The sequence below is a fragment of the Aulonocara stuartgranti genome (assembly GCF_965226115.1).
Source record: "Aulonocara stuartgranti genome assembly, chromosome: 15".
NCBI classification, from domain to species: domain Eukaryota; kingdom Metazoa; phylum Chordata; class Actinopteri; order Cichliformes; family Cichlidae; genus Aulonocara; species Aulonocara stuartgranti.
Genome location: NC_138951.1, coordinates 35,579,879 through 35,710,325, shown reverse-complemented (window position 1 = coordinate 35,710,325; position 130,447 = coordinate 35,579,879). Strand labels below are relative to the sequence as shown.

At 41.2% G+C, this 130,447-nt stretch overlaps 7 protein-coding genes and 1 long non-coding RNA gene across 17 annotated transcripts; 6 read left to right on the top strand and 2 right to left on the bottom strand.

The window, feature by feature from the left end:
- The first annotated feature begins 9,739 nt into the window (after positions 1-9,739).
- On the top strand, positions 9,740-28,832 carry LOC309689617 (uncharacterized protein). Of its 2 annotated transcripts, none has more exons than XM_082506190.1 (10): positions 9,740-10,280; positions 10,401-10,550; positions 14,935-15,074; positions 18,010-18,108; positions 18,399-18,530; positions 25,360-25,446; positions 25,538-25,579; positions 25,682-25,744; positions 26,455-26,530; positions 26,644-28,832. In XM_082506190.1, exons 2-10 carry the CDS (start codon positions 10,481-10,483, stop codon positions 27,048-27,050), a joined length of 1,116 nt encoding a protein of 371 aa, XP_082362316.1. In that variant the 5' UTR covers positions 9,740-10,280; positions 10,401-10,480; the 3' UTR covers positions 27,051-28,832. The 2 variants fall into 2 exon arrangements, with proteins under 2 accessions (XP_082362316.1, XP_082362315.1); XM_082506189.1 differs by having other exon boundaries at positions 26,452-26,530.
- Positions 28,833-29,373: 541 nt separating this feature from the next.
- On the top strand, positions 29,374-46,330 carry LOC309689434 (FYN-binding protein 1). The gene is made up of 16 exons (XM_082505837.1): positions 29,374-29,504; positions 35,114-35,765; positions 36,604-36,718; positions 37,186-37,241; positions 37,391-37,428; positions 37,732-37,766; positions 38,257-38,356; positions 38,473-38,635; positions 40,536-40,683; positions 40,807-40,823; positions 41,178-41,238; positions 41,447-41,489; positions 41,627-41,789; positions 43,481-43,514; positions 45,359-45,396; positions 45,508-46,330. Exons 1-16 carry the CDS (start codon positions 29,502-29,504, stop codon positions 45,531-45,533), a joined length of 1,692 nt encoding a protein of 563 aa, XP_082361963.1. The 5' UTR covers positions 29,374-29,501; the 3' UTR covers positions 45,534-46,330.
- Positions 46,331-54,151: 7,821 nt separating this feature from the next.
- On the top strand, positions 54,152-58,799 carry pex11g (peroxisomal biogenesis factor 11 gamma). 2 transcript variants are annotated; one of them, XM_082505015.1, is made up of 6 exons: positions 54,152-54,396; positions 55,863-56,117; positions 56,483-56,680; positions 56,763-56,941; positions 57,497-57,559; positions 57,673-58,799. In XM_082505015.1, exons 1-6 carry the CDS (start codon positions 54,211-54,213, stop codon positions 57,899-57,901), a joined length of 1,110 nt encoding a protein of 369 aa, XP_082361141.1. In that variant the 5' UTR covers positions 54,152-54,210; the 3' UTR covers positions 57,902-58,799. The 2 variants fall into 2 exon arrangements, with proteins under 2 accessions (XP_082361141.1, XP_082361142.1); XM_082505016.1 differs by having other exon boundaries at positions 54,335-54,400; positions 55,880-56,117.
- Positions 58,800-59,739: 940 nt separating this feature from the next.
- LOC309688926 (amyloid-beta A4 precursor protein-binding family A member 3) lies at positions 59,740-69,912 on the top strand. The gene is made up of 11 exons (XM_082505014.1): positions 59,740-60,038; positions 61,966-62,971; positions 63,318-63,348; positions 63,474-63,619; positions 63,852-63,938; positions 65,527-65,703; positions 66,777-66,956; positions 67,825-68,037; positions 68,697-68,816; positions 69,026-69,166; positions 69,252-69,912. Exons 2-11 carry the CDS (start codon positions 61,979-61,981, stop codon positions 69,321-69,323), a joined length of 2,160 nt encoding a protein of 719 aa, XP_082361140.1. The 5' UTR covers positions 59,740-60,038; positions 61,966-61,978; the 3' UTR covers positions 69,324-69,912.
- A 1,736-nt stretch (positions 69,913-71,648) lies between these two features.
- Positions 71,649-101,823, top strand: abca7 (ATP-binding cassette, sub-family A (ABC1), member 7). Of its 4 annotated transcripts, XM_082506693.1 has the most exons (50): positions 71,685-71,715; positions 72,345-72,402; positions 73,469-73,560; positions 73,807-73,900; positions 75,123-75,264; positions 75,733-75,857; positions 77,054-77,172; positions 77,614-77,811; positions 77,900-77,992; positions 78,154-78,391; positions 78,579-78,718; positions 79,121-79,237; positions 79,337-79,534; positions 79,668-79,873; positions 80,109-80,285; positions 81,387-81,609; positions 81,804-82,025; positions 82,195-82,399; positions 82,665-82,778; positions 83,180-83,351; positions 83,584-83,715; positions 84,447-84,586; positions 84,695-84,832; positions 85,375-85,613; positions 85,778-85,835; positions 86,557-86,759; positions 87,752-87,878; positions 87,983-88,006; positions 88,215-88,363; positions 88,525-88,649; positions 88,758-88,859; positions 89,227-89,419; positions 89,633-89,727; positions 92,902-92,934; positions 93,066-93,162; positions 93,414-93,488; positions 93,616-93,785; positions 93,982-94,159; positions 94,856-95,116; positions 95,342-95,465; positions 95,539-95,668; positions 95,844-95,970; positions 96,146-96,208; positions 96,771-96,877; positions 96,972-97,113; positions 97,293-97,427; positions 97,551-97,654; positions 97,749-97,841; positions 98,186-98,435; positions 98,699-101,823. In XM_082506693.1, exons 2-50 carry the CDS (start codon positions 72,384-72,386, stop codon positions 99,155-99,157), a joined length of 7,167 nt encoding a protein of 2,388 aa, XP_082362819.1. In that variant the 5' UTR covers positions 71,685-71,715; positions 72,345-72,383; the 3' UTR covers positions 99,158-101,823. The 4 variants fall into 4 exon arrangements, with proteins under 4 accessions (XP_082362818.1, XP_082362819.1, XP_082362817.1 ...); XM_082506692.1 differs by lacking the exon at positions 72,345-72,402 and having other exon boundaries at positions 71,649-71,715; positions 88,525-88,859; XM_082506691.1 differs by lacking the exon at positions 87,983-88,006 and having other exon boundaries at positions 88,218-88,363; positions 88,525-88,859.
- Positions 86,672-92,895, bottom strand: LOC309689956. 2 transcript variants are annotated; one of them, XR_014271566.1, is made up of 3 exons: positions 92,395-92,895; positions 89,337-89,449; positions 86,672-86,750 (listed from the first exon to the last, which is right to left on the bottom strand). It is a non-coding gene; the product is annotated as an uncharacterized lncRNA (long non-coding RNA). The 2 variants fall into 2 exon arrangements; XR_014271567.1 differs by lacking the exon at positions 86,672-86,750 and adding an exon at positions 88,731-88,816.
- LOC309689954 (uncharacterized protein) lies at positions 99,637-104,515 on the bottom strand. Of its 3 annotated transcripts, none has more exons than XR_014271565.1 (4): positions 103,442-104,515; positions 102,859-103,055; positions 102,211-102,622; positions 99,637-101,835 (listed from the first exon to the last, which is right to left on the bottom strand). XR_014271565.1 is itself a non-coding variant. In XM_082506696.1 (4 exons), exons 2-4 carry the CDS (start codon positions 104,063-104,065, stop codon positions 101,691-101,693), a joined length of 966 nt encoding a protein of 321 aa, XP_082362822.1. In that variant the 5' UTR covers positions 104,066-104,293; positions 104,389-104,504; the 3' UTR covers positions 99,637-101,690. The 3 variants fall into 3 exon arrangements, 2 of the variants coding, with proteins under 2 accessions (XP_082362822.1, XP_082362823.1); XM_082506696.1 differs by lacking the exon at positions 102,211-102,622 and having other exon boundaries at positions 103,442-104,293; positions 104,389-104,504; XM_082506697.1 differs by lacking the exon at positions 102,211-102,622 and having other exon boundaries at positions 103,442-104,288; positions 104,389-104,489.
- A 362-nt stretch (positions 104,516-104,877) lies between these two features.
- On the top strand, positions 104,878-112,735 carry r3hdm4 (R3H domain containing 4). 2 transcript variants are annotated; one of them, XM_082506698.1, is made up of 8 exons: positions 104,879-105,069; positions 106,202-106,359; positions 106,658-106,779; positions 107,063-107,180; positions 107,247-107,332; positions 108,971-109,056; positions 109,554-109,609; positions 111,021-112,735. In XM_082506698.1, the coding sequence occupies exons 1-8, from the start codon at positions 105,029-105,031 to the stop codon at positions 111,122-111,124; spliced, it is 771 nt and encodes a 256-aa protein (XP_082362824.1). In that variant the 5' UTR covers positions 104,879-105,028; the 3' UTR covers positions 111,125-112,735. The 2 variants fall into 2 exon arrangements, with proteins under 2 accessions (XP_082362825.1, XP_082362824.1); XM_082506699.1 differs by lacking the exon at positions 109,554-109,609 and having other exon boundaries at positions 104,878-105,069.
- The last annotated feature ends 17,712 nt before the right edge of the window (positions 112,736-130,447 follow it).

The window sequence follows — 130,447 nt, the reverse complement described above, 5'->3', positions numbered from 1 at the left end:
CAGCCAGTTTTCCAGCACATTTCTACTGATGTGATCAACTTTAAAGAATACCACAGAGGTTTTACTGTGTCACTTCCCAGCAATGAGCCAAACAAATGTTTTTTGTGTTTTATTTTTATATAAAGGTCAAGACACAATTCAGAGTATATAAGTCATACCGTGCTCAGTTGGGCATTGTAGCTATGTAATGCGTAACTGTGGCTTGTAATTTAGGCGCCAACACACTTTTGTCAATGGAGGGCAGCTCCTACGTCTGTTGAAAAATTTAGACGTCTTCTTTTAATATATGAGATTAAAAACTGTGATCCAGTAGCGAACAAACATGAAGTGATGCAGTCTGCAAGACATAATTACTTAGAGAAACTTTTGTGCTGTCAGACTACTAAGTGTGTTGTTAAGCAGAGCACTGCTTGGTAAAGTCAACATGGCAACACTTTGGCTTTCAGCAGTTATGAATTTGTCTTGTTCTCCACATCGGCTTAGTGCGTTTGGTCAAGAAATAGACTGTAGATAAAAAGTGGCAGTAGCCACTGTATTAGTACCCATGGTGTAGACTTGATTCTGAAGTTCATCCTCATGTCAATTTACTGGAACCAAAACAGCAAAACCAGAACTTAACTTCCCAAAAATGGAGTAAAAACCTCTGAGGTGTTACACTGTTATGTTGTGTATGTTTTATAGTGCACTGTCAAAAGTGTAAAGAACCTACAATAATACAGAGAAAACTCCCTATGAGCAAACACTTGGCGACAGTGGGAAGGAAAACCTCCTTTTTAACAGGAAACCTCCAGCAGAACCAGGCTCAGAGGAGGGTTAGCCATTTCCCTCAAACTATCATCATTTCTCGTATGCACAGTGTCAGCGATGTTTAACGTGCTGTTGTATTTTTGGAGGACTACAATCACGACTGTATAATGTAAATTCTGCACAGCGTGCAGGTATCGGCATCCTGTGTTAGTAAACTGGTTCCCTGAAGCAGCCACTCCCCTGAAAACTTTATGCCTAAATATAATTTTGCATAAGTGCCTACAGAGACTAAAATTTCACCACACCAAACAGGTGTTAAACAGATGTTTTGATAAATCTCAGTCATATGGCATCATTTTGATTTTGTTATTTTATCAAAGACTCCATTATTAAAATACAGACCCAACTCATTGGATTTTTGCAAATCGGTTGGGAGAAAAAATGCTGGAACTGCTGTTTTTCCGTTCCCTGACAGAGTAACACTGTGCTGTGTCTGGAATTCATTATTCTGACTTTTGTGATAACAAGATTAAGTGTTGGGGAAATAACACTGACTTTAATAGGGCTGCGGTGGTGTGAATAGCAACACTCCTGCAGTATTATGACGTATTTCTGTGCATGCCTTAAGTAAACCAGGTAAGAATGGAGTAATAGAAGGTTTAAGGGAACTTAACCTATATTCATCAGTCCAGCCGCTGACCTTTAATCTGGGAGAGACCATGGCTGTGAGCCAGCAGGAGGTGTAAATCTTTTTGAATTGCACGCACTACCAATTTGGTCACACCTTCTCATTTAATGGATTGTCTTAATTTTTCTGCTGTCTATATTGTAGATACAAACTGAAGACATCAAATATATGAAGCAAGAGGTATGGAATTATGTAGCAAAGAAAAAAATGATGAATAAATCTAAATATGTTTTATATTTTAGATTCCTCAAAGTAGCCACCCTTTGCTTTGGTGACAGCGCTGCAAACCCCTGGCTTTCTCTCAGTGAGCTTCATAATGTAGTCAATTGAAAGTAGTTTTCCCTTCACAGGTGTGCCTCGTCAGGGTTCATTTGGGGAATTTCTTGCCTTCTCAATGGGGTTGGGACCATGAGTTGTGCTGTACAGAAGTCAGGTTGGCACACACCTGACAGCCCAATTAGACTGTTAGAATTCATGTTATAGCAAGAATCAACCAGCTAAGTAAAGAGAAATGACAGTCCATCATTACTTTAAGTACTGACGGTCCATCAGTCAAAAAAAGAAAAAGAAAAAAAAGAACTGAAGGTCAGTCAGTCTGGATAATTGCTTTCAATGTATTCCCAAGTTCAGGCACAAAAACCATCAACCACTGAGCTGGCTCACATGAGGACCACCCCAGGAAAAGAACACCAAGAGTCCCCTCTGCTGCTGAGGATAAATTCATCCGAGTCACCAGCCTCAGAAATTGCACCTCAGATTAGAGCCCAGACAAATGCCACACAGAGTTCCAGTAGCAGACACATCTCTACATCAACTGTTTAGAGGAGATTGATCAGGCATTTATGGTCAAATAGCTGCTAAGAAGCCATGACTAAGGAAAAGAAACAACCGGAGAAGATTTGTTTGGGCCAAGAAACACAAGGAATGGACATTACACCAGTGGAAATCTGTGCTTTGGTCTGATGAGTCCAAATTTGAGATCTTTGGTTCCACCCAATGTGTCTTTGTGCGATGCAGAAAAGGTGAACGGATGGTCTCTCAGTGCATGGTTCCCACCGTGAAGCATGGAAAAGGAGGTGTGATGGTGTGGGGGGCTTTACTGTTGACACTGTTGGGGATTTCTTCAGAATTGAAGGTACACGGAATCAGCATGGCTACCACAGCATCCTCCAGTAATATGTAATCCCATTCTGTTTGCGTTTAGTTGGAACATCATTTATTTTTCAACAGGACAATGACCCCAAACACACCACCAGGCTGTGTAAGGGCTCGTTGACCAAGAAGGAGACTGATGGACTGCTGTACCATGGCCTGGCCTCCACAGTCACCTGACCTAAACCCAATGGAGATGGTTTGAGATGAGATGGACCACAGAGTGAAGGCAAAAGGTCCAACAAGTGCTCAGGAACTCTGGGAACTCCTTCAAGACTGTTGGAAAACCATTTCAGGTGACAACCTCATGAAGCTCAGAGAGAGAATGCTAAGAGTGTGCAAAGCAGTAATCAAAGCAAAGGATGGCTATTTTGAAGAACCTAAAACATTAAACATGTTCACTTTTTGTTTACTACATAATTCCAAATGTGTTTATTAATGGTTTTGATGCATTCAGTGAGAATCTACAATGTAAATAGTTATGAAAATAAATAAATATACATGATTTACAAATTTCATAAACCCATATTTTGGTCACGATAGAAAACAGAAAACATATCAAATGTTTAAAATGAGAATATGCACCTTCTCATAAAAAAAATCAGCTAATTTTGAGATTGATGGCAGCAAAACACCTCAAAAAAGCTGCAATGGAGGCAACAAAAGGCTGCAAATCTCGTTTAGTTCAGTGATTAACACTAAAAAGAAACAGCTGGAGGAACAGTTTTGTAACTTTTTAGGTTAATTGTCAACAGGGCAGTAACATGACTGGGTATAAAAGAGCATCTTTGAGAGGTAGTCTCTCTGAAATAAAGATTGGCAGAGGTTCAACGATCTGCAAAAACTGCAAATTGTGGAGCAATTTCAGAATAATGTTCCTTTTTTTTTTTTTTGGCCTGTCCCATTTGGTTCTTTAGCCATCAGAATTGTTGTCTGAAGACCAACAAGGATACCCAATGGATTTACTTTGCCAAATGGATCATCGTGGCATTGCCGTATTGGTCCATTTGATCGATCTTTGTTTTTATTATTTATTATATTTTATTTTCAGATGTTACAGACGGGACAGACATGAGTGAGGGATAGGAAAGGGAGAAAGAAAGAGGAAGGAAAAGAAAAACAGAAGGGGAGAGGGAAAGTGAGAAAGGGGGGGAGAAAAACAAAATCTCCTGGATCACCTGTTGAGAGAAGAAGAATAGAAAACAAGCAAAAAAAAACCCAAAGCAACATACTAAACACAACACCATCGCATTAATCTAGCTAAGTGTAAACAGCAGTAAATACTAAATATTCAATGTTGTTGTGCAGCACGCAGGACAGACAGCGCACAATGTGCTTTGAAGTAGCAGCCAAGAAAGGTGTAATTTAAGTCTACGAGCAGTGAACACCCGTGTGCATACCTGTGTGGATCAGCGCGCTTGTATTCAAATGGTTTCCACATGTAATGGTCTGCAAGAGGATGTAGCGAGCCATAGCCCCGTCCCCCAGGGCATGAAGCAGGCATGGAGGAGATCCAGGCCCCAGACATCCAGAGGCCTCAGAGTGCGAGAGCCCAAGGAGGACCACCGGAGGGGCATCCGTGCCACCCTCATGGGAAGGGCTGAGGATCCCCAGATGAGGCGTCACCCAATAGCCACCAAGCAGAAGCTAGAGGGGGCTGCACCGGCGTGCCCGCCGGCTCTGCCGGCAGCCAGCTGTGCCAGAGTGAACCGAGCCACAGGCCCAGAGGCCGGAGGCCCGAGGGCCCCCCGCACCCCGGAGGAGGCCTAACCGAGCAACAGCCCCGCCAGGTAGCCACCGGGAGTGAGCTGGTACATACCTGAGCGCCCAGCCCCGGACACCAAGAACCACCAATGCACCGACCCCTGAGGGCATCAGTCACCGGCAGGGAGTGTGGTGAGGGGAGATAGGCCTTGGAGGGCCTGGGAGTTCCCAGAGAGGTGGAGTCTAAGACCCAACCTGACATATAGACACAGACAAACTGGCACACACAAACACAAACATGCATTCCCACCCTCATGCACACATATACAAACACTCAGCACTCACCCAACGTAAGGATTGACATAAATGGACATGTACACACAATCACACTCCCCAAACATACTCTATACCCCGGGTCCAGGTACCCTCGCCCCCAGAGGGGGAAACAGAACCCAGAATAATGTTCCTAAATGTAAAATAGCAAAGACTCTGAATATCTCCTCATCTACAATAATACCTGATGATATTAAGAGAATCTGGAGAAATCTGTGCAATACTGGATGTCCGTGACCTTCAGGCCCTCTGGCAGCACTGCATTAAAAACACGCATGATTCTGTCATTCGTGGGCACAGAAACACTTCCAGAACTCCCTTTCTGTGAACAGATCACAGGTTAAAGCTCTATATTCCACCACTATAGTCTCTGGACCAAAGTTCATTTAAAATGGACTGAAGCAAAGAGGAAAAGTGTTCTGTGGTCAGACAATTTGAAATCTGAAATTCTTTGTGAAAAACATGAACACCCTGCCCTCTGGACTATAAAAGGATAGGGACAAACACAGGTTGTTAACTGAGATTTTGGAGAGTTCAAATTCCTGCATCTCTGATAGTATGGGTGTGCAGTAATACCCGTTACACATCTGGAAACACATAATCAGGTTTTAGAGCAACATATAGTCCCATCTAGATTAAATCTTTTTCATTGAAGACCTGACATATTTCAGCAAGACACTCCTAAACCACAATTTAGCTATCACAGCAGCATGGTTCCATAGTGGAAGAGTCCAGGTGCTGAAGTGAACTTCTTGCAGTCCAGACCTTTGACAAATTGAAACCCTTGGTGGATCATGACATGAAAAATACAAAAAAGAAGACCTAGCACTGTCGAACAGCTGGAATCCTGTATAAGGCAACATTCCTCTCCTAGAAGTTCAGCAGCTGGTGTCCTCAGTTCCCAGACTGTTGCTACAAGAAGAGAGAATGTGCTTTCCCAACGTTTATGAGACATGTTGCTGACATCAAGTTCAAAGTGGGCTAATACTATTCTTAAAATGGTACATTTAAACATACAATCTGTTTGCAGAGTTATATTGCAAATAAAATATGAGTTTTCTAATCATTCCATTTTGATTTTATTTACGTTTTACACAGCGTCCCAGCTGTTTGTTTTTTTTTTCAGATTGAGGTTGTGATACTTGTTGTGCTTGTATGGGCTAAAACTTCACCAAACCTCTGATAATCCACTAAAAAAGCTCTAATCTAATTACTCGACTTTTTTTTTTTAGTTCATCCGGTGAGGTTTTGAATCCATTTCATCTGCTCAAAGGGTCACACTGTTTCCACAAGACACAGAAGAACATGTAATCCTTCAAAGTTTAAGCATGAAACGCACAACTACAGCTGATTTGTGGGATGTGGGAAACACTTGATCGCATTGATCGCAGTAATATGATGGAGACTTATTCAGATCCAGATATCAAAGCTGCTGATGTATTTGCACCATCATTGCTGGCTTATGACGTCACTCTCCATTAATCGGAATGTAATGTTCCTGAATTTGCACTGTACATATGACCATCACCTCAGAGGACAAGCTGAATAAAGAGGACGTAAGTCCCAGCTGACTTTCTTAACCCCTGTGACTCTTGTTGAGGTTTGATGCACTTTTAGCACAGCGATATCAACTGCAAGAAACTTTGGCCTATATATAAAGTTACAATCACATGTGGTCTCAGTTTGGATGAGAATCAGCTCCAGTTAGCAGCACTTAGCCTAAATTAATGACTCACAGGTCTGGCATGACATCAACACCTTGGCATTTTGGTAGCCACTGAAATCATGTCCTCTTTATTTTATTTTAGCTGTTTTATGTGACTTTTGGAAGCTAAAGTAATGATACATTTAATCAACTAATTTGTTTGGTTTGTTTTTTTTAGATTGGGTATGCTTAAATATTGCTACTTCTTCTTTAAAACAAGTTCCTCTGTTTAGGTGAGTATAAAGAGCAAAATAGGAAATTAACTTCAAATCAGGCCAAAAAAAACCAACACATTAATAAAACCGTCCCACCCCAAGGTTGAGAATTTGGCAGAGCCCAGCCCAGCATGTGTGTATGTGTGTGTGTACAAATGTTGGGAAATGTCAGCATATGTTATCCCACACTTGTTCTTATTAAAAGGAAACTTGAAACCCCCTCGGTGCTTTGATGACAGCAGTCCACGTGACCTTTTTCCTGCTTTTGGTGCTTTCTGCAGAAAGCCTAAATCCTATTAAATCGGGCACTGAATATCCTCCGATTACTAAAGTCTCTAACATGATGCCAGATCTGCCAGTCCGATCTGAATATTCTGGCCTTTGTTTATGATTTCGGCTTTAAATAAACCCCTCTCATTTAGAAGAGATCTTGGGAAAGACATGTCTAATCTGATATAAAACTCATCCTGTTTTGGGTGGTTTTCAACAAATCAGTCTTGCTCCCTGAGAAAATGTCTGTAGTTGGATTAAAACCTCTTTGCTAACCTAAATATAATAATAAAAGTGCACTAGTTCATAAATATTTATTCAAGAAAGTGCATCACTTGCATTTTGAACCCTTGTAAGAGGCAGAGCTTTCGCTAGAAGAAAAAGCATCATGATTTTTAAAGAATGAAACTGACAGGATGACACAGACTTGTTAAAGCATTGAAGTAAAATCAAATTAATGTTTAATACTGAGGGAATGTTTTCATTTTGAGGAATGATCCCCGCCCTTCGCAGGTCAGCACCTGTTTCTTTTTAAAATGAAATGAAATCTAGAATACCCAGAACTGCTGACTCGCATTCCCGTAGTCTTTCAGACTATTTTCCTCTTTATAAATTTCATTTCAGAAGCATGTGTGAAAGTCGGTGTGTCATCTCCTGATAAACTCGCCCACGAGGGAGTCTGCAGTCAGAGGGGCTTTAACGTAGGACACCGGATATTCAGGTTACTCATCAGGAGCGGTACTCAGCTTTAACAACATTTGAGTAATGAGTGTGACTGAAGGGAGGTCCTCAGTCTGACAAAATAAATATGATGATGATGTCATTGTGATGTCATCACATTTCATACTGAATGCTTAATGAATGAGTTGAGGGGCCACAGTGTACGTTACATAGTACTGTCACCCCTCGCTGGGTTATATTTGGCTTCCAGGAAGCTAGACTTCCTCTTCTCTTTTAAAGCGGTCTTTAGGAACAGCTCTCTGTGCTTTCTGAAGGACATTGGCCACTTTTTCATACATTTTCTGTCTACTCCATCTATCTGACCTTTTTCAGAGGAATTTGTGGAAATCATCAATCATTCAAGCAAAAAGAAGAAGAAGAAGAAGAAGAAGAAGAAGAAGAAGAAGAAGAAGAAGAAAGTGCTCCTAGCTCAAGAGATGAATCTGTGCTGTCTACTTATAATAGACAACTTAGCAAATAATTACACAAGAACTGGACTGAAAATTAATGCTAACAGTTCACCGACTCCAAATTTGAAATTTTATGATTTGAATGGTTTTTAATATGTATGGCAAAGGTAAGGTGAGACATACAGCAGGTATCTGTAAAATACAGTCAAGAGCAGTGGGCGAAGAGGACTCAATGGCAGAGCTCGGAGAGGTCAACTTAAGTGCATTTATTTACAGTGAAACACCCAGGTGATGTTACAAGTTGTGATGGGGAAACAGGGGCTCCTGGGATGCAAGGATCAGGGGCATCCAAATAATCCAAACTCTCCTCACTCAGCTCAGGCACTCTCTCCAAGCAATCCAGGGAGGGGGAATTCCAGGGAATGTCTGTATACAAAGGAAAGAACAGGGGGCAGGCAAAGAGCACACGCCACACTAAAGAGCTGAGGCTTTACTAACAGCATAGTTGAACAGTCTAGCAAAGAACAAAGCTCAGCCACTCGCCTCCTGATGAGCTCATCTGGAGCAGGTGATTGACTGTTGCAGGTGTGTTCAGCCAGAGGTGGGAACCCGTGATGAGTCCCACCCATGAACACAGACACACAACCACAGAGAGAGGAGAGGGAGACAGAGAGTAAACAAAGCCTGCAGCAGGCAGCTCAGGAGGACTGAGGGACGATGACACGGTGAGACTGTTTGGTTTAGGGCTACATTTCAGCCGGAGCTGTTGGGGATCTTGTCAAAATCCATCTTGAGCAAAAGGCAGCCAACATGGAAAGAAGAGCTTTGAATGTCCTGCAAGGAGTCTGGAGAAATATTTACTTCACCTGCTACCCTCCTGCTGATCGTCCCATAATCACCCCAGTGTGTATAAATAGTCCTGTCTGCCTCCTTGTCCTAGTCATACTGTTTCTATATTGTTGAAATCTAGTACACATTGTCATGCCTCCCTCAGTAAGGTTGTAATGATCATTGCAAATCTACCCGCATCCTCCCAAATAGCAAACACTAGCTTAATGTTGTGCATATGGTAAACATAGAAAAACTCAACAAATATCAGCATGTTAGTATTGCTCTTGTGAACGTGTGTGAGTAGTCTGTTCCCCCAAACTAATAAAAATGCTCAGAGTGCCCCTTTAAAATTAAAAAATGCACGCGAAGCTCTCAATTTACCGGTCGATCTACGTCCCTACCCTCACCTATGGCCACGAGCTGTGGGTAGTGACCGAAAGAACGAGATCGCGGATACAAGCGGCAGAAATGAGCTTCCTCCGAAGGGTGGCTGGCCTCTCCCTTAGAGATAGGGTGAGAAGTTCGGCCATCCGGGAGGGGCTCAGAGTAGAGCCGCTGCTGCTCCACATCGAAAGGAGCCAGCTGAGGTGGTTCGGGCATCTGACAAGGATGCCTCCTGGGCGCCTCCTGGGTGAGGTGTTCAGGGCATGTCCCACCGGGAGGAGGCCCCGGGGCAGACCCAGGACACGCTGGAGAGATTATATCTCTCGGCTGGCCTGGGAACGCCTTGGTGTTCCCCTGGATAAGCTGGAGGAGGTGGCTGGGGAGAGGGAGGTCTGGGCCTCTCTGCTTAGGCTGCTGCCCCCGCGACCCGGCCTCGGATAAAGCGGATGAAGATGGATGGAGCTGAGATACCAGGTATCACATTAAAGCTACATTTAAACCACAAAGCTTTAATCTGCCAAGCCCAACATTGTAATTAAAGCATTTTAATGAGGGGTCCAGACACTTGGCATAACTGAATGTGTCCATCTTTTTGTTGACCGACTTTCATGAAGTTCATGTTGGTAGTTTTTGCATTGCGATGAGTACAAACAGAATAACAATTTTAAACGAAGGGAATCCTTTTGTGGTATTATGAGGGATTACATAACATCGCAATTAATATTTCATCTACTTATTTCTGAAAACATATCTGTCTGATATGTTTGTAAACTTTTATCCTTATCTTTCCTTTGTTTTCAGCATTTGCTCTTTTCTGGCTTCTCTCAACCACCCTTCCTGCAGAGTTTTTCAGAGAACCTCAGCTGTTATTTTAAGAAAATACCACCCAAATCTGTCCTTGAGGGAAAGGCATGACCTCACATTCATCCCCTGAGAGGGAAATTACCATGAACTGTCTGTCCTTCCTATTAGACCTTCTTCAGTCTACAAGGATTCCCATGTAATTGGGCCTCCCAGCGGATGTTAATATATCACCAGTGAATCTGCAGCCTGACCTTTGACTCTGAGATATTGCAGACAAGCCAAGCAGCAGGGAGAGAGCAGAAACACACTCTGAGCAGGTGAGGTGGATCAAAGGTTTTAGTCTTCTGCTTTTAGATTCAAAAAATCTACAATACTACCAGAAGTACTAGAGGGATTGTTTTACAAAATACCTTTGGTTTTCAAATTCTGTTTTGCAGCCAGCAATTGTGACGGGCTCACTGTTTTCACGGGATCCTCTGTCCTGCTTGCGTTGATTTTCTAAGCAGACGTCATCGTGATGGAGACACAGCAAACGGCTGGAAGTTTTCCTGCGCTGAGCCAAACCACTGTCACAGCAAGTATAACAGGTACAAGTGTTTGGTCTCAGCTGACCGTAAGGTTCAAAGTTAATAATGTCAGTAAAGAGTGCTCCCTCCAGAATGACGCAAAGCTGCATGAAAGGCTAACAATGCAAAGCGTGGATGTGCTTAGACTGTAAGCAAAGGCATATTTTACTGCTGTTCAGTTGCAGTGTGTGCTAAACGCCTCTGACTGAGTCTGGCTCTGGATCTATTTTCATCCAGGCTCTTCAAACTGTTTCCTCTAATCGCTGCACATTTGAAGCAGATACATAAAGCCTCAGAGACTAACTCAGTTCTCAGAAGTTATCTTCAGCTTTCACATCAGCTGCCCAGGTGAACTCCCTTCTGCTTGCTTATTTTTCCACTGGCATTGCATGTTGTGTGCCACAACATGTGCCACAGAGCTCATTTCCAGCTGGGCTATTTTGGGCTCAGCTGCCAAGATTCTGATCTTTATGGGATTTTAAAACTAAGCACCAGGAATAAACCTTTAAGTAAAATGAAAATCTTATGAGCTTTTAAAAACAGACTAGCAGTTCTGCCAAAGAGCCACTATTTACTTTAAGTTAGTGGGTCTAAATTGCACTTTCCATGCATAATATAAACAGCGCTGACAATATCACAGTATGTTTGGCTGTTAGTCCTAGCACAGTGAGTTTGTTGAGATTTGATGGGAACTGAAAGCTTTTGCAGGTAACGCTTTGTTTTGTTCTTCTGTTATGTCCTGTTCCAGCTGTGGGAGAAAAATATGAGCTTACACGGTGGCTGTAAATCATTTGGCACATTTCCAGCTGCAAGAAGCTTTCATGTGAAGCGGATAAATGTCTGTTTATGAGGTGTAAATTTCAACAGTTTAGGCGTTTCCATTTGCAAAGCAGCTGTGTGGTCAGCAAAATGACGGACCGTCAGAGGAACTTTAATCTCCGACAGTAGATATTACATAATCCTTTTTAGAGACGTCTTTGACACATTAACTGCCATCAAGAGCAATCATGATTTTATGAGAATATGATCACTTTAGACTGTAGCTCTCAAATAAAACCCACAGCCACTTTATAAGGTACACCTCTTTAACTGTTCATTAACACATATCTATTCAGCCAATCACACGGCAGCAGCTCGGTGCATTTTGGCAAGTAGACATGATCAAAATGAACTGCTGAGACTCAAACCGAGCATTAGAATCAAGCAGAAAGGTGACCTATGCGACTTTGAATGTTGGCGCCAGATAGTCTGAATAATTCAGAAACTGCGTATCTACTGGGATTTTTCCCATATGTCTTTCTCTGGAAAGGAGAAAATATCCATACAGCGGCAGTTCTGAGCAAAAGGGTCTTGCTGATGACAGAGGTCAGAGGAGACTGGTCAGATGCAAAGGGAGCCAAAAGCAGACTCCAAAGGCAGGCGGGAATAAAACACAAAGCACTTGAATGATGGCTAGTTTGCGATCCAAAATTAAAATCTGTGAAAGAAAAACAAATGTAATCCAATTTACTGCCAATAAATGGGAGAAGACAACAGAGACTCAAAGACAAAAAGCAAAAGGAAGGCAGCGCAATAAATACACAAAGGGTTCATTTGAGGAAATAGAAACGGGGGAAATGAGACAGCTGAAACCGACATGAATAATGACACAAAGGACGTGAAACTAAACGCAAGGACACAGGAGACAAATGCATACACACAATAACTTTACACTAAAGGAAACACAAGAAACTCTTTTTTTTTAACTAAGAGCATGAAAATAACTAACAAATCTTCTAAATAATCACAACATTGGGAAAAAACTCAAATAAAGAAAGCTTGTTACATAGTTGCATACAGTAGCTTGTTACAACCAAGCTACTGTACGCAGAAGAGCTCTGAACTTACAGTAGCAGACCACACCTTGGAGCCAAGAGCAGGAAACTGAACCACAGTTCACACAGGTTCACCAAAAACAGACAACACAAGACTGGAAAAGCATTGCCTGGTTTGATGAGTGTCAGTTTCTGTTGTTCACATGATAGGGTCAACATTTTGCATAAACAACATGAAAACATGGGGCAAACCTGCCTTATATCAACAGTTCAGGCTGCTGAACAGCTCGTTGATGTGATGGTGTGGGGGGGTATTTTCTTGGCACACTTTGGGCCCCTTATTACCAACTGAGCATCGCTAAACAGCCACAGCTTACCTGAGTATTGCTGCTGACCATGTCCATCCCTTTATAACTACAGGGTACAATGATGGATTTATGATCTTAGACTGGTTTCTTGAACACGACAATGAGTTCTTGGTACTCAAATGGGCTCCACAGTCAGCACAACATTGCTACAACTGACCTAAAGCAGCTCTGCATCTTTTGTAGTTAATATTTTCTAGACAAAGTGCTTTACAGTTTCAAATAAAACACAAGGCACAGAAAATCACAAGTTTTAAAGCCATGTGAGTTGCAGCTGATCTGGAACAAAAGCAATTTCTGAATAAATTTGCAATTAAGATTTTCGAGAAATGCAGTCTCAGTGATTCTGACTTTAATCAGAAGAAAACTATGTCTTAAATTAAAGTATCTGCCAAGTTGCGAAATATTCCAAGACTTTCACTCATTCGAAGCATGATTCAAAGCTCTTGGGAAAAGATTCCGGTCTACGTTATCAAACACTGCTTAAGTCAGAAGCGGCTAAGAGCAGAAGAGCAAGTGTGATTAAAAAGATGTCGGACCCTGAAGTGAATATTGGATTTCATGGGCTGTAAAGTCCAAAGCATTCACAGATGTCTGTTATCTGAGCCAACAGAAGCAACATATTTCTAAGTTCTGATCTTATCCAGTTCTCTTTTTTTTAACGATGCTATGACTGCTCAGCACTGGTATTTTCCTACGGTGTAAATCAAAGTACGACAGCCTGTGTTAGCTGGGAAATTGTTACCAAGCACCCCGATGAAGGCCACAAGTTGAAACAGGCTGGTCAAGCAGCAAAGTTTATACCACGAGTGTTGCAGGAGCTTCGACTTCTTTAGAGGACCAAAACTACCAAATTCTCACAAGAAAACTATAAATCAGAACTGATGAGTTCATGAAGTGTGACACAGATTGGTAGTTCAACTTTTATTTGCCAGTGTAGCTATAACATCTAAATGTCATCCACTGTAGCCGTTTATAGCTGGAATGTGTGTCTTCAAATGAACACATAGAAATAAAAAATTAATATAGAAGACTTGCACACAAGCTGGTGAAGTGAAAGCTCCTTATTGATTTGATATGTAAAGAAACCCAACGCACCTTTCCTAGAGGCCTGAGCATGTCAGTGCAGGGGTTGATCTGACCGTGTCAGCAGAAATAGTCCATTGACAACAACAGAGAGGTGAGGCATTTCTATACCAACGGCAGTGAAAGCTACCTGGACAATTCTGCTAACACGCTTCCTGTTTAGTTGTGATGCACTTTGTGATCTTTGTCTCAAAAGGTCATATAGAAATAAAATTTTACTTATTTATATTGCTTAATTTATGTCACCCATAGGGCATGAGTGGAGACTGAGTGGAGAGTCAGTCATGTGCTATGGGCTTCACGGTCACCAAATGTCAGCCCAGCTAGACACTGGGCAGGTTTCTGGGCTGATCTTTTGAGAAAAATATCCTGCAGTCCAGCATCAAATCAAGCCATCAGATAGCTGCGGCTCCCTAAGCCTGGTTCTGCCAGAGGTTAAAAGGGAGTTTTTCCTTCCCACTGTCGCCAAGGGCTTGTTAGAAGGGTCATCAACTGCTTTGGGTTTTCTCTGTATTATTGTCGATTGTTTACTTTAACATATAAAACACATTGAGGCAACTGTTGTTGTGATTTGGAACTATAGAAATAAAACTGAAATGAGCTGAATTGTGTTGATTTCCCTTTAATTTGTTGCCAGTCTGTAGCTTTGTGTCGGTCTGTTTGTGTTCACCTTCGAACTAAACAGTGACTAAAATCCCGTAAAACTGTTACGTGACGCAAATGAAGCCGTTTAGGAGTCGACCTTTGCTACAGTCACACTTTTGCATTATTGCTAAATTACCTGTTTCATGTCGGGAAATGGATTGAAACACTGACTCGGCATCAGTTAGATGCTTGCTCTGCAGTTTGCTTACACACAAGGAACGCCCTGTGTACACATACGCATAGTTTTAGATACATACACACAAATATTTACTCATATAAACCACAAATACTGCAATCTTTGTAAACACATGATTTGAAGGCGTGCGGACATCAAATACACAAATACACATAGGTTTTAGTGAAATTGTGACACACAAACATTATCCTAAATCCGTTAATTAACCAAAATATACACATGTAAGAATTTCTGTGCTCTCACACAAAATCATCCTCATAATAATTTGACCCTTTATGTCCTCTCTTCGTGGTTCCCAGGGGCTACCATGGTATCCATGGATACTATGTCTCGCTTCCACGGGGAAGGAGTTCGCTACAAAGCCAAGCTGATTGGCATGGACCCAGTACCCGACGCCCTCGGAGAAAAGATGTGCAGAGACTCCATGATGAAACTAAAGGTAGTCCACCGCCAAAGTAAACTGACTTCTGTCTGCTCTTGATTAAACTGGTTGATTTCCTGTAAGATCAATCTTCATTTTTTCACTTTATCAGAGAAAAAAATCAAAGATAAACACCAGACGTTTAATATTTCATGACTGCTGAGATTAATGTTATCATTTGGAGGTACTTGTATTTCACAGACCAATATTTTTTTAAGCATCACAGCAAAAGTATTTAAAAGCTACGTCAAGATCTGGGAGGATATATTTTTTCTGTCCTTCTGTCCATTTCGGTCAGCGCTCAGATGTCTCAATATCTAATGGAGGATTTGCATGAAAGTTATCACAGACATTTTTGGTTCCAAGATAAAAATGAAAAATAAGAAAGTCCTTGTTGTCTTGTGGTGACCCTTCCATCTAAAAAGAAAGGAATAAATCTTTAAAGTAAGTTAGGTGACAAGCAACAGAAAAGAAAATCATGTGCTATACTGTACTTAAAGATCCCAATCTTAAGTATTCAGATTCAGTGGTGTTGACAGTTAGAACTTACTTTCTGTCTTCTGTTTTAGTTTTTTAACCATAGACTGTATATAAAAGAAGGCCAAAGCCACTACACCGTTTGGTTTACTGACTCCGTTTTTGACTTGAGCTCTGCAGGTCATTATAAAGATCTGCCTTGCTTTTAAAGTGAAAACAAAACATCACATGTGTTAAGGTTAATTTACACCTCAGAGCCCTACTCTAAAAAACTGTCACAGCGAAAGAAAAGACACTAAACTGGCAGTTCAATTACAACTCAAACATTACATTACATTACATATAACATTACAGCTAACAAAGGCAGCTAGCCAACAAAGAAGAGCCACTCAGTGCTTCAGAGACAGAGAGTGAAAGTGGACAGTGTATCCATTTTTTTGTTTATTAATATAAAACCCATCTGTGAAGCCGGGGGCAGTACAGAAAGGACTCCCTTAGACTGCTTTTTAGTTTCAGTTTCCTTGTTTTCCACTGAGATATCAGTGTTATTAGTTAGCTAAATGTAAGTCTTTTAGCAGCAACACATCTGTACTGGCATGTGACGGTGCTGCACAGGCTCTAAAAACTAACTTTAACCACTTAAATCCAGCTCCATGCAGAGTGTTAAATCTATGGTTATTTTTAGAGGAAGCCTCTGTGATGTAAGTTAACACGTATTGTTTCATGCACATTTTTTATGCACTGTCTATGATATGAGTCATACGTAGGAAAAGCTCCTGATTGCTGTTTGTTTCAGTGGAAGAGCATGCATCAGTGAGTTCAGATCTTAAAGTTTTTCTTTGTGTTTGAGTTTATTTGCTAACTACAAGGTTTTAAATACTCACAGACTGCAGACTGAAAACTGTCAGAAACAGACTCGATGTGTAGTTTTTGGACCTTTGTAGACCTTTCTGATGGCATTTGAATTTGACAAAGCATTATTATTAAATATTTTTTAAAAAGAAACTCTTCCTTAACACAGTTTTAACTCTATGTTTGATGAATGAGCAGTGTCTTTGTTTTTTCAGAAAGAAAATGAGTTGTGGGAACATTCCTGCTGTGGAAAAATGGCTTGTAATGCCTCTGACATCCTGTTGACTCCTGACGTGTTCTTCTAATCTCAAAGGACTTTGCATGATGCAGTGAGAGTTTGTTTGGAGAAGCGCGCCACAGCTTTTGTAAAAAGTCAAAAAAGGGGGGAAACAATAATAAACGATAAACAGACACGGTCCACGGGGAACGGACAGAGCGAGGTCACAATCACTCAAAATTGTAATCACATTTGTGCGACCTGTCAAGACCGTCAGTGTCAGCATGCATCTAATGTAGTGTGAATAACTTTAAACTGCAATCAGCGATCACACACACACTGCTTTGAATATAAATGTTTATACCATACACAATACATTACAACACAGTTAGAAGAAACACACTACAGCACTGGTGTGAGTCACCGATCGCAGTCACAGGAAGGACATCATAGTAACGAGTATAAAAATACAGACGGCAGGAGCCAAACCACAAATCACTCAGCAAATAGAATCAAAGAGTGAACTTTGTGCAGGTAACTGTGGAGTAGCTCAGGATGTGTTTGACACAGATCTGACTGCTGTGAAGGCCAATTCAGGGTCTCTGGGTGATTGTTTGATAGCAACTGCAGAATCGCAGCTTTGCATATGAATAATGTAAGCTGTGTACAGTACTGTGCAAAGGTCTCGAGCCATGCCTGATGTTTGTCAAGACCAGTTTTAAAAAACCGCGAGAACATCTGGCTGCTTGGAAGTGTGACTCAAGACTTTTGCACGGTATACTTGTTGCATGTTTTGAGACCTATATATTTTATACAATTTAAATATAATAATTTATCAATAAAATGTGTATAATGCTGAGAAGAGGACACCTTTATGAAATATAATATAAAAAGCAACCTGCGAAAACCACCCAAACCACACACTCAGCAATAGCAAAGACAGCTTCCAGTAGGAAAAAGTGCTTAGAAAACCTACCCAGATCGATTGGGACTGAAACAGATCCACTGCCAATGTTTTTGTGGCTGTAAATCATGGATTAAAACAATTTCACAAAGTAAACCATCAAAGAAAACACTTGCTTTTTTGTTAGCAGCAATGATCTGTACATCCTGGTTTGTAAGAGGTCCTTTCAGCAGACCACTTCTGGCTGCAGATACAATGTTCCCTCCGGCTGTCCCGGCATGCTTACTGGTGGTGTTACATCAATCGTAGACACAATGACTGTGAAATATGTCAGAACTGCTCTGTCGGTTAATTCGTTTAGCTTTACTCCTTAATGTGAGATTCATCTCGCTTTTTATGTGTGCTCTGACTTATCTCATTGGAATATATGTCTGTCATTTCATGTTTACTTCTTATTCAGCTCACCTGTGCTGTGCTGTTGTGTGAATGTGTGTGTGCTAAAGGGCTTTGAGGTAGCAGGAAGGAAACAGGGAATCCACAAGAGGAGAATTTGGTTGAAAATTTCCTCCAGTGGCTTGAAAATTCTGGATGAAAGGACCGGGGTGAGTCAAGCAAGGGATTTCCCAACATGTGTTGTGTTGTCCTCAAATTGTAGCGCCCCCTTTAGGTTGATAGTTAGTCTTAAAATGACTGATTCTTCAGTGGACAGTTCATGCTTGGATTGCATAATAAAAGTATTTTATTACACTGCAGTTTATTTTCCAAAACTGGAAAATCTTAAGAGGTGGAGATGATATTTACACAAGTGCTGAGGATCAGTATCATAAAGCTGTTCTTATTTTGGTGGTTAGAGTTTCTTGTATAATAAATAAAAGATAAATCCTCATTTCAGGCTGTTCTTCACGACCATGAGAGGAGCAGGATCAGCTCTTTGACCAAAGATGAGTCTGACCCCAGAGCTCTGGCTTACATCTACCAGCATCAAGACAACTACATCCTCTTCTACATCAAGATGGCTAACCTGGTAACGAAACACAGTACTAAAGCAGAAACAGGTGGTGTTATTAAATACTGCTAATATTAATGCTAATACTGCTAATACTGCCACATAACATATAAACATTTAATAGATTATTATATAAAAATGATTTAATAAGTCATTTATTAGCAAAAATGTTTACTATAACTCCTCCAGTGGGCACATATAGCAAGTATAGTTGTTTAAGCACATAAAAAAATACTGAGCCACCGCAATGCAATTTAATGCTGACATGATTTATCAGCATTATTTAACTTCATTTAACCATCAAACCATCCATTCTCTTCAGCTTATCAGGGTCACAGGGGGGCTGGACCCTATCGCAGCTGTGAGAGGTGGGGTACAGAATGGACCAGTAACCTTCTGCTATATTAAAAAAATTAGATGAAATTCAAATGAATTCAATTTTATTTATACAGCGCCAAATCACAACAACAGTCGCCTCAAGGTGCTTTATATTGTAAGGTAGACCCTACAATAATACATACAGAGAAAAACCCAAGAATCATATGACTCCTATGAGCAAGCGCTTTGGCGACAGTGGGAAGGAAAAATTGCCTTTAAACAGGAAGAAACCTCCAGCAGAGCCAGGCTCAATGAAAATATACATTTTCATGCAGGAGGCATTTTTTTGCAATTTACTGCTCACAGTAGCAGTGCATGTTTGACAGATTCAGTCTGGACTTCTGTGCAGTGTATTTATCTGTGTAGCATTAAAGTTCATTCTAAATAAATACAGTTAGCTTGCTCGAGCAGCATTCTAAACAGCTGGTCCGAAACTGTTTTTATCATTTACGGAATATTTCAAAATTCAGACTAATGGTGTCAAAGCCTGAACTTGAGATGATTATTCATGCTTTTATTTCCTCCTGTTTAGACTACTATAGTTGTGTCTTTTTACTTGTTTTGTTTTTTTCTTTTTTCTTTTTTAGCTTCTCTTTTCTTTTCTCTTTTTTTTCGCAATGGGGCATCACACGCTGAGAGGCGTTTTTTCCATGACATGCAAACAAATAGGGTTTGTTTTGGTAAGCCCTCTGAGACTACTGTTCTGCTGTCTGCAGTCAGTCAAAGTCTTTATTGTGTGCAGCAATTTAACCACTAGTTGTGTTTATGTTAATGTTGGGTATTGTATGAAAACATGTCAGTTGATGATGAAATGCTTTAATTTAAGGGAGTTCATTTTGGGGGGATTCAAATTTAAAAGACAAAATGTTAAGAAGCACTAAAGAAATTGTCATGCATATCTACTTGTGATTTCTTCAGTACAGAGAAACCTTTGTGTTCACATGTTGTGGTGCTCAAGGGCAGGGAAAAGAGATAATTTACTGATACATATACATATGTAATACTGTGAAAAACTCTTGAGCCACCCTTGATTTCTTCATATTTTGTTGAAGAAATCAAGGGTGGTTTGGGGCAATAGCTCCTCAGGCTGTAGAAAAGTCTTTTAAAGATTTTCTTTGGACATTGGCTGCTTTTCCACTTATTTGCAGTCCAGCCTGTGTGCCTGAACAATGTCAGATGATTTATTCTGTTTGTTTGTTTGATCATAAGTTATAGAACTTATGTCTACACACAGCAAACAATATAGAAAGTACCGATTTTAATTTTTTTTTTTTTTTTTTTTTTTTTTTTTTTGCCTGTCCTGTTTGGCTCTTTTGCCATCAGAATTGTTGTCTAAAGGCAAAGAAAGATGCCCAACGGATTTACTTTACCAAATTGACCATCCCAGCCTTGCCGTAATGGTCCATTTGATTCACCTTTTATTGTTTCTTTTATTTTCACTTACTGAATACGGGACAGACTTGACTGGGGGAAAGAAGGGGAGAAAGAAAGAGGGAAAGAGAAACAGCTGAGAAGAGGGACGGGGGAGAAGGGCAAAAGACAAAAACCAACAGAACGGGCAGAGAAGAAAAAAATGCATATATCAATCACCTGGGTCACCTGCTGAGAAAGAAAAAAGAAAACAAGCAGAAGAGAACAAGAGCAACAGAACAAACAACATCACAATGATATATGGGAATATGACAGCAAATACCAAATATTAAACATCATTGTGCAGCACATAAGATCAACAGAACACAGTGTGCTTTGAGGTAGGAGCCAAAAAGGGTGTAGTTTGTGGGTGTGATCACCCGTGTGTACACCTGTGAGCATGGACGCGCTTGTTTTTTGTTTTTTAAAAGGTTCCTTCTTGTAATAATCTGCTAGAGGGTGTGGGGGGGCCACAGCCCCGTCCTCCAGGGCATGAAGCAGGTATGGAGGAGATCAAAACTCCAGACATCCAGAGGCCCCCAGAACACAAGAGACCAAGGAAGACCAACAGAGGGGCAGCCGCGCCACTGTCCCAGAAAGAGCTGAGGAGAGTCCCAGATGAGGGCTCACCCAGCAGCTGCAGAGCAGAAGCCAGGGGGAGTTGCAGTGACGCGCCCGTGAACTCCGCCGGCAGCCAGCCGCGCCTGAGTGACCGAGCCCTAGGCCGAGAGGCCGGGGGCACCCCACCTCCGAAGTGGCCCGAGCGAGCCCCAGGCTCCAGGCCCCGATAAGCGGCCGCCAAGAAGTGAGCCGGTGTGTACCTGGACGCCCATCCCCGGACACAGAGAACCACCAACGCACCGATGTCTGAGGGGGTCCGCCACTGGCAGGGGAAGTGGTGGTAGGGGGAGATAGGCCTCCAAACCTTGGAGGGCCTGAGATGTCCCCAGAGAGGTGGCGCCTGACACCCAACCTGACATATAGACACAGACATACAGGCACACACATATACAAACATCCATTCCCACCCTCATGCTCTCATATGCACTTACTCCACACTCAACCAACGTGGAGACAGACATAAAGAGACGCTGTACACACGATCACACTCCCCAAGCGTACTCTACAAACCGGGTCTAGGTACCCTTGCCCCTGGAGGGGGGAACTGCACCCAGACCCAGGTGGTGTTACCCTTTTCCCTGCGGTGGGGGGAGGCAGACCGCCCCGACTCCGCAGCAGCAGGAAGGCCCCACACTCCAGACCGCAGTCGGACGGCCAACTCCTCCTCCTAGCCCCCCCGCTCCAGCAGGTCGCAGAGAATGGGGGTGAGAGAAGACTCCAAACCTCCCTCCACCCGCTCATTGTAGTGTTGATGCATGTGTGTTCTAAGGTGCATTTAAAACCCAGGAGGGCATGGAGCTACCTGCCAGAGAGCAGCAGGTAAGCGCATGGTCCCTCCTGCTAGCCCTCAATGTCTACGTGTATTTAAAATTGAGAGGTGGGCAACGATGCCAGGGGTGGGGTGTACACCCTGATGGTACTTTGGATTCCGTGTATCGTGCCCACCCCCAAGATCCTATATGTATGTGTAATGAGAGTGTGAGTAATGTGAATGTCTAAGTTGTGGGATAAAATTGAGGCGGAGGCAGCCAGAAGGGGACGGGGGGGGGGGGGGGGGGGGGGTAGCCTCCTCTGCACCCTGGTGACATACCCCTACTCCAAGGTCCTGCATGTGTGGGTGGTTGTGGTGGAGCGGGAAGAGGGAGGCAGCTGGAGATGGGGAGGGAAGGAAGGGAGGGGCAAGTGACCCCTCCCTAGGGCCAGCTCCCCCGCTGACCCCAGTAGGCACCCCCATACTCCGCGACCCGCCAGGGAAAGGGGGCCCAGGCCCATCCAGACCGGGCCCAGTGCAGCAGCGCCTCCCGGCCCCACAGAGCCTGGGACAGTCCACCCAACCCCACCACAGAGAAAACTGCACCCACCCCACCATCCACTCATCTTCCAGACTACATAAGACAATAAACACCCAGGCTGAGATCTTCCTCCACCTCTCCTGTATCTCCCCCTCCTGCAGAGGGAGCTCCTGAGGAGAGGAAAGCTCCTGCAAGATGTGACAATCTCCCCCACCAGTTGAAGAGCCCCCCAGGTGGCTCGATGCACCGGCGGCACCCTGCTCCAGGGCTGGGCCCCCATGCACCCACCCGCCCACAACCCCGGCAACACACCAACCAGGACCCAAGCCCCCGAGGCCCGGTCCGGGTCCCAGCCCAGAGACGGAGCGCCCCCAGAACCTCACGCCCATCCCGGACCCACCCAGGGGCAGACAGGCTACCAGGTCAGTAACCCACGTCCGTCAGCACAGACCCTCCCCTAGCCCCGCTGCACGCAGCCGCGAGGAAACAGTCACCTGAGAGCCAACAGAGCCCCTAACCGGACATGACCGCTACCCCGGGTTGAGCCCCCCAAGGAAGATGCCTCCGGGGAACCCCCCGACGCCCTAAGCCTGTCCCTACCCCCACACCAATCACAACAGTGAAGGCGGGACCAAACTATGACCCCCCACCCCCACTAGGTGATGGAGCTGATCAAAGGAGCCCAGAGCAATTGATCTGATGTGGTGGCAGAGGCTGTATCAAGACTAATGTAATCTAATAGATAATTTCTATATTGGTTAGAATTAAGATTATTTTTATTTTTCCAGTTCATGAGGACTGTTTTCTTGGCTATGCATAGGGCAGTGAAAACCATATGGGCGATATTCTTTTCTGAAGTGACATTATCTAAGCTGCCCAACAAACACACTAAGGGGGAAGTTGGAATGTTACATTTCAGACACTTCGATAAGTCGTCACATATCTCGCGCCAAAACTTCTGAACTGGTGGACAGAACCAAAGAGCGTGGATATAATTGTCCGGTGAATTGGTTTGGCAGTGTGAGCAGTTGTTGGTAGACGTAAAGCCCATCTTGAACATCCGATGACCTGTATAGTGCACTCTATGTAATATTTTGTATTGAATTAATTGAAGACTGGGATTTCTAATTAGATGAAAGGTTTTTAAGCAAATCTGAGACCAGAAGTTTAGGTCTAAGTTAACTGATAAATCCGCTTCCCATTTTGCAATAGGAAGTGATATTGATTCATCTGTTTTAGAAAGCATTCTGTATATTTTGGATAGTAATTTGGGGGTTTTAAGAGTAAGAAATTGAACCACACTTGGTGGTGTTTGTAGTTCAACTTGACCCGGTTTAAATTTCTTTTTTACTATGGATTTAATTTGTTGATATTCTAAAAATCTTTTCTTGTTGATCCCATATTTTGTAACTAGTCCGTCAAATGAAATAAATTCTGTTCCTTCTAGTATATGTTCTAAATATTTGATTCCTTTACCACTCCAATCTGAAAAGTTTATCATATTATTGTTTTGTAATATGTCAGGGTTGTTCCAGATAGGTGTACGTTTGCATGGGATTAATGAAGACGCCGTCAATTTTAGAAACTCCCACCATGCTGTCAGAGAAGAGCTGATGTTGATGCTTTTAAAGCATTCATGTCGTTGGATGTTTGAGCTGATAAATGGTAGGTCTGAGATCTCTAGATTATTGCAAAGTGCTTGTTCTACATCTAGCCAAGGTTCATCTAAGAGGGTGTGTTTTAGCCATCCTGAGATAAACTGAAGCCTGTTGGCTAAGAAGTAGTGCTGAAAGTTAGGCAGTTCTAGTCCTCCTTTATCCTTGGTCTTTTGTAGTGTTTTTAAGCTTATACGTGGGGGTTTATTTTTCCAAAGGAATTTGGACATACATGAATCTAGCGATCTGAACCAATCTTGTGGCGGTTTAGTTGGGATCATTGAGAATAAATAATTTATTTTTGGTAAGACCATCATTTTTATAGCGGCAACCCTTCCCATGAGTGATATGTGTAGACATTTCCATCTAGCCAGATCATCTTCTACCTTCTTTAAAAGTGGGATATGGTTTAATTTAGTTAGATCTGCAAGCTTGGGAGAAACATTAATACCTAAATATTTTATATTTCCCGATTGCAGTGGTGTAGAAGAGGAATTATGGAAGGAGCAATTAATCGGTAGGACTGTAGATTTTGACCAGTTAATTGAGTAATCTGATATTCTTGCAAAAGAGTTTATCAATTCAATCAATTCTTTTTACTTGTTTTAACAAATCAGCCTTAAATCGTCTTCAGACTGTGCAGAATGCTGCAGCCCGTCTCTTAACAGGCACCAAGAGAAGATCTCATATTACTCCAGTTTTAGCCTCCCTTCACTGGTTGCCTGTAAGTTTTAGGTTTCATTTTAAAATTTTAGTTCTAACCTTTAGGGCCCTACATGGTCAAGCTCCCCAATATTTATCTGACCTGCTGAAACCACATTCATCTTCTCGAGCTTTAAGCTCATTAGATGAGAGACTGCTGGTGGTACCGCGCACTCGTTTTAACCCTCTTGAGGCAGGCGTTGCCGATTTGCAACAGTTAAAAACTAACAACCTGATTACCCCACAAACATATTTTATGAGGTTTTTTTTACTCAGAAGTACCACTGCAGGACTTGGTTGTGCATTAGCAACAAAAAGTTTAATTTGAGCCTGAGAGGGTTAAAACTCGTGGTGATCGTGCCTTTCAGACTTTGGCACCACGGTTGTGGAATTCTCTTCCACTGTCTCTACGCTGCACGTACTCCATTGATTCTTTTAAAAAAAAACAGCTTAAGACATTTTTATTTAGAAAAGCATTTGAATAATTTCCTCCTTTGTTTTTTTATTGTTTTATTGTATTACATTGCTGTTTTATTTACTGTTACATTGTTTTATATTTCCATTTCTTGTGTTGTAAAGCACTTTGTGATTTTTATCTGTGAAAAGCGCTATATAAATACATTTTACTTACTTACTTACATTCTCCTCAAAACAGGCATGCAAAGCAAACTTTAAAAAGCCAGCTCATCGTGAACGAGAATGATTGTCACTATAGTTTGTTTTGCATGTGGCTGCATTGGCCTGTTAAGAGTTTGCACAGCAGTAAGATGTTTTATCTGTGTCTCTCAGGCACATCCAGTGTTCCTCGACATCCAGGAAGTTTGTCAGCATGTGGACCGAGAGATCTCGCAGCAGCCTGCAGAGACACCAACACAAGTCAGAAAGAAGTTTTTTTTTGTCCCTGTGCTTTTGGTTGGTTTATTTGTTAGCTTTCACTCACCACTGTTGGTTTTTTTTTCTGTTTTAGGGCGCTTCTTTACTGGTTCTACACAAGAGCTCAGCAGCAGAGGTTCATTATTTTTAATCATCTTCACTTTTTCTAAATGAAGGTGATCCCAAATTTAAACAAAATATTTCTGTGTTTTTATACATGGACTTGCTTACTTTACAGGAACCAGCTCTTGAAGATCTGTTCAGCCCACGGCCAGATGTTTCATCACAGCAGACAAAGCAGGTATAAAACAACAATACAAGTTTTTATGTGAGATAACAGCCATATTTCACATGAAATAGCTGACAAAAGCAAGTGTCCAAAGTTGGGTTGAAATGGTAGGAGGCTAAGCAGCAGTGTCTCCCAGTTTCTGATTTTTCCCAGGGGATCCTGAAGTTGTCCCAGATTAGATATGCGATCTCTCCAGTTGATTGTGGTTTTACCCTGGGGTCTCCAAACCTCCAAAGGGAGGCTTGTCCGAACTCCTCGTCCCCTCTCTCAGGCTGAGCGCAGCCTGCCTGAGGAGGAAAGTCATTTTAGACACTTGGGTTCATGACCTTACTCTTTTAGTTATTCGTGACTATTTTTAGTTTAGTTTATATTATTTTCACAGTTAGTTTCTTTAATAAATTGTGATTTTATAGTGCTATATGTATACATCTTTCTTGTATACTTGTATATGATATTATTTGTATATTATACTTTTACAGGTGCTCACTGTGTTTAAGTTTAACTTTTTAACTAAAGTCTAGCTTTGATCCTAATTAATAATTTTTTTCACCCCCAGTGTCACTTATTAGTTTAGTTGTAGCTCATTATAATAGCTTTGGTGCAGCATTATGGAATCTCGCAAAATAAGACAATTGTAATACAACTACACTTCTGTCTCCTCACTTTTAGGTAACATGTAGGTGAGAATTTATATTTTATTCTCTCCTTGTTTCTGCCAGCAGCCCTCATCCACCAATGAGCTGATGGAAGTGTTTTCGACCCCACTGGGGGAGCCTCTGGCACAAACTCAGATCCCAGGTATCAGTAAACATAAGGACGCGTTCCTCTTAAAAACAGCAGATTTGTAATAACAGTACACCTCATAGTGTAGCGCTATTTGAAAAACAAAAACTATTTTTCTCCTCCGTCAGAGCCTCCACAGCAACAGCAAGTGCTCTCCAGCTCGCAGATTCTCTCTATGTTCCCCACACATCCTGTAGGTGGCTCTCCATACTCATCTCCCACATACCCTCCAGCCAGCATGCCTTGGGGCCAGCAGGTGCTTCCAGGAAACCAGTGGGCGGCCCCGTGGCCCACTGCGCCTGGCAACATTTCACCATGGGCACCACCAGGTGTCACAGTAGCCCCTACATTAAGCCAGGCTCCCAGCATGGCCAACCCTGTGCCCGGTTTCATGATGGGAGGAAACGCAGCCCCTACGCCCTCTGGTGTTAACAGCTACTCCACCCCTTTAAACTCCTTAAACTCCACCCCTATAGGAACAACAGCAGCGCCACTGTCAGTGTCCTCACCCTTGGAGAACCCCTCCCTCCTTTGAAATGAGTGTAGAAATATGAATTTATTGAGTTCATGTTTTGTTTTTAGAATTTTTAGTAAAAGAAAACACCACTACACACCTACAATGAAGCTCTAAATTATAGCACCAATATTCTTATATCATTCATTTTCTTATATATTTATCTACTTCAAGGGCTGCCATGAGATGAGAGGTGGAGAGGTTTCAAGTCCTTCACAGGGGCTAACAGAGATAGACAGACAACAGTTCGTGCTCATATCCACACCTACGGCTGATTTAGAGTCACCTGTAAACCTAAACCGACTCTAGAAGCCAGAGAGCCCATAGAGAACCACACAGGCACGACCATGAGCACGCAAACGCTACTCAGAAAGCCCCCAGACTGAGCCTGAATCCTCTTGCTGTGAGCCAACAGTGTTGACTCATTCGCCAATATTGTAAACTGAAGTACAGTTATGGTACAAAGTTTACATCCACTCAGCATGGGCATGAATATTGTGGTAATTTGGAGGTTTTAATCATTTATTTGAACAAGAATTGCGTGCACAAGTTTGAATTTATTTTGGGGGTGGGTTTCAAAAATATACATACACAACCATTAATATTTGGTGAAACGTTCCTTAGCAGGTTGCACCTCAATCAGACCCTTTTGGTAGCCATCATCAAGCATTTGGCATAATTCTGACTGGACATTTAACCATTCTTCTTGGCAGAATTCATAGACTTCAGAGTTCAGTTAATTTTGTTCGTTTCCTGGCATGGATCCACCTGTTGAGTGTAGTCCACATATTTTCAATAGGGTTGAGGTCAGGGCTTTGGGAAGGTCATTTAGCTAGCCTGCTTTATCCATTAGGATCATTGTCCTGTTGGAACATCCAGTTGTGTCCAAGTTTCAAGCATCTAACTGTTGATTAGAGATTAATTTGATGAGCTCAGAGGTAGTGCTTCTCCTTCATTATTCAATCCACTTTGTGTAATGTACCAGTACCATTTGCAGCAAAACAGCCCCAGAGCATGATGCTACCACCACCATGCTTGACAGCTGGTACAGTGTTATTAGGCAAAAAAGCTCAATCTTTGTCTCATTTGACCATAAAACTTTTCTCCAGAAACTGTTTGACTTGTCCATGTGGGCAACTGCAAATTTCAGTTGAGGTTGAAGTTGCCAGTTTTGCAGCAGGAGCTTCTTTCTTGATCAATACCCTCTCAGACAGCAATACTCACTTTACTGTGGACAGTGATGCTGCTGTTCCAGACGTTTGCAGTTCATGGCAGGCTTGAGCCTTTTCCTTTCATCTGAGGGTGACAGTTTGGGTCTTCTTTAGACCTTCACAAAGGGATGATCCTGGGATCATCCCTTTGTGAAGGTCTAAAGAAGTTAGAAATGCCCCATTAAACGTCTGGAATAGCCTTCAGAAAGCCCCGACTTTAAACGTCTTGAAAAGTTATGGACTACTCTTAAAATCCAGATCTTTGAACTCTTGTAGCTCAACATGGCAACAGCAAATAAAGAAATAAATATTACAATACTATTACTAACATTAATAAAAGCTTAAACAGACTAACAGACAAACTGTACAATTTTTATTTCTAATGAATATGTAATAAAATGTTTGTGCTGAACAGTGAAATCTGTCAATAAATGCTCAGAACTTCCAACTTTATTTTTTCATACAAATCCTGTAGTCTGTAAATTTATGAGGACTTGATGTTGATCACTTACCATGTTCAGTTTTTTAAACAGGACTTTTTGAAATGGACTGTTTAACCATTTGATTTGTGAAATTTGCTGATATCAAATGAATTCCGACTTTCTGTCTTGTTGAAAGGGATTTTGGGGAAGTTTTTTCTCCTTCTAAATCAGAGTTTGAGGAAGTCTAATTTACACATTATAAAATCTTTTTAAGAAACTTGTGACTTCCTCAGATTTTGGCTATGAAAAGACGGCTGACTACATGACGTGTACAAGATGAATAAATGACATAACGTACGAGGAAACCCCGCTCTTACTTCACTAAAATTCTCGTCCTTTCATGTATTTTTCAACATCTCCTCGTCTTATCTAAATAAGGTTATTTTATTCTTTCCTGCCCTAATTAATTTGCTTTTCTTCACTTCATGCGCTCGCACATAATCAAACACAAAGAGTAGATCAACAAAAGCACACAGTGAGATTAATGCCACACTTAGTAAGGCCCGGTTGGATGTTGTTGTGCACATTATGATAAGGCTGACCTTTCAGGGCGAAATGAAACAAAGTGGTGCGCCTATTATTTTCTGCTCTTATTCTTATGTTGTGTCACTATCAGTCACCCTCTTGCCCACACTGAATTGCAGAGCATTTCCTCATTCGCAGTAAGCTCAGTGTGGTTGTGCGTGCAGCAGCACACACAGCTACATCGGCCTGGATACTGGTGTTACTACTAGACATGGAACGTTTTGACCACTAATAAACTATCACTGAAGGAAAAGATGGTAAGGCATTCTTATTTATTCTTTTTTTGAATGTACTAATGATGGACTAATTAGGAAGTCCTCCACTGAAGCTTACACAATCCTCTTCAGGCGCTGTGTGTTTAACTCTGACCATTTCCTCCTGACCACCAAGAGGTTTATGAATAACTAGACTTTTGTAGAAGGAACCTCAGCAGGTATTATTGTAACACTACAGGTCTAACCTCAGTTTCTATGTATCCTCCACTTAGAACAAATGTACTTTTATAACTGAACCATCTTTAAAACGTTCAAGTTTTGTAACACAATATCCACAAAACATGACAAGTACAGTTTGGCACAGTTTTTCTAAACAGCGTTTATTGGATCAGTTTCACAGGGGAAAAAAGGGGAAGTTGAAGAGAGGAAAAAAAGAAATGTTCATGGTCAAGCGGATGAAAGCAAGTTTTATTACAAGGCTGTTGCTGGTTAATGATTCACACTAAACTTTATGGCTACCTATTTTCTAATGTATCCGAATGTTAAGCACCCTAAGGCTTTTTGTTAGACAAAAAAAAAAGAGTCATAGTCATAGGTTATGAACTCTTTTAGGAAAGGATTTTATTCTTCCATCACTTTTCTTGTTTCTTTTTTACTCATCAGCAGGGAGTATTAACCCTGGCCACTCTGATTTTACACATTAGTATAATTCTCGGGCTTCATGGGTGACTGAAAAGCTGAACTGGGGATAAAATAAATCAAGACATTTTACTTGTGAATGGTGTGGCCTTTAAACTGGACGTCATTGCAGACAATTGGTAATTATTTAAAAAAAAAACAAAAAAAAAACTTGGTTTTACCCTGACCATAAGAATGAAATTTGCAGTAGCATATGTATTTTTAACTGTCTTGTTTGTTACAGTAGAGTTACAGTAGTACTGTTTTCTCATTAGGACCTGAGTGCAGCACACCTGCACAAGCAGTCTGTGGTTTTTAAAATAATCTAGTTAACTGTGTCAGCCTGTGTTTGCTCTGCAGCAGGCGCGCGCTGACTGAAAGTGTGCGAGCATGTGAGTGTTTCTTTTTTTTTTTGTGGTTTGGAGGGAAAGTTTTTTGTCTGCTTCCTTTGTTCCCTGTAACAAAGGCGATGCTGCCGCCCCGAACTGCGAACGGAGCTTGCAGCTTATTGGTGCAGGAGTGACAGCAGCATGCGTTTCTATGGTAACCGGGTGCAGGATGCTAGCTGAGGTATGGAGGTGTGTGGTTGCGAGCACTTCCTGCTCTTCAGCTACTTTTTGACTTTGCACAGCTCACAGCCTGAACGAGTGACACTGAGTGATGGTGTGATTCGTTTATTGTTTTTATTTTGTCAACAGCTGAGATATTCATTCCTCATGTTTCACAGCTTCCGTTTCGATTGTATCTCCCTTACGGTTCTTTTGATGCTGTGAGCATTTTGAAAGGCCGGGTTACTGGGAAATAAGATTTAAATCTCAATGTGACTTTTCACCTGAATAAATAAAGGATGATAATAATAATAATGATCTCTAAAATGTTTCTCTCTCTATTTCCGCTTCTACCATCCAGCACTACGCAACCTCTCTTGATTTACTTCATAAGGATTCATTTAAAAACCCCAATGTCTACAAAATATTTTAAATATAAGCTTCACAGAGATGCTAATTATTATCCATTGTTTCATCCATATGAAACATTTTTTAAGAATAACATGACTAAACGTAAAATGCATAAAATGCATAAAAATCTTGAGGTTATAGGGGAAAAATAATATATTCATTTTAATTTTCTCATCTGTTTACTTGGAAATATTAATTAAATAATTAATATTAGTTTGCAGTTCTGTCCATTTTCATTTTCAGCCATTTGGAAATATTCAAATGCAGTGGATGTCTAGTTAAAACTGCCAGTATGATAGCAACCAGCTAGCAGCAGTGCGTTGTGGTTCACAGAGCGATCAGACGGGAAATGACCTCTGAAAAGCTGATTAAGCGTTGGGAGATCCGTGCTCAGTCACCAGCAAAGCAAAGCAAAACACCCTGTCATGCACAGATGAAGCGCATGCCAGTAACTTCTAGAAACTCGTGCACCAGGGTCACAGGTGCAAACCTCTCTGTCATCAAGGTGCTTTCCTGCAAGTCATATGATTGTTTTTGTGAGCTCTGGAAAACGTGCCAGTACCTTCCTCCTCTGTCCCTTGGCTTAAGCCTTTTTGCACCCCTACTTGGCTCATAAACATCTTACACAAAAGGTGAGCAACAACATGTCACATGTTGAAGACTGTCTGCCTTGGTGTGAGTGTTCTGTTCACGTAGAAAGAGACAACAGTAAGTACAACGTATTTATGTAGTATCCCAAAGTGCTTTACAGAGGTATCAATAAAAACGAACTTGTGCAAGGTTAACATGAACACACATGTAATGAATGTTTCAATGGCTCTTCAATGGCATGTGTGGCATAATGGTGCAAAGCATAAAAAAGCGGCTCCACCTTAAACAGTTCTGTAAAAAACGAGTAAATAAATAAATAACTTATTGGACAGTTGTAACCAAGATGAACTTGTACCAGAATGATGAGGAAAAGTATGAAGAAAGGGAGAAACAGATCATGATCCAAAGCATTATGTGTCAAACAGAACCATACTCTCTGCTCAGCTTAATCCAAATGCTGCAGAAGCAATCAGAAAGCACCTCACTGTGAAAATAGATAATGACCCAAACCAAGCAACAAGAGTTTCTTGAGGCCAATTAAAGAATATTCTTCAATGGCCAAGTAAGTCACATTGTCTCCACCGAATAGTGCATGCTTTTCTATTATTGAATACAAAACTGAAAGCAGAGAGACCCTCAAACAAGCAGCAGCTAAAGGCAGGTGCAGTAAAGGACTAGTAGAGCAACTCAATGGAAAAAACAGCATTTGGTGAGTTGTTCTTTCATGCAAGCATTCAAAGTATTTTTTATATATATGTTTAAATTGATGTTAGTTCACTAAAATGTGAAGGCTGTGCATAAAAGTGACTGTCAGTCTCAAACAGCTCATGCTAAATTTGTGATCAGTCATCAGTTCAGTGACATCTTTGTTCTTTGATATATAATCCACTGCAGTGGTGTACAGAAGCTACAACTACAATAAAATGTGTCTTCGTCCCAAATGTCACGGAGAGCGCCGTCCTCCTAGTTCTAAGTCTGGTCCCTTCCTCACTCGCCATGCTGACTTTTAAAATACAAAGACAAAATGAAAGCCTCGGCTAACAGCTTCAAGATGGGGCATTAATCAGTGAGTGATGTTGCAGTGATCAGGCTATGAGTAATGTACTTTTTAATTTTTCTTTTCTTATTGTTGTCAGAGCGATTAACAACATTAGTTTAACGAATAGTTTACACAGCACACGTTTAACTTGCATAAGTTCCCTCAGATCTGCAGATCTTGAGGTACAGTTTCCAAGAAGAAGTAAGCAGCTCCCTTCGTGACTGCCTTTTTCAGTGCAGGTGTCACGCATGACATCACATCCCATGTTTGTAACACTAAATGTCTGATTAATGCTTGATAGTACATCAGTGAGATCTACTCACACTCACAAGATCTACTAAAAATGATTGAAAAACAACTTTGGAGAAAGATATTCTGATGTTTACGGGGTTTTTTCTCACTCAGTGGAAGCCCTCACTGGAGTCAGCAGTGTCTTGATATGTCTTGGCTTTACTTTTAGGGATCAGTGAGGTCATCCACCTTTATAAATAGTCTACTGCCAGCTTGCTAGAGAACATGTGAAATACTCTAAACTGAACTGAATAAAGTGATGCAGCAGAGTAATTTACGATTTCCAACTCATTCCTTTTAAAAATGGACATTCACCAGCACACATAAATAAACGTTTACATTGATACATATATTTGTACATATATTTATTATTATTTTCAGATGTAGCCATTCTTGTATTTTGCTTGTTTACATTATTGTATTTTGCACAACTCTGTTGCTTGTGAAGCTCGCACACAAGAATTTCACTCACATGTGCTGTACCAATGTACCTGCACATGTGATGTGACAATAAAAGTGATTTGATTTGATTTGATTTGATCCCCAGCAGGTTATATGAGGTCATGTGGCCCGCTGCATGTGGAGCAGACGAGGCTGAGAACTAAAGCTTTTGGAGTAACGGTGGACTCGCTCCCATTGAACTCCCACTAAAAACTTTGTTGTTGTGAAGCACTTTGCAATATTTATCTTCAGTCATCTTAAGTCATAATTTCATTTGTACTTACTTACTTAGAATAGCTGCAAGATGTGCAGTTTAGGTCTCAATACATCAACATTAAAATGACTTTAACCAGTAATGTGTTTGAGGAAGTGTTGATCCAAACAAATCTGCTCGGATTATGCTGCCATGATTGTCATAATAGGTTATTTTGCAGCATTGCAGGGAAACAAACAGATTACAAATATGGACAAAACAAAGCGCTGGTATCAGACTTGGTTTTGGCACTGATAACTTTATTTTAAAATGCACAATTGCAAATTGGTCCACAGTTTTGATGTGAACCAGTCCTATCCTATCTTCAGTCATCCGCAAAACCGCAACAACATTTTTCCAAAGTTTAAGCTTTGGAAAAATGGATTTCAAAAAACAAAAAGTCCTGATCAAAGACAACAGACCGAACGAGGTCTCAGCAGGATTTATACGTGATGAACGACATTTTAAAACGACCTCTAGTTCATGCAGGGAAGCAAGAATATGGGTGATGTGGCGTTTGGCTGCTGCATCTAAACCAACCAGAGGACTTAGAAACACGCATGAACAATGAGTTCAAATAATCGAGATGGGAGAAAATAAAAGTTCCAACTTGTTAAATGACAGCAGAGGTTTGATTTGTGCTTCTTAGATGAAATAAATGAGACTGGGTGAGCTCGGAGATCACGTTCAAAATTTAAATTCTTGTCAAAGATTTCAAGGAGGTGATTTGAGGTCGCCGGAGAAGCTAAACACAGCCAAACACAACAAGGTCAGCTGTGATGGTAAAACTGAGGATTATTAATGGTGAAGCACTGAGGCACTACTGTTTATCTTCAATATAGCTGAAGTACGAATTAATGAGCCTGTTAAGATGACCCAAGGGTAAGAAGTAAAACAGCTGGTCCCAGGGTTGAGCCCTCAGTGCATAACATTGTGTTTTATTAGAAGATGCTTTCATTTAGCATATTTCTCAAGAGTGACAAGATTTTTGTTTTTCCCCTGTGTTTACTTTCACCAAAAATCTCGGCAAACAGGACTTTAGCTCACATGCTTTTTAAAAATGCATTTGTGCTGATCTACTTTTTTATTAATATTATTATTATTCTTGACTAACATCTAATAATAATTACTTCTCACATCATTTGGTTCTTTGGTGTTCAGAGTTCACCAAGAAGTTTCAAGTGCTGCAAAGAGAGCTATCAGTTCTGTGAACATCAAAACAAACCAGGAAACAGTGTTGTTGCACGCTGCATTCTCACTTTGTAAAGATAGCGTAGGGGTTTGATGTGTGTGTGTTTGTGTGCGTGGGGGGCATGCCTTGCTCTGTGCTGCGCTGCTAACTTCCTGCTTTACAAGCAGAGCTGCTGCAGTTGAGATTCTGCTCTTGTGTTGTTTTCAGGGGGACAGCGTTGATGTCAAGGCTCTGAGAGCCAAGTTCAACAGCAAATCCAGCACCTCGGATACCAGCAGCCGGGACAGCGGCTCGCCGAAATCTCCTCGACCTGGGTTTGGGAGAGCCATTCTTCCAGTGGCAGAGAGCGAGCTGACACAGAGACTTTCACCCACGATTCCTCCTCATCTGGCTGGCCCAGGCCCGGTGAGACTCCCGAGAATTGAGCCGATGGCGGCTTCGATCCCTCCCAGACCGGGTTCGTTCCCTCGACCGCCTGCCTATGCTGGACTCAGAACCCCCATTCAGCCAACAGATGCTACCAAAGTCAAGCAGACGGGGGAGATGCTACAGAACATGATGCTGAGGCATCAGAAGTCCCCGGTCCCCCCGGTCCCCCAGGTCCCCCAGGTACCCCAGGTACCCCGACTAGGAGCTGGAAGCTCAGCTCCTGTTCCACCTCCCACCTCTACCCCTCTTCCACTCAGACAGCAGCCTCGACAGAGGAGCGCGGGGGAAGTGACCCCACTGAGGAGGCCTCTGCCCCCTGAAGGACCGATGCCCGTGAAACCTAAAAGACCTCCGACTGTCAACTTGGAGCCGTTTCGGAGGAACAGGAGAGGGCTTCCTCCTGCTCTTCCTGCCCCGAGGACGAGTGATGGTAAGTCTGTCTGGTTCAGGTGTTCAAGTCCCTTAATAAGGTGCGCCATCATATTAAGTTAACACAGTAAGTGAGACCATCTTGACTTGTTTGTGTCTGCTGTACTGTGACTGTGGCTGGTGTATAGTTTATGGTAAAATGGTAAATGGCCTGCATTTGTATAGCGCTATACACTACATTCAGTCATTCACCCATTCACACACACATTCACACACTGGTGATGGCAAGCTACATTGTAGCCACAGCTGCCCTGGGGCGCTCCTAACTGAACTCCCAAAAATACAAATAATAAAATGAATGATGACTAACTTCCTTTGAGCTGCTCAGTTAAGTGGACCTGATGTTCTTCACGCTGTCATGTCCTGTCACGGAGATGGACAGAAACATAACCGTGTCTTTAATTTTCTTGCTACAATGGCTGAAAATGTCAGAATTGTCCAAATCAAATCTAAAAGGGACAACAGCAATCTGCGGTGAGGTAAAGCTCCGAACGTAAATCAAGCATTAAGTCTGATTTATTGGAAAATAAATCAGACTCTTAAAAGGAGGAGAGACTTTTAAAAAGAATCTGTTTTCAAATCTTGTAATGAGACAGATTCTGACACTGACAGTCCTCAGTGTGCTTTGTCAGTGACAAAAATGTGCTAAAAACTTGATTTGTTCAACCACTTTAAAGGAAAAAGCAGAACACTCAAACAGAGCACCAAACATCGCGTGTGTAAAGCAGTAATTTCTGCTGTTTGTGTGATTGCTTTTTGTGGGATTACACTTCTTTCATCCATTTCATTTTGTCGTAACGTCATTGTGCAAAGATTTTTTTCTCTGCTACTCTTTGTAGGCTCAGGAAGCAGAAGGATGTCTTTACCTGTAGCACCACCGGCAGTGGTCAGTCCTCCAAAACCTCCACAACGCTCTGACAAACCCAACAGACTGCAGCGGCAGATTGCCTCTGCGTAAGTATTTGGGTTAACACAACGATGATGTGAAGCCCTGTTATGTCTGGTTTTGAGCCTCTTATGTAAGAGGCCCAGTGCTGCTGAACTGATGCAAAGGAAACTGTGTGAAACTCTTAGTGTTTTAAACCAAGTATTATAGGACACCTTAGTTTCAGCTTTCAAATGACTTCATTTACATCTAGTGCGGGCAAGAGATGCTGAAGAATTACGAAGCAGAGGGTTTACCGCTGCTGCAGTCGTGACCCGAGATTAGAAAATATGTGCAAGGATTCGCCTGTTGCACAGCAACACTGTTTCTCAAAATGCATTTTGAACACACCTAAGTATACTTTCAAAGAAAAACCTTATTGACCGGATGATGGTTTTAACAGTCAAATTAAGCTTTTTCCTACTGAGTCAATACAGATGTAACAAAGCACTTGCTGACCAGTAATCAGAGAAACCTGTCTGATTGTCGATTTCAGGGACCTGGACGAAGACGAACAGGATCCCTATGACGATATCGACATTGACAAAAATGGTGAAGACTTGTTTTGTTCTTGAAGCTTCTCTGACACATTGTCTGAGCTATAGTCACTGCTTGGTATTTTTAACATTGTGTTTTCTATTAGAGGACATGCCCTGTTTTCACATATCGGTTTATAATTTATATTTTGCGTTACTTTACAGAGAACTGCAGCGAACACAGTTCACAGTGTGTTGATGGGGTGAGTAAAGAAAAGCAAAAACGAAAAATTTACCACCGTGGAAGTCTCGCTTTGCAAGAACATAGTGCACATTTCCCTGAATCTGTTAATAGACTAGGTTTAAAACCAACATTGCACTCTTAGAAAATAATAAGGCACAAAAAATAAACAGCTCTGATCATTTTTTGATTTAAGCTTTGAAAATCTACAAAAAGGCACTCTTTTATCAGAAGTAATCAGAAGTGCCGCTTTTATCTAATAATCCCGTACAAGATGACTTGTCTTTGCTCTTTACGGGTACAAATAAAAGCTTTTCTCTTGCAGGATGATGACGACGAGGTGTATGAGATGATTGATGAGTAAGTATGAATGTTCTGTCTTCCCCATTAAACCACTGAGTCTCTATTTAATAGAAATGTGGCTGCAGCTGCATGAACAGAAAGCAGTCTACAGTTTCTATTGTTTCTGTTGCTGCTTCTGTTATTTTTGCAACTCATAAGTGATCTGTGGTGCAGTATTTAAGTTACAGTGCAAAAAATGGCACCTTGGTACGATATCTACATCTTTATTTATCGTTTACTATAAAGAGTAAGTCACACTCATTTCCTGTGATTCAACATACAGAATTTCCTGTTAAAGCAAAAACATTGTGACAGAATTCAGGCAACGTCTGTCGAAATGTGGGAAGACTGGAGAACTTGAAAAACTTTTTGTGTAAAACGCTTATGTGTGAAACATTTATCTGCCCAGAAAACGAAAAATAAAGGCACCTAACTCAAAATCTGTGAAGGGGGAATTCTTTTAAAAGGTGGCCGGTCTTCGTTTGTTTATTTGATTCTTCTCTTATAGGGAGCAAGAGAAAGCCACCATGAAAGAAGTTAAGAAGAAACAGGAGAAGGACATGAAAGAGATTCAGAAAAAAATGAGTGAGCTCAAGAAGAAATTTCAGGTAAAGACACGGAGAGAGAAAAGATGACTTTTAAGTTAGCCTGAATGGTTAATGGTTAAGTTATCCTGCTCCGCCTCATCCCTTTGGTGTAAACATTATATCTTTCCCCCGTGCAGTTACAAGGAGAGATAGAGGTTATTCACACCGCCAAAGTCCGGTACGACTGGAATGGGGAAGGGAAACTGGACCTGAGCGTGCACCAGGGGGACAGCGTGGAGATCCTCCGTGTGACGGGTAACCCGGGAGGCAGATGGTTGGCACGCACTATGAATGGAAACTGTAAGTTTACATTTCAGTCAATCACATAAAGAAAGCCTTTGAATAAATTGACTTGTACCAAAATATCAAAAGAAAAAAGAAAGCAAACAAAGTAGAGACTTCTGCATCAAAGTTTTCCATCTGAAACACTGGTTATTGTCGTCGGTGGTGATATTATCGTAGCTGTGGTTCAGGAGATGAAGCAGGGCGTCTACCAATCGGAAGTCTTGATGGTTTGATCTCCGGCTCCTCCAGTCTGCATATCAAAGTATCCTGGTGCAGAGTGTGTGTGTGTGTGTGAGAATTAGGCAATAATTAGGCTTAGAGTGAAGGACTGTATGAAGGTGTGTGTGACTGGGTAAGTGAGTTGCTTGGTGAGGACCTCTTGGCGTCGTATTTTAGCACAAGGTCCCTCTTTCATGTCAGATTTATTCAGTTTCTTCCTACTGATTTTATTTTTTTTCATTTGTTCATCAAAAAAGCAAAGTAATGCCAGTAACTGACAAATGAAAACTCAAATAATGCAGCTTTCGCACTTTTTCCCCCGAAAGTCGTTAATTACGGTACTTCCTTCTGTAAGATATTTTTTCTGTTCCTTACGTCCTCAAAGGGCTCTGGCAACAACTTTTCACTTTATTTATTTATTTTACTATGTCCTCAAAAATATAAAGTATCTGCAACTGAGCATTTGAGACCATAACGTCTAAAGTATCACAAAGTTACAATGTAAACAAAATGCAGTTAGTGTGACAGAACTTTAGCACATTATGGTGTAAGCGTGCTTATGTAGCAGGAGAGTGATGCTGTTGCTCCCTCTGCACGGATTCATTTAACAATAGTTGAACTCTCATATGGAACTGAGAAACAACTGCTTCCTGTGTTAATGTTAGAAATGCAGACTCTGGATATAAATATACATTCACTGCTCACTTTGTTAGCTACCCCTTTGGATGTGCCTGTGATCTTAGAATATCTTTAATTCTTTGTGAAATTGAGTAGAAATTCAACACGACTCCTTGGAGATTTTGGTGCAGCTGATCCAGATTTGTAGCTGTGCATCTGTAATGTCTCCCATTCAATCACATCCCAAAGGTGCTCTACTGGATTGACATCTACTGACTGTGGAGTCTATCTGAATACAATTAACTAATTGTCATATATTTGAGCTTTGTGACTTGTTCCTGCTGGAAGCACCAAAGAATACTCAGTTGGTACTCAAGATCCCAAACTGTGCCCCCACCATGAAGAGAAGCCTGAGCCATTGATACAATCGATCCATGCTTTCAAGGTGTTTATCCCAAATTCTGATTCTACTACCATAACGTGGCGGCAGAGATCAGGACTCATCATCAGACTAGACTTTTATCCAATCTTCTGTTGTTCAGTTTTGGTGAGCTCGTGTTAATTGTGGCCACAGTTTCCTGTTCTTAGCTGACAGGATTGCCAACCAGTGTGGTCTTCTGCTACTGTACCCCATGTGCTTCAAGGTTTAACATGTTGTGTTGAAAGATGCTCTTCTGCATCCTCTGATTGTCATAAGTGGTTATTTCCATGACTGTTGTGTTTTTATCAGCTCAAAGCAGTCTGGCTATTCCCCTCTGACCTCAATAAGGCATTCTCACCCAGAGGACTGCCATTCACTGGATATTTTCTCTTTTTTGGACCACTATCTGGGAAAATCCTGGCACCAACAACCATGCCATGTTCAAAGACACTTGATTCATCTTTCTTCTAGGATTCTGTGCTGTGGCTATTTAGCATAAATCTAGTTTTATTAAGTAATAAAATAAGTAATAATCATCTAATATACAGATCAGATTCTGGGTATTAGATGATTATGTGTGGCTAATACGTATCGTATAATCATGAAATGTCACAATCAAGCCACAGTGCTTCATTTTGTTGTTGCACTTCTCTGCAGATGGATACATCAACAACTCGTGTGTGGATATTGACTATGAAGCAGTGAAGATCAAACACGGGTACAAAAAATCAAATTCACAAGCGTTACCTCCACCACCCCCGGACCCACCACAGATCTTTAATATGGACTCCGACAACAGAGACAGGTGCAGGATAAGAGATTGCTAATTCTGCTGCAGCTTCACATCTGTTCAGTTGAATTTCATTTTCAGTTTTACTCACGTCTCTTCCAACTAAACCCTTGTTTGTATGTTTCCTCTAACTTGCAGCCTGATTCAAGATGAGGGTAAGTGACTGCAGACCACAGTGAAGTGCAAATAACAATCTATGCCAAGTTAAGATGATATAAAAATACAAAAGGATTTTTCTCTTGTATTTTTCTCTAGTGGAAAAATGTATAGGGATATATTTGGTGCCTAATTTGTCTTTTCTAGAACATTTCTATGAGCTACTTGGCAATCTTGCAGTATGCAAGTGATAGCTATGTACTTTTAAAAATTTTTAGTTTTAATGACAAATATTTGAAACAGTTTCTTTCATCAGATAATATTTATTATTATTTCTTATTATGTAGCATTTATTATTTACTATTATTTATTCCTTTTAGCATCTGTTTTATGGACTTTTTTTTGGTTCTCAGATGACTATGATGATGTCCAACCACTACCTGAAGATTTCCCACCTCCGCCACCTGAAATCAGGTATCAGTTAACCCCCAATTAATTTGAAGAAGGCTGAGATATTGATGACTAAGTATTAGTGAATTTTCATCATAAAAATAACTTTTACGTGTGCAGATCTAGTCACTGGTGACATCAGATGGTGTTAAAGAAAAACTAAATTTAACAATGAGAAAATTGATAATGAATTCATTTGTGATTAACTGTTATACCATATTATATTTTTCAGCATAGACCCCAAAGTGGAGAAGGATTTGAAAAAAAAATTTAAGGTAAACCTTTTTAAAAACTTTGCAGAGTGCCATCTGCATTGCAATCAATTCAGATGTTTGTTTGTTTTTTACTCATGCAATGGGAATCGCCCTTTTCATTATTTTTTTTTAATTCGACCACTGTGACTGTTTCCCAGTATGATGGACCACTCAGGGTGCTGCACACCATGTTAGTGGATCCTAACTCCATCATAAAGAAACCAGGAGCAAAAGATCTGCCTGTAACACAGGGAGAGATTGTGGATGTCATCCAGCTCACCAACAGCAAGAAAGCTCTGTGTCGCAACAGGTTTGGGAAATGTATGTAAAACCATCAGCATCTCATTCACTTTTGTAATTGTAATTTGTAGAATTTGCAGTTCATTGGTTTAAGAAAACATGAAGTACTCTGGGATTTTGTTTGTTTGTCCTTTTTCAAATATATGATGTCATGAGCTTTTCTTACTGTTCTTTTCATATGTCGTTCATTACGGCCTCTGGAAAAAGAAATAAAATTCCTGTAAAAGATGTACGCATCTTCTAAACCTTTCGCAGAAGAGGCTTTATAATTAAAACATTTCAGCCATTTGTATGTTTATGTGTTTGAACATGGCCCAGATGGAGTCAATGGTGACTTAAAGACAATATTAAAAACAAAGATTAGACAAGAAACTGCTGTGAAGATTATAATAATAATAATAATAATAATAATAATAATAATAATAATAATAATAAGAGCATGCTGAAAAACAAAACAAAACAGTGCAATCATATTCCCAAAAATATTAATTAACTAAATAAAAAATTACCTCAAATGAAAGCCAAATAAAACATTATTTCTAGTAATAATAAAAGGGGATGTCACACAGTTTTAGTTTATTTCTTTATTATTTATAATTATTATAAAATGACATCTTCTCTCTCTACAGCACAGTATTTGCTGAATATGTTGATCTGCTGCTGCTTGATGAAAGATCAGGCCATTGACATTTCTTCCTATATCCTTTCTTGTTGGTTAAACCTGACCCAAATATTACCATAAAACTTAAGATATTTCAATTAAACACAAATTTGTGCCACAGAAAGATAAAGCCAAGAGAACAACAAAGTTACAAGAATTTACTCCTTTATAATCACTGATGTTCAATGAAAGTCTTTAAAACATAGTGTCACAGTCACAGCAAAGAGGGATCCAAATGCAGGATATGCAGACAAAGTATAAAAAAAATAACTGTTAATTAGACTGACGGTAGAAGTCTATGGACAAAAGAAGCAAAATTCACAGTAACACATAAAAACAGCAAACTCTTAAAGAAACACATGAAGCACACAATTATAACAACAACAACAACAAAAGAAAAGACACTGACAATGACTGTAGTGAGACTAGTGATCTATATGCACTAATGAGGTAATCAGGGAGAATGGAAACACTAGAGTAACAAAACACAGCTGAAGCTAATCAAGGTAATGACAAAGAAAGAAAAATGAAATATAAGACACGGGAGACAAATGCCTACCAAAATAAAAGAGGAAGCGTTATTACACAGCGACAAGGACTTGACAACATGACACAAGAAGATTAAGATTTGACAGGATACAAGAAGATACAGTACTAGTGAGGATGAACTAACATATGCCAATACATGAATGAACTCCACAGAGAACAATCCCTCTAACCTAAGTAAAGATGTACTGGTGGACTTCACCTTGATTTTGAGGTCACGTCACTGGGATTCGAACTCGTTTGAGATTTTTAGTAGCTACACCTACGCTATATAAATTTGAAACTCCTACGTCGGCTCGGTCTCAAGCTATCACATTCACATCGCCTGCCAGCCCAGCAGGGCAACAACAATACCCATCGGCCTTTTAAGTCTTTATGGAGTAATAAAAACACAACACAGATCATTTTTGTGTAGTAATATCAGACAATAATTCAAAAAGTATTTCAATATTTCAAATGATGATAATAAATAGTGATAATTTCTGTGCTGTCTCCTGTTTCACAGATGGTTATGTGTCCAGATCTCTTCTTCTTCCAATGTAAGTGAATCCTCCTGACTTCATATGTGACTGACTATGTCAATGTACTTCCTTAAAGTGTAAAGAAGTAATAAATCACACTAAATGTGTGTTTTTTGAAGATTGTCAAAGATAAAAGCTTAGTGTATGAAATGTATAATATAAGGGTCATTGATGTGCACATCTGTGTGTCCGAGTGCATGATACTGTTTAAAAAGATCTGTTGAAACTAATTTAATCCGATCATTGCATATAAATTCCCATCTTTGAAATTAAAACTAACACTAATGTAGTAGACAGTGTTAGAGGTTTAAATAACATTAATTTAATTGCATTTTTTTTTTGCACTTTTTTCGTGCCTCCTGAGTTTTGCAAATATTTTCATTTTATACAGGCTGTTACTTGAACACCTGTATTGAAGGACAAAAGAATTTGAAATTTTATAACTAAACATATTCCTAGTTTTACATTGGTTGCCCCCCGACCTGGCAAGTATATTTGCATGTATACTAGATGTGTGAGGACACACGCTGTCTGTGTGCATGCGAAGCAATGTGCAAGCTAGGACTGTGTCGTTTTTTCATTACAACATGCAGAACAGGAAGTAGAAACCTTTTAAGTGGAATTCAGGTACACACAAATGTGCATAACCACCTAAAAGTTTGATTTTTTCAACTATTTACTGATTTATATAATTATTAATGTATTGCTAAAAGTGCATTAAACTGCACCTCTCCTTTCTTTAGCTTTATATTATTCTGGGTCCTATTAATAGGTTGAGACAGATTCTTCAACATTAGGCAGTCGATCACAGTAACAAATAAGATTGATAACAGGGGAAAGAATAATATCCTCTGGAAGGGGAAACCTCACTTAAAGTGTAGAGTGCCCGTCTAGATGAGCTGATGTTTCCCTTCCCACAGCTTCAGCAGCTTCCACAATGCTTATTATCCACAGCAGATTTCAGGCATTGTCTTTTTCCCCCGATTCCGGCTCCTCTGAGCTTTCACTTTTCTTCTATTCTTCTTGTTTCTGTGTTTATGAAATAGGAGTACATATGAATGAGGATCATTTTATCACATTAAATCGTTTTGTTATCAAGCAAGAGCCAAGATGAAAAATCATAAATAACCATTAAAAAAAATGTAACAAAAGTTATTACAGTTTTGTATTTTCTAATTTGTTTTTAGCTTTATTTATTTATTTATTTTTTAATTTTAACTTAAAAAAAATTTCAGTCTAGCTTCAGTTCATTTCAGGAGCCAGTTTGCTTGTTTCAGTTTAGTTTCAATTGCTTAAAATGTTTAGTTTTGCTTCAGTTTTTATTAGTTTCAGTGTTCGTTTTAATCCTTTATTTAGTGTTTCTGGAGAACAGAAGCAAGAGACAGGAAACCCAGTAAAACACAAAAATCCAATACACACAAACTGCCCATCAAATCCTCATCAGCCAAATGCTAATAATACGTTTTACAAAATGTACAAGTGCTAAAACTAAAGATACTCGCTTCATGTTTTTGTTTTATTTTAGCTTTGTCTTTTTTCTGAAAGTCTAGTTTTTGTTTTTATTTTAGTTGAATAAAATGTTTTTTTCACATGTAGTCTTTGTGAAACTGTCTTTTACAAATCTTATCTAAATATCCAAACCTTGTTTTTGTCTGGGCCTCAGAAGCATATATTATTATTGGAAATCTATTCATGTATTCATAAACTAACATTAAAACTGAAATTATCCACTCAGTTACAAAAAATATGCACGTCACAGCAATGGCTTGTATATAACCATCTTTTCTGCTTTTAACTAGTTTAGTTTAAACCTTGTTGATGAAGCTTATGGAATATCACAAGTTCCAAATATTCTTTTGCAGGGAACAAGACATTTATGATGACGTCGACTATGCAGATGGTAAGTTTCCGTTTTTATACTCTGCAATAAAATCCAGTCAGACTGAGCTTTTGTCATTTGTAATTGAAGTGCAAGTATAAAGGCGCATTTTCTTTCTCTGTTTTGTTTCAGATGTCTACGACAACGATTCTCTGTAACATGATTATTAAAGTGTATCAAACTAAACATACAAGAGAGAAAAGGAAACAAACAAACCAAACATTTTTTAGCTTTATCGAACTATAACCAAAAACTGGATGCTAGAAAATCAAGTAAAGACAGAATCTGTCTGGATACAGATGCTTTATTTGATTGCACAAACTTCAGAAATGTGTTGAAAAGTCACAGGTTTGTAGAGTTTCTGTAGATTTGTTTGTGCTAAGCTGTATAAAAGTTCAAACTTAATCCAACTGTGTAATTATTCAAACTGACAAAATCAAACGATATATCAAACTTAAATATAAATATAATAATTTATAAGGACTTGGGGTTTTTTTGTCCACAAAAGGTCACTCATAATAAGACTGTGTAAACAAACTTACTGTAAACCTTCACTCACCTGCCACTATATTACCTGCTCAACGTATCAACACGTGATGTCACAGAGCTCACTCTACTCAAATGGCCTCCACAGTCACCAGATCTCGGTCCTGTTCATGGACTCACAGACTCACAACATGGATGTGCAGCCAACAAAATCTGCAGTGACACTTGAATCTCTGCCATAAAGAATTAAAAATGGTTTTAAAAACAAAATGTGGGCTGGAACCTTATATTAGTAATGTATAGCTAATAAAGTGGCTGGTGAGTGTAAGTGCACACAGATTGTCGAAGGTCAACAAACTCATCAGTGTTTGTCAAAGTGCTTGTATAGAAAATAAATACACTATTACTGTTGATGTGTGTATTTTTCACCCTCTGAGATAATTTAAATAAAATAGTTTTTATCTGATGATTGTTTTGTTTTGTTTGTTCCTTAATAAAAAATAAAAACAGAGCTCAACTAGTGAAAATGTTTGATTATGTTTAGTCAAATGGGAGTTAAAGTCCTTTCCTGCTGTGGTAAAGTTTATTTTCTAGAAAGACTGAGAGGTTTGCCATCACTAAGGTGAGGACAGCTACACATTATCTGTCTGGGTAGGTTTACATCAAAGCTGAAATAACTCAGCAGTTCTATTCAATTCAATTTCATTTATACAGCTCCAAATCACAACAACAGTCTCAAGGTGCTTTATATTGTAAGGTAGACCCTACAATAATACATACAGAGAAAAACCGCAAAATCAAATGACCCTCTATAAGCAAGCACTTTGGCAACAGTGGGAAGGAAAAACTCCCTTTTAACAGGAAGAAACCTCCAGCAGAACCAGGCTCAGGGAGGGGCGGCCATCTCCCGGGACCGGTTGGGGTGAGAGAAGGAAGACAGGATAAAAAACATGCTGTGAAAGAGAGACAGAGATTAGTAACAAGTATGATTCAATGCAGAGAGGTCTATTAACACAAAGTGAGTGAGGAAAAAGCGCCCAGTGCATCATGGGAATCCCCCAGCAGCCTACACCTATTGCAGCATAACTAAGGGAGGATTCAGGGTCACCAGATCCAGCCCTAACTATATAACTTAGCAAAAAGGAAAGTTTTAAGCCTAATCTTAAAAGTAGAGATAGTGTCTGTCTCCTGAATCCAAACTGGAAGCTGGTTCCACAGAGGAGGGGCCTGAACACTGAAGGCTCTGCCTCCCATTCTACTTTTAAATACTCCAGGAACAACACACAGGCCTTTGTTTCTGTTTCCATCTTGTGGTGAAACCTCTCACCTGCATCCTGCAGAACACTCGAGAAGCGCTTTGCAGACAGAATGAGGTTTATGTCCATCTCGTCTAAAATTATTTTCCTTTCATCCACAGTCATAAACCATAAATATTTATAGATGTTTGCTTTTTATTAAGAAATGCTTAGTTTGTACTGATACTTATTTATTCTTTAAATTAAACCCTCCTAATGCAACAATATTCATAATGCTGAAAAAAAAACTAACAAATATTAAACTGTATTTGAAGTCGTTCAAGTTCTTCCAAAACTGATTTAAAGCTCATCATTTATGTCAACAATGCATGTGTTTAAGCAGAGACACTGAAGAACAACAAAAATATTCAAAATGTCCAAATACTTACAGTCTGGGCTGAATATTTGTTCTTTAGTTTTTAGTTTCTGTCCAAATGCTTCTACCAGTGGCTCTTATTTATTCTTATTTTTATTATCATTTTGTTGGTGCTGGTTGAGACAGAGAAATGTGGAAAGCCCAGTCACAACAAACATACAAACAAATCCCTCCTCATGCTAATAAAATAAAAATACAGCCATATTTTGGAAATCTTTAGAAAACTTAAAGTAAAAATGATAGCACTATTTATGAAGTTAATAACAAACTGAATTTACGTTTTCATCCCCTAAGCCAGCCCGCTGGACTTTAAGACAACCATGATATCAGACTACTAATTTCATGTTTGTTATGTGACGGATGTGTGAAGGCAGGAGAAGGACCCAAAGTGCAGACTCCGGAGAGTAACTCAAAACACAGCTTTAATGCTGAACTCAAAAGGGTAGCAAAACTAGAAATACACTTAAACAGACAGAACACACAGCTAGATAAGGGTAGATCACAACACAGACACAGAGAAACACAGGGCTTAAATACACAGAGGGAGCAATCAGGGAATAGGTAACAGGAGGGAAACACAGCTGGGGCAAATCAGGCCTAACGAGACAAAGGAAGCAAAACCAGATACATTAACATCAGACATGGACCTTCAAAATAAAACAGGAAACATAACACAGACTGAACTAAAGACACAGACTCACATGCAGGCACTGCAACAAAGGGAACAAAGACATGGTACCAGGGCAGACAGACACTGACTGGACACGGGGATATAGCAACTAAGGATTACACAGAGACATAAACCATAAGACATAACTCTAACGAAGAAACCAAAGAATAGAAATGATACAGTTTTTCTCAGTCGCTTTGGTGCGTTTCTCAGATCAGAATTGAAATTCTCATAACTATTAGTTCAACCTCCACAACACTCAGTCATTTGTGCACATCATAGTAGCAATTTCTCCTCTCTCTGAACAAACTGCAAATGATTTTGGACATGAATCAGTTGCATCCATACATTTCCCTGCTGCTTTCTGACATTTCTATTTGCTTATGTCATGTCAGTCAAAAGTAATCATACCTATGGATGCTGAATAGTCGTTCCATTGCATACATCCATTGCTTGAGTCATCACACACAAAATTGTTGAACTAGTTATCACATGCCAAATATTGGCCATCTGTCAAGCAAATCCTATACCTTTCTGTATCATTGTTCCTGGAAATGTCTCCGAAATTGAACAATTGATCTCAGGTGAATTACAGCTGTCACTCATGAGGAGGCGTGTGAAAGTTTAGTTGTAACCAATGACAAACAACTTGTTCACTGTCAATAATGGATGAATCCTGTGAATCCCCAATTGGCAAGCATATATAAACTGCGCAGGAGCTAGTGTGTACCATTTCTACACTTCTGTGACCCAAAATGGAAGGTCAGCACCGTGGAAGAGGGGTGAGGATGGGGGGAGGAAGGGGAAGGGGAAGAGGGAGAAGAGGCAGATATAGGCGGATTCCTAATGAAATAAGGGCTACAATTGTGGACCATGTTGTCAATCACGGCCTCACCATGGAGGAGGCTGGTCGAAGGGTGCAACCCAATATTGGAAGAACTACTGTCAGTTCAATCATTCAAACATTCTGTAGGGAAAACAGGTATGCAAACAGTAATACACTGTACTGTACTGTGCCATCTCAGACACATCACATGTTACTGTACTGTATTTGCAATTTCACAAAAAGTTCACTCTGCACCACATAGGATTGTAAGACAACCTCGCGGAGGCGGAAGAGGGCCCCTTTTTACCCCACAGCAAGAAGAAGCCATTTGTGCAATGGTCATTGCAAACAATGCAATAAAGCTGAGAGACATACAAAGCGCTGTCATAGAGAATTACACGGTATTTGGCAATATTGAATCTGTTTCAATTTCAACAATTGACAGAGTACTCAAGAAAAATGAAATCCACATGAGCAAATGGCCCTGCTAGCAGCCATGGATGCAGCATGTGACGACATCACAGCAGGGTCCTGCAGAGGATGGATTCGCCACTCCAGGAGATACTTTCCTCGCTGCATTGTGAGGGATAACATCTGTTGTGATGTAGATGAAAATATGTGGCCAGACAGACAGGAACGTCTGGATGTGCAAGAATGATTTACTGTACTGTTACATGTGCTGTTTATTGTTCACATTAGTGCACAGGGCCCTATTTCAGGAAGCCGGTTTAGTGGAAAAACTGAGTAAGTATACCCTGAGTTAACGAAAACTCTGGGTTTTCGGTTTCACAAAGCGAGTTCAGCTGAAGCCTGAGTGAGTCACTATGACGACACACGCCGTGAAGCTAACCTGCCCCCTAGCAGGTTTACTACAACTAACCCTGACTGTCCCCGCCTCTTTGTCGGAAACCTGACAGTAGGAAGTGTCGGACATGGCGTGCCCCGTCCTTGAAGAGCCAGTAGATCGTGAAGCCCAAATTCTCCGCAGAGCTCTCCGCCGGGAGAGAGTGATCAGAGCGCGTTTGGACATTTTATCATTTCCTGATGATTTCCTGTGCGAACGTTACCGTTTCTCAGCACAATCTATAAGTTATGTGAATAACATCCTCAGGCCATATATTACGCATGTGACACATCGCGGACATGCTCTCAGTTCATTACGTATTATCTGTATTGCACTTCGGTTTTTTGCAAACGGGAGCTTTCTGTATAATATTGGTGATGCTGAGCACGTTTCCAAGGCTACCGTCTGTCGGGCAGTCAGGAATGTTACAGTTGCACTGAAACGTCTCCTGTACTCGTTTGTGTTCCCCGGTCATAGACCCACAAGATTTATCAAAGAGGGATTCCACAAAATTGCAGGTATCAGGATGAACGAAACTTAATTTATGATGTGGTGATACTTGGACTACTACTTAAATTGTACATTTATTTTCAGGGTTCCCAGGCGTGATTGGCTGTATAGATGGCACTCACATTCCAATCATTGCTCCTTCAGTAAATGAAGGAGACTATGTGAACAGGAAGTCTTTCCACAGCATTAATGTGCAGGTACATAGTTCCCTGTAGCATTTCAAACTAACAAATCATTTCATTATAGTAATGGATGCTAATTTGTGTTCTCTGCACTGTGAAGATCATATATGATGCTGCCAACATTATCACAAATGTGGAAGCCAAGCGGCCAGGCTCTGTCCATGACTCACAAATATTCCGTGAATGTACACTGAGCACAAAATTTGGACATGGTGAGTTGAGAATACTTTAAAATATATAAAGACCAATTGCTTCAGGGACATTTGAACTGAAGTGTATCCTTCTGTCTTAGGAGAGTTCACTGGCTACTTGCTTGGTGATAGGGGGTATCCATGTTTACCCTATTTGCTTACCCCTTACCCTGACCCTGAACCGGGCCCACAGCAGCGATATAATCTGGCTAATTGCAGGACAAGAGCCAGAATTGAAATGACTATCGGAATGCTTAAGGCCCGGTTCCAGTGCCTGCAAAGACTCAGGGTCACCCCAGAAAGGGCATGTGACATTATTGTGGCATGTGTGATTCTTCACAACATTGCCACAATTAGAGGAGAACACTGTCCTTCTGAACCAGACATCAGCAGTGATCCAAACCATGAACATCCTGACCCTCCCACGGACATACAAGATGGAAGCGCAGTCAGAGACACCATATGTCACAATCATTTCTTTTGACCCATCACCTCAACATGTTGAAAGAAGAATAAACAGATTTTTTGTTCAACTGGCTTTATTGGTCGCCTGTATTTCCTGTACACAAAGTATTAAAAGATGTAAACCTCATAAAGTGTCTCTGTTGCTTCCTCCTCCGTAACAGCTGTCAATGTTTCTTCATTATTTTCCTGTAGTAAAGAAATAAACAACATTGCTGTTCTACTGTAAACTCATCTAATCTGTGGAGTATTACTCACAACTGCATGTTGGTCTGGCTCAACAGGAGGCTGCACCAGATGCAGTACACCATCACCATCAACTGATAGAATATGAGGTTTATACAGGTCACTTAAACTTACAAGGGACCAAATGGCAATTAACAAACATACCAATCACCTTACACTTCATTGTCATTATGCTCTCAAAGACAACCAAGACTGAGGGAAGGCAAAATCAGTCGGAAAATAACTTCACTACAAAATAATCCATTATGGTAAAGAGTTTATCAAATGAATGAGTAGCACTGCAAAGGTGACTGTGAAGAAAGGATGTATGCACATCATGTATTATTTTGAATTTACCCCTTATGTCGGCACTTGTGTCTTGCGGGGTTATTGACTCAGAGGATGTCCCCGCAGAGATGCCTTCGGCCACAGGGCGCCCACTGTTTTGGCTGAGGGCCAACTGCTCAGCCTCTGTGTAGTGGTGGTGGAGGACCCCCACCTGTTTTTCGGGCCTCCGCTTTTTTTCTGTTGGCTATAACGGGCCACATTTGAGCATACAGAGTAAGCAAATATGTACTTGTAATGTGCTCAGATAATTTCAATAAGTGCTTACAGAAAGAAAATTAATGTAGCCTCTAACTGCAATTGATTTACATGGGACAAACAGACCAAGCACTGTGGCTCATAATACAATACCTGTTTGGACTATATTTTTATATTTCATTTTTACTTGCTGCCAGGCACGTTTGGGGCCTGTTGGGTTGCACCTGCGCTCACATCACATCACAAAATAAAATGTATAAAATAACAAATAAAATAACATATGATAAAATAACGTGTTAAATGGGTGGAAATCCCTAGATCAATGTTTATATTAACACTCACGCATTGACTCTGTCGGCTATGTTTTGCCATGCATGCTCCCTTTCTTTTGCAGCTGTGGCTGTGTTACTTTTTTCCGCGGAATTTGTATGTTATCGGCATATGCTGCCATCAGAATTTCGGCCTCAAGCGCTGTGACATACATTGACCGCGCCTTCTTTCCCTCCGTCTCCATGGTGACTCGCTTAATCTGTGCTCCGCTTATCAGGGCTTTATGTATCCTCGTCCGCGCGCTTCACTTGGGGTTAAAGCAACTCCGCGTTGACTGAACTAATTGTTATCAGCCTTTCTGAAACGGAATATTCCGAGTTGGACAGTTCGGGGTTACTCAACCGTGAGTGTCGTTTTTCACTCTGAGTTTTCCAAACCGGCTTCCTGAAATAGGGCCCTGCTCTACCAAATGGGTGATTTTATGTTTACATGTATTCTACAGTGCACAAGTGACTGTAGCATATTTTTCTTTTGCACAATTCTGTAGGATTACAAACACTTCTACACAATGGAAATGTGAAACGTACGTATTCAGTGTCTCAGTTACTCCCAAGACTCCCATAACATCTACAGTAACTTTACTGCACATTTCAGATGGCTGTACAGGTAGGCCATAGTGCTGTCGTCAGCATTTTCAGGTGTCACCAATTGTTTTTGCAATGGGAAACACTGAAATTATAAACTGTCATAGTGGAAACATGACAATGCCATTTGACTATCTTGTTCATAAAGATGGTGTCAAGACTTTTCATTTTGATGGCACTGACAGTTTCGTTGACATGGATACTTGCTTTTGAGGTATGGATAATCAATTCTGTGCATGTGACGTGCTTTTGCAGGCTATCCACTAGGTTTTGCGGTTTGCACTAATTGTTTTGGGAAATGCACTAACTGCTGTGCAAATGTTAATGGTGTTCTAAGAAACGCACCAAAGCGACTGAGAAAAACACAATAAACTCAAAACCCTGGGTCAACGACCCAGGCATCCTAACAATGTTCAGCAATGAAAGTAAGTAACTTTAATTTCTTCATCAAAACAGCAATAATGTTGTGCTTTACTTTATTTCACGCTTCTTCGTTTTGTTTTGGGGTTTTTTTGGTTTGGTTGGTTTTTGTAAAACTGTAAATTTGAAAATTCATGGATAATAACTATAATAATATTTTATCGTTAAAAATAAAATTTCAATTAGAGCTTGCACGTGCAAGTGGATTAACCATCGCAGAAACAAAAATATAATTACAGTACTGTAATATATCACATATAGATAGATAGATAGATAGATAGATAGATAGATAGATAGATAGATAGATAGATAGATAGATAGATAGATAGATAGATAGATAGATAGATAGATAGATAGATAGATAGATAGATAGATAGATAGATAGATAGATATGTTTAAATGTTTCGTGGTGGTTGTACTTGCTTTTACTTAAGTGTGCTACTTTAAAGAAAATGATTTTAATTTGATTTGCATATTTGCAGACATTTAGTATATTTACATTTGACATTAATCCACAGCATAACATTGTGTCAGCTCCACAGTGTTGGGGAGTAACGGAATACATGTACCGCCGTTACGTATTTAGAATACAAAATATGAGTAACTGTATTCCGTTACAGTTACCGTTTAAAAAGGTGGTATTCAGAATACAGTTACTTTGTTGAAATAAATGGAATACACTGGGGTACTTTCCTGTTTCATTTTGTCGCGGGTCAGGACTGTTTGGGTTTTGTTTGACAGCTACGTTCTTTTGTTCCAGGCGGCAGCGTTACGGTTGCCATGGTTACAGGGCGACGCTCTCTCTCTCTGCGCCTTTTCGTTGTTGTTGTTGTTGTTGTGCTAAGCTAACAGGCAGAATGCTACAAGCATAGCTCTAAAGAATGTAGCATCATGTTCAGTGTAGTCCGTGCTGCAGGGAGAATGGACTGCCATACACGTTATGTGTCTGTGAGCGCTAGGAGGGAGAAAAAGGGGAGTGGAAAGGTACGAGCAGTCATCGAGCAAAAACGGGAGCTGGAAGCATGTAAATATAATAATGACCACTGCAGCCAAGAAGAGTGCCTGACGAGCCCAGTTGTAAGTAAGCTATTAAGACTCGACTGTACACTGTGTTCGTGTTTTCCTCCGAAAACAACAAGTTCCGTTGGAGCAGTCTTTCAACGCCTCTCTCTGTCTGTCGCAAGAAAAGTTGACCCACACAACAAAGTAGAGCTATTTTTCGGCTACCAGCCGACAGGGACCCCGCCGTATTATGCTGGGCTTACACTGTGCGATTTTTTCAGTCGCGCGATTCAGCTCCTGCTCAAACTGTACGATTGACTCGCAGGGGTTAGAAGTTCATAGGTCACGATGCAGGGTCTCACAATATACGGCCCGATGCTCTGATGCGACCTGAGTGCTCACACTGTGCGTCCATAAAAATGAAGGTTATAACAGAAATTCTGTCGCTCGCTCTCCCTCTCCGTCTTTCACTCACACAGACACACCACCACCATCAACTTTGCTAAATTGCTAATGAAAAACATTGGTCAGACAGCTGTGATTGAGCAGCAGTGTCGATCCAACTATTTTCACGGTTGTTGTGGTCGTGATAATTTTGTGAGGCCACATCGAAAGGGCTCGGATGGTTCTACAGGTTGTGCCTCCATCGCTTGTGTCCAGATCACACACTGTACTGCCGTGCTACGCCGTCTTTTTCGCTGACATTTGTGTTTGCGCGTGCGCAGTGTGGCAAACTGCGGTGACACCCTCACGACCAAGCGATTGATGATCGGGAGCTGGTCGTGAGGTGTCAATCGCTTCTCGTTACCCCACGTATACTACACGATGCACGACGCACGATGAAGGCCAAAATCGGGCCGATCGCCAAAACGATCGCACGACTCAAAAATCGGCTCAAAATGGGCCAAAAATCGCACAGTGTGAGCCCAGCATTAGTCAGAGGTCCCTTTACTACAGTTCGGAGTCGCGGACCTTCAGTAATAGTAATAAATCACACAGCAATAGTACATTCACGTTGTTGTAAAAAGCATTGACATTAATATTGTAGCGGGTCAGGGCTGTTCGGGGTTCTGCTTGTACAGTTATGTTTTGTGTATGTTGCCATGGTGACGGGTGACGCCCTCTCGCTGCGACGGTGTGTCCTTCCGGGGTCAGAGGGCGCCCTATGTGTGTTGTGGTTGCCTCGCTGAGCAGTTAGCTAGTGGCAGTGTGTTCTTCTGCAAATGTAATAAACGGCTGTGCTCCCTGGCTAGCTCACGGGAAGCAAGACCAAACGATACCTCCGTCTCCTCCTTGTCTGAACTCGCCACAATATATTAAGTAATCCAAAGTATTCAGAATACGTTACTGTCATTGAGTAACGTAACGGAATAGGTTACAGAATACATTTTGGGGCATGTATTCTGTATTCTGTAATGGAATACATTTTAAAAGTAACCTTCCCAACACTGCAGCCCCACCCCACCACACACACCATTTATTTATTTATTTATTTATTTATTTATTTATTTATTTATTTATTTATTTTTAATCAATTCCAGCTCCTGGCCGGACGAAGGAGACGCTCGATTGAATCGACGATCTTTTACTTGAGTCTGCTTTGGGTGCTTCCTGTTTCAAAGTCCAGCTGGGGGAACAGATCACGAGCAAAAACAGCAAATCTAACTGGAGATGGTGTTGGCCTAATAGACTTTCTTATAAATCTAGCAGCGCTTCGACAGAGCGGAGCAGACATGCAGCGGTCTCTGGAGTCTCTGGTGCAGCTGCTGGAGTCCTACAGAGGCAGAGATAAAGTCGTGAGTATTCACTCGGTCACATTGTATCTGTTTAAAGTGTTTCACTCGGTATAAACCATTAATAAAAACAGTGGTTACACGCTTACGAAGTGGATGCCAAGTGGAGACTGATATGTAAGTACTAGACTGTGGTTCTATAGAAACTGCTCATATTTGGTGTTGTTACATTACTTAAGAGCAATGAGCAAACATGCTCTGTGTTAGTTAAAATTAAAGCATCAGCCTAGTAAAGTATGTCTGCCTGAAGTCCACACATTCACTAAATCTCTGACAATAAAATGTCCTTTCTGATTTTAAATAATAATAATAATAATAATAATAATAATAAAAAGCTACCCACAAGTCTCTGTTTGTCTTCTTTGCAGATCAGGACAGTGTGTTATGGATCCCAGCTGGTTGGAGGAGTTCTTTCCCGGAGAGCAGAGGCAGATGTCCGGTCCCAGCGGCTCGGGAAAAGCCTGCTGCTGTTTTCTGCTCAGCTCAGTCACTGCAGGACGGTGCTCAGGTTGTTCGATGACCTCTCCATGCTGGCCTACTCCCACAGCTACGGGTTTGGAAATGGGGTGATTCACACAGCGTATGCACTGCATCACTCTGTGCTAGCCTGTAAATCCCACTGTAACGCTTGTTGCACGTCTTTCCAAGGAGGAGGACGCGGCCGTGCGCTGGATATCCGTGCTGAACAACGTAGCGGACCAGCTGTACTACCCCTGTGAACACATCGCCTGGGCCGCCGACGCTGAGCTCATCAGAGTGAAGTCCGATAAGTGGTGGCTGTTCAGCACAGTGCTGTGGGGAACCTCACTGCTGCTGGGAATCCTCAGGTGAGATCACCTGTTCACATCCATACATTACTTTTCTAATGCTGCCTTTATGGCATGCTTTTCTTATTTTTGTTTTTTAAAGGCCAGAAAGAAGGAGTCTTATGTAGTTTTTCTGCACCTGTAAATGTAACATATGCAGGACATCTGCTGGCCAGAGCTCCTTTAAAGAACATGCATAGACAAGCAGCCCGTATCTGTCTCTCTGTGTTAGCCCTTTTTCTGGTGAATTTGTGCCTTTTTCAAATCCATAAATCTTCAGTGGGAACTGAAAGGGGAGGGGGATGTGAGAGGAAAGTCAGAGAGAGATTAAGTCAAGCACTTCTACGTCCTACTTACATAATGACCAGAAACTCCTTAATTTCATTATCCCATCTCTTTTTTTCCTCAGCTTAGAGCTTTGTTTATTTTCCAGACCCTCTTTCTTTTTTATCTCATCTGTTATTTCATGCAGTTTTTAGAGAAACCTGTGAAGCATGTTTTAAGTCTGAGCACTGAAGCAGACATCAAACCCTTGCAGTGTGAGTTGATGTACGATGTGAATCATTTGTCCTCTAGATCGCTCCGAGTTCTTCTGCTGCTGAGGAAGAAGCTGAAGAAGAGGCACGAAGGCAGAAACAGGTATTTGATTCAGTTTTCTTTCTGTTGTCTCGTGTGTTTCTAAGCACAGTTACAGTAACATAGAGAGGGACTGACCGGTTATGAAAGGTTAAACCACACGTTTTCTCCTGCAGTCGCTCTCAGCTCCGCCGGCAGATGCGAGGGGAGCTGCTGTCCATCCTCAGCAGCATGGCTGACCTCAGTAACGCCATTCACTGGATGCCGCCCGGCTTCCTGTGGGCAGGACGTTTCCCTAACTGGCTGGTGGGGCTGATGGGCACCACGTCCTCTCTGATTGGTTTGATCCAGATGAATGCCGGTAGCGGTGATCAGTCAGACACTACACAGTCTTCACCAGAGTGAGGAAGAGATGGCAACACTAAACGACTGACGGATTTATGGATAATAGTGGAAAATGATTAGACTCCAGTCAGACTGTCTGTGGAGATTAACTGCAGTCCTGTAGCTTGTAGCAACAGGAACATAAATTAAATTGTGGCCTATTACTGCTTTAAAAGCAAAAAAAAGTCACTGCACTTGTGCTTAATTAGGAGTAATTAAAGATCTCTTGATGAATTTGCCAACCCGTATTCAATTTAGTAGCTTTTGATTTACACTTGGACATTTTAGTCATGAGAAATATCATTAAGCTCTACTGTTCATTTCACTACACTAAACATGTTCAGCAGTAAATTCAAGCCCTAACGACCCTGAGGTCAACAAGAGGGAACTTCTGCTGTAAAACTTTTTTCTTTGTCTTTTGTTTTTAATGATTTTGTCTAAAGAATCATCAAAACAGAAGAAAGGTCAGGCTGGTCATAGTTTGATTCTTGAGGAAACACCAGTGGTAACATAGCCTTAAAGTTCCTGTTTAATGGTCAGCTTCACTCTGGAATACGTCCACCCAGCTTCTTAACTGCTTATCCAGCTCAGTTTCACCAGGAGGCTGGAGCCTCTCCCAGTCTGCACTCTGGAATGGGATTGTAAATGATTGCCTTTAAGACACACTCCACGAACCTGGCTTTGAATATAGCATAGAATCATACAAACTGTGAATATAGTATTGCGTGTTATGAATGTGGTGACTGAGCTGTTTCAACTTCAGTCCCGCATTCAGTCATTTTTAAAATCTGTTTTTTTCCAACGCGTTACGTCCTCGAGTTCACACTGTATCAACCAGGTTGGTTAATGAGTTTCCCAGGCATTGAAGAGCTGTCACAGAACTGGAGAAATATCTCAGTTTCATTAAAAAAAACAAAAACATTACCACACAGTTACCACTCAAAGTCCAAATGTTTGAATGTGGTTTTGTCCGCTAACGATGATGTTTGTATGACTGGTGAAATGAAATAGAATGTGTCTGAAATGTGTTGCTAATTTAAATGTAATATAATTTTATATCATGGGAACAAAATTATCTGTTTTTCAAGAAATAAAATAAAATGTTAAATTGTTTGTCTTCTCAGATCATTTAATAAAGTACACAAGTTCTCGTGGGGGTAGATTTTGGGCGAAGTTTCCATCCCTTTATTTTGTGCCACTTAACCAGGATCTGAGAAGTGGCAGCAGTCTAACCCCAAAAGGCCAGGCACTCCTGTAAATACATTTGTATAGAATTTCATTCATTTATGGGCCAAATTGTGTGTGTGTGTGTGTGGGGGGGGGGGGGATAAGCACTTGAATTCAATAGCTTTTCATGATGTCTCTTATGTGACCGGTTTAAGTAAAATCCGTTTTAAATATAAACTCAAATGCACGTAAAATAATTGTAAGTTTCCTTTTTTCGCGATCAAAAATTCGACGTTTGATTGAGCGGGACTTGAACGTAAATCCCGTTGACGTCAGCGTAGGTGAGCGTTGCTTTCAAGTGCTAAAGAACAATAAAATAAATGAGTTTGTAACTACTACACTCCTACATATAAGATTAATATTTTATTCTGCCACATTAGACCCCAATACTGCATAAACTGTATTTATAAACACATTCATATAATATTCCAATTACTTCTACGTCGTTAGGTTTTTGTAAGTGTCGTGTGTTTAATTTGGTTAAAGTACACGGTTTGTTTGTGATCAGTTGTTTAGAAATTTGACTGTAGCCCTTCGTGGTCCAGTCATTTGTGTAGACTTGCACAATTTGCAAAAGAGGAAGAAGAAACTAAAAGAAGAACAAACTATCTCGTGGCGATGTGAGACGCTGCGGTAGCACGTGAACGCAGCACGACTACAGAGTCAGCCGATAAATAAAAGCTGTCAGTCGGCAACTGACGGAGCAGCAACAATGAGTAGCAAACTCTGCTTTAAACACTAAAAGTGTCTCATCTTCGGAGTATGTGACATTGCTGAATTTAACAGTGTCGGTATTATTAGTATGAAGAATAAAACGAAGCCAGAGTTTTGGAAAACGTTCAAATTCCAAACCACGTCAACTCATCTGTCGTGGCACCTACGGGAGTCTGAGTGTGGACACAAAGAGAGCGACAGAGATTTAAAATATCAGGTGAAAACTTCTCTTTTAGCCGCTTGTACTCTCATATTTTGATTGAAGTGTTGAAATATTAGTACTGCTGCTGTTAAGCAAATGCTAGCTTTGCTGTTAGCCTGAGGCTGCTTCAACTGCTAACTTCGGTTAGCCAAACTCATGTCTTTCTCGCACCCTGAAAATAATTTTCGCTTGTTTGTGTGTTTTACCCTGCTGTCAGTTGTTTGCACTACCGCGCCAGTGTTTTTAATAACATGCCATGATTATCTGATCTAACGGTGGATTATTCACGCCATGAAAGATGCGTCGTCGAAAAGATCTGATCTGTGTGCTTATCTGTACAAGAAGGAGGGATCATAAACTTTTCTTTAATGCACGGCACTGCCAGATGGATCACGTACATGTTAAATATAGTAAAAGACTTAAATATAGTAGCTGACGAGTCCCGAGTCTTGTTTATTAAAAACATTTTACCAGTAAGGACCATAATTAATAAATATGGCATTTATTAAATTAGGTTTGGTGTGTTTTGATATTACCATGGTGCTAATCTTTATGGTGTAATAAATTACATGGTTGTTATTTATAGTTGTTTGATAGTTTTTATTTCTAAGATACATGGATGTGAAGGACTGTGCTCCCTGAGCCTGTTGGATGTTGCACTATAGGCCTGCATGCTCTTCGAGTGCATGATGTTTTCTATAAGCCTGAGACGGATTTTTCTATTTCGGTGTTTGTGGGTAAATGAGGACAAGAGGGTGCATAGATGGTGCATACTTTTTCGCTAAGGCATTCATGCTGATGCAGCCTGGAAACTATAAACACACTGTGTAGATCTGATATTTAATAACGGTGTTTTGGAGGTAGCTCATGTGAATTGTGAGTCTGGTTGAGGCTCGGCATAATTTAATTGTATTGTTAGGCAGAGCTGCTCTGCAGTCATGAGGTATTTTAATGGAGAGAAGCAACAGATAAGCAAGGTACAAAATACAGAAAGCAAGAGCTAATAATAATTTTGAGCACCATGTACCCCACAAAGTAACAACGCTATGATTTGTTCTTCTGAGTGATGGCTTCTGGAACAAAGCTATTTTTAAACATTGTCGTTTTACACAAAACTATCATCAAGAAGGAAGAACGGAAACTTACAATGGAAAGGGTACGATTCGTCAAGAAAAATTAAATCGGCGAACCACTGTAAGTGTCTGGTGTTCAGGGATGCTGTGGTTCACCAGTCAGCATGTTGGACCACTTCTGTCCTTTGCAAACCTCGAGCCAAGACAAGGATAAAGCAGATTGCAATAAGAGCACATTAAAAATAAAGTCATAATGATTCTATCAGTGTAGAAATGATAAAGCTTTCTTAATTTGCTTTGAAATTCAGCTACTGTTCCAAGATATTTATAACACTGAACATGTTCCACCATCTGACCCTTAATGGATGTGACCTCTTGTACAGGAGTGCATTTCTTAGAGTCAGTGACATATCTTAGATATGTTTAATTAAAGGTGCGACTTGTCGTCATCCTGGAGCGGACTGACAATAACTGAGTCGTCTGCACTCTCTAAAATGACCCTCATCTTAGATCTGCTTTGATCAATATTTGTGTACAGGATAAAAAGATAAATATGGAGCCAGCCAGACTCTTTAAGTAAAAAAAAAAAAAATCAATAATTCAGATTTTTATTGTAATCAAACTGTTCTAAAAGCTTTCTGATTCAAATATGAGGCTCAATTGTATTGAAGGCTGAAGAAAAATCAACAAGCAGTAATCGTGCATGAGCATCTTTTCCCTCCAGCTTTTTAATAACCAGGTTCAACAACGTGCCATTATCCACTCCTGTGTGTGGAAAACTGCATGGGGATAGGCGCTTGCTCAGTTTGGCTTAAAATCTCTGACTTCACCAGTTGTTCAGCTCAGTAATGCCAGTTTTTCTCTGACAGGCTTTCTTACAGAATGGACTCAGACTGCCTCCCTGCATCTACAGACTCCCTGCTGTGTGATCCGGTTCCTGTTCATGGAGCCTCGGGGGTTGAGGTCAGCAGTCTGGCTGCAGTAGCTCTGCCAGGTTCAGAGGCAGAGGATCTGGATTCGTACAACCTGATCGAGCCTCCACCTTTAGACTGGAGGTCAGACACCTCTAGCGAAGCTGGTTCAGCAGACGATCTGGATGATGCCAGCCTTCCCACCTCAGCTGACTGTCTCGACAAGGCAGATCTGGGTGAGTCAGTATCGCTTCCTTTGGTTGAGAAAAACATTTTGACTCCAGTCGACGTGAACCAGCTGGATCTTGTCGGAAACGTTAAACAGCCTGCTGAGGATGTCGAGGCGAAATCGACAGATGAGGCTGAAGCAGGTGCGGGAGTATTGAGGGCTGAGGGCTTTAAGGACGCAGAGGAAGATCAAGCAGTGGTGACATTGGGGGATGTTGATCTCCACAAGAACAAGAGAGGTGAAGAGGAGGCTGCTGAAAGGAGATCAAATGATGAAGACCATATGCATATCCACACCCTGCTCAGTCAGCTCCAACTAATGGAGGAAGAGCCGCATCCCAGTCATCGGATGCCATCAAATCATCATTACTCTAGGCGGTCTGAGCTGGAAGCATGTGCTCCTTCTTCAATAAAAGAGGACAGCGCTGAAACCAAAGGGCTGCTCTTCTCTGAAAGCCACCAGAGAGACCTGCTGGGGATGCTGCAGTGCACAGAGATAGGCGCAACACCCCGCCCTACCTCTCTGCCGCACAGAGGGGACGTGGACGCCGTGGTGTCAGTTTCCTACAGCCAGGAGGATGCACAGAGGTTCTGGAGGCATCACGGGAATGGTCAGCAACAACGGCACAGGGATGACTCCCTCACTTCACTGCCTGATGATGAGTATCCCGAGCCAGTGTGGATGAAGCTGGGAGAGCAGCCTCCAGAGGAAGAAGCTACTGCAGAGAGCGAGCAGGTTGGTGCTGTTACTAAAACTAATAATAAGGGTGGAGACGTTTGGTCATCCATCGTTTTTGTTATGATGAGTTAACTAATCCAATATTTGCTTTTTATTTATTTTTTTTCAGCTGATTAATGAAGCTATATAATGTCAAAAATAACACAGTCATCACTGGTTTCCAGAGCTACCACACATCTGTCCTGACTTCAGCTGTCTTTGGTCTCTTAGCAACACTAAAACGATAATCAGAATACTTTTTTTTTTCCTACCACCAGCTAACCCATCACTGAACTTATCTGAAGCACGTTCAGTTTTTCATGGACTTAAATTCACTAATTTGCTGTGCGTGCCTTCTTTGCAGAGTGCTGATGACCAGCCTTCATATAAAGATGGTGAGTCACTTATTATTATTATTATTATTATTATTATTATTATTATTATTATTATTATTATTATTATTATTCACTGAAATTTGACATTTGTCAAATATCTAATGTAATATGTGCTAATGTTTTAGTGCCTGGTCCTTGTGATCCTGAAGACCTTTTGGATGGAGTGATTTTTGGTGCCAAGTATCTTGGCTCCACTCAGATCAAATCAGAGAGGAACCCGTCTACAAACGCTCGTATGGCCCAGGCTCAGGAGGCTGTGGACCGAATAAAGGTGCTTTAAAAACAAAATAACCAAATATGCACCTTTTATCATGATCTGGCTGTGCAATGCATTGGTTGATGATGTTAAATCTGGTTTTATAGTTGTAGTGAAGGATTTTTTTTTTCTTATTAAACATACCTGTTTTAAAGTAGGTGGGATGTCATTATTAAGTTAAGGATAGACATGTGGTGTACCTGTCCTCTAAGGTTAAATATGAGAGTGTTTTCTGTGGTTCTTTTAGGCTCCAGAAGGAGAGTCCCAACCAATGACAGAAGTGGATCTGTTCATTTCTACTCAAAGAATCAAAGTGCTCACTACTGACACGCAGGTACTGCACTCATCTGACCACATACATTCATTTTCCTCTCTTGTATCTCCTCATATCATAAGACCTCACTTCTCTCTAAGACTGTAGACCTACCTGGGGCCTACCAGGCTCCTGTCCTGTGGAATTAGCACCCAGTTTGGATTCGAGAGACAGAAACAGGCTTTAAACTGTTAAAGCTCATAGTTTGATGATGGATCAGGTGACCCCGAACCATCCCTTAGTTAACGCTGCTGATGCACTGAGCATTTTCCTCTCGCCTCCTGTCACTCCTGTTTATACATCACTACTGCATGCCATTAGTTTTGTCTTCTGTCTCTCTGTTTCGTTCTGGTTTGGCCGCCCCTTCTTGAGCATTGTTCTGTCGGAGGAGGTCTCTTCCTGGTAAAAGGGATTTTTTCATTCCCAGTGTCGCCAAGGGGGTCATCAGATTGTTGGGGTTCCACCCTAAATCTGCACAGTCTTTAACTTATAGCATAAAGCATTTGGGGAAATGTCTCTGGTAGCACTAAAATCCAATGATGGATTTCAGCAAAAGCTCAGTTGATTCTTGGCTTCATGGAACATGAAGACAAAAACCTAAATGTACTCTGAGAGAATGAACTTTAGCTAAATGTGTTAAAAAGTTGTCAGACTTGAGGTTGTAAACATCTGAAAACATACCCAACACAGCTGGTGACTTTTTATTACACGAAGCAGCATTGCACTCCTTGATGTTCATATTCAAGCTGAGCTCTCGCTGCAGGAATCCTTAATATAGAATTGGGTGGTGATTTAATATGAGGCCTCTAGTAGAAGCTATTTTTTTTTTCTACTGAATTGTTAGGAGAGTAGAAGTAGGTCATCTACTGTCATTGCTCCATTTGCATTTGCTCCATTCTGCAGTGATGGATGTGAAGATGAATGGTTTTCTTATTCAGTGTTTTTACTTCCAAGCGATATATGTTTATTATCCAAAGTTGTCATTTAGGACACAGATGAGGCATAAAAAGTAAAATGAAAATTGCATTTATAAATTACTTTGATGTAAAACAAAGACAAATATTTGTGGAAATTGCACTTCTGATTCACGTAAAGAACGCTCCACTAGCTTCCATGTTAACAAACAACAGTCTTTACTTTCATTTTTTCAGAATTCTCATCCAAGTTAGTTTCGGTCCTGAATTAATCTTAGGCGCCTGGTTTGTGGTTTGCCTTCGGTCTGTATGTTTGTCTGCTAGGTCAGTGGTTTGGTACATTAACTTGATAACATATTTGGCCTGGAGAAATGGTTTTGATGAGGTGAGGGTGCACAGACAATCCTGCTTTGCTTGAAGACACAGAATGAGGAACTTCCTTAATTTCAAATTTACTTTGATAAAGGCCTGGGCTTCCCTTTGGGATGTGCTCTCTCAAACACACCAATCTTTATCATATAATTCCTGTAGTTCTGTAAAAATGTCTTTAACAAGAGAGGCTTCTAAGAGGAAAAATGTTAAGTAATACCTATCTGCAGGAGGTTTAAACTCTATGCTGGTTCCAAACCAGACCTTCGTGCTCGCTCTCCCTGTCTTTGTTTCTTATCTTAACCACTGTCATGTCCTGTTTGCAGGAAGCCATGATGGATCACGCTCTGCAGATGATCTCTTACATCGCTGACATCGACAACATCGTGGTCTTGATGGCACGAAGGAAACGTAAGGGGCAAGATGGTGACACCGACTCAAACTCTTCGTCATCATCTGCAAAGAAGTGCTTGATGATCTGCCATGTGTTCTCCTCTGAGGATGTGAGTCAGTCAACTGGAGGGTTTTATATGGTGTTCATATACTAGAAGTGTGCAATCAGCATGATGCTTTCCTTCTTAGCACTCATATTTTGATTTCTGGATTCCAAGCAGAGCTTTTCAGGAAGCTTGGTTGCTGGCCAAACAGCTCATTTACAAGTCCAGCCAGGCCTCATTGTTATATTGGTCTTTCATTTCTAATTACACAGTTTTGCTGCATGGTTACTGCATGTTTAAACACATTAAGCATGCAGTAAATAAGGTACATGGTGAAATATATGGCATTAAAATGTGTCTAAGATCGCTAAAATTGACATTGGACTCTCCCAGAGCCCCTTTGAACTCTTCCAGATTTCCTAGTCACATACTTTTGCCCACAGACTGGTTACCGCATGTCCTTGCGGAACACCCTCACTCAAACGGCAGCGCAGTATAATGTAAATAGATGTAGCGTTCAGTATCTTGGCATCTCCCGCCCTGCACACTCTTGCATCTCTTATTAAATTGCCAAGTCGGTTGCTGACAGCAGTTTCAGCTTCAGCTTGGCTGGCCTGGTTTCCTTCCTCAGACAACCACTGAGTTCTCCTCAATGTCAAAACCGTCTGGCTCTCGTCCCAGTTTCCCAGTTGGCGACACTGAATGGGAGGAAGAGCTTCCTTTAGAAGCTAATTAGCTCTGGGATGCTGAAGGCTGTGATCGCGTCTGCTCAGAGCTTTTTCAAACTGAGCTTATTTAACGTGTTTAAGATCATTTCAAAATACTTTCATTAACTCATGTTTACAGCAGATGCTATATGTGTGTGTAGCAAGAACTTCTCAGAGAAATTCAGATAAAATGCATTAAAGATAGTGTTTTGTGTTGATGCTCTGGTATCAAGTTGTATGACCCTTTGGCTGCTTGTCTTTACAAACGAACACATTTGCTTTGATTTGTTAGTATTTAAATGGAGGATTAAGGAAAAGTCTAGGGAAAAATTAGTTTAACAAATGCCCCTAGCATTTAAATGTAGAGTAGACATGACTGTAACAACAGTGCTGAACCCTGATTCAGTTTTGTCTGTCTCCTCCTGTTTGCAGGCTCAGATCATAGCCCAGGCTATCGGGCAGGCGTTTGGAGTGGCTTACCAGCAGTTCCTCCAGGCCAACGGTATCAAGGCCAGCGATCTGAGGCCCGGCGAGTACAGCGACTACCTGGAAAGTCAGGAACTCTACAACGGAGACTTGGCCCACTTCTCTGACTCTCAAAACCTCAGAGAAGTAAGCAGGAGGGATTGTGGTTGCAAGGCCACCCACACAAAATACAGCTGACTTATAATTTTGGCTTGTGTAGTTAAAGGACTAACCAAGGCAGCACACAGAGCCAATTAAAGGTCCAGGAGAGAGTGCAGGCAGGGTGGAGCAGGTGGAGACGAGTGTCAGGGCTGATTTTTGACAGGAGGATAGCAGCAAGAGTGAAAGGGAACGTTTACAAGGAGACCTGCTATGATGTATGGTTTTGAGATGGTGGCACTGACTAAAAGGTGGAGCTGAAGGTGCTCAAAGTTTCACTGAGATAGACCAGTGACTAATTAGCCAACATGTTCAATTTATTCCAAAGCAGGCCCCCCTTTTACTGCAAATCATGTATCAAAATGCCCAAATGTGTCATCATGTTGTCCTAAAGTAGCACAAAGGTAGATTTGGCAAATTTGCAAATACCTGTTTGAACAGGTATTTTCAACACAAGAGTCAGAACCGTGCAAGATGCATTCACAAATCTTTAAAGGTGTGCAGCAGAGTTTTAAAGCAAAGACTGGGTTTGTGGGTGATTATGGTCTGACAGCTTGTGATGGGATCAGCAGGTGTGATCCCATCACAAGATGGTCTGCAGTTTGCTTCAGACTTCACACTTCAAAGTGTGTGTTTTATATATGCACAGCTGTTTGTTATTTATATTATCTGCACCTCATCTATTATTTCCTTATCTCGTCATGTTGTTTAGAAGTGTGCAGGGGCTTTCCTTTAGTGGTTCTAAGTATTAATAGAAGGTGTTGCAGGAGAGAAAAAAAGACAAGCCAAAAAAAAAAAGAGCTCTGATTAAAACAACCACTGATATATTACAAGTCTCTCTGTGTCTGTGGATCAGGTAATCATGACCAAGGCTCCGGGGGAGATCTTGGGACTGGCGGTGGTTGAGTCGGGCTGGGGCTCTATCCTCCCCACAGTGGTGGTGGCCAACCTCCTCCACGGAGGCCCGGCTGAACGCTGTGGTGAGCTCAGCATCGGGGACCGCATCATGTCCATCAATGGGACAAGCCTCGTGGGTCTGCCCATCACCACCTGCCAGAACATCATCCGCGTAAGTAGGACACACAATGACACAAACTTCAAATTTCAGTGGTCATAATAAAGATGAGAAGAAAGGCATCAACAACAACAAAAGAAACATATTGTGCTGCAGATTAAATGCCTTTATTGTGCTGTATATGCAAGTTAGGATCACCAGGTGGCACTGTAGGTCCACACAGGACCAACATTAGCATCTGTCAACTTAAACTGTTAAAGCAAAACTTGCTGCTGATATTCAGTGTTTCAAACATTTTCGTTGTTTCGAGTTGACAGAAGTTTATACCTTTGAAACACTTAATCAAAGACACAATACGATAGTTACTTAATGCTGTGCAGTTTATCAACTTTAGTTTCCTTTATAATTTTGGCCTCCACTGATCATTAAACTAAAGTAATGAAGATAAAACCCTTATTGTGCTGCAATCCCTGGTTTCACCTTTCTGCACATACTTTTCCTTCAATTTGACCCCAATAAAATGTCCAATGTTAGGCTTGTAATGATGAAAACATGTCGTAAACGTTCACAAAAGTTATTACAAAAAGAAATAACTTTTGGTGAAAAGGTACACTTGGGTGAATAGTTTGCATATTTTCCTCAGTAAAGTTTTACTGCTCTAACTCTGGATTGCGCCTCCCTTTTTGTTGTTTCACCTTTTTTTCCCCACTTAGGATCAGAAAAGCAAGAAGTATGTGAGGCTCAGCATCGTCCACTGTCCTCCCGTCACCATGGCAATTATCAGGAGACCAGATCCGAAATTTCAGCTGGGCTTCAGCGTGGAAGATGGCATTGTACGTCCGCATCCATATTTCACATCTGTCATTATGTGACGTACCCCTTCAGCTTGGCGCTGAGCCTGCAGCAACCAGCAATAGAACAACAGTGTTTTTACCAGATAGCTTTAAGAGATTAACGTGTTTGGATTAAAAGGTCGGTAGCACTCGGTACAAGTAAATTATTCTGAACTATAAACATGCAGTTTTCTGTCCTTGGGTTGCAGATTTGCAGTCTGATGCGGGGTGGTATAGCAGAGAGAGGAGGAATCCGCGTCGGGCACCGCATCATTGAAATCAACGGGCAGAGCGTCGTTGCAACGCCCCATGATAAGATCATCCAGATTCTGACAAACGCTGTAGGGGAGGTGAGACGTAATCTAATGCTTACATTCACAATAACATAATCAAGTTCATTACACTTTAAAATGAGACTTCTCTCTGTCTGTGCAGATCCACCTGAAGACGATGCCAGCTTCAACGTATCGACTGTTAACAGGACAAGAGCAGCCAGTGTTTCTCTGAGCACTTCCTGTTTCACCTGGACAAAAATTCTTCAGTATTCAAACTTCATGAGCTTTTGCCAAACTGAAAATATTATGCAAGTGTGTTACATGCTGTTGTGACACCACTGAAAGCTGCAAACCGGATCAGTTTTGCATGTTTTTAGGACAATAAGAACATCTGAATATGAAAGTGCGATTTTAAAATGACAGGGATAGATAATAGTTCTTCATTTGTATTTATCACATATTTACATTTCAGGCAGTAGCTGAGATGCAGTAATGCTTTTTTTACTTTGCTTACGTACTTAGTGGTGAGCAGCGTCAGAAACACTGTACTTCATTAGTCTTCCAGCCTGTCGTGTGGCACCAGTGTGCCTGAGGTAAATTTGCTTGAAGAGGGGGACCTCGCTGAATCAGGACAAAGGGTCTGTGGCTGTCATTGTGATGTACTTCCAGCCCCTCACATGCACATACATTAGCTTCTCTGACTGTGTCGAACATGAAGCAGATATGCAACATTAAGAGACTGCCTTATTTGATAGAGAGATGCATATATTTTTAAGATTTTACTGTTCTCAACATTCATTAAAATGATCTATAAGAAAATATCTTGATATGCTTTATTGAATCATTGATGGTCAGACGTTTACATAAACTCATCACAGGTATAAATGTTGTGGTAATTTTGGGCTTTGAATTAATTCTTTGCAGTGTTCTTTTTCCAGAGTAGAATGATTGTACTGCTTATATCTCTAATGACTTATTGAATTTTAATTTTCTCTGATCCACAAGGGTCAAATATAAACATACCCACTTAAATCTTTTAAGAAGTGCAGTGTAGGGTTCTACAATGTCTAACAAATTGAGAAGGTCAATACCTATTCTTGTTAGAATTGTGATTAAATACAATTTGGAGTTTCTCTTTGCTAGCCTAAGGATTTGTTTGACAATACTCTGGTTTGATCATCAGTTTAAACAACTCTAAGTACAGGTTGTTTGGCTGTGTCATGGCTTTGCAGAGGTCTGGAAGAAGACCCAAATTGCCACTTTAAGATGAAAGGACACAAAGCCTGCTATGAATTAGAAATGGTTGGAACGCCAGTGTCCACAGTGGGATAAGTTTTATATCACCATGGACAGTTCAAGCTCAACTTAAATTTGAAGTTGCCCACATGGACGAGCCAAATGCCTTCTGGAGAAAATCTTTAAGGTGAGATGAGACAAAGATTGAGCTGTTTGGAGGAGCAAAGGTGAGGCTTTCAAACCTAAGACTACTACCAGTTGTCAAGCGTAGTGGTGGTAACATCATGTTTTGTTGCCAGTGGTACTGGTACATTGCAGAAAGTGGATGGAATAAATTCATCAACTTCAACTCAAATCACCAGCTAGACTGTTGAAACTTGGACACAGCTTGGCGTTCCAGGAGGATAATTATGCTTATTTCCAGAAAACCAACCGTTTTAAACGACCTCTACCAATTCTGCTAGGAGGAGTGATAAGTATCCCACAAGTTGTTTTTATGGCTACCAGAACCGTCTGGTCAAGGTGCAACTCTTTCAAGAAGTCGGCACATACAGACATATGCAGTGGCACAGCCCTCCGAACTAAAGAACTCATAATGGACTGCAGGAGGCACAAACAGGGTCACTCCCCACTAAACATAAGTGGAGATATTTCTCCATCTTCCGATTTTTGGGCATCCAGCCGTCCGCCAATCGCATCTGGACCCATAACACCAACGCCCTGGTAAAGAAGGCCCAGCAGTAGCTTCACTTCCTCCATGTGAGAAAGAATAACCTGGACCGGAAGCTGCTGCTGCTGGTCTTCTGCCGCTCATCAGTAGAGAGCATGCTCTCCTACTGGGTGTTTCACCTGTTGAACTCTGGTCGGCATGTCAGGTCAATCAGGTCTCACACCTACAGACTCACAAACAGCTACTGATTCCATAAAAATCAATTGGATGCTTATACACTGGTATGCCACTTTAAAAATGTCAGCAGTGCAATGTCTAGTGAAAATGAACTGGTGCCGTTTATGAATTATTAATTGTGATTGTAATGTTTTTAATAGTGTCAGGCTAAAGTTATAATGCTTTGTTGCTTGTATTGATAAAATATCCTTCTTTATGAATTACTTCTTGAACACAAGGGAACGGTTCATATTACTTAAAGCCCTGTGAACCTGTCAGTTCTCTTTTTTCCATGTTTCTTCAGTTACGAAATTATAACAGTAACCAATCGGATTCTTAACCGGCTTTTACGGCCACGCCCCTTTGAATGTGTTTGACCAATCCGCTTCATGTGTGGGCGGAACTTTACGCTGCTTACAGCTGCTATCGCAAACACTGGGAAGTCAATGTCAAGCTGTCGGCCGCTGGAGAGGAGCTTTAAAATCAGCTTTATTACACAGAGGTAATCATTAACATCTGTTTTACACTGAGATAATCAAATTGGTTTCTTTTCACTGTTTTCGTAAATGAGCTGATGTACACAATAGCAACATCACTGTATAGGATGCTAAGACAAGGAAGCTAATGTTTCTTCAAGCTTTTGTAAGCTATTGCCCTTATATTATAAGTTTACGCTTAACCGCTAAATATTGTTGTTGATAAACTTGTAGTTACAGTGTACTTTTGATTTGATTTGATTTCTCTAACATGTCTACTTTAAGAAAAGAATACCTGATTGAATAACCTAATTTCATTCAAGCAGTGCAAAGTTGTAACTTATGTGGATGCGTAGTTTCTGTGTTATGGGAGCATGAAACGTTACTGTACCTTGTTACATCAACACTGCATTAGCTACCTGCTAATGTTTTCCTGTTCTCAAACAGGAAATAACAACCCCGTGAGAAACCTGGCGGTCAAAATAAAGAAAAATATATTTTTTTAAAAAGCCGGCTTTAATGGTTATAAAAACTACATCCTACACCTGCACTGACATGCGCAGAGATGCAGACTGTTTTGTAAGGTTTGCAAAGGGAATTAGTCAGAGCAGTTCTAGCTTTACTTAAACAGCTTTATGTTGTTTTCTAAATCTAGAAGAGACCATATTCTGGACGAATGGTTGAGCAAAAGTGAATGCCTTACAGTGAGACAGGTAAGCTGTTTGGATCAGGAGGATTTCAGGATCAAGCATGGGATTGTCTGACTTGAGCAGATCAGAGTGAGCAGAGAAGAAAACCTTTACTCTAAACACACATAGTAAGGCTGGCAGGTCTGTAACTTTTTTCTACATAATTTAAGTCCCCACTAGCCTAGACCTATTGCAGCAGAACTAAGGGAGGGTTTATTGTCGACTGATCCTGTACAAACTTTAAGATTTATCAGAAATTACATATTTAAACCTTTTAATCTTAAAAGGCTTAGGCTCTGTCTCACGTTCTACTTTTAAATGTCCTAGGAACCACAAGTAAGACATCAGAGTGAAGTGCACCATTTAGGTGATACGGTACTATGAGGTCTTTAAGATAAGATCTGGGCTGATTATTCAATACCTTGTATGGTCTGTCTTCACTAATAACATTTATCATAGTTATAATTTTTTATCATGATAACTATCAATTTATCATCACCTCGATTTATCGATTTATCATCGCCTCTGTCAGTGCGCCCCAGGGCAGCTGTGGCTACAATGTAGCTTGCCATCACCAGTGTGTGAATGTGTGAATGACTGAATGTAGTGTAAAGCACTTTGGGGTCCTTAGGGACTAAGTAAAGCGCTATACAAATACAGAGAATATACCATAGTTAACATTAATAATGACACTTCTTTTTCCTTTTAAGAATTTTCTATATCACCCAAAAGGGAAAATACAAAAAGGCATGGAAAGTCCTGACACCAGCTGAAATCAGTCATTAGTAATTTGCCACTTAGTGATAATTAATATCAGGGGCCATAATTTGGAAGTGGAAGGTACATAATTTCACCAGAAACAGGGCATGACCAGGTGCTCCTGCAAAGTTTAGACAAGCCTGTGAAAGAAAAGGAGAATACGGTCTGTTCAGGTTACTTAGAACTTTAGTGAAGTATTCAGGACTTATTTTACCTGCTGTGTTTTTGATTGTCAATGATTGCAGTATTGGCTCTGTCTGTCTTTTCTCCTTTGCGTACATTTCATAGTTGCCCTGATGAACTTGTCCTCTTCTCCCCACCGTTTTTCCAGGATCACGTCATGGTCAGGTAGGAGCGATGGGTTTTTTCAGACAACTGTTCCTCCTGCTCTGGAAGAACATCACGTACCGCAGAAGGAACAAGGTGATCACATCTTCACTACTTAGGATAAAAAGCAAGAGATTGTTTGATTCTATAAGGAAGCATAATGAACGAGACACAGACTGCACAGTACATGAGATCATTCTTCAGTTTTCCGGTGTATACATCACCATCTGAAGTATCACAGCACTTATTTGTCAGTTTCATTGCTGGCTATAGTCCTGGCCCGTAAAGGTCACTGATCGTTTGACCTACTGTTAACACCTCTTATGCTCTCCTCTTGTGCAGATCCAGCTCATTATCGAGCTCCTCTGGCCTCTCTTCCTCTTCGTCATCCTTATCTCTGTCCGTCATTCGCACCCTCCTTACAAACAGAGCCAATGTGAGTGATGCTGGGATATTTGTGTCTCTTCACAAACACGCTTATACGTCTTAAAAATGGCCTTTTGCCAACTGGTTAAAGAGGATTAACTCACTCAGAGTGAGTCTTGTGCCACACACGCACATTTGTGTTCTTGACCTGCTTTGATTAGTTCTCTATAAACATGTAGTGACATAACTGGTAACCTAAGAAAACACAGCATGCCAGCTCAGAGTGTAATGGGCAGTTAGTCTGTGCATGATAAAGTTACATCTCACTAACTTTGAGTTTAAGAAGATGTAAACTAGACCAAACTAGACTAGATCTGTATCAAATATGAAACCTACACGAAATGTTTCCAAGTGCCTCCACTGGACCACAATCAGTAAGGCTGAACAAAGTTAAAGTTTTACATATATATACAGCCATGTGAGAAAGGTCGTCACAGGACTTTATGCAGTTCGGTAAAAAACTAAGCCCACCCATGACTCCTTAGCTTGTAGGTCCACATTTAGCAGCAATAACTTGAAGTAATCATTTCTCTTAGGGTTGTGGAGAGATTTTGTCACACTCTTCACAGCATTGCTGTTCATCACCTTTAGCGTCAATAAAGGTGGAGAACTGAACAAATCACCACCTATGAAGTTGAAGTTTGTTCAGATGAAACTTTACAAACCTGAGTTGTTTCACCATCTTCTTTTTATGGAAAAGAGGCTTTCTCGTGGCAACCCTTCCAAAACAAGACAAACTGTTTCAGTCTTTTTTAAATTGCACTAGCATGAACGTTAGCATTTAACACGCTAACTGAGACCTGTACAGTATGAGATGTAGCTCTTGGCTGTTTTGCAGTTTCTCTGAACATTGCATAGTCAGACCTTCCATTCAATTTTATTTATATAGCACTAAATCACAGCAACAGTCACGTCAATGCTCTTTATATTGTAAGGTAGACCCTACAATAATACATACAGAGAAAAACCCAACAATCACATGACCCCCTATGAGAAAGCACTTTGGCGACAGTGGCAAGGAAAAACTCACTTTTAACAGGAAGAAACAGGTGGATTTGCTGGGATGTCCACTAATGGGAAGATTGTGGCACTGTTTTAACACACAGCTGAATCCTAGGATAGGATGTTAGGATTATTGCTCAGTCTAGTACCTGGTGGATGTATTTTAGGTCACTTCTACAGTATTTTCATTGTTTTGTGGCTCAGGCTGATCTCCTTTTCTTTCCTTGTAGGTCACTTTCCAAACAAAGCCCTGCCGTCAGCAGGGACCTTGCCCTGGATTCAGGGCATTATCTGCAACATCAACAACCCTTGCTTCCACAGCCAGACACCAGGAGAGACACCCGGCCAAGTTGGCAACTTTAACAACTCCATGTAGGTAGATCGGAGATTAAAAACATGGCCAACCACCTAGAGTGGTGCAGTTTAGAGTAGGATCATTGCTTTAACGGTACAGTACTAGTATTCTGATTACAAGTGTTCTGAAACAAGAAAAACTGTAAGTAAAAGTATATTTTAGAAATAAAGCAACCTCACCTGCATCTTTCAGCTCATTTGCAAAAATGTGCATACATTGCACGACTTTATATAAACACATCCTATAGGAATAGTTTTAAAATATTTCTGAAGGAAATCAGAACACTTGTCTTCAGGCAATATGACGTAAAAGCTCACAGTTTTGCATTCTCTTACTGTACACAACAGTGTACAGTAAAGTAAGGCAAATTTAGGACTAGCAGGCAATATGATTGAATAGACTCTGTCTGTATACAAACATGAAGTCAGTGTTTGCTGTCATTAAGTATCACACACACTCTCAATCTCACTGTTGTTTTCCTCCAGACTGTCTCGGCTTCTAGTGGATGTCCAGGCCGTTCTGGCCTACAGTGGTAATCAGAGCTTCGCCGGCTTTCAGAAGCTAATGGAGAGCGTCCGGAAGCTGGGACAAAGAAGTGGAGCCCTGCCAAGTACTGCAGCTTGTTTCAATCTGTTGAAGCATTGATCCAAGGAATACATATTAAACTGAGGGCAAACTTTGAAGAGGGGCAGTTTAGAATTTCTTTCTTAAATGGGCACCATTAGCCAGAAAGAGTCATGAATAAGTACAGTCATTGTGGCAGAACATGAAGCTTTACATAAAGTCAATGTTTAGCTGGGGGTTTTTCTTTAGGTTTAGTTGCCATGTAGCTGCGCTTTATTCCCGCTTTTCACACAAATGCAAAAACCTTCTTTGTTTTTAAAAGAAATAGGGGGGAAAAACAAGAATTTATACAAAGAAGGGAATGTTGGATTAACTTTGATGTATCTGAGCAGGCCTTACTCAGTATGTGTACGTGTGGTTTAAGCACAGCTGAATGATTGTGTCTTATTGCTGTTGTGAAAGCAGGACATAGTGATTGCTTAGCTTGCCCTGCCTCGGTCATATTGAGTTACTTCCCCTGTTGAACAAGAGACTGAATGAAAGCAGGTTGTCAGTGTTTTGTTTTTCTACAGCAAGGCAAACATTAACATGTGCTCAGGTCTTAGTTTAAAGAACCTGCTGCACTGTTTCATTTGGGTAACTGTTTGGAAGGATGAAATTAATATTTAGTTAAACCTCACAGGAGACAAGTAGAAGAGAAAAAGAAGGTTATTCTTGGTGAACCAGTTTTAAATTTCTAGATAAGAAAAACAAAAATATAAGGAAGGAAGTTCAAATGATGAAGCCTGTATCGATGAGTTTATGTGAGCAGAAATCATACAAGCAAACAATGGAGAAAGCTGCTGCACTGTTCTGTGACCTGCAAGTCATTAATAATGAACCAGTGACTGGAACCGGGCTTATTCTATTCTGCCTCCCTGTAGCTGGTCGCATTTTAACTTTATGAGTTTGTAATTGTGTTTTTTTACTCTCAGCAGCAGGAAAAATCGTTTTTTTTAAATAGAAAATAAGGCTAAAATCTATCAAACACGTCAGTATGAAAAGGAAGAAACTATCGGACGTCATGTGCTACCTGAAAAAACTACAAATTAACTGTGCTAACTTTAAGTTTAAAGTGTTGATACTGCAAACTCAGCTGCAAGCTCTATTCTAGATGTTAAGTGTTGATTCTAGCTTGGACTTTGATTTGTGGGGCTTTGTGGGGTTTCGGCTGTAATCTTAATCTGTGTATTTCCACTGCAGATCTCCCAGTAAAACAATACCTGAGACCAAATGAGACATTTTCCACCTTCCTCCTGACCAATGCCAGTATGTCACCTGTGAATGTGGACACACTGCTGAATGCTAGACTTAATTTTCAGGTTGGTTACCGGCTTAAATCACAAATAAACCCATTATCTGCTCTGTAGAACTAAAACTCTTTTGGCCTAAGTGGTTAATCCCTTTTAGGATTAAAGATATAAACCAATCTAATGTAAAATTTTACACAGAATAAATAACATTTATTACAGAGAGAAGAAGAAGAAGAAAGATATAATCCAAAATGAAAATAAGATTTCTGTCACTAACAAGTCTTTGAGGTGTTTGCTGCCACCAAAGTTACATTATGTGCTGAAAAGCAGTTACTGTAACTTGTTACAGGAAAGTCATGTAATTTGTGATGATATTTTAATGTAAACTGTTAGTTTTCCCTTTAAGGCATCACTGAATTTTTTTGTTGGGTCAGTAGCAAGCATATTACCTTTGTATTGTTTTTGTCTGATGGCCAAACATCCTTAAAAGAACGTTTTTGTCCACCCCAGACTACACTGGCTGTAGCGGAGATGCAGCTAAAGGACATGGTGTGTAATAGAAGTGTCCTAGAACAGCTGCTGACGGTGGATGGAGGAGAAACCGCCATGACTGATCTTCAGACCCAGATGTGTTACTTACCAGCTGATGTGCTGCAGGAGACCGAGCGCCTTTTCCTGTCTCAGCTCGACTTGACCAAGTTCTTGACGGTAAGCATCGGCTGATGGAGAAACCAGCGCAAAATTTAGTGAATTCAAAGCAGCACGAGTAACATGGGCCACCTCTTGTCCCTGTCAGAGAGACCGTCTAATGGCCAACGCTGGAGAACTCAGGGCCATCAGTCAGGCTGTCACCTCAGTTTCCCAGGAGCTCACTGCCCTCCTGGATGATGTAAGAGCACATTAGATTCAGTCTATATCTCTATCACACTGGACATGATCAGTTCAAGACCATCAGACCTTCATCATTTTTTGTCGTATTTCTCTCTCACCTGTTTTCGCCCTTCATTTCTGCCTCTTCTATGCTTCTTGTTCCTTCTTCACTTCTTTCAGATCTCCTCCCTCTCCAGTTTTGCAGACATGAGCGCAGCTCTTCGTGTCCTGTCTCCAGAAAATCGCACAGCAATGCCCAGAGAAAGTTTCAGAGCTTTTTCAAAGATCGTGTGCGGTCACCATGAACTTGACGGTGAACGCATCCCGTCCCTTAACTGGTATGAAGACAATGACATCAAGTCCTTTTTGGGCAAAAATGGCACAGAGGACGTGAATGTGGAACACAACAACAATACAAGTAAGACGCTGTGCAGTTTCTGTGGCAGGATGTTAATGGCAATATGTGCAGACAAGACCTGGCTTGAGGCCTTGATCCTTCTGTACTTCAGGGTGCACTTGCACCACTTAAATCAACACAACCCCACTGAGAAACACCTGTGTTGTTTAACGATTGTCCTGCTTGGTGGGTTTTTTGCTTCCTGCAGCTCCCTTCTGTAAAAATCTGATCCAGGCGCTGGAGTCCAACCCTTTGTCTCGCATTGTGTGGAGAGGAATCAAACCTTTGTTCATAGGAAAACTCCTCTACACACCCAACACTCCTGCAATCCAGCAAGTTATGAAAGAGGTACAGCAATCTTATACTCACTGTTTTATAAACAGAAGGTGTCTTCAGACCAGGATGTTTTAGGTTTTCATCCACAAAATTCAAACAATTTCCACAGTGTTTTTTTTTTGTTCCTGTCTTCCTCCCCCCAACACCAACTACTCAGGGCACGTGGTTGCCCCTCCCTGGAGGTCTCTTCCTGTTAAAAAGGAGTTTTTCCTCTCCACGCTTGCCAAGTGTTTGCTCATAGAGGATTGTCTGATAGTTGGGGTTTTCCTTGTGTTATTTTAAGGTCTTTATCTTACAATATGACATTATATGAAAAAAAATTAAATTAAAAAGGAAACCTTGACTAATATTACCTTCTGTAAGATGTGTCAGACGTGACTTCTTAAGCTAACTTTAAGTTCGGTTCTGCTGAAGGTGAACAAAACATTTGAAGACCTGCAGATTATCCAGGAGCTAAATGAAGCCTGGCTTGAGGTGGGACCACAAATCAAGAGCTACATGGAGACCAGTGTGGAGGTTAAGATGCTACAGGTCAGACTTTCTCTCACTACAAGAGGAAAGAGTGAAATATATAGCATTTTTCAGCATTTTTCAGTCATAATAATGTGTCTGTGTATGTGTTTGCGATAGGATTTGTTAAGGCAGCCAGAGATTGCAGTACTGGTTAACCTGCGTTTGGAAGACACACCCTGGACAGCTTCACGCATCGCACGCTTCCTATCGACACCCTCTCCAGATATCCCACGGAGGCCCGGAGCGCCGCTGACCTGGCTGGACATCTACAATGACATAAACCAAACTATCTCCACTCTTGCACAAGTCACAGAGGTTCTCCTCCTTTGCTGTTATTTATTTTTAAATATTAATAAAATAGAAAAGTGAAGTTTGCTTAAAGCCTAATTCCACCTTCCTTGTGATTGTCTGTTTATATCTTCTGCATGTTTTCCTTCGTCTCCTGCAGTGCTTCTCTCAAAACAAACTGGAGGGGCTGGAAACTGAGGGTCAGCTGATTGAAAGAGCGCTGGAACTACTAGAGGACAGGCAGTTCTGGGCAGGTGTTGTTTTCCTGCTGCCCAACACTTCCTCGTCTGAGCTGCCCCCACATGTCACATACAAGATCCGTATGGACATTGATGATGTGACCCGCACCAGCAAGCTCAAAGACCGGTACTGAGAAGTACTGTTCCTGTTATAGTTCATTACTATCAGCAGTAGCTTATTCCTTTTAACCAACACTTTACAGCAGTTAAACACAGGGCTGCTCCTGCTGTTATTGTTTGTTCTGGATAATGCTGTAATTAAACTAACCATACTGAGACAGCCTCATCATGAAACAAGGAAGACCTTAGGACGGTTTCTCTAGCACTTTAATTCTTGATTTCATGATTTCTTTTAACTTCAGGTTTTGGGATCCGGGTCCAGCTGCTGACCCCTTCAGTGACATGCGTTATATTTGGGGTGGTTTCGTGTATGTTCAAGACCTGGTGGAGAGAGCGGTGAGCCGAGTGCTTACCGGGATTCGACAGACTACCGGCATCTACGTCCAGCAGATGCCCTACCCCTGCTATGTGGACGATGTGTGAGTGGCGTGCAGTTGTAAATGGATGTTGTGAACTTTCTTGATCTATAGTCGAGTTTTTCGTCTAGAGCAGCTGTAGGTGAGGAGAGAGAGTTATGCTGGATCCGAACAGAACTGAGAGGTCTCTGTTTAACCTGTCAGCCCCTGTCTCTGTGTTTCTGAGATAGCTGAATCTGCTGTCCTTGAGGGGAAACATTAAGCCATGACAACGAGGAAAATCTCTTTCATATCTCAAATTTATTCTCTTCCTTTTCAGTCATTCTGTAGATTTTTGCTTGGGATCATAAACTCGTAACTCAATTTGGGCCGAGCTTTAGCTGTAAGCAAATGGCTTCACATCTGACTCTAGAATACTTTGGTGGAGAGATGAGTTCATGGTCAACTCGGTGATTGCAAGGTGGACAGGCACCGTGGCTACCAAAAAAGTGTAAACCACTACTCCACCATCACCATGACCAGTTGGTTTAAGGTGTTAGTGCTGATGTGCTGTGTTTGGTTTTTGCCAGATGTGGTCCTGTGCATCGTGGCCAAACATCTCCGATTTGGTCTTTCCAAAGGACATTGTTCCAGAAGTCTTGTAACTTTGCAAACCAACTTTGTGCTATCATCCCTTCCAAACAAGCCACACTTGTTCCATCCTTTTCTAATTCTGCTTTTATAAACTAACTTAAGCTAACTTATAAACTAATACTAAATGTATTAGAAAAATCATTAGAAGTAGTAGAACTAGTAGTACCTTTACTAAAGAAACCTGCTGAAGAGAGAAGCTGGAGAATAAACATGGACGAAAAGATAATTATAGGCACGATCCAAACAGAGTTAAAAAAAAATGTATAGAAAAAACCCAACTTAATATTTTACAGTGAGCTTGGTTTTTGGAAGCTGAGTATAATATCAGAGTGCAACAAGATCAGCTTCTTGTAATAACAAGTTGAGTGTCTGGGAGTTTCCGAGTTTATTTGATAGGGCTGTTGGAGTGCAGCTCAGGAAAGCCTTCATAATTGTCACATTTTTGTGTTTAACACTTGCTGCTGTAGCCTTCCGTGTATCACTGGTTTAACATCAGCACACACATTTCGTCTTTGGTTATTTTCCCCACAGTTTTCTTCGAGTGCTAAACCGCTCTCTGCCGCTTTTCATGACACTGGCGTGGATCTACTCTGTGGCCATGATCATCAAAGGTGTGGTGTACGAGAAGGAGGCGAGGCTGAAGGAAACCATGAGGATCATGGGTCTAGGAACTGGGACACTTTGGTTCAGCTGGTTCATCAGCAGCATAGTGCCATTCCTGGTTTCTGCGGCACTGCTCATCGCTCTGCTCAAGGCAAGATGATGATCCGTCATCACACGCACACTACATTGCAACCCTGTAGGCTGAACAGGAAAATGTGAACATCACAAAGTCTGCAGTCATATTTTTTTTAAGTAATGAGAGAATTTTTCTAGTGGAAATGATTTGTGTATTAAAGTGTTTTATAGTTTCTCGTGATGACTAACATGTTTTGGTTTTTTTTGCAGTGGGGCGACATCTTGCCGTACAGCAACCCAGCCGTTATTTTTTTCTTCCTCACAGCTTTTGCCACCGCCACCATCATGCAGTGTTTCCTCATCAGCACCTTCTTTTCAAAGGCCAACCTGTCAGCTGCCTGCGGGGGACTCATCTACTTCGGACTCTACCTGCCTTACGTCCTGTGTGTCGCCTGGAGAGACCACCTCAACAGCACACACCGAATCTTAGCTGTAAGTAAAAAAAATGATAGGGTGCAGTCATCAGGGAACATTTTATAGGGAAAAGGAATCCCTTAATTGTTAAATATGAGCATGGGCCTTATGTGAGATTGCTTAGTTTTATTTATGAATGTCAGTCAATGATTTAACAGGGTGTAATGTGACTGTCTGTTTCTCTCAGAGTTTCCTTTCTCCTGTGGCCTTTGGCTTTGGTTGTGAGTATTTCTCTCAGTATGAAGAGCAAGGTGTGGGCATTCAGTGGTACAACCTGCACTCCAGCCCTGTGGAGGGAGACCGATACAGCTTCACTGTCTCCATAGTTATGTTGTATGTGGATGCCTTCATCTATGCCATCGCTGCCTGGTACATCGAAGCAGTGTTTCCTGGTATGGATGTTTCCTGCTTTATCTTAGCTATGCTGTAGATATTTTACATCTGTTTATCTGTTAAAAAGTGCGAGACGACCACGGTCTTCTGTCCTGTGTCTCAAACTGGAAGCTTTTGTTTGTGTTTCACTTTATGTGTTTAGTTCAGAGACAAACTAAAGTTGTTCAGTGGCATAACATTGTAGCCACCACTGGCTATCTTTTTAAACACTGTAATGTTATCCTTTGGATGAATGTGTGCATAAGTTTGTGTTTTATACACCAGGTGAGTATGGGATCCCCAGGCCATGGTACTTCATCTTTCAGCTCAACTACTGGGGAGGTGTTCCCCTTGAAGCAGGCATGCCGATCCCCCCTGCACCTACAGAACAGAATGAAGGTACTGTTTCATTTTCCACTGCAGGTTCCCAAAGGAAGGCTCATTACTGTCACTTATCGTTTATATAAGGTGCTTTTTTATTGGACAGAGTTTTAGTAACCTGTCATCCTGCACCGTGATGACTTTTGAGCTCAGCTCTTTATGCCAGTTTAAAGACATTCCTGGCAAATGAAGTTTTAAGACCATTAAGTACAAATCAAGGTAATGAGATGAGACTATAAGCCAATTAATTAAAACGATTTTAGAAAACAAGGAGACTGAAGTTGAGCCTAGACCCATAATCCTTTTCAATTTGTTTTTTGTGTTCTTGCATTTGTTTTGTTGTTTTAAGGCATAATAATGTGCTGTTTTCCCTTCGCATATTCACAGATTTAATATTGCCTCTTTATACCTGTAATTAGATCACATTGAACCAGAACCCAGTAACATGATTCTGGGTGTAAGCATCAGAAATCTGGTGAAAATCTACAAGAAGGGGGGGAAACTGGCCGTAAACCACCTGAACCTGAAGTTCTATGAGGGGCAGATCACTTCTTTCCTGGGCCACAATGGAGCCGGCAAAACCACCACCATGTAAGAGCAGCTAGCTGAAAGTTAGACTGTGGATCACAAACATAATTTACATGCAGAATTTTTGGAGCTTCATTAACTGAAATGTGGTTTTACAAACAAAGCTGTGGCTGTGCGGCTTCAAATTTTAAAATCACATTAGAATAAATGGTTAATGAGAGATGTGATTGTAGTTTCATGTAGATGGCACGTTGGGTCAGTATGGTTTTTTTTTAATGTGTCTGATGTTTGATAGATCTGTCCTGACCGGTCTGTTCCCACCCACCTCTGGGACCGTGTACATCAAAGGGATGGACATCCGCCATGACATGGACCTCATCAGGAGGACGCTGGGAGTTTGTCCCCAGCACAACGTCCTGTTTGACATGTAAGGCCTGCTCACAAGCTCTGATTGCAACTGATTTTATGTAGCTTGCATGTAGCTTCTTAAGTGGTTATTGTAATTTATTAAATTTATTTTCCTGATTGTTTAATGAAATGAAACACTTTAATTAGGAAAGAAAACTACCAAATTAGCTGTTTTGGCTATTCTTTAGCTTATAAATCGTTTCATGTTAGCTGAAAGTCAAAAAATTGAAATTTAATGAAACTTGTTTTACATCATTTGCACTTTTAGAACTTGTTTTTTCACTTGTGGTTGAACATAATTTAAAAAGAGACAACAATGTACACTTCACTTGGGAAGGAATTGAGCTGTGAAAATTCTCACAGCTCTCTGTAGATGCAGATAAACTGTCAAACTGCATTTACAAGACTCCAAGGGCTATGTTTGTGACACGCGTCGCCTTTCATCACGTCACAATTGTAAACCAAAGTAAACGGCTAACATCATGCTGAAGTGGCCTCTGATTATCTTCGGGTGGCCCAGCCAAAGACTTAATCCCTATACACATTGATGGCAAGACCAGACGATGGCACTTAACAGATGCTTGAAGACATCTGCCAGGAAGAAGAATAAACAGCCTTTATTGAGACATACAAGGCCCGAGCTGCAACGTGTTGAAACAACGTTCAGAATACCTTTTTTTTTTTATAGTGTAGACTGTTTTGATCAGATTTCTATTAAAGAGATATTTTCATATTTTCTCCTTCTTTCAGGCTGACGGTAGAGGAGCATGTGTGGTTTTATGGCTGTATGAAGGGTTTGTCTGAAGCAGAGGTGAAGGCGGAGCTGGACACTTTGCTGGAGGATGTCGGCCTCCTGCACAAGCGACACGAACAGACCAAAAACCTTTCAGGTAAAGTTACTAGTTTAACTCCAGTGTGTTGAGACTTTATGAATGAAAAACAACAGGTTTGTTGTTCAGTCAGTTTTCTTTTCAAGCTTGAAATTTTCCATTTGTCAGGCGGCATGCAGAGGAAGCTGTCTGTGGCGATAGCGTTTGTCGGAGGCTCAAAGGTGGTCGTCCTGGATGAACCTACAGCTGGGGTTGACCCGTACTCCCGCAGAGGGATCTGGGACCTGCTGCTCAAATACCGCAAAGGTGCTGTGAACAGTGTTTTCTGATCAGGGTTTGAGGGTGAGAAGAAAGCACATTTTAGCCAGGAGACTAAACGGTCATTTGTTGGTTCTTTGTTTAAAGATAACATTCTTCTTGTTATGTTTAGTGGGAAACATGAAACCAAAAAGCAGACTAGCAGGCAAACTTAATAAACAGTAAAACTAGCCTTTATTTAGGCGAGACATAAAAATCCAACAAGCAGCAGAAACACAAAGGCTATTGATTCAAGTGGGGTGGAAAACACAGGCAGGCAAAGATGTGATTTAAGTGCACACTAGGGTAGTTGATGGCAATGGAAGACACCAGGGAACACATCTGAAACTAATCAGGGGAAAACAAGACAAAAGAACTAAAACTAAGTACAATGCACACAGGACAGGACAAATAAAACGGGAAGTAATTGAGCAAAGGAACCTTGATCCACATCTCTGTAAAGCCTGGATATGCTTGTCTTTCTTTCGAGATCTTTATTCTGAGACTTATAAGAAAATAAATCCCACTAACGTGCTCTCTTTCCCCCTCAGACCGGACCATCATCCTGTCCACCCACTACATGGACGAGGCAGAGTTGTTAGGTGACCGGATCGCCATCATCTCTCAGGGGAAGCTGTGCTGCTGTGGCTCACCGCTCTTCCTTAAATCCCAGCTGGGGTCTGGCTACTACCTCACTGTGGTGAAGAGGGAAGGACTGGACACCAGCACTCCCAGTAATTTCAGTATTTCCACCAGTACCAGCTCCAACAAGCTCCCTCCTCTCATCAAGGTTTGTTTTCATTTATATTCATCATAAAAATGAAAGCAAATTTAAAGTTTTAATTCTTTATCTATTACCTTGCTGTTATATAGTTTTTATAATTTGCACATAAGTTTAAAGAAAGCACAGAAATGTGGAGTACTGAAAGAACCGTTCTCTGCTCTATGTTTCAGGACAGCGACTCGTCACTGAGTGAAGACACCGGGCTGGGAAGTGAGGATAGCAGCTCATGTGAGTGTAAACTACATTAATTGATCATTAGCAAGGTTGAGCACCAATGTAAAAGCAGACGTTTTGGTGGTTTGTTGGTCTGGAGCAAAGAAACTGCAATTATCATTTGCAGATGAGACTGAAACAAAAATATTAGCGCCACATTTGCGAAAACAAAGCACAACATTTCAGTACAAACACCTCATATCAACTGTCAGCACAGTGGTGGAGGGGTGATGATTTGAGCTTATTTTGAAGCCACGGGATGTGGCCATCACACCAAAAGCTTGGTCAAAACAAGAAAATGATCTCAGGACAACAGAACAGCTGAAAAACTGAAGAATCGAGGCTTTGCACTCGCCAAGTCCAGACCTCAACCTGATTGAAATGCTGTGACCTGTGCATAAATGAATGCACACAAATATCAATGAACTAAAGCAATTTTGTAATAAAAGTGGGTTTAAAATTCACCCACAACAATTTGAGAGACTGATAAAGTCTTATAGGAAATGGTTATTTCCATTTCTTGCTGTTAAGCTGGTTCTACAAACTATTTAGTCGTGGGCTGTGTCCGTGGACTTCCTCCTGTTTTGCATTAAACCTCTGAAGTTGCATTTTGTCGGGTTTATGTGTAGCTTTAAATATGTAGCTTACAATAGGAGAGACTGAAAATGTTGAGTACATGTTTGAAAACATCTTTAGAAGCAATTTAAAATCACATTCATCATCATCTTCATGGCAGATTTGGCAGCTTTGCTGTCGCTGGTTCAACACCACATCCCTGGCGCCAGACTGGTGCAGGAGTCTAGACGTGAGGCGGTGATCAACCTGCCACAGACGGCCGCCAAAGACAGCAGCCTGGCCATCCTACTGATCGCACTGGACCAGAGACTGACTGAACTGGGAATCAGCAGCTACGGGCTGTCAGACAGCACGCTGGAGGAGGTGAGACAATGTTACAGTTACATTTCCCAGTTACATCACTGGAAAATATGAAACTAGGTCAGTGAGTGCTTGGTTGTGATAAAACTAGTATAAAAATCTCCTATTACACAGTAATCGATATAGTGAATGCACGGTCCACAAGGGTGACGTAAAAGTAAACTGATTGAATGGCGTATTATCCGTCTCTTCAGGAAGGCTGGATATTTGTGGAGCTGCCAGTAACAGGCTTAATATTAGCCTTCGATTAGCACTGATAGCAGATTTGTGGAGCCTGATAAGTCACATTTGCATGATTTACCTTCTCACTCTCTGCTCCTTTGCAAGGTTTCTGGATGCTCCCTTCACTGCCACCTGCTGTCTGCAGCTTACACCGTTAAGGAAATGCCTCAGTTTGAACTTAAAATTGCTTTGGCTGAGTTTTTATAAGAAACTCCTGCAACAGAGTGGAGTATCAAATGTCCTTTAACCCTTGTATGGTGTTCGGGTCTGTGAGACCCGTGTTCAGTTTTTTTCAAAAGAAAAATTAAACAATTAATTATTTTTTCACGTGTAAATGTGTTGTGTCTTTCCACTCACTCCACTTGATTATAACTGATTTATTTATAACATTTTATATAAAAGAAAAACGAGAAGCACATTAATTCATAAATGTGATCTAACAAAGGTAAAGGGAAAAAATTAACCATGTTTGCTGTTCATATGTCTTGTAATTGGGATGAAGTAAACATCTGTTGAGTAATTTAACATAAAATTGTTTGATAGTGTTAATTTGGAAAGCCAAAACTCTAGCGGGTCCACCAGACCCATGAACACTGGCTGAGTAACAAAAATACGAACACCACACAAGGGTTAAGACATTGTAGATTTCCACTGTTTCCACAAATAAAACGTTGTGGGGTTTATTTATTGTTTCTTTGTTTTCGTTTTCACACTCTTTGAAAGAGTGCCTTATTGTGCATGTACGGAGGATTTAAATTTAAAGTATTTTCCAGATCTTTCTGCGGGTGGCCGAGGAGACAGGTGTGGACACTGAAGCAGAGGTGCAGCCTGAATCACCCCACAGCCAGCAGCCGTCAGGACAGGGAACTGATGGCCATCCTCTAGATGAAGCAGAAACAGGTGTGTGTGTGTGTATACGCACACAATCACACACATATCACATATCATGCACATGTAAGTGTTCTGTTTCCCCTTGTGACTGTTTGTTTCCAAAATGCTGCCAGGAAGGAAAAAGCCTCATAGAAAAGGTACTCTCAGCTCGCAATTGGCTGAAAATAATTATTAGATGAGATTCATTTTTTTCAGTAGAATTTAAGTGAAATGCAAAAAAAGTAGACGTAAATTATGACATTTCAGTTTTTTTCTCTGGTTTATTTGGATGTGTCTAGGTCCAAGTATTTATCAGTTAAATGTACATTAACAGTCCAGGTTCTCACATTGTGTTTTTCTTGTCAGCAGAACCTCAGGAGACAGACCTGCTGAATGGCGATGGCCACGGTGGGGTGCCTGCAACTGGCTGGTGGCTGACATGGCAGCAGCTGAGAGCGCTCTTCATCAAACGCTGGCTTTACGCTCGGAGGAGCCGTCGGGGAATCTTTGCCCAGGTTAGACTATCTGTCAGCAGCTGACTAAAATATCCACCCACTTCTACCGCTATGCCTTTTTCTTTGAAATTAGCTGCTTGTCATTAGCTACATGTTGCAGAATGATAGTTATTCTGAAACATAGACGGATATCTTTAAGGACGTCTCGATTTGTGCCTCAGATCGTTCTCCCTGCTGTATTTGTGCTGATCGCCCTGCTCTTCAGCCTTATTGTTCCTCCTTTTGGGAAGTACCCTGCCCTGCAGTTGCATCCCTGGATGTACGGCGAGCAGTACACCTTCTTCAGGTACCCCACATTGAGTCGTAACTGCCTACAAAAGCTCCCTCGGCATTTTGTTTCTGTTATTGAGCATATTATTGAGGAATTCTTTCATCTGTGTTTTTATATTCACAGCAACGATGATCCTGGAAACCCAGCCATGGAGAATCTGCTTGAAGCTCTCCTTGACCAGCCTGGATTTGGTACCAAGTGCATGGAAAAGGAGGACAACATGACGTAAGATCATCCCATTGAACTGGTTTCAGTGGTATTTATGGAGGCAGTAGTAAAGATAGAAGGACTTGTGGTGCTGAGACATCATGATGTTAAATACAGTGTATTAGGCACCAGAAAATATTTATTTTCCTTACACAGATATTACTGCTGTGGCTAAAATGTATGCACGTTTTCCTCAGGTTTTCAGAAAGTGTCGGTTTTAGTTTGGTTACAGAGTGGTTAGACAATATAAAACCTCCAGTGGCATTCAGCTGAAATTGCATCTCTCTATAAGTAAACATATAGATTTGAGTAAATCTGCGTACTTTTTTTAATATTTTCACTGCACATCGATGACTATGACACCAAAACTGTCTTCTCCCTGCAGGGATCCTCAGTGTGAAGCTGGGCGGGGTGGTTTATTCATGAGGCCACAGTTATCTTACTCTACCTGGGACATGTTCAGCAGAGGCAACTGGAGCAGAGACAGACCCTCACCTGAATGTCAGTGCAGCACAGAAGACGTCTACCGAATGCTCCCCGAGTGTCCTGAGGGTGCTGGAGGGCTTCCGCCTCCACAGGTCAGCGCGGGCTCAATCAGGACTGATTTACTGTAACACAGTGATCAGATCTCTGCACCATCAGAAAATATCACCAGTTAACTCATAACAGAACCAACATTATCTGAATTTTTGTCATGAAATGTTTGTTTTCGTTAAATACTGTAGACTATGTCTGTACTGTACTGGACCCCAGTGCTTTCAACTGACCCATTGCAGTTTTTTATTTTTCAGATTAAAAGGCCGACTGGAGACATCCTGCAAAATCTGACAAGTTATAACATCTCAGATTACCTGGTGAAGACCTACTCTCAAATCCTTAAGAAAAGGTACTTCATTAACTCAACACAATAAAAATATACATATAGCTATTAGGGGTGCAACGATACACAAAATTCACAGTTTGGTTCGGTTCGATACTTTGGTGTCACGGTTCGATATTTTTTTCGATACAAAAAAAAGTTCATGCCTTTTTAATTTGTCATTTATTAAAATTATAAATATATATTTTAACTCAAAAGTACAGTTTTTAAATTTAATGTTGCTGAAACAAAAGTAATTAAAAAATCTGATTGAGGAATCACTCATCTTTGGAAAAGAGAGTTTATTACAGAGAAATGGCTCTTTCCAAAATAAAAGTTATACTATACGCTTCTTCTGGGCTATATTCTCAGCAGCATATTGTAGCGGGTCAGGGCTGTTCGGGGTTCTGTTTGTACAGTTATGTTTTGTTTATGTTGCCATAGTGACGGGTGACGCCCTCTCGCTGCGACGGTGTGTCCTTCCGGGGTCAGAGGGCGCCCTGTGTGTTGTTGTTGCTGTGCGGTTGCCGCGCTGAGCAGTTAGCTAGCGGTAGTGTTCTTCTGCAGATGTCAATAAACGGCTGTGCTCCCTGGCTAGCTCACGGGAAGCAAGACCAAACGACACCTCCGTCTCCTCCTTGTCTAAGCTCGCCACATTGGTGTCAGAAGCGGGATGATGGTGGCACCCCATGTTCTGACCCGAGTGACTTTTCCCCCGCCGGTCGTGACCTGCCGGTGCGCCAAAAGAAGGCACCTGGACATTTGCAAAGTGAAAGCAAAAAACAAGCGCAAAGTCAAACGCGATTTCAATATGTCACATATTGACAGTGGCTCACCGATGCCAATGACATAACTACCCAGCTACATTTCCGAAAGAATGCAAAAGCATTGACATATATTTTTTCTTCCTACAATAGCCCGATGGGCAGGGCAGAGATAGATTTTGGTAGCCCGACTGGAAAAATCGCTAGCCCCGGGACGTCGGGCTAGCGATTTTGCAAGCCCTGTGTTACAGGCATGGCCCTTTAAGGATGAAGCCTGATGGGAAATGTATTCGGGATGTGTGTTAGCGGGACTGCCTGGTGTGTGTGTGTGTGTGTGTGTGTGTGTGTGTGTGTGTGTGTGTGTGTGTGTGTGTGTGTGTGTGTGTGAAGAGAGAGAGCGGAGAAGGGGAAAAAGTAACGGTTAGCTACAGAAGGAAAGAAAATAAATAAAAGGAATATAATAACTCCCTCGACAGCCAGAGTTGTGTCGGCGATGCTCGCTGTGAGTAAACTGTTTCAGCCCACTGTACGCGGTGTTCGTGCCTTAGAGAAGAAATAAAGTTCGGTGAAGCAGTTTCCTACGCCTCCTTCGATCTTTTTGCTAGCGGAGTTGACCTGTATAGTAAGCTGTTGCCGGCTACGAGTCAGTTACGGAACCTTCAAGTAACTGCCAGAGGTTTCCTTACTACGGTTCGGGGCCGCGGATCTGGCGCGGTAACACCTGTATCTGATTGAGGAATCACTCATCTTTGGAAAAGAGTTTATTACAGAGAAATGGCTCTTTCCAAAATAAAAGTTATACTATACGCTTCTTCTGGGCTATATTCTCAGCAGCATATTGTAGCGGGTCAGGGCTGTTTGGGGTTCTGTTTGTACGTTATGTTTTGTTTATGTTGCCATAGTGACGGGTGACGCCCTCTCGCTGCGACGGTGTGTCCTTCCGGGGTCAGAGGGCGCCCTGTGTGTTGTTGTTGCTGTGCGGTTGCCGCGCTGAGCAGTTAGCTAGCGGCAGTGTTCTTCTGCAGATGTCAATAAACGGCTGTGCTCCCTGGCTAGCTCACGGGAAGCAAGACCAAACGACACCTCCGTCTCCTCTTGTCTGAGCTCGCCACATTGGTGTCAGAAGTGGGATGATGGTGGCAGCCCATGTTCTGACCCGAGTGACTTTTCCCCCGCCGGTCGTGACCGGCCGGTGCGCCAAAAGAATTCACCTGGACATTTGCAGGACTTTGTGTGGGGCAATGGGGTCGTCGGGGACGACTGACCCCTTAGGTGGGGGCTATGTAGCGGGTCAGGGCTGTTCGGGGTTCTGTTTGTATAGTTATGTTTTGCTTATGTTGCCATAGTGACGGGTGACGCCCTCTCGCTGCGACGGTGTGTCCTTCCGGGGTCAGAGGGCGCCCTGTGTGGTGTTGTTGCTGTGCGGTTGCCGCGCTGAGCAGTTAGCTAGCGGTAGTGTTCTTCTGCAGATGTCAATAAACGGCTGTGCTCCCTGGCTAGCTCACGGGAAGCAAGACCAAACGACACCTCCGTCTCCTCTTGTCTGAGCTCGCCACAATATTAAACATATCAGGTCCCCATAAGGAGAATCATGTGCTAACGGCTGTCTAAATGACCCGGGTAAAGTTTGTAGCATGCATGCTTGTTGTTTTTGTCTGCTAACACTTGTCTTTGCACTAGGATGATGTCAGCGTAAATGTGCAGTCATATTCGTTGTGTTCCCACTAGTGCTGTCAGCGTTAATCTCGTTGAAATGACGATAACGCCACAACACGGCAAATCTCCGTTAACGAGCTACCCCTGCGTGGGGCTAGACGGCTAACACGTTAACGAGCTAACTGCGCGCTAACACACTAGTTCCCACCCATGTAATTGAGCATTGCGTGGCACATCCAACATACTGTTTTACTTTAGTCCATGACACGCTTACCTTCAGGGTCATACCTCACATGAAAACCAAAATAATTCCAAACGCCAGATCTGAATGAGGGTGGGGGAGGTTCAATTTGCCATGTTGCAAGGAGAGCTTAACTTCTGTCTCGCTAGCTTGCCCTGCGCTCTTCCTTCTGATGATGCTGTCTGTGTTGAGCGCTCAGTGGATCTGCGCTCGACAGTGCAGCCTAGGCGGAGTAGTCGAACGCAGATTCACTGAGCGCTCAACACAGACAGCATCATCAGAAGGAAAGTTGATAAAATAAATTGCAAATTTTGTATTGTTCGATACATATGCGTACCGAACCGAAAGCACTGTATCGAACGGTTCAATATCAATACGAGTATCGTTGCACCCCTAATAGCTATCATTAATTTTGATCCCAATTGACCGAACACTTCACAGTATTCATAAATGTCTTTATAAACTTTGACTGATTTGCATTTTTCCATCATGAATATAACTCTGTGATCGCTTCTCTCTCTCTCTCTCTGCCTTTAATAGCCTAAAAACCAAGAAGTGGGTGAATGAATTCAGGTAAGCTGTTAAATTACACTAATATACAAAATATCTGCTCTATTTAACTGTGATATTTCTTTAAATGCTTTGAACTGTTTTAAATGAACTCGGTTGAACCACCTTTGTATTATTTCTAAAATGTATCACAGATACGGAGGCTTCTCCCTCGGAGGTAGAGCTGTATCTCAAACCCAATATCTCCAAGACTCGGTCATGGCCATCAGGACTCGTTTCCGAGTCCCACAGGTACAGAGAGCCTTAAGATGAGTGCTTTAATAAGACTAATTTTTTTTTCTACCTTTACAGAGAGAAAAGCAGGGAAAATGGAAGTAAAATATTTAAAAGGGCTGGAAGTTCTACTGCTGGTGCCAGGAAAAGCTAGTCCTGACCAGAGCACCGGCTAATAACAATAAAAAGCTTCACCCACCATCCCCCACACCACATGATTCCCCATTAAAGCCGTCAACACTGAGAGTCTGCTTTTTGCTTCATCACAGAACAGTTCACTGGGAAACCTGCTGCACAGACTCCCAGAGGTCTTAGGAGGGCTGAACAGTGAAAACAATGTGAAGGTAAATGAGCGTCTTTTTATCTGTCTTTGTGTCTTCTGTTTGTTTTTCCCCAGACTTTAAAGAAAGCGATGTAGGTGATGCGTCCAGATATTTGTGTCTGCTCAAACGCTCTCTTTTCTGTGCTCAGGTGTGGTACAACAACAAAGGCTGGCACGCCATGGTGTCATTTGTCAATGTGATGAACAACGGCCTGCTGAGAGCGAGTCTGCCGCCAGGTCCTGAGAGGAGGAAGCACGGCATCACTGCCTACAATCACCCACTCAACCTCACCAAGGAGCAGCTCACTGAAGTAGCCATGTTAGTTCACTGCTGTGGAGAGTTCAAGTTCACCAGTTTGGCTCTTGTGCTCGTTGTATTAGTTCTGTTTATGTGAGGGGGAAGATTAGAGTGGATTTAAACTCTGCACTGTTGTAAAAAAATATTTTATTTTTTTTCTTTTAAAATAAAGAGGTCCACAGTCCTCTGATGTGTTTTTCTCTGCTTTCTCCTTCAGGATGACTACATCGGTGGATGTCCTGGTTTCCATCTGTGTGATCTTTGCCATGTCCTTCGTGCCGGCCAGTTTCGTCCTTTTTCTGATCGAGGAGCGAGTCAGCAAAGCTAAACACCTGCAGTTTGTCAGCGGGGTCAAACCGATTCTCTACTGGCTGGCCAACTTTACCTGGGACATGGTCAGTACAGCTCGAGATAGAAGAAGTTAACTGTCCTCACTCAGACAGATTTGTATGCATCAGTGTAAGTCAGGAAGTTTCATCAATCCATTTACTACTGTAAAGGGTACTGTCACTGTAAAGACCATTACACACAGCATTGAGCAATAATGAGCTGGTCCTGATGTTTCTGAACAAGACAAGGAAGAAACTGAGATTTCACGGTTTGATCCAGGAGTTGCAGCTGTATCACGGTGCTTTCGCACACATTTCAGGATGTCGGTGGGACAGTTTGAGCTCTCGTTGGCTTCCACATCTGAGGAAGCAGAGACATAAGTTCAGAGACCTGATTGACCTGGAGAAGCGTCTAGCTGTGTGTCTGAAGTAAAATAGTATTATTTTACTGTTTGTGGATCCAATACATGTTTTGAGCTACGAGCGCTCTTGTTGTCAAATGCAGTGGTCAGATTGATCAATGCTGTTTATTCAGACCCAAAGAAATCAGAAAATTCAAGCTCAGTATGAAAAAATAAATGTCCAGGGAAATTACTGAGCATGAATAGTTGCATTGAGAATCGTCCCAGAAACATTTTTAACACGAAATATTTGTACAGATTTTACATGTCAGGTGTGTAAAGGCCTTTAGACTATCATCACATACTTGACTAGATAAAAATCCAGGCTCAGGATAGTTTTCCCTTTTTTCTTTGTTTCCAGTTAAACTACACCATTCCTGCTATCATGGTGGTGCTGATTTTCATCAGTTTCCAGCAGCAGTCATACGTTTCTGAGACCAACCTGCCCGCTCTTATCCTGCTCCTCCTGTTCTACGGGTGGTCCATAACCCCTCTTATGTACCCAGCATCCTTTGTGTTCACTGTCCCAAGCACAGCTTATGTATTTTTGACCTCCATCAACCTCTTCATTGGAATCAACGGCAGCATCGCCACCTTCGTCCTGGAGCTGTTTGTAGATGAGGTAAATTTTACGCAGGCGTGAAGTTCAATTACTTCTTCACCTGTGTTCTAGGAATAAGTAAGGCATAAATATATGTAAATAACAGTAACTATGCTTTAACCCTCTTGTTTTACATTTTCTTAACTAAGGAAATGTTCCTTAAAATATTTCTCTGCAGTAGAAACATAATTTTGTTTAATGCACCTTTAACTAATACATCATATGTGAATGATTTTGTCTTTCCAGTATCTGAACGAGGTGAACAGAATCCTGAAGAAGGTGTTTTTAATCTTCCCTCATTTTTGTTTGGGACGAGGACTTATCGACATGGCCAAAAACCAGGCCATGGTGGATGCGTTCAAAAGACTGGGTACATACTAGTCAGCCTCAAGAGTTATTTGCTCTTACAAAGACTAAATATAGATGTAATGTCTCTCCTCCAGGTACCAAACCAAGCCTGGACCCCCTTCAGTGGGACTTTGTAGGAAAGAACCTTTTTGCAATGGCAGTAGAAGGTGTCGTCTTCTTCATCTTTACCATACTCCTTCAGTACAAATTCTTCATCCGCTACAGGTAAAAAAAATAAATAAATAAATCTATTTTTAACGTTCTCTGCACTCGTTTCTCAGGTTGTTTCCCTTTTCCTTCCTCTTATTGCTGCCGTGCAAGTGTGTCAGTTTAATGGATAGAAATTCTAAAATCAAATAAAAGTGGGATCTGTGAGTTGGTTGCTTGTGTGTTTGTTCAGGCCTTGGTGGACTAAGCCTGAGTTGCCTCCTCTTGGTCCAGAGGATGAGGATGTTGCGAGAGAGCGAGAGAGGGTCAAAAGTGGGAAAGCACACTCAGACATCCTCACCATGATCGACCTGAGCAAGGTACAACGTGCAGGAAATGTAAACGCTGAACTTGTTTAGGTCACTAATTAACTCTACTGCAGCTAAATGTTTCTCATTCGAGAGACTCTCACTGATGAGCTGTCCTCCTCCTACACTGACACAGAGTGGTGAATTTCAGCTTAAAAGTGTAACAAATAAGCTTCTTGTTGTTCAGGTTTATAAAGCCGGCAGAAAGCCAGCCGTAGACCGTCTTTGCCTCGGGATTCCTCGCAGCGAGGTGAGGGATCTGCGCACCAGTGATTGTGAAGACACACACCCCCTTTGGCTGTCAGCTCTGTGTTCTTTATCCATGTAGTTACAGCCACATTATCACAGGGACTGTTTTATGATATTGTAAATGCAACTTGAGGTACTGCTTTTCACCACTGTAACTGCTATTTATACTTTCACATGTAGTCAGAATCAGAAAGGGTTTTATTGCCAAATGTTGAGCAGATTTACAACATTAGGAAATTGCTGCGGTGCTTCAGTGCAAACAAACTGTCATAAATTACGCTTAAATAGACATGAAAATAAAAATAAGAATAAGAATTAAAAGTGCTAAGTAGATAGATATATACATGAGTGCAGGTGGTGATCAGTGCCAAACATGGAATGATGCAGTGAACAGTGTAGTGCTGCAGTATCTAAAAATACCATCGTTACTAGCAATGGACCTACTTTTTCTATAGTTGCTTCTGCTAGTAAAAGCTTCTGTTATCTTATGACTTAATAACTGAGCTGTGTGTATATAAATAGAGATGTTTGTAGCATACTGCTCTTATGTCTCTGCCGTCCAGTGTTTTGGGCTGCTTGGGGTCAACGGAGCTGGGAAGACGTCAACATTTCGGATGCTAACTGGAGATACACCTGTCACTCATGGAGAGGCTTTCCTCAGCCAGCACAGGTACAAAGCGTGTCTGCTGCAGTGACTTCAGCCCCTACAGAACTACTATTGTACCAAACCACAGATATTGCATCAGCTATTTCTCTGCTCTCAGTGTGCTGACAGAAATGGAGCGGGTCCACCAGCTGATGGGTTACTGCCCACAGTTCGATGCCATCAGCGACCTGCTCACAGGTCGGGAACATCTGGAGCTGTACGCCCGCCTGCGGGGGGTGCCAGAGGAGTTCGTCTCTAAGGTGGTGTAAAATTCCCAAGCTAAAGTTTTATGAAGGAAGATATGCTGAAGAGTTGGTGTTTTTATTTAGCTAAATATGTGGCCATTGTAAAAATCTAGGTTTTGTCTTCTTTAAATGTTATTTCAAGAGGTGAAGTATCAAGTTTGGCTACAGTCAGCAGTTTCTCTGCTGTTCTCTAGGTGGCACAGTGGGGTGTGAAGAAGCTGGGGCTTACTCAGTATGCCGATCAGGAGGCTGGAGGCTACAGCGGGGGCAACAAGAGGAAGCTCTCCACAGCCATCTCCCTCATCGGGTCTCCACCTGTCATATTCCTGGTGATGATTCAGCTTAATAGAAAAGATGATGCAGTTATTATTGAATGACCTTCATCCTTAAAATATTCCTAACTTATATCTCACTCCGTATCTCCTCTATGCTCCCCCACCACCTTTTGTCAGGATGAGCCTACCACTGGCATGGACCCAAAAGCCAAAAGATTTTTGTGGAACTGCATTCTCAGTGTCACCAAAGAGGGAAGAGCTGTAGTGCTAACCTCACACAGGTACCAGTCAGTTCAGCTTTATTTCATTCCCGATGGAGTTTTGTATTGTAAAGGCAAAATATTTACTGCCGTCTCTAAATGTTTGTATTGTCAGCATGGAGGAGTGCGAGGCACTTTGCACCAGGATGGCCATCATGGTCAACGGCAGGTTTCGGTGTCTTGGGTCTGTGCAGCACCTGAAGAACAGGTAAGCAAACGCTAGTGCTGTGCGATACAGCAAATATAGGCATACGATCCGATACCAGCTAAACAATATCCACTTACCTCTACGAGCCGCTGCACTTCTCCCCGATTTAATGTCTGGTGTGTTGTCTACATTAGACAGGCTGAAAGTGCATCCTGTAGTGTTTTGCATTTCACCCCCAGTTCTGACTTAATACTGAAAAAAAAAAAAAAAAAAAAGTACTGAAAATAGCCTTGACCCTTTCAAAACAGAATGTGAACAAATTCGTGAAGAGGTCAGGATCAGAGAAGTTTATCTTCTCATGTAACAGTCGTGAATCACGTGCTTCGTTCCTTTCCGTCTTTCAGGTTTGGTGATGGATACACCATCATCCTTCGTTTGGCAGACACCAAATCGGACCCCGACTCGTGTCCCGTCAGCACCTACATGAAGGAGTGTTTTCCTAGTATTGAGCTGAAGGAGCGGCACCAGAATGTGCTGCAGTACCAGCTACCTTCGCACGCCTGCTGCCTCGCTCGAGTCTTCGACGTGCTGGCAAACAACTACGAGGAGCTGGGCATCGTTGATTTCTCCATTTCACAGACCACGCTGGACCAGGTGAGGGCTGTGATGAAGGTTTAAAACCTCTTTAGTGTTTTGGAAAATGACTATTTCTGCAAAATGGGTGGTGTAAGTCTCATGGCCTATGATCCCGTGTAAGTGGAGCCAAGTGATTCTTTCTTAGTGATTTTCTCCACATGTGGCGCTGCGATACCCGATCTGCCAAATCCCACTTTAAAGCTTGGTCATAATTAAACAAGACTTGGGTCAGTAAAGAAAGAATAAGTCTCAGTGATACTAAAGCCCCTTACCTTTTGTAGGTGTTTGTCAACTTTGCCAAGGATCAGACTGATGACGACTGCCTCACAGATGTGGTCGTCAGTAACGGGACAGCACAGCCAAACGCACCCGAGCACAGAGTTAATCCTCCCGTCAATAAACCACAACCACCAATCGTTCCTCCTCAACCAAGCAAAAGTCCACACCTGCCTGGGAAATCATCTGACAGCAAGTCAAAGGCGGGTAAGCCGAAAAAAGAAAAATCTAGCAAAGGCAAATCTGGCTCTGTGGCAATGCGCGCACTACCACATCCAGAGGAAATGGCCCGGGAGGTGGCTACGGTGAGCCGCAGGGCCAGCACTGAATCAGACGGCAGTAACAGCGGTCTTCAGGGAGAATCAGGCAAATCTCGTGGGTCGAAACGCAGAGCAGAGAGTTCCAGCAAAGATCCCTCGGTTCTCTTTATAGTCGGCGGCAACTCAGAGGAGAGCACGCTATGAAGCGGACTGGCACTAAACGAGCGGACCAAAGACAAACAAAAGCTTCATCTTCCCCTCTGTATGTCATTTGAATGCTGCAAAGTCTTCACAGGGACATGAAAAAATGAGCACTTTAAAGTCCATCAGTAAGAAAACGCCAGTGGACAAGTGGACTGAAATGTTACTGTCTGAGAAAAACAGAGTAGAAGCTTTAAAAGAAACAACCGAAGGTCCTTTGTGGTAATGACTTCGGTGCCTTGCTCAGCTCTTTCATCTGTAACTCTTTACCCTCCACAGCGAGTAAAATAAGTACAGAAAGCATCAGTTTTCTGAGTAAATATATTTCTAAAGGTGCTGCTGAAATCCTCACCAGATGACAGTAAAACTATACCATATCAAACAATAGATGTCCACAAATTATGTTTTGTGTTATAATGAGAAATTACACAGGGAAAAAGTGCTGAACACAGTTACTGAAATTGATTTAATACTTTGTTTAAAAAAAAAGGATGCATATAGGCCATCATGGATGAGTGCATCCACATTGTACCTGCTGATTTCAGGTCTTCTTGCAGATCTTGGAGAACTCTTCTGATCATCCTTTTCGCTCCTCTGTCTGGAGTCTTGCAAAGAGCCACTGGTTGTGACTGGTTTGTGGTGAAATTATGTCCTTTCCACTTCACGATTATGGCCCCAACAGTGCTCACTGGAACCGTCAGTAGTTTAAAAATTCTTCTGTAACAATCCCATCAGTATGTTTAGCAACAACAAGCATGTGAAGGTCTTGACAGATCTCATTGGTTTTACCCATCATGAGATGTTTCTTGTATGACAGCTTGGTAATGAGACACATTTTATAGGCCATCAGTTAGAACTGAACCAGCTGATATTCATTTGCACTAAGTGGCAAATTACTAATGACTGATTTCAGCTGATGTCATGACTTTTGCCTTTTGCATCTACTTTTTCCCTGTGTCATTTCTCATTATTACACTTAATTTATTATTAACTTGATTTATTATCATCTGTGGTTTGATTTATTTGCATGTGTGGATTGGATGGGTTGTTACTGACATCTGGTGAGGATTTCATGCCGATAGCACCTTTAGAAATAGATTTACTTCAAAAATTGGCGACACGTTCAGAACTTATTTTACCAGCTGTATATGGGTTGATTAGTCTTACACTGTGTTTTCTCTTTCTGTGTCAGTGTCATCACTCCTCATTGGTTTATTTGTCCTGAATGAATGTTATGCAGGGGTCGCTGCTAAACCAGTGAGCAGTGTAGCTCAGGATTCAGTCATTAGACCTATTACAACCTCATCTTTGTTTTACAAAAAGAATTCTTTCAGTCTGAATACTGAAATATTCAGACTGTATGTTTTATGTTAATTCTCAAGGTGGTTTTATAGGTTAGAGGGCATTTGAGTGGCGGGTTGTTTCAGGACTATACAGTATCTCTTTTGAGGAGAGAATTTACCTCTTATTGTTTTGTAAAAAACAACTTTATTATATCTTTTATCTGAATGTTTTTTATTTATCCAAATTTTTATTATGCAGACTAATCTTATTATTTATGAATTGGGGGGGGTTCTTAACTTTGCTTGCTTTTCCTTAAAAGAGCTGGAAACCTCGTGATAAATGAGATACACGGGTGTCACTGTAAACGTTAAATTCATGTCAAACATGCCAAAAATTCCACGTTCAATCAAAGAAGTAATATTTAACAAAACAGAGCAATCAGTGAGACAAAAACATTGCCTTCAGTCAACAACTGTTTTTATTCTGAACTATGTGTTTGTTTCTTTCTAACAAACGACACACTGGCTGCTGAATGTTACCGTACTGTAATGGCATTTTAGATATATATATATATATATATATATAGGATTTCATTCCAAAATGCAACCTGTTTTTAACAATGTGGGGCAGCTGGATGGGTGAGTGATTAGCACACGTGCACTACATGGATAAAAGTAGTGGAGCAGCCAAGGAAACCAAAGCCATGTTTGGAGTTTGACCATCTGTCATTCTCAAACACTTCCTCCACTTACAGCTGATTGTGGGATATCTATGAGAGAAGAAATGTCACAAACTGCGGCTGTGGCGTCCTGTTACTGCACCAAGCTCAATTTCAGTGAGCTCTCTCCAACAGCATATTCTTTCGGGAATCTTTGTAAAGACAGACGGCATGCTAGCTGCTTTAATTCAACAGTACAGACTTACTCCCAATACTTTTGTCCATGTAGTGTAACCTTAAAGGCTTCTACAGCTGCGTGCTGTAATTTCCCAGCTCCCTCTCTTATATTTCCTGTCTAACTCTGGAAAAAAGGCAGAAAATGTTTAATAAAAGATCAACAATTATACTAAAATGCCCTGAAATACTGCAGAACTGAAACTGTAAGCTGGATGTCTCATTTTGGAATGAATATGCTGTTCTACTTGAATATCAGCTGTAAGATGTACGTTATTTCCTTGAAGTATGGTAGCTTAAAAGAATGTCTGGTGTTCTGAAAAAATTAAAAATATCTGCAAGTTATGTGTGGTTGTTGAGTCACTGCGGCGTCTGAGCAGTCAGGTGGTTTGGCTGCACCATCCTGAGGAAGATGAGAGGCGCTTTGGGTGCAGGATGAAGTGGAGGAAGGCTCATCTGTCTGTTTACCCTGCAGGCACCAGGTGATCTGTCTTTTCCAGCTCGTCTGTTTTAAAGGAGAAAAAAATGTAGAATCAAATTTTACCGTTTATTTGGTGTAGATATTTATGTGTACACACACGAAACCTGCATAAAACTTGCTCTTGTGATAATATTTGTTCAGTTCAGCTTGGAGTATTAACACTAAATTTAACTAACTGACATGATTTTATGTGTCACTGACTGTCAACAGCTCCTGTGGATTACGTACTACTGAAGTCAATAAAAAAAATAATTTTCTTAAAGAAATAATCGACACAAATAAATATCAGCATTTAGAAGACATCATACTTCTTGGGGTAAATAAAGTATATTTAAAAAAAATTAAGGGAATGCTCGATCATCACAGTGTGACACAGAATCAGTTAAACTTCAGGGATACCAGTGTGTCCAGTTAGGAAGCAGAAACCACTGTGAATCCTCCTGGTTTGGTACAAATGAAAGCAACTCCATGAGGATGCCGTGACCTCCTGATGTCCTTCAGCGGGACCTGAAGGAACATCATCCAGCAGTCCCGGGTTTACAGTGGGTCAGTAATGGCCTGAGCAGGCATATCGTTGATGAAGGCCAGTCAAGCTGCAGGGTGCTAGACTGTGAGAACAGGACATCAGGGCCCCGTGGACTGCATTTCTGGCAGTTTGATGAAAAATCTGCCCGTGAACAGCCCACTGGAGGTCATTCTGTGGGGCTGTGGCAGTGCTGTCCCACTTCAGACAATAGTCTGCCCTTCTACTGCCCTGTCCAGCTCTCCTTGTGCGAAGGCCCATCTCCTGGTATTTCCTTCAGTCTTGAAACTGTATTGAGAGAGACAGCAAAACCTCTGACCACATCTTGAAGGAGTTTGACTACATGTGTAGGTACTGTCTCATGCTACCACTAGTGACAAGGACATGAAATTATAAAGTAGAGGAAAAACTAGAGAAAATCCCCTACAAACACATCCCCTTATTGTCTTATTGTTTCTGCTATCTAACTGGACAGACTGCTGTCCCTGAAGATTAATGGAAACTGTAACATCCATCAAACGTACACGCTGCCCCGCTTCCCATCCTGCTGCCCGACACTGCTCTGATCTGTAAAGGCCACGAGGAGCTGATCAGTCCGGTCTTGTCTCCATAGTCCTTCCTCGGCCCCTCTCCTCTTCTTCCTCAGTCTGTATGTGACAGTTTGCAGCAGTGCATTCAGGCTGGACAAGGTGATGTCAGGAAGCTGAACCTCAGCCAATCTCTGCACAGAAAAGAACAAACTCAAAATATGGGACAATCTCTGAAGCTGTGGGGCGGGAGGGACAAAGGATAAAAATGCTGTGCAGTCCCATATAAAGACAGGCATATGCTCATGCTAAATAAGCCCTGACTGGAAGCCTACATTTCCCACAATCCAATCTTTAAGCTGCCAACTTCTTTTAGACATTGTCCCAGCTTGCTACATGCTGCGTTTCTTTTCTGATGCTCAACATCTACTATTTCTACAGGCTCTGAGGTGCTCCCCCTCAACCCTTCACCTGTGCTAAATCAGTAGACTGCCTCTTTAATGTTTAATACACTTCCATCAAGGACAGGAACCACTATGTTCAGAAAATGTCCCAGTGAATGGATCTGAAACTAACTCACACTCTTGGAGAACAGGGGATTGTCTATCCAGGGCCTGATGTCTGAAGCCTGCGCTGTAACTGCTCCACTGCCTCCAAAGCCTTCTGCTCCAAGCTTTGCAGAGCTGGTTGTTGCTTGTTGATGCACAGTGATGGCAGGCAGAGGAGTGAGACAGCCTGAGCTCTGATCAAATGGTTTTGGTTCGCTTATAGGCGGCGGCAGAAATGGAGAAGTCAGTGAGAGTCTTGCTTTGGTTGTTCTCTCTGAGGTTAATCCTGACTGGAGGTCAATTGCGTTTTGTTTCTGTTCCACTAGTTTGCTGACAGATGGGTCTCTGCTGCTGGTTTCTGTTTCCTGTCGACTCATGGAGGTGTTGCTTTCTTCTTTCTCGTCTTCCTCCTCCTGCTCAGTCTCCTTAGCCAAGGTTAAAACCGGCATTAAGTTGACACAAAGCCTCATTATGTTCCCTGATATCTCACATGTAGTCCCGTCCTTATCTGTGGTGGACCTGCTGTCCGATGTGATCTTCTTTATCCTCTTCTTTGACTTCACTGTGCTCATCCTGGGAAATTGCTTCTTTGCTTCTATATTTAGTGGGAAACCTGGTTCTAGTTTTACTATCACTGTGTTGTTCTCTTTCCCCATCTCACTTAATAAATATACATAAAAACACCTTTGACCACTTCCTATGAAATTATTCAGACATATCCCACAAAACTTTATTGCATAAAAAACTTCCCTCTCTGATCTGTCAGGCTGAACTCCTCTCTCTCCAGCAGCAGTGGGAAATACTGAGAACAATTGGAGGTCTCTGTGGCTGGCCCATTAAATCTGCTGTTATGGTAACGAGCACACAAACTGCTGTCACCTGAACTTTAAGAAGAAAGAAACCAAAGTCAAAGCAGGAATAATGCCTGAGCTCAAAGCTCTCCAACATGGAGGGTTTTACAGATGATGGAGGCGCTTACAGAAATTATGACAGGAATTCTTGTTTGCTGAGGTGGAGCAAAGATCGTCTATGAGAAAGATGCAAAACGACCCACTAAGGAGACGTTTAAAAACAACAACAACATCAAACCATTTTCTTAGAAATAAATCTGAAAGCTTTTTTTCAGCTGCTTTCAAATGTCTTTGTTAAGAATCATATGCACTTAAAATTATAACCTTTAGGTTAAAGTGAATGCTTCAGTTTTAAACAGATACTCACTAGACAATGATAAATTTTGCTTATTTCTACACTCTATTGCATCAACGAATGTTTTAGTAATAGTCAAAAATAAAATGTTTCCAAACAAATTCATGGTCCATGTTTTATCATTCATCCTGAAGTCTTGTGTTATGAAGGATTTGTCCTCCAAATGTATTGTATTCATTTATAGTCATGTGAGACTACAAACTATGGACGGAGTGAGTGCTCTCTGTGTTTTCCTCTCTTTGTTTGTGGAAAAGACAACAGCCTACTGTCAAGCTAGCAGTCAGCAGCTAGCTGCTCACCTGATAATCTGTCCGGTTTTTATATTTCTTGTGTCAACTGTATTGATTTACTTTGTTCTCGATCTGTAAAGATACAGACAGTGGGATCTTTCCGCCTATTTTTTCTGGAATAAGATGGTCGTTTTGACAAATAGCAATGAAGAACAGGATTATATGTGAGTAAAAAAAACAAAAATACGAGTCTGTTTCGTTAGCTGGCTGGCTAGTTATTAGCCGGTAAAATAAGTCATATTAACATAAATAGCTAGGTTTATTTTCAGGAGTCGTTGCTTGTATTAGTTGTATTGCAACGTTTCCTGCACATAAAAATTTCAATACACTCTGTAGTTGGTTTTGGTTATTTAAGAGTTAAAGGGCAATTTTAACACTTGTCCTTGTGAGCCTTTTAGCACCTAACTAGCCTTCCTGTAGCGGAGTCTAAAGGTGAGAGGCGGTTCTAATGTTCAAAATCCTGTTTTAAGCCAGAAATCGCAACACCGACCATAATAACTAATACGCGTTTTTAAGGTTGCATTGAAACATGTTTCGTTAGGTCTTACTTATTAAACTAAGGTTTGGATGCCAGAGGGAGAGAATGGGCGAACCTAAATAGTCCAGGCACAGATTACATCATATTATGTTGCTAATAACCTGCAGAGCTCAGGCTAAAAATGGCATCAGCATGTTGACAACTGAGCTTACAGGAAGAAGCTCCAGCAGAGGCGGTCCACACAGACACCCACTGACCTACATCTGAAGCTGCTGTGGGATGCTCTGCTCTGTTCTGACCCAGTTACACAGAGAAACCAGAGGAGGGAAAAATCTGCAGCTTTCATGGGTGTATTTTCAGTTTTAGTAGGATAAATGTCATCTATATGCTTTCATCTTAGTTATTCCTCAGATAAGGTGATTACATGGCCATCCATGTAAATATGCGTATTTCAATAGATTTTTACTACAGCTGTTATTACATGTCGTTTCAGGGTGAAATTATTATTGTGCACCTGTACCAGGTGTTGTGCAGGAAAGGCTGTAACACAATAAATAAGTAAATAGTCAGTTATATGTGTTTATCCTGCTAAGGGCTTCTGTGAACCGGGCCTGTTACAGGGTACACCTTGCTTTTACTTTCACATCTGAGCATTTGAATAGGTTTAAATAAAGCAGCTTGAGGAACAAGTAAGCTGACTTGATTCCCTTGAAATTCCAACAACTCAATCAGATTTTGAGATTGGAAGCTGGAAATTCTTCTGAAAGATATATCAACTCAAACTCACTAAACTGATCCACTGTGCTCTGTTTTTCCAGCCTGGTAGAGGAGCGTAAATGCACCTCATTGCCTAGCTCTCCTGCCAAGCGAGTGTCACCCACCAAAAAGAAACAGTTCTATATCAACCAAGCCATCCGCAACTCTGACCTCACACCCAGGGCCAAAGGCAAGAAGAGCCTCCGCCGACAGGAGAACAGTAAGCTCTCATTTTACGTAAATTAAAAGAACGGCGTCAGAGACTGCAGGCTGAGCAATGCTGGGAAAGCATTGAAAGGATTACTTTGGGGAAGAGTCTCTGTGTGCAAGTTCAAAATGTTTTATAGGATGTATTTGAGGCTCCCGAGGCTGCTGGGCAACATTTTTACAAAGAATTCTGACGTTAGTGGCTTCAATACCTTAGAGGATGAGAAAAACGTTTACATTAGTTATAAAGTCATAAACCTGTCATTGCTTTGCTCATTTATCTCTCTCTAATCTTCTCCTTTGAAAATTAGCACGCTACCTTGCTAATCTCCTTGAGAAAGATGAGTGCTCCAAAGACGATCTGGAGGTTTGCAGCAACCCAGCCATCCCATCCATCTTCTATGAAGTCTGCACCAATGGAAACTATGTAGAGGTACACAAATTAGTGGCATTTGTTGCAAAAGTGCGAACGGCTTAAGAAAAGATTTATAATTTCACCGTGTCATGTTCTCAAATTTTATGTACTGTGTGCGCAAATATTTACCTGAGAGGTCCCACAGGAAACTGCCGCTCAAAAACCGTGTTTGTGTGTCCAAAGAAATGTAAACTGTGTGGTTTGGCTTGTGCGAGGTCTCACAGGGCACAGGGTTTTGAAGACCACCTAGAAAGATCAGGAACGCTGACTAATGTCATTTCTTGTCTTGTTGTTGTTTTAGCCGTGGAACGACTTCATGAATTGCTCTGGTGAGGAGCAGGAGAGGCTGCTCTCTCTGTTGGAGCTGGAGGAGGCCAAGAAGAAAAACACCAACCAGCTCCTCAAAGACCAGAGGAATGGTAAGTCTCACCCTTTGAGCCTTTAAAGTGAAGCTGTTTGTCTGACTTTGTCGTCTCTCTCTGCAGTAAATCCTGCCTTCACTGCTCAGGACTGCTTCCAGAGAATTGATCGCAGGTTGCGAGCAACTCTGAGGCGGAAACAAATCCCCATGGTGAGTGTCTTCTCTGCTTCAAATCTCTCACTGTTTGGTCAGTGATTGCATCACTCATGTATTTGAAGTCGTTGTCTTTATAGTAAGTAGGGGTGGGCGGTATAAACGGTATATTAATTTGGCCAACGGTAGAGATTTTGACTATACCGCTCTACCGCGATAGCACATTTTGTTGGTGTCAACAAGCTGCGCCTGTTTTGGTCAGTAAGCACAACCAGAATTCATACATATGGCACACTGTCGATTTTTGAGAAAATTAAAGGATTTTAAGTGTGCCCTATAGTGTGTAAAATACGTTATACAGAAGAAAATAATATATCGTGATATATATCATTACCGCACATGCTTCAAATTATACCGTGATATGGATTTTTAGGCCATATCGCCCAGCCCCAATCCGGTTGTTCAGTGATGACGCGACGAATCCTACTTCCGGGCCTAAAGTAGTCTGCGTTTAATATGGCTTTTGTGTTGTTAACATGTTTAATGTTATGTATTTTCTTCTATTTAATCTCAAAAAGCTCCTAAAACAGTCAGTGATCACTGTTGACCTCCCTCGGCTTTTATTACCGCTAATTATTTATTTAAGCTCAGTTTTTAAAACCTTAGGATGTAGCTACAGCCCAGCCCATGCAGCAGTATATGAATGACTAACCTCGTATTGTGGATGGATTATCTCAGTTGTTCTCCTGGCTGAAGTTTGGTCCTTTTACAGCATCCTGCCATGTGATTACATTTGTTCCTGACCACCGAGAAAACTCACGTTAACTTTTATCGAGTGGAAAAAAAGTTAGCTTGTTTATATTATGCTAACATAGCTGTGTCGCTAGCGATCACGTAGCACATCATTATATACCAGCTAGCCAAACTTCAGTAACCCTACAAACGTCACTGCTGTTTAGTTTTCTGTCTTCATTTATGCTGGAAGTGATAACAGAGCTGTACGTTTTAATTTGTTTCCAAAACCCCGCAGTCAGGACATGCTATATTGTATTTAGATAGAAGCTAGCGAGCTAACTCCCTGCTAACTTCTACCTCCGTTAAATGTCATAAATTCCATTTTCATGGATGCCTGGATGTTAAACTCAATTGTTACACCTGGTAGAGCAGAACGCTGATCATTTTATTAAAGATGAAAGACTTTAGACAGTTTTTCAACTCTCAGTAATGCCATAGTGATCGTTTGATATATGGACCTGCAGCGGAGTTTAGACCCAGACACGGCTAGTGATGTCAGACTGAACAACCGGATAGTAAGTTCAACTCATGTTAGTTTTATGTAGAGCCAGTTATCTCTTAACCACCACTGGCAGGTCCTCTTAATAGACCCATCTGCTTGTGGCTTCGTGCTGCAAGAGTTATTTCCTCATTGATTAATCTTCCTATTTTTTTATGTTTTATATAATGTTTGAAATTTGTGAAAAAGAGGATGTTCATTAGCCTTCTGTTGTATGAATGTGCCCAATGAAACACTGAAGAAAATCAGAAATTATAAGATACTCCTAATCATTATCTGGGACAAAGATGATGCGCAGGGACATGAGAGCAGGACTCCCTGAGATCGCCTGCTGAAGTTTAGTATTTTTCCCAAACACAAACTATGAATTTTGTGAGATCTGTGGTTTCTGCTTCTCTCAGGGAACGCTGGAAGTTCTGGAGGAAAACCTTCTGAGCTTCTTCAACGCTCAACCTCACTCAGTTTACACAATCAACCTCAGCAGCAGGTAGAAATCCTCTTCTTTCAGTTGGTGTGTCTGTGCTTCTTCAAAAGCTTTTCATTCACTTTAGTCTTTAATTGGTTAGACTTTGATAATGGACAGTGGAATTACACCTGTGGGAAGTGGTCTGGAGAGCTCAGTGGAATGTCATTTGTCAAGTAAAATCTGAGCAAATTACGACCTAGTGATCCTCAGTGCATTGCTTTGGCACCTCATTAATGTGTTAATTAATCTCATCTCAACAATGCTGCTGTTTGGATTGTTCTGACAAACATGCAGGTTGAAAACATGCAGGTAAACCTGCTGTATTAGATTGCATCAAGTCTTTATCGTCTGTCACCATAGCGACAGGAACAGGAGAAAATAGCTTACAGCCGGTGGTGAATACACAGTCTCCCTTTGTCGAGATGTGCGGGGAAATTTGTACACTACACAAACGTAGTCAGTTTGAATCAAGTGGGTTAATAACTGTCACATTTCTGTTGTTTGTGTTCGTCAATCAGCTTTGAGAGGCTGCTGCTTCACGCCATCTGCCAGTATATGGACCTCGTCTCTGCAAGTGAGTGGCAATAATGCGTTACGCCGACATCATCCTAGTGCAAAGACAAGTGGAAGCAGACAAAAACAACAAGCATGCATGCTACAAACTTTACTCGAGTCATTTAGACAGCCGTTAGCACATGATTCTCCTTATGGGGACCTGATATGTTTAATATTGTGGCGAGCTCAGACAAGGTGGAGACGGAGGTGTCGTTTGGTCTTGCTTCCCGTGAGCTAGCCAGGGAGCACAGCCGTTTATTGACATCTGCAGAAGCACACTGCCGCTAGCTAACTGCTCAGCGCGGCAACCGCACAGCAACAACAACACACAGGGCGCCCTCTGACCCCGGAAGGACACACCGTCGCAGCGAGAGGGCATCACCCGTCACTATGGCAACATACACAAAACATAACTGTACAAACAGAACCCCGAACAGCCCTGACCCGCTACAATATGCTGCTGAGAATATAGCCCAGAAAAAGCGGATAGTATAACTTTTATTTTGGAAAGAGCCATTTCTCTGTAATAAACTCTCTTTTCCAAAGATGAGTGATTCCTCAATCAGATACAGGGCTCGCAAAATCGCTAGCCCGACGTGCCGGGGCTAGCGATTTTTCGTGTGTATGTGTATATATATATATATATATATATATACACACACACACACACACACGTGTATATACGTACGTGTGTGTGTGTGTGTACACACACACTCACACATATATATATATATATATATATATATATATATATATATATATATATATATACACACACACACACACACAAAAGAAATAAATGAAAAATGTAAACATCTATGTTTAGTGAACTTTGCAGTGTTGCTCTGTGGTGCAGCTACGACACCGTAGCAAAGTTTACACACTATGTCTACTTGATCCACGTCTGACTCCACGAACCCATAATGTTTCCACACCACTGAAGTTTTTTTTTTTTTACCTCTCTTTTCAACCAACAGCAGTCACTCTCCTCTCCAAATAACTTCTGCTTAGCTTTCCGAGCTTCCCTCGGGTCCTCTTAATTGTTGTGACGCGTGTTCGAAATGCAGAGAGGTGCGCTCGATTTGCCACACGGAGCAGCGCGAGAGTAAAGCACGAGGGAGGTGCTAATAATCGGCTCAGTCATTTTTAATGATCATTGAAAGCCCAGATCGTAATCGAGATTAAAATTCGATTAATTGAGCAGCCCTAATGCAATGTATTTTTTACAAAAAAACCCCCCAAAACTTACTGGCATGTATCATCTTTTCATCTCATTAAAATTGGAAGATTTTGAGTTGTTATCATTATAAATGCTTCTGTCTTTACATAATCGTACTTATCCAATCCTGGCTGCGCCTGCTAAGCCAGTTTAGTTTGTTTCAATCACATCACAGTGATCAAAATCTATTTCTCGCTTGTTGGGCCTCCAGGCAGCGACTACAATGGCTTACGTCAGACTGAAGTGGTGAACAAGCAAGAAGAGTTCCTGCCTCCTGGACTCCTGCTGTCTGCCTACCTGGAGCAGATGAGTTGAGGACAGGACCACGCCCGTTTCTGGTTCTTCCTGCTGCAGACAGGAGCTCTGAAATGTAGATATGATGTGCAGTCTTCACACGTTGTTTGTAATAACCACCCAGCTCAAATGTCTGCTTCTCTTTCTCTCTGTCAATTTTCCATAAACTAGATCCAAAAACGCAACAGAATCGATCACTGGAGCGTTAGCTAGGTTAGTTCGTGCTTAAAGTTGAATGTTAAACTGTTGGTTGGGTAATATGTAGTGAGTATACAGCTCAGCAAAGCAGGGTCTGAACACAAAGTCGCATCTGAGGCTTACAAACTGATACCTGTTTGAGGTTGGTAACTTGACCTCTCCTGTCACACCGTTACATTTTCTACCCCACGGTGTGTGTACAAGCAGCACAGGAAATCCAGCTGCTGAATTTTACTAACAGTGGACTTAACACTTGACAAAACAGGCACAGTAAATTACAGCAGTAAGTCCTGAAATAGAAAGCATACTGTGTAAGGTCTGTGAGTAGTCTGCAGCGCTGTGTGTGTGAAGGTTTTAGGACCGTTCTTAAATGAAATGCATCACCGCCTGAAACAGTAGCCTGCATGAAGCATGAATTTTAATCTCTTTATTACTCACAAGAAAGAACACCTCTTTCATTGCTACTTGCAAATTATAGTTACTCTCTTTCTATTGTGTGTATTATTTAGAGGCAGATTGAGGCTTTGAGGTGGGTCTGAGAAACCCTTACAGTTCAATCAGAGGCATCTTTTGTGACAGCTGAGTAGCGGCTTTATGAGTTCTGCTTCCAGTGCATGTGTGTGCCATGTGGGCATTAGGTTCAGTTTTCTGCATGTGCAGCAGATCGAGCATAGATGCTGACAGACTGCTGCTGTCACTGCACACTGTCAGTGTTATGTCAGTAATAGCCAACATTTAGGATAAGAAACTATATTATTCTATGTTTTGGTGCATCAACGTACAGAGTGCTCTCTCGGTTTACATGAACACACAGCTTTTAACTGCTAACACAGATTCAATGTATACTGTACCTACAGTAAATGGGGGATAAAACCTGCTGAGCTTTGACTCTCAGGTATGTTAAATCTCAGTATTTGCATCCCTGGAAAATACTTCTGCCTTATGAACACAGTTTCTATGTTTTCTCTGTACAATTTTCTACTTTGTACTGTACTTGGGTTTTGGAAACGTGTATCCAGGTTATTTAAGGAAAAAGAGACTTTATTTCTGTTTTCTTTTTATAATGACGGCAGCAGAGTAACAAAACTTGACCTGTTGGTGCATTTTGTCAACAACCAAAGTGTGCGTGTGAAAATCCAACTTCTCAGGCTTTTGACTTGTCACTCTGAATGTCATGTAGTGCTCATTTCTGTGTACTGTGTAGAGCCCAGCCTGTTTTTGAATAATGTTCACCTCGGGGCCATGTCAAATTTTCCATTACATGTACACATAATTGTGCCAATCATGTTACATTTAATTGACTTGTGCCAACATTTGAATTGAAAATGCCCAAAAAGTTTGAGAGCTTTATACAATAAACTGAAAAATCTTTGTGTATGTGTGCATATTTATAAGTATCGCTGCAACTATTAAATGATTTAAGTTTTTTTTTTCCATTTTCTCATTTTATTATCGTCAGAATGCTGAAAACAAAATCTGTGTGAGTGCTTTAAATAAATGGAAGTTAAAGTGTTCATTCACATTTGTAATATTGACTTAAAATCAGACCTAGTTTTATTCTTGAGATTGTTCTCCTTCTGCTGACCTAACAGCACAGGTATACGCGAAGGCTAACAGCTCTTCTCCAGCATCATTGCTCCAGTTCAACAACCAAATCTGTGTGAGATCAATATCCTTTTTTATCCATGTTTAAACTGAAATATCATCGTGCAACATTATGCCTTTGGACCACTTTTCTAAGGGTAATCATCATAGTATAAAAGTTTTATGTATGTCTTCCTTAATTCCTTCTGGATGAGAAGAGCAATCTTGATGAAACTTTGTATAAAGAAAATTAAATATGTAAATCACATATTAAAAGATTTTATACAAATATATATTTGTACATTTAACAGGTCAGCTGTTCTCCACCACCCCTTTTTCAATCCTGGCCTCTCTAAGAGTTCTCCCTGCACTGACATGAGTAGCACAGGGGGACAAAACCTTGTGGTCTCTCAGCAGCCTTCAAGTTGCAAAAGAGAAAGAACGCAGAAAATCAGTTGCAGTTCCCAAAACTCGGAAGAATTTTCTCAACAAGAATACGTCAACGCATCAGCCAACCCATCCTCCTCTAAAGATGATCTTGAAATATCTAAAGAGACCCTTTTGGGAGATCACTACGAGGTTGAGGGTTTCCTTGGAGAAGGGCGCTTTGGTATTGTAACCAAATGTCGCAATACAAAAACCAACGAAGTTGTTGCTATTAAAGTCAACAAGAGAAACAATGAAATTCTGCAACAGGCAAAAATGGAAATTTTCATCCTGGCGCAGCTACGAGGCTTGGATGCTGATAGATGCAACATTGTTCAATGGAACGACTTTTTTGTTGAAGGTCACCGCATCTGCTTAAATTTTGAACTCCTCGATCAAAGCCTGTGGCAGTACATGCGGGACCGGGGGAACCGGGTTCTCCCAATAGGAGAAATCAGGACAATGTTATTTTGGCTCGCAAATGCTCTGTTCCACCTGGGTTCTTTGGGAATAGTGCATGCTGACCTCAAACCTGGAAACATAATGGTTGTGGACTGCTATGAGTGTCCCATCAAAGTCAAACTTATAGACTTTGGCTTTGCATGTCCCGCATCTACAGTGATTCCTGGTGACTGTGTGGGGACGGTTGGTTATAGAGCACCCGAGGTTATGATTGGTAGTCTATTTAATGAAGCAATAGACATGTGGTCCCTGGGGCTGGTAGCTGTGGAGCTTGCTACAGGGCTTCCTTTCTACCCTGCGAGAAACAATTATGATGTTTTGAAATTCATCATACAGACCCAGGGACAGCCACCAGATCATGTTTTAGACTCTGGCTCATACACTGATAACTAAAGGGAGTGCAGAATTATTAGGCAAGTTGTATTTTTGAGGAATAATTTTATTATTGAACAACAACCATGTTCTCAATGAACCCAAAAAACTCATTAATATCAAAGCTGAATGTTTTTGGAAGTATTTTGTTATTTTCTGTATCACTGTGTTCAGCTTGGACAGGAATTTTATTTTAAGATGGCCAGCTTACAGGTTTCAGTGGGGTATGGAGGTGGAGGTGGATCACTATTTTTATAGGCTGAAACGTGTTAGAGCAGAAGTCATCATTTTAGGTGGGGGAACTTGCACAATCGGTGGCTGACTAAATACTTTTTTGCCCCACTGTATGTACAGTCAGCCTTCATTTCCTTATAGAGCAAGGCTGGAAGACTGAGGCATCGTCCAACTTAATAAGCACAATACTGCTACAAAACACAATACCCTGCATTGCATTTGATCAGCACTAACACCTTTACGGTAATGTTAATATTCACTGACGCTGGTTAAAAAACACAAAACAAAAGAAAGGAACTCTGTTTTTACTGTGTGACATTTGAAAGAAAAGGAATCAGATTCCATTCGTGTTCTTGTTTACGATGACACATCCAGCATTCATCTGCTAATCAAACAATGTCAGCACAACTGAAATTATAGTTTCCGTGTGCAGAGTTCACAGACGTGGGAGCCACCCCTTGTGTCTTCATAATTTGACTTTGACTTCATATTTCATGCCATCTTGGAATTTTTGTACTTAAATTATATTATTATTATTAAATTATATTATTATTAAAGTACAGGGAGTGCAGAATTATTAGGCAAGTTGTATTTTTGAGGAATAATTTTATTATTGAACAACAACCATGTTCTCAATGAACCCAAAAAACTCATTAATATCAAAGCTGAATGTTTTTGGAAGTAGTTTTTAGTTTGTTTTTAGTTTTAGCTGTTTTAGGGGGATATCTGTGTGTGCAGGTGACTATTACTGTGCATAATTATTAGGCAACTTAACAAAAAACAAATATATACCCATTTCAATTATTTATTTTTACCAGTGAAACCAATATAACATCTCCACATTCACAAATATACATTTCTGACATTCAAAAACAAAACAAAAACAAATCAGCGACCAATATAGCCACCTTTCTTTGCAAGGACACTCAAACACCTGCCATCCATGGATTCTGTCAGTGTTTTGATCTGTTCACCATCAACATTGCGTGCAGCAGCAACCACAGCCTCCCAGACACTGTTCAGAGAGGTGTACTGTTTTCCCTCCTTGTAAATCTCACATTTGATGATGGACCACAGGTTCTCAATGGGGTTCAGATCAGGTGAACAAGGTGGCCATGTCATTAGTTTTTCTTCTTTTATACCCTTTCTTGCCAGCCACGCTGTGGAGTATTTGGACGCGTGTGATGGAGCATTGTCCTGCATGAAAATCATGTTTTTCTTGAAGGATGCAGACTTCTTCCTGTACCACTGCTTGAAGAAGGTGTCTTCCAGAAACTGGCAGTAGGACTGGGAGTTGAGCTTGACTCCATCCTCAACCCGAAAAGGCCCCACAAGCTCATCTTTGATGATACCAGCCCAAACCAGTACTCCACCTCCACCTTGCTGGCGTCTGAGTCGGACTGGAGCTCTCTGCCCTTTACCAATCCAGCCACGGGCCCATCCATCTGGCCCATCAAGACTCACTCTCATTTCATCAGTCCTTAAAACCTTAGAAAAACCAGTCTTGAGATATTTCTTGGCCCAGTCTTGACGTTTCAGCTTGTGTGTCTTGTTCAGTGGTGGTCGTCTTTCAGCCTTTCTTACCTTGGCCATGTCTCTGAGTATTGCACACCTTGTGCTTTTGGGCACTCCAGTGATGTTGCAGCTCTGAAATATGGCCAAACTGGTGGCAAGTGGCATCTTGGCAGCTGCACGCTTGACTTTTGCGCCTTGGTTTTTCCACACGCTTCTTGCGACCCTGTTGACTATTTTGAATGAAACGCTTGATTGTTTGATGATCACGCTTCAGAAGCTTTGCAATTTTGAGACTCCTGCATCCCTCTGCAAGATATCTCACTATTTTTGACTTTTCTGAGCCTGTCAAGTCCTTCTTTTGACCCATTTTGCCAAAGGAAAGGAAGTTGCCTAATAATTATGCACATCTGATATAGGGTGTTGATGTCATTAGACCACACCCCTCATTACAGAGATGCACATCACCTAATATGCTTAATTGGTAGTAGGCTTTCGAGCCTATACAGCTTGGAGTAAGACAACATGCATGAAGAGGATGATGTGGACAAAATACTCATTTGCCTAATACTTCTGCACTCCCTGTATTTCATAAAAGAAAACTACAACGGACAGCGCTGGACATTTAAGACCGAAAGACAATTTCAAGATGAGACAAATTATCAGTCCAAGGACACTCGATACATAAGACTTAACTGTCTCGGTGAACTCAAACGACTACTGAACGTTAGCTGTCGGGGAAATATCCAACATTTATCTGTCAGCCTAATCAAACAGATGTTGGCCTTGGATCCAAACCAGTGCATAACACCCTCAGAGGTTCTCCACCATCCCTTTTTCAACCCAGGCCTGCACTGAGTATCACAGGAGGACAAAACCTTGTGATCTCTCAGCAGTCTTCAAAACAAAAAGATCACAGAGAATCAATATCCAGCATTGCTTCAACCCCAGACAAAAATGACAAAAACACAAACAGGGATTGGAAAAAGGCATTAACAGCAGATATCATTGCAAGAATTAATTAAGCTGCTCCAATAATGATCACTTTGGCTTTTCTTTTTCTTTTTTTTTAATTTTCACTCCCCCCACCCCAACCAGTCGCGGCAGATGGCTGTCCCTTTATGAGCCTGGTTCTGTCGAAGGTTTCTTCCTTTTAGAAGGGAGTTTTTCCTTCCCACTGTCGCTCATTGCTTGCTCATAGGGAATCAGTTGATGGGGTGGCCAAAACTCTAGGGCAGGAGCCCCCAATCCCAGTCCACGATGGCTGGTGTCCCTGCAGGTTTTAGATGTGTCCTTGATCAACCACAGCTGATGTAAATGGATAAATTACCTTCTCAACTGTCTTGAAGTTCTCCAGAGGCCTGGTAATGAACTAATCATGTGATTCAGGTGTGTTGACCCAGGGTGAGATCTAAAACCTGCAAGGACACCGGCCCTCATGGACTGGGATTGGGGACCCCTGCTCCAGGGGAACTAGCAATTCTTGTGAAAATTTAAAAGGAAAAAAAAAAGCCTAAAAAAATAAAAACAACTGATGAATATGTTCTTGAACTGAGGCACAATTTTGCATAAAATCCATTAAGTAATCTCTGTGTCAAGTTCTTAACAATATTCAAAGCGGAGCAGCGTACAACTTACCATTACATCGGTCCTTCAATCAGACCTAATTTGATCCAAATTGGAAATAAACTGGATGTTTATTAAATAAACCAGCTTTAAGCATCATCTAATTGTTGTTTGTAACTCTTTTTAAATATAGTGCAAACCTTTAGCCTCCTAGTAGACATACATGTTTTATAAATGGGAAAATCCTCTTTTCTTTAGAAAAGTTGAGCTCTGACCTTGAAGTCAAGGTCCCTGAGATTTAAACCTTACAGATTTTCAGTAAATGCAACCATGGTATTGATTTAAAAATTCTACATTGTCTCGTTCTTGAGTTATTGCATTCAGAAACTTGGGTGTCCACAGCACCCCGCCATATAACAGACTCAAAAGATTATGAGGTAGGGTTTTTTTGGTTTGTTTGTTTGTTTGTTTTCATAAAGACTACAACACAAAAATAACACAATTGGGAATATTATTGTCATTTTTTAAAACACTATTTTAATGTTATCTAATGTAGTGCAAAAAATAAATAACTAAATTGATAACTGGCACTGAGTCTTCTGTGTGCACACAGTCTGCATCAACACACAGGGGAACACTGAGACTTCAGAAGATTTTCACTGTATTTGTCTATTCAGCCACAACTTTCAGATTTTTCACATAACAAGCAGCATGGATTTTGTCCTCATCATTTCAGCTAGAAGTACTTTATAAGGTGGTCTTTCAAGTGAACATTGAACAGGGTTTGTACAGGTGCTTGAAATCCTTGAAAATGCTCATTCAGGATTTAGACATTTTTATATAATCCCCCCATTTTCAAAGGCTCAAATTGAATTGAACAAGCAAGTTTTATGGTTAATAATTGACTGTTTGGAGTGTAGAACTAATAGATATCAAATGTTGTTTCCTCCTTTACTGTATCTGCCTTCAGTTCTGGTTGCTTTTGCACTGTGAAGCTCTATCTGGTCAGCTTATGACTCCCCAAGTCATAAGCTGTCCCCACCCTAACTGACAGACTGAATTGTCGTGAAGCCTCTCTGTTTCCATTCATGAAGATGTCTCTTGATTGTAGTCTATCACAATGATATGGCAGTCTCCTCAAGATATGTTCATACCTTGAGTATTGAAGGGCCTGACTGCATGTGGTTTTGTGTTGTGCAGAAGCTTCAGCTAATGAAGGAGCATTTTGCCCTACAGTAATGTATTTTATGATCATTTACCTTTTACAACTAAATAATTGAACAGCAAAGTTGGGCTCTAATACTTCCCACAAGTGCAGTAACCACAACAAAACTAGTAACAACCACCAGAGAAAATAGAAACTTAAAAACATAACAGATCAAAGAATAACAACTTGATCTCTTTTCAGTGATGCCTTTCTGGAAAAGTATTTGTCAAAGAACAATGAGCACTAGATTTCCACTAGATGGTGTTATAGTAAAACACAAGCATAACCCTCATTTAGACAATTTAACCTGATACACAGTTTGTGACCATGTATTTACTCTTCTGGCACTTTGCTTTCACAATTTTGTATTTTTTTCACTACCTTTTGGCATGATCACCTTTTAATTTGTTTCTCACATTTGTGACAAAGAGACTGCACTGGAGGCAAACAAGACTGTGTAAATACATTCAGCAAGTTGGATTAGTTTCCAGTTTCTGCTGAAGACAAGCAAAAACCAGTCACTTCAGAAAGATGTTCAGAATAAAAGCTGTAAAACTGCCAAAGAGCAGCACGTGAAGGTAACCGACATGAAGATAACAGGGTAACAAATGCAAGTGAATATGAGCATCTTTTTATTTCGCAGCCTTCCGTAAAGATGCTGAAACACAGTTTATTGCTGTTTATCATGAGAGCACGGGTCAGAGATAAGATCCCTCCAGGCTAAACCCTTTAAATCTAAATACAAGCCCAAACCGATTGTCATATTTGCATGCCAAACACTGAGTAGCGCACAGGCCTAGCACTCAGTATTTACATGAAAACAGGAATACTTATTTTCTGTTTATGTAAGAATATAAGGGTGAGAACTGTGTGTCCATGTTCTCATTAAGTAATCCTTCCATTGTTGTCACTGAAGCTTTTGTCTGGCTGTTTATTTATATCTAAAAGCAAAATGACTGTTTTTGTATTTTGCTGTTAAAGCCGTCGCTCCTCATGCCAACCACACCCCTGCAGCAGTTCATTTGTACTGAAAACGCTTCGGGCTCTTTAATTATTTTGGTATCAAGTGTGAAATTAGAGCTGTCATTGCGACAGGGGCCCATTTGATTTTAATTACATGTCTCTCTGGGACCGGGGCAATGAGCAAACTGCTTTCCTGGATCCCATTTCACCTGATGAGGCAGACACGGGATCACTTTTCTGTTTTAAATATCTCGAGCTGTACATTTCAGCTAACAGCTGCAGCGGGCTATCAGCCAGTCAGCATTCACCTGTCTGATTCCCACATGATTTTTTTTTAAGCAAAGATGTAACCAGGAGCTTTTTTGGAAACTATCAGAGATAAAGGGCAGAAATGACCTCCAGATTATTTACCTGTGGCTAAAGGCATTATTTTCTGTGCACTTTTTGCAAGTTTAATCTGTGTGAAGGCATTGTGGTTTGTAATTTCTCCATTCCCAACTGTAACATTAGAGGCTGTTCCCGTGTTTTTACACACTGCACACTGATATGTAACACCTAAAGTTTGGGATTTTGAGACAGAAAAGTTTGTTTGGAAACAGATGTGTGCACTATTTCCTCATTTAAATGCGACGACATATAAGACATTTAAAATAATGCAGTTAAATAGAGTTTCAGCTGACAAAGAGGCGTAAGCTTCTATCAAAAAACAAAAACACGAAATAGGGGTTGTACAGTATTGCAATCGATTTTTATCTCAGTCTAATTTGCTAATTCAGATTAAAGAGCTACACGTGTTGTGAAAGTAAAACGTTCAACCACTTTGCCACCTTCATATTTTCAAAATGAATGTTGCGACATGAAATAAAATGAAACCATCAACGATTAAGATAGAGCCAAATTAGACTCGATTAACCCTAAATGAAACGAGCTTCGCGTAAAAGCTCACTTTGGGCACTTTGAATTGGGATACTCCCTAAAAATGAGCACAGGAAACACAAATGGGTTTACACAACTTCTTTTTTTACTGAGCATTATAATTTTTTGATTGCAAACTTTATATAAAGTGTTTGGAGAAAGATTTTCATTGTTTTTCTCTGTTTGGGAGCAATTGTATTTTTTTATTACCATTTTATTAATCATTTATTCTAGTCAGATACCTTTTTTAGAGGCCTGAAGGTGCAAAAAAAACAAACAAACACTGACTCTAATAACTAATGCAGGATATTTTTCCAGCCTGATCTATTAAAGCCTTGCAGTATGACAAACGCTGTGAAAAGTGATTAATAAAAGGTAAGATAAGATATCTTAATAATTAAAGGGGAATTCACAATTTTACAGAAGCAGAGTGGACACAGCTGGAATAAACAGATGCAGCATAACCTAGCAACAAAAATGCATACTATACAAGGTAGAAGAAATATCATATGCACATCGTTGGCATTTTAGATCCCAAGTACCAGCAAAACAGTAAAACAGTGTTTCATTGTGGGCTACAGAGATGATCAATCAAATATCGATCATATCGATACCAACTTTGGTATTGTATCAGATCATAGTTCAGTATGTTGCCCACTGTTAACCAATTTTTTAAATTAAAAAATGTATATGGTAATTAAAATATGTTCTAAATTTAGCAAATTAATGTTGATTCATCTCATAAACCACCTTTAAAATTTATAAATATCTGTATCCGCATTGGTATCTGTGATACTGGCCATATAATTACTTGTTATTGGCTACTGGGTTTATTTTTCCTTTAATGAAGGAAGCTAGACCAACAGAATTTAAAAATATAAAATATTTTCTATTTTATAATATTTTATAGAAATATTTTTATCTGGGAAATTGAATTCAGTCAGTTTGGCAGATTAAATAACCCTTTTCTGTTGTAGTTTGATTGTAAACAGCTTCACTGTGTCCTTACGCAAGTGGCTGTTTCTGCTCTACGCTACGTTTTATTTTTATTTATTCACATTTTAAACCCCTGTAATAGGCCCACGAAATGCCGCACATTAAACCACACCTTTTCCCCCTTCTCTTTCTGCGCCGCTACTTCTGACGTCTGTTGACACTGCTACGTTTACTTTAATTCACCTGCTACTGTCCATCTGTTAAATACCGCAGGGACACCAAATGCAAAGTGTGCCTGAAGTTTGCATCATCTGCAATAACGTCCCCAGCTTTCTGCCCCACTCCAACTTTATAGCCCTGCACTTACCCTGCCGCGGGGGTTGGGGGCGTCCGGGAGGAAGAGGAGGGGAGGTTGGGGGGAGGTAGGGGAGGTTGGGGGGAGGTGGGAGGGCTGGCCCCTGCTGATTCAGAGGTTAGGAATTTGCATCTGATTGCTGTTTGTCAACCAATGATGTGAGTGTGCAAACCGGAGAGTCTCTCCACGCCTCTCTCTCCCTCTCTCTCTCTCTGTCTCCGTGTCTGTCTAGCGCCACGCAAATTCTAAAAAACACAATTACATGCGCAAGCCGATCGAGTGGGTGTCATGCAGTCACATGAAGCCACTTCATTTCTAGTCGATATACATGCTAATCACCTCTCTTCGACCTCGTTCCGGGGCTTTTTCCTCTGCGCGTAACCGGTGAGAGCGAGAGCACTCGGGATTCAGAGTCGGAGAAAACAAGGAATGTTTCTTCCGGTTCTGAGGAGTGAGAATACCGAACGGAAGCCGATGTGGTAAGTTTATTTTCTCTCTGTGTCTCGCTCGCTTTATTTGTGCTCGAGCTACCCTTTAAACTCCGTTCACTTTTCCGTGGCTTCCTCCTTGTGTTTGTCTCGTCATTTATTAGAAAGGACGCAGTTTTTTTTATCGATACGCTTTCAAATGTCTGATTAATTGCCTATTGCAAAGGTAGCGGATGGACTCAAGGACCGTGAATCACTCACAACGGTTAGATATTAACCATACGCTGATTGAAAGGGCACTTTTTTGTAAACTATTCCCCCAACACCCCTCAAATATTTATTTATATATATATGTATATATATATGTATGTATATATATATGTATATGTATATGTGTGTGTGTGTGTGTGTGTGTATATATTTATTAATACTATGAAGGGTAAAAATAGAAAAGGTTGTCATTTTAATAACTAGCAGAGTTAGTCTCTGGTGTTACCTGGTAACCGTGTCACCGTAGTAATAAGGGCTATCAGTCGATTTCTGACCGTTACGTTGTCACTTCAACCACGTCCCAAACGTAAAGCCGTAAGTTCACACTGCAGGAGGATTAGTCACACTACACACCGGCTTCGTTACGTGCCAATAACAGACAAAGCGCTTTTTTCTTGCTGTTAAATCTTCGCGGCTAAAAGTGCAAATTAAAGTATGTGTGTGGGGGTTTTAAATAAACGTATATAAATATATGCATATATACATTTTGAACGACGTCTGACGCCGCGTCCCGTAGAGCTCGAACCCACACCGCCATTACACATCCACTGTATGATTGTGTAACATAAGTACATCCCATTGCCCTTTAAGTTAGATATAAAAGCCAGCGCATGTAACTGCAAGTACAGCTGGGGCCTTCACTGGAGGTCTGGCTGCCATGTTCTGCATTAGCTGGGAGGGGACGAGAAGAGAGGTGGTGGTGGTGTTTTTGCAGGGGGGAGTCACCGGAGACCAAAAGGTGGCTTTATGGACTACTTTGAAGCAGGTTTTTAAGACTGCTTCATGCCACTCACTTTAGTAAGAGCAGGCAGCCCCAAAGGCCTGTGCTAAGAAGCAAGGTTAACATATGTAGCTCCATAAGACTCTAAACCACAGTCACGCGACAGTGGACGTAAAACCAGGTTTTCCTAATCTAGCTCTGTCCTTTCACATAAAAGAGGCGGAGCTGGAACCAGATGACCAATAGCAGACATGGACAGGGTCAGTGCTGCATTTTTCCTCCGAAGAAGGAAACCAAACCAACGTTTTTAGCTCTAGCACAGAGCAAAAAGCATTAGTTTTACATATTAGAGCGGAAAAGAAGAGATGAATGTTGACTGTGTGAATTCCTGCGTTAATAAGCCTTTCAGTATCAATGCCAGCTTTTTTTCTTAAATTATCTGACTACCTGTAATCACAATGCTTCAGGCTAAAGAAGTCTTGGTAGTATAGGGAGCAAATAGATGAACAAATAAAGACCTATCAAAAAGTAAGTAGACTTTGCAAATCTTATCAACAAGTAAGTACATGGCATAAGTGCTCCCTCTCTCTGGATTATGTTTATATAAAGGCCTCTAGGACAATTTGATGGCTGTGAAATTGCCTACAGCCTGCACTAAAAAAAGGAAGAATGAATGAATGAATGAAGCCTCTCATCAAGGAAGTTCTATTCGTTCAGGGGTGACATGCTTTTCAAAGGCTTACACACATCTGTCAGTCAAAGCACAGACTGTCAGGTTTCCAGGTTAAGAATTGTACCTAGGAAAGAAGTTAAATACTTACACTGAAAATAAAACTGTTAAACCTGAAATTACTTCTGAAAACCTCAAATCTTTCTTGGGAGTATGGACTACTCTGATGTAAAAAAAACAAACCAACCAAAAACATAAAAATGTAAGAAAATAGATGTACTTAAAGATGTGAAAATAACCCTACACGAGATGTCTGAATGAGATGATCTTCACTAGAGTTCAAGGGTTTTTTCAGTTTCTTACACGTAAAAAAAAATAAAAATCCCGTAAGTTGCTGACATTTCTGTGTAAGTGCAACTCTGACGCAGCTAGATAAAATCAAGTCCAGTCAAAAATATTCCAAAGAAAAGTCGCGTCACAGTAGTGGCTTGGACACAATGTGCCATCTTGAGTGCTACAGCATGGTAGTGGGAAAGTCCACAGTATGAGCCCTGCAGACTGTTTTCATGTGACGTCCGCAGTTGTGAAAAAGGGGGACGGCTAACGTTTCATCCAAAAGAGTCGAGAGGCCCTCAAACTGTATTTCTCTCATAATAGCCTGTTTTGTCTCACGAGGAACCTCGCAGCCACAACCAAAACTGACTAACATTTGGTTTGTGGTTACTGTTAAAGTTTCTCCCCAAGTAAAGGGGACAGTGGAGTACAGGCACAGGAAATGCCCCGTAGAGTACATTTGTCTGGATGACATTAAACATTTATGACACGAAAAAACAGTCAAGTCTGGTTTCACTGTCTTATTTAAAGGTGGTTTTAGATGCTTTTCCCTTCCATCAGGATGAGTGATTCTTTGTAAAAGTTTTTTTTAAAAAAAGGCTAATATCTTTGTGCTATTAATCAAAGGATTAGATTCAGATTCATGATTCTCTGTTGCAAAAATGCAACAAAGTGGTCCATTGTGTGGTTTGAGGTCACAGGCACGGTTTTGAAATGTTCTTTGTGTGGTCATCAATTTTGCAAAAGTTTTCAGCACGCACACAAATTGATGGGAGGACGGGTGTTTTTGAAACCCAAAAAGGTGAACCAGGAGAAGACGCCGCCAGGAAGGTTGAGAGCCGTCCCGCATCTGAGTGGGCATAATTACTTCTTAAGTTGTTGCTGACAGACACAAAGAAAGTGTGAGCTGCTGAGTCGCAGAACTTGGCATCATCTTAACAGAGATTTCCAGGTCCTGATCATGGCACCCACGCCCCACCATTCCTCAATCACCTTAGAAAAACTGCACCGCTAATCTGTTTGGTCCCCTCTCCATATGGTATCCTTTGACAGCGGCATAGGGAAAGGCAGCTGAACCAAGCCAGGCTTTTATTTTACATTGTGATTGGCTCATTGTAGATTAGAAATGAAATGACTGGCATTCAAAGCAAAATGTAATGTGTTTCTCACTCATTGCTTGGTTTTTTTTGGGGTTTTTTTGTTCCATTTATTATCGTAGGCGATTGAGCCTGCTATCATCTAGATATCAGTCCTGCTGACACATGTATTGTGGGTTGGCCGATGGCCATGTCTGTCTTCTCATTGCATTGGCTTCTACTGATATGCCTGCTTTCTGTTGCTGGTTCCCGGAGTGTGTTTTCTGTTTTCTTTCTCCTGCTGTTTAACATAGTCCCTTCTGGCCTCTTCTTTAATCTGCTGTTTGGGATTCTCTGTATTGAAACCATCTCAGGTTCATGTAACACCTTATATATTAGTCATGTGTGTTCCATGTAGAGCCAGACTTCTGCTTTTCTTTTAATTCACGTTTTCTTCTTCTTTTTGTCTTAAGGAGTTTGTGCCGCTGGTAGGTTCACACCTCACTGTTTCTCACCTTGCCAAATGCACATATCAGCATGAGGCAGTGTCACGTTGTCATTTACAAGCAAAAATCCACATAGCTTCCTGTCGTCAGCGGTGCCTGATCTCAGCCCAAGTGTATTTGAAGATCATTTGGAAGTAGTAAGTGTCACATGCAAATAGCTTGTTCAGTTTGCCTCCGAGCATCACGGCTGAGTGAACGGCAGACACTGGCAGTTGGCCACTAAACTGGTTAGTGGCTGCGAGTTAATGACAGGAAGACATGCTCAGACAGGCCAGACAAGTCTACTTGTTTTCTTATCAAACTATAAACCTTTTACTGTGTTCAGGGCTATTTTCTTGCTTTAATTTGTCACCCTTCCTGCAACTCCCAAGGGGTGTGGGCTTTGGCTCAAGGACTGCATTGACTACTTGAACGCTTCTGTATCAGCAGAGACTGTATTACTGTGAATGTTGAGTGCTGTCTGCACACCACAAGCCTTCCTGCTATTAAAGTAGTGGGAGGCAGCGCGGCTTGGCTGCCTTTCAGCTGTTCTTGTGCCAAAAGCTGCTTTTCTGAAGGCACTGTTCAGCACGTGGGCCTTTAACTGTAGCCAAAAAATGCAGGGGAAAAAAACCCATACAGTTACTTCATTACGTGGGCTCGAGTCATGAGGGAATCCCAGCAGGCCTGACAGTGATGTAGGCAAAAGGAAAGGACTAAGGCTTTGGGATGGCCCGCAGGTCCTGAACCAACCTGCTCAGACAGATGTAAGCTTTGTGAACGCAGTGGGTTCGGCGCCAGACAGGTGCCCCGTGCTCATCTGCCCGGATACCAGGCCACAGCTGCAACATGTTGACGTGTCCATCAGACCTGAAGCATTTCTGTTACATTTAGCATTACGTTTGTGTCAGCTGGCACTAACAACCCACCCGAGTAATCAAAAACTAATTTAATCAAATATAAATCCTTTGCTGGCAGATCAAGCTGCTGGTATTTATTAGGCAGAGATGTTTAATCCACATCTAATACAGAACTGACCACCAGCAGTGGTTTTGTTCCTTTTCACTGTGTGCAAAGAAGTCTTTATCTTAGGTTTCCAATCATCCATCAACCGTGTACACACAAAAGGATGGATTGTAAAAGATCACAATGTAGTGACGTGACCATGTAGTCTCTATATAAACCGACAAGTTAATCCAGTTTTCATGCCATTCAATGAAAAATACCCCCCCCCCCACCTTTCCCATGCTAGACGAAGCGGCGTCATATCATCACTCTGGAGCCACAATGGCAGTGCACTGAAACCTGCGAGCTGCAACACGCAGCCTGTCTCCTGAGCTTCTGTTTTTCATGGCAAAGTTCTGACCTGGTAACTGCCTTTATAGTAATCACTGGAGGTACTAAAGTAGTTAATATTAATATTAGCAGTACAGGTGGCTTGATTAAATGCACTAATTGTATTTAAAAAAGTAGTGGGGTTATTTTTGTTTTGTTTTTTTAAACCATAAAGGGAATAGACACTTAGTAAAGTACTAAAAGCTTAAGCAGAAATGAACATGGATCAGTGGACACAAAACAGCTGCCTAAAATGAAAGCACTGATCTGTTGATGTGACTTGTTTGTTCACTTTCTCTGGAAGTTGTTTCAGAAAACTGTTTCTTTTTTGTGTTTTTTTGTTTTGTTTTGTTTTGTTTTTTTCAGGATGCGGTTTAGCTGCACAAAAGAAAAATGAAAAAAAAAAGCAAAACAGAACAACAAAGAACTGGTACCAGCCGGTACAAATGAAACTGTCGAGCCATGAGAGAGTTAACCATAAAAATACTGATGTCATCTGTTGTTTTCACTGCAGCACAGACTGCGTTAGCCTCCTTAAGAATGGTCTGCGTCTCCCCACCAGAGCTGTCGTCACATGAGATTTATGTCTGCTCCTGTAATAATACAGTGTCTGCTCGAAGCTCTCGTAGGGTTGTAACATGGCAAAGTCAATATCCACCAGCGAGGCATTATCAGCAGCAAACGTTTCAGCTGAATCAGCAGAGACCTCTCTTTTTTTAATTTGAATGTTCAGCTGATAACTTTTCAGGCAGTTAGGGACAGTCTTCTGTCTAACAGAGAAACATTTTCCTTGTCAGTTGTTTGGCCTTGAAGTTACATGTGTCTGACGTGCAGAAATGCAAACCTTTCCACACACATGGTAACATGTTGTTCCTGTGGTTATTCTATGACCTCTTTTAAGCAGCTCGTATTGTTTTTTTTGTTTACCTGACTTACATATATCAGTATCCAGCCTTATAATTGAATCTTTTTATGATTTTTAGGATTTCCTTCCATTTTCCTAGAAGTATTGAACCTCAGCAGTTTTCCTTTCGCACTGCTTACAGTTGCTTATTAATAATAATACTACTCATATTGTTTCAGAGTGTTTCAGACATGTGAGCAAGGAGCAGTGACTTTCCTCTGTTTCCAATTGACATGCAGAGGCTTTTTACATTTCCTTCGAGTGAAATCAGAACACTGTAGATCATACGGTGGTTTTAGCATGCAAAACACTATTAGCCTCGCTTGCGTCCACAGCTTAATCCTGTTGCTTGATGGCCACAGATTTCACTGCTGAGAAGTGGATCGCTGGATTATTGCTGCTATATGCCCACTTAATTTATAGCATAGCTGGCGCTAATCAGATTTGGCCTAGACTTGCTGGTAGGGTTCAGTGGAAAATACGTGACCGGCCTGTGCGACACTTCCTCAATGATCTTGTTGTTGCTCCACTGGGGTTCAATGGAGCCTGTGTTATTGCCTTACGAGGTAATACTGCGAGGAATGCAAGAGTGAGGCATAATCAAGACCAGCACCACTAACCGACTTTTTGCTGTTATCCCCACCCCGTTCCTTTTTTTCCCTTTTTGTCTAGATTCAGAAGTAATCGGGAATCCTTTGCTGCAAACATCTGTCATTTTAAATTCTATCCTCAGTTAATATCCAAGCAGCATGTTAACTATTTGAATGCACACAGTGGACATAAATAAAGACTGAAAAGTACACTTTATTGTGACTAACTCAGTTGATTCTCTTTCTTTATTGCAATAGTTGTTGTGTTCCAACTAAAATATTTGCTTACCTGAAATTATAGGCGTGTTGTTCATTTCAGTTTCAGGTTAACAGCCTTTCCGGTTAATGTTTTGCCTCAGGAGGAGAACGCAACTTGTTAATTAAAGTAATGATTTCTGCCTATTTCTTAGTTGCTGCAAGTAATTGTGTGCGAGTATTTTGGCTGTTCAAGTATATGTTTATTTTATTTAAAAGGATCCTATGTAAATTAGTGTACACAGAAAGCAGCTTGTATACATAAACAGTTTGAAGTAGAATGGGTGTGGTTGCATTTTTTTCTTCTTCTTCTGTGACCTCCAGTGTGTAGTATTTAAATAATTTGTGTTACTTTATTTGTTGAGAAAAGTGTGTAAACTTTGCTGCAGAGAGCACCGTGGTGTAATAATCTGATAAATTCAGGTGTGATGATTGAGTCGACGAAGCGTTGATATTAAAAGTAAAGACAGACAGAAATATTCAGGAGGGGCAGGCAGACGTATGTTTGCCCGGGAATGTTGTTGATAATATCAGTACAAAGCCTGTTTCTCTACTAACGTAACAGTATGGTACAAACTATCAATGCATGACAGCACGCTGAATGATATAACAACTTGCAGGATTTCAGTTAACCCGCATCGCGTTAAAACATCGATGCCATTTAAGTCTGTCTAACGTCCATTTGGATTGAGCTTGTTTTTTTCTCTTTTGTTTTTTTTATTTAAACTAGATGTAAAGAAAGAACGTACACCACGAACCATCTACGGAAACTAAACCGAAACAACTTTTACAATGTCTCCCACCCACTCACGTCAGCGAGCAATACGCCGAGACGAGGCACAAAAAGCAGATTACAGCTTTAAAAAAATCTAATTCTCAGATTTTTAGTCAAGCAGAACAGACAGACATTCATTTTAATATCTAGTTTCAGGACCTGCAGAGACCTCACACGGCTCATCTCAAACCGCAGATGTTTTATCAGGAACAAGGTGGTTTGTTGTTTCAGTACATGAAAGGAAATTAACACTTTTATTCCAAATGTGAAATGCAAGATAAACAATCTGCAATCTTGCTGGCACATGAACGTACCCGCTGAGGAAAAACCCTTGGGTTTTAATACTCCTCTTTCTCTCTGAGAATTTCTTTCTTTCTTTCTTTCATTGCTCATTGTGGCACGCATGCCATCTTGGAAGAGAGTTCTCACATCAGCATAGAAATGTTTCATCTCAAGTTAAAGATGATCAATTGAACAGCTTTGTATGTATTTGCTGTGACACCCTCACCTTCCACGCTCCCCAAGAGGACAGATGTGGCCAAAACCTGGCAGGAAAATAGCCAGCATGGCATAACAGAGCCACCAGATCCTTCCTCTGTGTATGGGGTTAAGGGTTCAGGGTTTTCCTTTCATTTATCAAGAGTCTGTATGTGCTTGTATGTTGAGCCAGCCTGGGTCACTTTATCTTGTTGGAATTAGACCCTTAGCTCCCATTCTTATCACTCTGTCCTGTTTGCTCAGACCTTGCAGTCTTCCACTTCCCAAATGTGGG

Coding starts and splice junctions, on each gene's coding strand:
- LOC309689954 (XM_082506696.1), bottom strand. CDS start 104,065: ATGGGGAAAGAGAACAACACAGTGATAGTAAAACTAGAACCAGGTTTC. Junction 103,056..103,441: donor ATCCCCTGTTCTCCAAGAGT/GTGAGTTAGTTT, acceptor TTTTCTGTGCAG/AGATTGGCTGAGGTTCAGCT. Junction 101,836..102,858: donor GATGGGAAGCGGGGCAGCGT/GTACGTTTGATG, acceptor CCTTTAAAACAG/ACGAGCTGGAAAAGACAGAT.
- LOC309688926 (XM_082505014.1), top strand. CDS start 61,979: ATGGACTCAGACTGCCTCCCTGCATCTACAGACTCCCTGCTGTGTGAT. Junction 63,939..65,526: donor TGCTCACTACTGACACGCAG/GTACTGCACTCA, acceptor TCCTGTTTGCAG/GAAGCCATGATGGATCACGC. Junction 66,957..67,824: donor ACTCTCAAAACCTCAGAGAA/GTAAGCAGGAGG, acceptor TCTGTGGATCAG/GTAATCATGACCAAGGCTCC.
- abca7 (XM_082506690.1), top strand. Junction 73,901..75,122: donor TCCTTACAAACAGAGCCAAT/GTGAGTGATGCT, acceptor CTTTCCTTGTAG/GTCACTTTCCAAACAAAGCC. Junction 97,428..97,550: donor CTCCACCTGTCATATTCCTG/GTGATGATTCAG, acceptor ACCTTTTGTCAG/GATGAGCCTACCACTGGCAT.
- LOC309689434 (XM_082505837.1), top strand. Junction 37,242..37,390: donor TATCGACATTGACAAAAATG/GTGAAGACTTGT, acceptor GTTACTTTACAG/AGAACTGCAGCGAACACAGT. Junction 37,429..37,731: donor GTTCACAGTGTGTTGATGGG/GTGAGTAAAGAA, acceptor TTTCTCTTGCAG/GATGATGACGACGAGGTGTA.
- pex11g (XM_082505015.1), top strand. CDS start 54,211: ATGTTCAGTGTAGTCCGTGCTGCAGGGAGAATGGACTGCCATACACGT. Junction 54,397..55,862: donor AGTGCCTGACGAGCCCAGTT/GTAAGTAAGCTA, acceptor AATCAATTCCAG/CTCCTGGCCGGACGAAGGAG. Junction 56,118..56,482: donor ACAGAGGCAGAGATAAAGTC/GTGAGTATTCAC, acceptor TCTTCTTTGCAG/ATCAGGACAGTGTGTTATGG.
- LOC309689617 (XM_082506189.1), top strand. CDS start 10,481: ATGGAGACACAGCAAACGGCTGGAAGTTTTCCTGCGCTGAGCCAAACC. Junction 18,531..25,359: donor ACATCAAGATGGCTAACCTG/GTAACGAAACAC, acceptor TGTGTCTCTCAG/GCACATCCAGTGTTCCTCGA. Junction 25,745..26,451: donor CATCACAGCAGACAAAGCAG/GTATAAAACAAC, acceptor TGTTTCTGCCAG/CAGCCCTCATCCACCAATGA.
- r3hdm4 (XM_082506698.1), top strand. CDS start 105,029: ATGGTCGTTTTGACAAATAGCAATGAAGAACAGGATTATAT. Junction 105,070..106,201: donor AATGAAGAACAGGATTATAT/GTGAGTAAAAAA, acceptor CTGTTTTTCCAG/CCTGGTAGAGGAGCGTAAAT. Junction 107,333..108,970: donor GGCGGAAACAAATCCCCATG/GTGAGTGTCTTC, acceptor TGCTTCTCTCAG/GGAACGCTGGAAGTTCTGGA.